This window comes from Copadichromis virginalis, linkage group LG2 (genome assembly GCF_057382275.1).
Source record: "Copadichromis virginalis isolate Kocher_CV1m ecotype Utaka linkage group LG2, C_Virginalis_male_GT1.1, whole genome shotgun sequence".
Taxonomy (NCBI): Eukaryota; Metazoa; Chordata; class Actinopteri; order Cichliformes; family Cichlidae; genus Copadichromis; species Copadichromis virginalis.
This window is the reverse complement of record NC_140619.1, coordinates 27,844,356-27,958,272: the sequence shown is the minus strand read 5'-3', so window position 1 is coordinate 27,958,272 and position 113,917 is coordinate 27,844,356. Positions and strand designations below refer to the sequence as shown.

The 113,917-nt window shown below is 41.8% G+C and overlaps 5 protein-coding genes and 1 long non-coding RNA gene across 10 annotated transcripts; 4 read left to right on the top strand and 2 right to left on the bottom strand.

Annotated features, from left to right (window-relative positions):
* Window positions 1-12,106: 12,106 nt before the first annotated feature.
* On the bottom strand, window positions 12,107-17,222 carry LOC146717487 (uncharacterized). The gene is made up of 4 exons (XR_014923494.1): window positions 17,170-17,222; window positions 16,552-16,706; window positions 14,522-14,583; window positions 12,107-12,704 (listed from the first exon to the last, which is right to left on the bottom strand). It is a non-coding gene; the product is annotated as an uncharacterized LOC146717487 (long non-coding RNA).
* On the top strand, window positions 13,550-67,235 carry nexmifb (neurite extension and migration factor b). 3 transcript variants are annotated; one of them, XR_014923491.1, is made up of 4 exons: window positions 13,550-14,292; window positions 54,033-54,175; window positions 59,686-65,244; window positions 66,219-67,235. XR_014923491.1 is itself a non-coding variant. In XM_085476876.1 (3 exons), the coding sequence occupies exons 2-3, from the start codon at window positions 54,082-54,084 to the stop codon at window positions 63,882-63,884; spliced, it is 4,281 nt and encodes a 1,426-aa protein (XP_085333002.1). In that variant the 5' UTR covers window positions 13,550-14,292; window positions 54,033-54,081; the 3' UTR covers window positions 63,885-67,235. The 3 variants fall into 3 exon arrangements, 2 of the variants coding, with proteins under 2 accessions (XP_085333002.1, XP_085332990.1); XM_085476876.1 differs by having other exon boundaries at window positions 54,033-54,163; window positions 59,686-67,235; XM_085476864.1 differs by having other exon boundaries at window positions 59,686-67,235.
* A 2,753-nt stretch (window positions 67,236-69,988) lies between these two features.
* On the top strand, window positions 69,989-78,086 carry rlim (ring finger protein, LIM domain interacting). Of its 3 annotated transcripts, none has more exons than XM_085476841.1 (4): window positions 69,989-70,063; window positions 71,295-71,519; window positions 75,332-75,436; window positions 75,541-78,086. In XM_085476841.1, the coding sequence occupies exons 2-4, from the start codon at window positions 71,351-71,353 to the stop codon at window positions 77,343-77,345; spliced, it is 2,079 nt and encodes a 692-aa protein (XP_085332967.1). In that variant the 5' UTR covers window positions 69,989-70,063; window positions 71,295-71,350; the 3' UTR covers window positions 77,346-78,086. The 3 variants fall into 3 exon arrangements, with proteins under 3 accessions (XP_085332967.1, XP_085332948.1, XP_085332958.1); XM_085476822.1 differs by lacking the exon at window positions 69,989-70,063 and adding an exon at window positions 70,071-70,248; XM_085476832.1 differs by lacking the exon at window positions 69,989-70,063 and adding an exon at window positions 70,302-70,699.
* Window positions 78,087-79,252: 1,166 nt separating this feature from the next.
* On the top strand, window positions 79,253-82,428 carry glod5 (glyoxalase domain containing 5). Its single transcript, XM_085476852.1, has 4 exons — window positions 79,253-80,860; window positions 81,252-81,407; window positions 81,628-81,783; window positions 81,912-82,428. The coding sequence occupies exons 1-4, from the start codon at window positions 80,804-80,806 to the stop codon at window positions 82,053-82,055; spliced, it is 513 nt and encodes a 170-aa protein (XP_085332978.1). The 5' UTR covers window positions 79,253-80,803; the 3' UTR covers window positions 82,056-82,428.
* Window positions 82,429-88,139: 5,711 nt separating this feature from the next.
* On the bottom strand, window positions 88,140-93,516 carry irg1l (immunoresponsive gene 1, like). Its single transcript, XM_085476809.1, has 6 exons — window positions 93,285-93,516; window positions 92,742-92,796; window positions 92,412-92,599; window positions 92,023-92,115; window positions 91,268-91,473; window positions 88,140-90,739 (listed from the first exon to the last, which is right to left on the bottom strand). Exons 1-6 carry the CDS (start codon window positions 93,300-93,302, stop codon window positions 89,812-89,814), a joined length of 1,488 nt encoding a protein of 495 aa, XP_085332935.1. The 5' UTR covers window positions 93,303-93,516; the 3' UTR covers window positions 88,140-89,811.
* An 82-nt stretch (window positions 93,517-93,598) lies between these two features.
* On the top strand, window positions 93,599-98,492 carry LOC146717482 (uncharacterized). Its single transcript, XM_085476798.1, has 11 exons — window positions 93,599-93,732; window positions 94,434-94,608; window positions 94,693-96,189; window positions 96,271-96,363; window positions 96,458-96,562; window positions 96,696-96,805; window positions 96,889-97,080; window positions 97,174-97,336; window positions 97,424-97,589; window positions 97,766-97,860; window positions 97,942-98,492. The coding sequence occupies exons 2-11, from the start codon at window positions 94,452-94,454 to the stop codon at window positions 98,025-98,027; spliced, it is 2,664 nt and encodes an 887-aa protein (XP_085332924.1). The 5' UTR covers window positions 93,599-93,732; window positions 94,434-94,451; the 3' UTR covers window positions 98,028-98,492.
* Window positions 98,493-113,917: the final 15,425 nt, after the last annotated feature.

The following is a 113,917-nucleotide window of genomic DNA, read 5'->3' as shown; positions in this document are numbered from 1 at the left end:
TTACAGAAATATTCAGCTGTCTTTATTTTGCTACTTTGACCTCCAAAAACATTCAGATTAATGAGAAATGAATGAAATGTTCGCCTTAAACGCTCACTGCTCGATTCAACGTGTCAGCTAGCATAACAGTTGAATTTTATTTGCATTAATCTATATTTATATTTGTTTTATTTGCCCTTCAAGACATCAACGTATCACTAAATTGTCTCAGTTCAGCAACAAAAATCTGGTATATCTTAAAATTGCATTTTTAATTGACATAAACCTCAGTACATTCAGCACCTTGTGATCTCGACATAAGGTTGCTAAACAATCACATTTCTGACAAAGTTTGGTTGCAGCTTGTAAAGCTGGACTAAAAATTGATTCCATGCTCATTCTATACATGTGTGCAGTTCAAAAAAACAGCATCTGTGGTGGCGTGTGGGTGTAGTGCACACGGCATGGGTCACTTCCAAGTGTGGGAAAACTCCATTAATGCTAAAGAACATTAGTCTGTACGTTTTGGAGGAACAATACGCTGCCATCTGGATGACATCATTCTCAGGGAGCGCTTTGCTTACTTTAAGACAATATCACTAAATAAAAGACAAAAAGGCGTAAATCTGCCGCTACATTTTTGAAATGAGTTGCTGGCTTTCATTTAAAATATTTATTTTCAAAAACCACAAAAACTTTTAGCATATAAAATATTACAAATCCATAATTACAACATAAGGCCCCATTTTTGTAAAGGCTCAAGATTAACAAGGAAAACTGATGTGATCTTAAATATAAGAATTGCTTTTAATACTTGGATAGAAATCAATCTAGAACACATGAATATCACAAAATGCTGTGTTTCCTCCCTTGAGATACTCTGTCAGGCACTTACTGCAGCTGCCTTCAATTACTGCTTGTTTGTGGCCAGTTTTATACATAGTAGTCCATTTTCAGAGGATCAGAAATAATTGTAATTAGGCTTACTAGCAGGAATATCAGATTCACTGCTTGTGAGTGATGACGTCATTAGGTTTAAAAACAATAAACCTACTAAATAAGACACTTTAGGAGATTCCCCAATGATTGTGAATATAGAGGATTTACAGCAAAATACAAACCATTAGTTGCACCCAGATCGGGCTTTTCCAGGGGTACCAGCACAGTTCTGGAAATAATTCTTTGGACAGCTCGAACTGAGATGACATTGTGCCAGAATAATGGCAAAAGAAAAAAAGAGTGCCGCATTATCTTTGAAACATGGTGGAGGTGTTGTCATGGCATGGCTGCCTGTGGAAACCACTGGTGTATATGGCTGTACTCTGCTCGGATTCAGACAAACACTGCAAAACTGACTGATTAGCACTTTACTGTGCAAATGGTTAGCCATCCAAAGCACGCCGCAAAAGCAACCCAAGAGTTTCTTAAGGTGAAGAAATGGGATATTCTTAAATAAACAAGTCACCTGATCTCAGCCTAATTAGAGGCCAGTTACTCGAGATGAAACGAAATCATGAAAAACCCATTTTTCACTGATTTAAAATTGACTGTGTTAATGTTTCAGATGAAAAACTATAAAAATTGTGTCTTTGTCCAACAAATTATGGATCTAACTGTAAAATGACCCATAATAAATATCTCTGCGTTACATACTGGATCTGTGTCAGCCACAAGAGTGGTCAAAGAGATTGTTTCAGCTTTTGCATTTGGCCCCACTAAAGCAGATACGATCTGTCATTAGGAGCGAAGCATCCAAGCTTGGAACGCAACAGTGGCACTAACACGCTCTTCTTGTGTTCATTGTCTGGTGGACAAAATGACACTGGATTCCCCTCAAGAACCCCTGCAGCGTTCTGGATACTCCTCCGGGACCGGAGACATCAGACAACATTTTTTTTCTGTGAGGCCTTTCGGCAGGATTATAATTGAAACTGACAATAACAAAAACATTCCCATAACGTGACAGACCAAGCCCTGCTGCGCTGCATTGTGAGGCCTCCGCCACCTTCTGAGGAAGTCACACATTACAGATGAAAGTAGACTTTGATAAAGCCCTGCTTAAAAGGAACCCAACTGGATGATTACTGGTTGGATGGGTCTTCTTTCATGCGTCAGATGTCCAGGCAGTCGAGTTGATGTTAATGGTGTCCTTCTCATCTAACCTAGGCAGATGAGATTATGAGACTATTCATTAGCGGCTCCCAACAACGTTCAGCTGCTGCCCCTAACAGGTTATTCACTAATTATTCAGTGAACATAACTCGCTATGATCTGCCTGGGTTCTGTGAAAGAGCCTTAGATATAACACCGACTTTTATGTTTTTTCCCTCTTCTTTGCCGAGGCAAAGCTTTGTGTGTGTCTGATATGGTCAAGGACATAACACTCTCAAGTATTGAAGTTACTAAGCAATCCGAGATGGACTTACACAGGCGGGGTGTTTGCTTTCTCGCTTTTTTTATGTTTAGAAACTGAAAATCCTAAAAATCTTTTCTTCGGTGACCTTTAATTGTCTGCATGCTGTGCATGTGATTAGCACTGTTTTGAGCTGTTTGCCTGCATGTTTTAAGGAGGTAATAATATGGGAAGGCATTCCCCTCTTTACTATGCAGCATTCTGCAAGCGTAAAGGAAGGCAGGCGTAAAAAAGCCTCTATTAATGACCTTAATGTGGACCGAAGCAGGCGAGTGAGCCTGTAACGCAAAGCACGACCTTCTAACTGAAGGAGAGATTTTCAAAGAACATGCTGCTGATGTACAGATAGGATGATGTCTTCTTGTTGCGCCCACTCTTTCTGCCTGTACATGGTTAGAACATATTATCCTTCACGGTGATTCAGTGCAAAATTAATATGTAGATCTCTTGAACATGCCCAGAGAGCCACGTCTCCGGTCCCACGACAGCCACCCAGAGCGCACAGGTGATAAAACGCATTCAGCCACACACGTCAAATCCCTGCTGACCCTCCCCTCGGCCTGTTGCTGAACTCCTCCATGCTTATTTTCATCGGGATGACAGGCAGACCAGGCTGAGACTCAGGGCGATCCCTCTGCAGCAGACAGTTAGCTCGCTCCCATCCCACTACAATGGAACCAGCATGTGGCCAAGGGCGTTTACGCCTTAATAAATATGCATCGATGCCTCAGAGAAGATGTAGTTATTTCCACCGTTTTGTGTGGGAGTGTAAATTTATGTGCGTAATCCCAGTGTACTATATCAATGCTCCTGGTCAAAATGAGAATGAATATTCACACATGCGCGCACTTGCACGCATGCAGCTGCTTCTTTTAAAGTCAATAAAGACACATACGACGGCATTACCATCTCTGCACAGATACAATGTGCTGCACATGACGCAACCTCTGAGCAGATGATCCAGGACACACATTTTGCATGTGCATGTGTGTGTGTGTGCAGTGTTTGCTGCAGATACCAAATTTAGGAATGTATTTGGAATTTCAATATGTTTGGTCCTCACAGACAAGAATAATTCTCCATTTTTAGCATCATATAAACAGCTGAATATTTTCCAAATCTGATCATGCAAAGTTAAATAGCTCCCTTTTTGAAGGCAGTTGTACTCCTTTTGTTCTCTCTTTTTCTCTCTTTTTTTAAAAGTTTGGTCTCCATTGGTTTGCAATAATGTTGTTACTTTGTGTCAGAGGTGGGACCAAGTCATTGTTTTGCAAGTCTCAAGTAAGTCTCAAGTCTTTATCCTCAAGTCTCAAGTCAAGTCTCAAGTAATGTCAGGCAAGTCAGAGTCGAGTCTCAAGTCACTGGTGTAAAAGTCCAAGTCAAGTCACAAGTCTGAAACTTTGAATTTCAAGTCCTTTCGAGTCTTTAAAAAAAAAAAAAAAAAAAAAGCATGTTGCAGTTATATGCTAAATGTAAATATTAGACCATGTAATTTTTTAATCTGTGTTTTTCTCAACACATGACAAAATAGTGAACTTAGAAAATATACACAAATTGTGAAATTGCACCTCTTTAAAATGCAGCTCAATTAAACCTAGCTCCAAGAATAATTTTCACCGACAGTTCTGAGATAAGCTGCATGTTATTCTTGGATGCGGTTGTAGGACCGGCTTTGAAATCGCATGACAAAAATATCATACATAAATAAATGATATTTTTTTTAAAAATATCATTTAAAAAAAAAAACTGCATCACCAACGTAGCCTTGAAAACATTTGCTAGTTAGATGAAGTCAGCTATCTCATCGTAGCATATTTATATGCATATTTATAATTATACGCTTCTTGGAGTGAGTGCATACACTCATGAAGTTTAGTAACTTCAGGTCACTGCAACAAGCCCAGGTACAGTTTACCGACGGATGGGTGCAGGACCTTGAAATGCACCGTGTAGAACGAAAGACCATCGTAGGTATCATAAGTTTACCAGTCTCACAAATTGTTGTCATAAATACACATTCCTTAACCGTTTATTAATAGGACCTTTGAGCTCAACGGTAATTAATTAGTAGTGGAAATAATTTCTGGTAGCATCACAGAAATGTAGCAGTGACAATAATACTGTATGCTGTAATCGTACTGGGCAATTAGTGATACAAAAAACCTGTTTTATCCTGTGAATAAAAGTATATGTTTTTGTCAATGTACCATAATAACAGAAGCGAAACGCAATATTGTGTCAGGACAATTCACTATTTATGCACAATAAATAAAGGAGCATAGCGCCACAATTTCTGTTCAGCGCCAGACTTGCTTGTAACCTATATCACCAATTATGTTAAGAAAAATGACGCATTAACTACAACAGCAGACTGACCTTCGTGTAAATGCTTGGAGCAGACTAACCTGTGAGCTGGAGTGTTCTGGGACGTTATATTTTGTCTTTGAATGGCTGCAATCCAGGCCATCCGTCGCGTCTTTGTCACTTCGGAAACATGGCTCGAACAATTTCTCTTCAACGACGTAATCCGATAACAACCGATCTCTTTACCCGTCGGCTTCCCGTGGCTGTCATGCGACCGGCTATTGCAGTTAATAATACAACAGCTTCTTGACATTTTTGTGTTTCTTTTTATCGCTGTGTGACTGATTTTAATTGAAAGCCTGCGTGCGCTAGTACCTCTTGCCACGAGTTCCCAGAATCCTTTGCGGTTCTACCCGTGAATGACGTCACATTTTCAATCTCTATATAATATGCATGTTAAATTTTATATTTGGGGTAAAATATCAAGTCTTTTCAAGTAAACCGGTTCAAGTCCAATTCAAGTCCCAAGTCATTGGTGTAAAAGTCCAAGTCAAGTCACAAGTCTTACAACATTTTTTCAAGTCAAGTCTAAAGTCATAAAATTAATGACTCGAGTCTGACTCGAGTCCAAGTCATGTGACTCGAGTCCACACCTCTGCTTTGTGTAAGATGCTAAAGGCTGGCAGATAATAGATGGAGACCCAGTAAAGTGACTACGGCTGCTGTCAAGAAATCCCAGTGGAGTTGTTCCATTATTCACAGTGTGCAGAGTGGCTTCAGGAGGGGGGCGGCTGTGTCTAAATGACATCATCATCATCAGTAGCGTGGATCAGCAAAAAAAAAAAAAAAAAAACAACTCGGTCAAAGCTACAGCACTCTTCTGAAAAGTAGCGCAGAATTAGTGTCTACTTTAGGAGAGATGATCTTTTCCGAGTTTCAATCTCCATAAGAAAGGTCATGTCTAGAACTACTTCTGGCATTAAAAGTTTGCTTCCTGCGAACATAATTGGTCGTTCATTTCAAACTTTTGAAATGACACGGTAATAAAACTTTCTGAAATCTAGTTGTGTTAAAAAAAAAAAAAAGAAATAAAAATTTTAATGTAAAATAAAAATACAAAATCAAAGCTCCATATAACACGGCTTTGAAATCAGACACATGAGAGCTGCATGCGCTTCTTCTGATTGTGGCCTGTTATTGTGATAAAGACTTAAAACTGATTCACAAGATTCACCTGCAGCCTGATCGCACATGTTCAGTTCTGCTATTTGATTTGCAGCCAGTGCATCTCATACAGAGGCGGCAAATTAAGGTCCAGGTAGCCCCCCACCCCCCACCCTTCTTAGACTGCTTGGTCAGGCACGCTGATGCTAATGCAGAGATGGATTCACGCAGGTTACAACTGTCATAATCTTATTGGAGATTTCACACCGACTGTCAAACCTGGTGAGCATCAAAGCCTGAAATTTCAGCATTTACTTTCCCCTCTCAGTGAATAACAGCCTTTAATTTTACATTGGCTCGAATGTCAGAATCACCCCCTATGGATTTATTTAAACTTTAAACTGTGTTAGGTAGAAACTGCCCATTTTTCATATTTAATTCAGGACGGCCTTTCAGCTGCTTAATGTGATAAAACACTATAAAGTTACAACAACAAAAAAAAAAAATCTTTCAGGGTGTGCTGGCCACTCGTATTTACACTACATGTGATCACCTTGTTATTAACTCCATCCTTCATTAAATCACTTTAAATTGAATAAAAATAATGAACCACACAAAATAATAACAGCTGTATAAATGGGGGCTATCTGCTCAGCCATGAGACCGCTAATATGCTTTTTGTTGGAATATATGCTTCTTTGTGAAAGCAATTAAATGAGAGCCCTTGATTTACAATCTAGTAATAAAGGGAGATAATCCTGTAGAAAGAACAATGCCACTCTCTGTAAGAAAACACAGAAATAGCATGATGCTCCCACTCCACACCTGTGTAACAAGAGTTTGGACATGTAAAGCTTCCAGCTGTTTGGGCGTTCCATTTAGAGAGCTTGTCAGTGAAGCTGTTTCTCTGAAATACAGAAATACAAATAATATGTCATTCTTCTTCTGGTCCCTACCCATTTTTCTGTGATTTACATCACTGTGTGCTTTTTAAAAAAAATAAAAATTCTTTAAAGCTGCTGTCAGCTGTGCATGTATGCATGTTAAATGTTTGTAAGGAGGCTGGTTTTGGAAAGAGGAAATACAAGTTTTTAAATCTGGGTGCAGATTCCAGTTTGCTCTTCTTGATCTTCATGTCAAATCTTTGCCATGCACTCAAACACTACATGTACATTTGCACATTGACCAGTGTGCAGCCTTTGGCCTGTCTCACCTGTCTCATGAAATAGATATGTGAAATGTTCCTTTGTTTTCTATGATATGTTATTATATTGTAATATCCCATATCATCTATGGGGATGCCCTGCAACAGACTGATGACCAATCCAGGATGTGCCCCACCTCTCCTCCTGACACCAGGGATAGGCTCCAGCTCCTCTTTGACACTGTATGGATGGATCTTCGGTGATCAATATTTATTTCTGCCATCATCGCTGATAAGCCAACATTTTCACGTCCTAATTTAAATGTTTAAATTATACATTATATAATTACATGTTCTTCTGACACTTTTTTAGGTACGCCTTGCAAAAACTATCTTGGACACGCCTTTCCTTTTAGAACAGCCTAATTCAGCACGGCATCGATTCAACAAGGTGCTGGACAGATTCCTCAGAGATTTTAGTTCATACTCACATAAAAGTATCACAGAGTTGTTGCAAATTTATCAGCTGCACATCCATAATGTGAATCTCCAGTTATATCACATCCCAAAGGTGCTCTTTTGGATTTCGATCTGCTGACTGTGGAGTTCATTTGAAGACAGTGAACTCATTGTCATGTTGAAGAAAGCAGTTTGAAAAGCTCTGAGTTTTACCACAGAGTGCGTTTTCCTGTCAGAGGATGGTACACTGTGGTCATGAAGGGACACACATAAGCAGCAAAGATACTCAGGTGGGCTGTGGTATTTAAATGTTGCTCAGTGGGTAGCAAAGGGGCTAAAGCGTGCCAAGAAAATATCCCTCACACTGTGCAATCTGATGATTTGTCCTTAGCTGACAGTAGTGGCAGCTGGTGTGGTCTTCTGCTGCTGAAGCCCATCTTTGACATGCTGTGTGCTCTTCTGAATAGATTGGTTGTAACAAGTGGCTATTTAAGTAACTGTTGCCTTCTGTGAGCTTGAAGCTTACAGGGCTTTCTCCTCTGACCTCTGGCAGCCTCTTCGCCCACAGGACTGGATGTTTTCTCTTTTCTCTGCAAACCCTAGAGATGGTTATGTGGGAAAATCAAAGTAGATCATCAGGTTCTGAAATACTCGAACCAGCCCATCTCATACCAACAACAATGCCAAGGCACTTAAATCTCCTTTCCTCCCAATTCTGATGCTACCTTTAAACTTCAGCAGGTCATCTTGTTGATGTCTACATGTGTAAATGCTCTGAGTTGCTTCAATGTGATTGGCTGATTAGAAATCTATGTTAATGAGCCGTTGACCACCTACCTAATACAGCTGTTTTCAGGTGTATTTGTTAGCTGTATGAGCAAAATGTAAGTTTCAATGTGAGTCTTTACAGCTGAGCACATTTTTCACATTAATTCCACTATGGCAGTATTTATTACCTCTGTTTACTGTAAAGACACAAAGAAACTCTAATTATAGAGGAATGAAAACGTTTCTCTCCTGGCAGCTTTGAGTTTACTTAATAACTTACTGCACTGAGAGAAGCTGTAAGTTAATTTGTCTCTTTCTTAAAACACATCTGTACTGATGTATGCAGTTGAAAAGGTATTTTAAGAAGTATGGATATAATTTCTGTTACTATGGAGTCACTATGGAGATCATCAGCGCTTGTACTTTACTTCTACAGTGAAAACATAGGTAATCAAATAAATGCTATCTATTTCAAAGGTAATTTGCAGCGTGTGTGTTTGTGTGCGCTCTCTTTGAACGCGTTTCAAAGGGTTATAGATAGACATGGAGGGATCTAAGAGTAATATCAAATATTAAAGAATACCAATCTGTCCTTGTGTGTGACTTCAGTAATAATGTGACTGGACGAATTATATTGGAGACATTACAAATTGATCACACAAGAGGAAATAAACTGTTTAGTGTACAGCTGTTTGCAGACAGACATCGTGCCATAGGACAAGAATCAGCATTTAAATCTAAGCTATCAGGGTGTAATTTTTAATAACAACCTAAACAGCAGTGTTGCGTCTTGTTTAATATGGATACAGATTTCATCTTCTCCAAATGTAAAGATGATTATCCAAAGCCTGCCATTCCACAACCAAGTTAGCTTGTTGAGTGCTATGCTAGCATGATCTGTTGAGTTATGACAGTAGCATACTGGTCCGGACGGGATTCCCGGCCGCGTCCTCAGGTCATGCGCGGCTCAGCTGGCTGGAGTGTTCACGCACATCTTCAACCTTTCCCTCTCTCTGTCTGTAGTCCCAGCCTGCTTCAAAATGGCCACCATCGTCCCTGTACCCAAATCCTCCACCATCTCCTCATTGAACGACTGGCGACCTGTAGCCCTGACCCCCATCGTAAGCAAATGCTTCGAGAAGCTGGTCAGGGACTTCATCTGCTCTGCACTACCCGACTCACTGGACCCTCTACAGTTTGCATACCGCCACAACAGGTCCACTGATGATGCCATAGCCCTGACACTACACACTGCCCTGTCACACCTGGAGAAGAGAGACACGTATGTGAGGATGCTGTTTGTAGATTACAGCTCAGCATTCAATACCATCGTTCCCTCGAAGCTGGACAGGAAACTGCAGGATCTAGGACTGAGCAGCTCCCTCTGCAGCTGGATCCTTAGCTTCCTGTCTGACAGACGCCAGGTGGTCAGACTGGGCAGCATCACCTCATCCCCCATCACACTGAACACTGGTGCTCCACAGGGGTGTGTACTGAGCCCTCTCCTGTACTCACTCTACACCTACGACTGCACAGCCACTAACAGCTCCAACATCATTGTGAAGTTTGCGGACGACACTACAGTGGTGGGTCTTATCACCAACGGTGATGAGACGGCTTACAGGGAGGAGGTCAGCGCCCTGACCCACTGGTGTCAAGACAACCATCTCACCCTCAACGTCGCAAAGACAAAGGAGTTGATAGTGGACTTCCGGAGGTGCAGAGAAGTACACACCCCCATCACCATCAACGGCGCTGCTGTGGAGAGAGTGAGCAGCTTCCGGTTCCTTGGAGTACATCTGGCTGAGGATCTTACGTGGTCAGTACACACAAACAAAACAGTGAAGAAGGCGCAGCAGCGCCTCTTCTTTCTCAGGAGACTGAAAATATTCGGCATGAGCCCCCGCATCCTCAGGACCTTCTATCACTGTGCCATTGAGAGCATCCTCACTGGATGCATCACCACCTGGTATGGCAACAGCACCGCCTACAACTGCAAAGCTCTCCAGCGAGTAGTGCGGTGCTCTGAACGGATAATTGGAGGTGAGCTTCCCTCCCTCCAAGACATCTACAGGAAGCGCTGCCTGAGGAAAGCGGGGAGGATCATCAAGGACTCCAGTCACCCCAGCCATAAACTGTTCAGACTGCTTCCATCAGGAAGGAGGTTCTGCAGCATCCGGTCCCGTACCAGCAGACTGAGAGACAGCTTTTTCCATCAGGCCATCAGACTGCTGAACACGTCATAGACACCTCAGCTTCACTACTGGAACTTCAACATTATGCACTCCACACTGTATATAAATGCCACTTGTTTTGCACATATTCAACTCTGTATATTTTATATATTTTATTATTATTATTATTATTATTATTATTATTATTATTTTTTACTATTTAATTTGTAAAAATGTGTATACACACACACACACACACACACACACACACACACACACACGTAGGAAAATATTTAGTATACACATCCAGAAATGCATACACTATTATATATTGTACATATATTTATTAGTTTCAGGTTGGCCATTCTTGTATTTTGCTCGTTTGTGTTGTTGTGTTTGCACATCTCTGTTGCTTGTGGGGCTCGCACACAAGAATTTCACTCGCATGTGCTGTGCCAGTGTGCCTGCACATGTGATGTGACAATAAAAGTGATTTGATTTGATTTGATTTAGCATTTCTTTGTAATGACAGCAGACTGACACGGAAAAACTGAGACATACCGCTGGAACTGAAATTTCTTTGGAGATTGTAAGTTGAATACTATGTATTCTTATGCTTATTTGAAAAACAAAACAAAACAGTGTTTATAGCCTGTATATGAAAGGTTGACGTGGCTTTAAAATCTAAGAAGACTGCACTAAATGTCAGACAGGAAAATGATCCAAAATGAATTAAAGCTGGTTTTGGAGTGGATAAAGCAGGCTAACAATTAGCTTCTGGAATGACCCTCCCAAAACCTTGACCTCAGCCCTATTTAGAATTTGTGGACTATGCTTAAAAGCTGGGTGTGAGCCAGGAAAGTAACCGATTTAAATGAACTCTACAAATTCTACCAAGGAGAGTCGTCAAATTTCCTGTCAGAATTACGCCGGAAGCTTGTTGATGGATTCTAAAAGTGTGTGGTTCAGGTAAAACTTGCTAAGGGACATTTAATCAAACATTAGTGGGGGGTGAACGCATGGACTATGGATTAGATGGATGAGAGAAAATTTCAAATATATTAAAAGTCTTGTGCGCCCAATTCATGTTTGTTAAAGTTATTAATGATATACGCTCTACAATTATTCCACTCTGTAAAAAGAACAGTTCAAAGAAATCATTAAAATTCCAAAATGACCATGACATTCATGGCCATGATGACTATATATAGGCAACAGATAGCTATAGACTGAATACAACAACCTCCTGAGAACTGAAGAAAAAACATTTTTCAGTTTAACTGTTTTGTAATTTCCTGCCTCTTTGGAGCTAAAAGAGGACACCCAAGCATGTGAGATATCTTTGGAAAGGCCAGGACGTCCTCTGTTTAGTACATCAGGACTTAGTAGAGTAGTTGAAATAAGTCAAAAGATATAGACCAAAAACAAATGTCCATAATAATCCACTGTATGTAAAACTGTGACCCAGTTTAGATAAACAGTAATCGCTTTATTTGGCTGACAGAATACCTTTTAGTTATAACCTGATTATTCAAGTTTAACCATGTTAAATACAATGGGAAAGACATTTTTAAGCAAGTGAAAAATGAATCAATCGGAGACGTTTTGTTTGTAAAATATTATAAAACAAATAAAAATATCCACCAGAAGTTCTCGAAATCAGACCCTTTATTTTTCAGACTATCGTCAAATCATCATATTTCAGGGGTTGAAAGAAGAAATGTTTAGTATTTGTTATTCATTAAACAGTATGAAACCATAATTGTCATTATACCAACCAATAAATTTAATGACTAACTGTTTTACAAACTGACAGCTGACACTTCATGTTTCAGTCCGTTGTGCAAAAATGTTGAACATTTGCTTTTTGCTGCCTTTCCTTGTTGTGCACATCTGATGGAAGTCTTTGTCATTAGCAATAGCAAACTCTAATTTTAGAGAGGTGGATGTGAAACACACAGATTCTAGATCTGACCAACAGTCACTGCTATGTACAAAAAGACCACCTCCAGGGAAAATTTTATTCTATTTTATTAGGCAAACACTACAATCGAAGATTCAACAGATCTGTCTGCAGTATACAACTGAATATAAAGTTAAAGCGGGGAAGGGTGAGTCCTTTGTCCCACCTGTAAAACTGTCAGAACCCAAAGTCCAAGACTAGAGTCAGCAGTACTGTGGGTCATCTAACCTATTTAGCATGCTGACAAACTTGCATAGGGTTTGGCAGTCATCCTCCTACATCTTCCACCCTGTGCAATCACCCGCCTTCAGCCTGAAGCATGTTGTACGCCCTGGCCTGCACAAAGAAACACAGGAATGAGAAAATGTGAACAAGTGTTTAGGTGGATCTTAACTGTGCAGCTCACAGACCCTCAAAAGAAATATCTATTATGGAAGTGTTGATTTCTAATAATAATCTAAGCCTGGACGGTGTAACACACATGCACTAAACAGGTCCCTTACCAAAAGAAAAAAAGTGACAGTGTGGAGCAGAAGTAGACTACAGTAGAAACGCAATCAAATACCGTGGTCTACTGGCTCACAGCAACTGTGTAAGACACGCAGAAAACCACTCCCAAATCAGTGCCACTTACAAATGTGGTGAGTTAATGATGCCTGTCTACCTTGTCACATGTGAAGGATGCACTTTGGCCTCTGAAAAATGAAATCAGGCTGTTGCCACTTTTTAAAATAACATTTTATGTTTTCAGTTTGACAATCGATCAGTATTCAGGGAAATAATTAAATAAAACATTTATTTGTGAACATAAGCTGAAAATTGGACAGTGACATCTAGCCTTATACACACACACACACACACACACACACACACACACACACACACACATATATAGGATTGTTTTTGTTTTACATCAACCTGTCCACCCGATGACAAAATTACTCTAACATATGATCTTAAATCCATAAAAATACTCAAAAAACACTGTCCCCTCTTGAATAGACGTTAATAACACAAAAATAATCATGTACATGCAAAACACGTTTTTTTTTTAAGTAATGGTTTATTGAGTTTTGCTAATCAAATTCATACTGAGAGAGCGAGACAGAGAGAGAGAGAGAGAGAGAGAGAGAGAGACGCTCAAGTCTCCCCAAATATCGCTTCCAGTCCGGTACGCATTGTGAGTGGGCCTATCACACAGCACAGCAAACATGAGTAGCCTATTCATTATTCATGTCATTGCAGTTGCCCTGTTATGATACAGTCCTATTTGGAGTGGGCTATACCTGATTTGCTCAGCGCGTCCGTCAAAGCAGTGCGTGGCCCTGCGTCGGCTGGCTGTGCGCGCTCATAGGTCGGACCAAGAAGAATCGGAGGGGGAGCAAGTAAAGTGCGCGCCTACGAGACTGCGCGTCGCAAGGAGGGGTAGAGGTTCAGCTGAAAAAAAAAAAAGAAAAAAAAGGAAGGCGAAAAAAAAAATACACCGTGACAATGGCAACATCAAGAATCTCGTAAAAGGTAGATAACAGGCGAGGGGGCGCCACGAATCGGGAGTTTGAGAGGCGACGGCCCCTGTTGGTCCCGAGAAAAGCGGCGATATTAGGACATGCTGGCTGCCCTATAGCGCGTTTCCTGGAATACGAATTCTTCCGTAATTGAAAATGGAGCGGCGGGGGAGAGGAGAGTCGCGCTGCCTCCATCATTGAGAAGCGCGTCCACCTGCTATTACTGGAGGCCCGGGCTGCTGCTGCTGCTGCTGGTGGTGGTGCTGGTGGTGGCGGCAGGGGAGGGAGGGTTGGGGGACATGCAGGGGAAGTGTTTGCCTTTCGGGGGAAAGACGCATCTCTGATACTGTCCAGGGCAGCTGAGAAGGATCCCATTGCGACGGGGGAAAAAACGCAGTTTGGGCGCACACGCTCTGGAGGTAGGCAGAGAAAACGCTATTATGCTGCTATTCAGCGTGCCGTGTGTATTTGAATAGAGAGCGAGCTCTATTTGGTATGCACAGGACAGCCTGATTTATACACATACACACACACACACACACACACACACACACTGATTTATATCCCTGCCTTCTTGATTTGGTCTGATCGGACATTTTATTCAAAGGGGGAACTCACACCATGCATGCGGTGTAGTAGCAGCCCTACCTCCTTGGGACAGCTGTCGTAGCCTACATTCATTCGTCTCTGCTCCATCGATTACCTTCTCCCTGCGAAAAAAAATACCCCCACTTACTTAAAGCACAAGCTCCGATCTATTCGCTTAAGGCTCACAAATTCAATCCAAATACAGATGCCACGTGTGGTTGTTCGCGTTGATGCCAGTTACCTTGCACTGTTTGCATGTTTTGAAGGCAAACACTGGCCTGTGGACGTCATTTTGAAGCAACGTAATGCATCCCGAGCAGTACACTGGCCCAAAATGAATAAGAAATGAATAAAGGGGGAATAATCTATAGTCCAAACTGATGAATGATTCATGAATGAGCTATGGAAACCTAATGGGATAACACATCATCTCTCTAGGCCCCTCCACTGTGATGGCGAATAAATGATTCATAAACGGTTTATAAGCACAAATCCTTAAAATTGGCCTAAACATGACGATAGCAGAGGCTCACACGCAGGTGCACCAAGGCATGTGTGAATGCCTGCACTGTGGGGTCACTGGATCAGTAGCTTACTGTGTCTGTGCTCCCCTGTAAGGATGCTTCATGACAGATGTTTACTGGATGTCCCAGTCTACCACACTGTCAGCCAGACGAGCTGCTCTGAGAAATAATGAGCTGCAGCCCAAGATAACAGCCTCTGTGCTTGGTTGTTGTGGAGGTGTAACTTTGTTTTAAATAGGGATTTAATTGGATTAAATTTTAACGAGCTAGAAATGTGCCTGCCTGATATTTATTGGAATGCCTTGTAAGATGGGATTTTCAAATTAAAAAAGAAGAATAAGAAGAAAAACTTGGCAAATTTATCGCCACAGTTAATGATCTGTTCAGCTCACAGTTATTGACCCGACATGACTTGGTTTTTGATTTGTGTTTGAAGCCTTTGTAGCCTACTTGACAGGGTGCTTTTGACTTTGCTGCACGTTCTGAGAACATTGTTGGATTATTAGGTTAAGGAAAATATGTAATATGTGATGTTAAACTGCAGATGTCCAAGGGTGGGGAGTGGGGGCAGGTTTAGTGAGCTGTTAGTAAAATGTCTGTCCATCCCCACTCCTCTAATGTGAGGACAGGAGTGGAACCCAGATGGAAGGCCATGCATTGATTGAGTCAAAGAGAGCCTATAAGAGGGCCAAATTGAGTTGACACGTTGATGTGGGTGTCATTATCACGTGTGACGGCACAGTGCGCCATTGGACCCGAGGCTATGTGACGTGTGGAGGGGGAGAGGGCCTTGTTTGAGGATCATAGATACGGAAATGATGATAGCTATCATAACAGCCGTGCCTTAGTTCGGCGGCGTGCCACCGAGTGCGCCGTGGAGATTCGTCTTTTACGGCATTTGCCACTCACATCTCCTTCTGGTCAGCCTCATTGCTGTCACCAAAGTGCCATTTTCCGTTCGGTTGAAATTGGGTGAGAAATTGAGCCCAATGACACATTTCAGCACCGTGGCATGGTTCCACGGCAGCGAGGACGGCACTGGCAGGTTTTCTGAAAATGTGTTTAAAATGCTATCCGAGCGTTATGTTGCAGCAATAAAACCAGCAGCTTGTGTACATAGTCTCTTATCTTCCCCTGTCCATGTGTGCACCGTGGCTTCTCCTCTGCTCAGCCTAAAGGCACATGTTGGGCCTCTACTCTCATGTCTCTTGAATGGGAAAGAATCTCAATTACACACAATGAATGGCTCCTCATCAGTAATCCTTTTCCCTACAAGTGCTCGCATTCTTCATATCTCAGGGTCTTGCTTCTGGTTGACAGTGTGTGCATGTGTGTACCGAGCAGCAAACATTTATTTGTGTTATTGATCATTTTTCCGTAATTCCCCAGTCGCTTATGTTGCATTATCCTGCTAGAGCACAGGTGAGAACATCTCATTAGGCATACAGAAAGGCCATTCCTAGCTCGTATGGAGCCCTGCTGTGTTTTATGCTTGGAGCGCTGTGGTTTTCAGTATAGAAGCACCTTAGCCGAGTCTCGGTCTGTGCAGAAGCACGCTGAGCTCACCGGGGCCGACTGCATGTTTAAGCACACTGTGCTTATGTCAGGCCACTGTATGCTGAGGCCTGCTGTCTCGACTGCAGCCCTGTGCTGGGGTTGTGACGGGCTGGCTGTGGCCCAGCGGAGGCAGTCTTTCTCTGTGCTGCTGCTGCTGCTGAGTTCTGTAATTAAAGGCAGAGGTAAGTCCAGGAGAGAAAGCTGAGCTCTGATTGCTTTTCATGGCCGCGAGGAGAGAGCTGCAGTCTGTCCTGAGGGACTGAGGCGCTGCTGAGCTCTTTCACCGCCAGCTCCGCTCCCCCCCCCCCACCCAGACAGGAGCTGTTCCAGGGAAGACACGCACATTTGTTTTCGCATACTACTTGCGTGCGCACAGACGTAAACATACTCCAATGCAATCTGCAGCACGCACACAAACACACCATGAAATGCACAAATACTGTACACATGCACTGGCTGAGAGAGGGAAACATTTTCCCCTGTAGCTGAAAGTCAAACTGTGCTAAACTGCTTTAAAGAACGCCCCGTTTTAAAGAACTCAAGTGTCAGTGTGAGGCGAAAACTATTACAGTGCCGTCATGTAATGAACTAGAAACGACGCAATCAGAAAGACATTAAGGAACTCACCTTTTCATTGGCTGCTCTTCAGCATTGACGGAGCAGTTCATGTGTGAGTGGGCTTAGTAAGTGTAGAAGTGAGCCCACCCCTCCCCTCCTCTTTCCCTTCCATGGCAGCAGCCAAACCTACTCTGCACTCGGAGGGCAGAGCAAACACGGCCATGGGTCTGGATCTGGGTGGGCCCCAGCGCTTTTAAAAAAGATGAGAAAAATGGCCTCAGTGCTCTCCTCTCCTCTTTCTGTGGACTCATTCATGACAGCTGGCTGGTTAAAGCACACTGAGGGTTTAAACCATCACATGCCTTACAAGTCGTATCAGAGAGAATCCCATGGAAAGCAAAAGCAGAGTACTTTGAGGATAGGAGCTTTAAAAAGAAAGAGAGAGTGCGAGGGAGGGAGGGAGGGAGCGTTTGGATGCCATTTAAATGCTAAGTCCGGCCACATTTTTTTCTTTTCCTACGTGTTCATGAATTAGTTCTGCCAAGATAATTAAAGTAATGCATCAGGATTTCAGCCATTAACAAATAAAAGTCCAATTAAACTGGGGTCTATTAAACCACTTTCCACATTGCCTACTTGATCTCAATATGTAGGCTGGTGGCCACTGGGACCATGAGCATGCAGGCTTGACGTTCATAGCTCATTTCCTGCTTCCACATCACACTCTTATATTGCAGATAGACAGATAATGTGAAATTTCCCCTGTTCTGCTCTCACACACTCTCCCGGGCCCCCTTGTATTTTCAGCTCGTGGGATTCTTGAAACAGATAGTGAGATGCGATGCTGGAAAATTTGAGAAGGATACTGAAAGAGGCGGAGATCTAACGCAGTGGACACAGGTGCGCCGTTATGAATGGTGTAAAAATGGCATATTCACAACGTGACTGGAAAGAGAGGAAGGTATATGACAGGGTTGGATTTTAATTGGTTTCACACAATGTGCTCCTATGCATTGTTTCCTTTGTAATGGTGCACACAGTGGCAATAACAGCTCAGTTTTTTGTTATATAATAACAGTAATAGATTCCTCTTGTCTGCAGTGCCCCTGGTCTAATTCGAACATTTTTTTTTCTAACTAGATTCCTCATGTTTGAGCCATTTGGAGCTCTACATTCATGGACACGTACTGTCAGTGTCCCGAATACTGGATAATAGGCCACATTTGTTAGCCTTATTTTTGATTTGGTGGTTGAAAATGAGTGGATGTGGGCGGGTTGAAAAAAGAAGGACTGATAAAGTGAAAAAAAGGGACCAAAACATTAGGTAGGATGCAAAAAACAAACAAAAAAACAACCCAAAACAAAACAGAGGAGCTGCCTAGGAGATGGGGGACGGACATGGTGGGAAGATTAGAGGAAGGGCTGGATGGACAGACGGAGGGAGAGGGGACAGAAACAACAAGAAAGACGTAGTTAGTGTTGGTGGTGGGGGTTCGGGGCACGTCTTTCCAGTACAGCCAGTTGGAACAAACAAACGGTCGCGAGACAGACAGTGTTGTTTCTAATGGGAGAGAAGCTCGCTGTGCCCTGGATGTTTCCCTCCACCTTTCATTTTCGAAATGCTGTTTTGTCTGTTCACCACTTAACAAGCCACCAGCGCCTCAGAAAAGAAAACCACGCTTTATTTGCTGCTGTACATAATTACCAGCCATTCAAGACAGACTTGTTTGCTACTCTAAACGATGTTGTGAATTTATGTACAAATAAGAGACAGGCCATATTTTGCTGTAAATCTTCTTCTTCTTTTTTTCTTTCTCTTCTTTTCGCTCCCCAAGTCGAGTATTTAAAATTTATGGCGTGGCCAGCGTTCGCTCAGAGATCTGCTGCAATTCACTTCAGTTTAATTGTGCTGCTGTTTGTGGAGACTGCGGCATTTGTGCCCTAATCAAACATTAGAGGTAATTGAATCAAATGGCTATTTTTAATCATAAGTTGTGGTTGATGCAGGCGAGCATGATGGGAAGAAGCGAGAAAAAAAAAAAAAAGGTCTGTGGAGCAGATGCAACGGTCTTTCTGTCAGATGGAGTCAGCTGACGGATGGCGCTTTACTTTTCATTTACCATAGCGCGCCAGAGGCAAAACATAATCCATGCATACTGCTTCTGAGCAGAAGTCAAATGAGAAATGTTTTTGAATATCTTAACACAGAGGATGTGAATTGCGTTGCATACATGAATTTCAAGTTGGATCTGACCCTGATCTGTTGGATGATGTTGCTGATGATACAACAGCATGACTGCTATTCTACTACGGGTAATAATTATAATCATTCACAGCTAGTGGTCCTTGTCACAGGAGTGGGACACAATGGAAATAATAATTAGGACTTCTCATGTATGAAGTGTGTACTTTGACTTCTAGGATGAACAGCTGTGTGTATACTCGCCTGTTTATCAGTGTGTGTGTGCTTTAGCTCTAGCAAGGCCCAGTAAGATTTCTCAGTCTCCTGGTTCTGGGTTTTCTTCTGCTTCGGGACTCCTTTTGTCTCTCGCACACTCACACTTACTGTATATTTTCCATCATGACAGTGACCCAGTCTCTGCTGTCATAAACAAGCAGCTAATTGTAGCGTAAAGATACTTGAAGGGCCAGGATGTCAGCTTCACATTTATTCTGGGCTCACCCCTGACAGCAGCACTGGGTGACGTACCGAAGCTCTGTCATGCGCAAATAGACATTTTTCAACTCACTATCTCTCGGTGCTCTTCTAACCCATTTCCCCAAGTCATCACTCAGCAACACTGACAGAATACGACCCGCATATATCACAGTTGAGCCAGTAAAATGCTCTCCACGAGGAGTCAAATATGCACCTCAGTGTAGCCGCTTCTGATAAAAGGGCTAATTCATCATTTAGTCACACAAAGCCTCAGAGATTCTTTGTAATATTGGTTCAAATTCAGCATTGCTGCATTTCAATGAATAATATCCAGGTTTTCCAATGCAGGTATTTAGCTGCGATTTTGAATAAAGTGCCGCATTTATTTGTTCCGTTTATGCATCTCTTTGCATTTTGTATTTTCATTATGATTGGTTGTGCTTTTGTATGAATAATCACTGAAATTTGTCCATCGCAACAAGCACCAGAACCAGCCAGAAGGCGGGCACCGAATGCCTGTGCTGTTTACTCTGTCTTTTCTTTTTATATCATATACACTGATTAAAATTGTTCTTTAGCTCATTGTAGAGCGTGTAATTTAATTAAAGTTGCTGTTTGGTGGCTTTGGACTTGGGCTCAAGTAATTAGTGAGTCAATCATTTTCTTGATTGTTAGGAAAATAATCTGCAACTAATTTGAGATCTGTTTAAGACATTTTTAAGCAGAAATTATTAAAAGAAAAGAAAGAAAAATCCTGCTTCGAGATAGTCGTCTTAATTGAGCAGATCTGCTGCTTTTCTTTTAATAATTTAAGGGTAAATTGGTGCGTTAGTGGCACAAAAGGGGGGAGTCGGTAAATAACGACAAAAAAAATCGGCGGTTGCGGCTTGTTTAAGGCAAAATTAAACTCAAAATTTATGAGGATTGCTTTGTTTTTTACAACTCAGTGGAAGGAACAGTCATTATTGTGTGATACAAGTACAGTTTTTTGAGGGGGGGGGGGGGCTACAGATGTAAGTGTAGTCACTAGTGGGGAAGTGAAGTGGAAAAATTACATTTAATAAGATGCTACCAGTGATGTCAAGGACATGCTTGGCCCTCATCGCTGTTATTACTTCCAGTGAAAACACATTTTTGTTGCTCCTGTTGTCGTTCTGTTTCTGTCACTTTCGGCTAAATACTTCGGGAACATCACAAGACCAGGTATCTCCCTTTTATATTCAAATAACTTTGTGTATTACCTGCTCCTCTGAGATCTCCCTTTGAGGCGTGAGTGTGTATATGCACTTGCATGAGTGCACGTTTTTTCCTTTTTGCCTTTTGTGTGCAATATTTGGGATTTGCTTATGGTTTATTTATGCGGGTAAGTCCACTGAGAGAAACTCTTTGTCACGGGAGAGCCGGTGTACAGTCTGTATGCATACTTTATAGCCATATGATCTAATAGGTTTAAAAGCCGCTATCAAAGATGTATGCTGCTGCGGTGTTTTGGCTCGAGTGATGAGGCCTCTGGAGATGCGGGTTCTTCGTGTGCATTGTGCATGCTGTACTGTATGTGCTACGTGCTCAGCGTTCGTGTGTGTATGAGTGGGTGGTTATTACTCATGTTGTGGGGACCTAGATCTGTTTACACCGTCATATAATGGGGACTTGTCTTCCTTATGGGGACAAGGCAGGTCCAGTACTTTAAGGTGAAGAGCTGTTTTAAGGATAGGGGGTTTGTAAGGTTAAAGTAAGTCTCCAGCAACTGAACTGTAGTCAATATAATGTCCTCTGTAGTTATAGAGGCACAGAGCTGTATATGTGTGTGTGTAGATATATAAATATTGCTTTTTAGGGGCTGCCCGTTCTTTCAGAAGCCCTCTGTGCTGACTCTTAATACCAGTGTACCGTGAGTCTACCTGGACTTAATGACCCGACTGAAGATTAGGAGTAACAAACAGTATAACACACCGTCTGTTTTTCTCTCTTGTGCTCTTACAAATCAACCCACCACTATTCAGACTCCACGGTGAATGCAGTGACAGTGTGCCAAGCATTCAAAATATGAATGTGCACATGCACGCATGCGCACATGTGCACATGCTTAGTCTTGGCCCCTGACTTCTATGTGGGCACGGAAGTTTGTTTGTTTTTCTGTTGTATATGCATGAATCGGTCATGTAGTAATAAAATTAGTTGTGTCTTTTTTTCATCGCGTGCTGCACAAAACGATAACGGGCGAGCACAGTTATTTACCGAGTGCCTACAAGGAAAGCGTATTCAGAGGACAAGGGCTCCATTGTTGAGAGAAAAGCAAAAAAAAAAAAAAAAATGGTAACAATTTACACTTTGACTCCATCTCTGGGGGCCTTACCAAATGTTAATTTAAGTTCCCATTATAAAATGTATTTAAGTGAGACTAAGAATTAATTCCATTATTCTTGGAGGCAGCTGGGGCTTCTGGATCCGTTGAGATGGTTTTCTGCTCCCTCCTGAGACCTGTGGGTTTTCCCATCACTTTTAAAATCAATTACCTTTCTACCTCCCTCGCCTCTCCAACTCTCTCTAAGTACTCTTGTCATATTCTTCATTAGAAAACCCACCACTTCACCTATAGCTCACTATGAACACCTCAAGCGGAGCGCTGTGTATTTTTAAGCGTTCGTGGCACATGTGAGTGGCTCACTGTGATTTATTAATATGTCTTGCACAGTGGCATATAGGTGTAGGACTGCGCAGCTTCTTTCACAGCATATAGACAGTGTTGCTGCCTCAGATATAAATAGGAAGACAATCTGTGGCTGGGTAAGACCTGTTAGTCCTATTTGACACTAAAGCCACAACAAAGGTATTGCTGTGCTGCTGCTGCTGCTGCTGCTGAGGAGCGTCTGCAGCCCTTGGGAGAGATCATGTTATTTTCCCTTGTGCGCCATCTCACAAACATCTCACTGCACTAACTGAGGGGAATGAGCATGGATGGGCTTGACGGCTGCTTCCTATTTTAGTCATCGGCAGGTAGGCGGATGAGTTGAACTGTGGAGGATCTCTGTGCAGCGAAGTCTTCGTCTAATTAGTTTGTCTAATTATGTCTTTGTGCTGGAAATTTCTCAAATTAGTGGTATCGTGCTGAATGTGAGCATGCTCATTATGGTTGTCATGAGAATTGTTGCGGCAGTTGGAAAAGAGACGAGAAAAGGGAGCGCGGGAAGGAGTGTCACTGGACCCAACAGCTCCCCTTGGTCTAAATCCCTTTATCTAACACAAATATCTGGTAATGGGAGATGCAGCACCCTAGCTTTGTCCCAGGAATTCGCGGGGGGAATGTGACACCCCTCCCTTCCTCCGTGTGCAGGAGCTGCACCTATTTGTGGTAGACCACAGAAAGGTCCCCTTTGATTTCCCTTCCTTGTGTGTCAGCTGCAGGAGTGTCAGGGAGCATCAGGGATGTAAGTGTCTCACATGAAGATGCTTTTTGATTTTCCCTCCTCGTGAGGTGCCACTGCATCGGGAATGAGGACCCCCCTCCCTTTTTTTTCTCCTCGCCATCAGCTACAACACCAGGGTGTTTCTCCTGGTGACCAAGTGGAGGGAGGGGGGGACGAGCGTCCTGCATCACCTGCCAGCGTGCGCGCTATTTTCCCTCTGCATGGCTTCTCCTCTTTCTTTCCTTACTTCATTTTTCTCTCCCTCTCTTTCTCTCCTTTTCATACAGTCCCTCTTTCTCTCTCTCATTCACTCTTCCCCCCATCTTGGACCTACAGTAATTGGTATTCCGAGTGGCAGCTGGGATCCATACAAACATAGCAGACAGAGGGAGAGAGCGCGAGCGAGGCAGAGTGTGTGCGAGGAAGAGAAAGACATGCAGGCAGAGAGAAAGAGAAAGCCAGCAAGTCAATACGCTGGTTCATTAGAGCACTGAGTCACAGTGGCCGCTGCCTCGTTTGTTTGTGTTTGTCCAATACTCTGTCTTAAGCAGAACCCACCGCCTCTGTCCGCTCACACTGGCAAACCTGACAGCAACACACCCCAGGCTGCCTGGTCGCCTGTGATATGGGCTTTTCGGTGCCTGTGAGTATTTGGACATAGCGGCTTATGAAATAATTACCAAATCAATAGCTCTGAATTAAGCAAAGCCAGGCCTTTTCTCGTGATTCTCAGCAGCCGCCGCGGCCAGGGCTGCAGCGAGGCCATTAAGGCTGGTGGGAGTGATGCTGTAAGTGTTTGCTGTGTGCTCTTTAATAATCACGCTGTGATTGAGTTATGTTTAGCATAACTGATTATGTGTCAGCAGTGCAGATATTTTTGACCGGATTACCCGAGGTGTTGATGAGACTCGAAAAAAGCCCCCAAAAAACCAAAATAAAACCAAAAGCCTTGCTGATCTTGTTATGGCAGCGAACGTAAAGAAGGCAGGCCAGTTCTGTGAAATGGAATTTAGAGAGGGGGGAAAAAGGAGAGGGGCTCCATTAGGAAACAAAAAATAGGATTCTGCAGTTATTGAAAATATGAAAATGGATGTTCCGAAAAAACAAGAGAGAGGAGTGTTCTCTGGTCACGGCGAGCTGAGAGCAGACCACTTGTCAGAATATTGAAAGAGAAAGAGAGAGCGAGAGAGAGGGAGAGGCAGGTTAAGAGAAAGGGCTGAAATGACCTGTTCCTCTCTTCGAGGCCTGTTTATTTTGGAGGAAATAGTAATATGTCGGTGGCTATGTGTTGTCTGGCTGGGCTGCTAGCTCCCAGGGCCCTCATGGTGCACAGTGACCTCTCATTACCACTGCTTGAGGGAGCGTGAAACGGAGGAGATCACTCCAAAGGGCAGCTGTGTAGATGCGCCTAACCTTTTAAACCATCAGGATACGTCAACCATACAAATAACTCATTAACCTTATCCATTTAAATGAAAAGCTCCCACTTTTATCCCACACCCTGTTTTCTACTCTGTATTAGATTTGTTTAATTGGCCATTGCACATGATGAAAATGGCAAGTCCCTTTCCAATGTGGTATGGTCAAGAAAGCCTTACAGGAGGCCAATGGGGATTTGTCCTCCTTCGCCCCAACACTTAATGAAGCTGGTTTAAGATTTGGGGCAAACAGAAGAAAAATACGGGGTTGTGAAGGTGAAAGCGTGTTAGCATGTGTGTGCGTGTGTTTCTATGTTACTTAGGAAGCGGCCTCCCACTCTGTCCAATAGCATAGGAGGGTATTGATTGGAGGAGCTCAATAGCTTGGGCCTTTTAATCACCTCGCTCAGAGGCTGCTTTGTCCCACAGGCTTAAAGAATAAGTGCTGGTAATACCCCTGTGCATATGCACACAGCCACCCTCTCCCAGCTCCTCCCAGACTCACACAGGCTCTAATCAATAGGCCTGATTAACACCACTTCTCATTTGCCCCCCCCCACCCCCACCCCCCCACCCCCACCTCCCTTCCCACCAAACATTTTGCCAACTTTTGCTTTAATTCAGGCGCAGTCTGGTAACATTTGAAGCCCACAGCCGTGGAGTTTCTGCTATTCTGACGTGAGATTTAACCTGCGGCACCTAGAGCTGGATCTGAGCGCATCAAACGACAAATGCTTGTTCAGTGAGTCTAGAATAATGTGCTGTTCTGACCCAGTTGTAAAGAAAACATTTAGACTTACACATCAGGTTTCTAAAAATGGCTTTTCTCTCACTCTCACTCTCTGTTTTGCACTGTCTCCATCCCTCTCCTCCTCTCTCAGTCTGTCTCTCTGCCTTCTTGGCTGTCATTTCTCTTTATATTGTTTAGAAATGCTGTACATTGTATTACAGGGTTGTGACTGATAGCCTGCCAATTTCAGCTGTGGCACATCAGAGAGGCTACCCCCCCCCCCCCACCCCCACCCCCCTCACCGAACAAAGAGAGAGACACATTAAAGCCGTGACAGTATGCTCCTTTTACTGCTCTCGCTGATTCCATACTGCCCGATTAAGTGTTTCGCAAGAAAGCTGGGTTTTTATTTATTATTGGGGACGAACACTGAAAACACACAGTGGCCAAAACTGCAGCGCAGAGAGTGTCTCGATACGGGAAAAACACAGAAACTCCCTCTTGGCGTGGTTTGCGCTGTAGACGTGCCGCAGCTTTACGGGCAGCAGACAAGAATTATTGTTCTTTCTCATCAGCGATTCCGAGGCCATTAATATTTCCATCTGCGCGGCCTATCAATAAGCCTCTAAGCCGGGTTTCGAAAACTAATAACATCAATGACTTTAAAAGGGAAAACAAATATCAAAGAAAGGAGGCGTATTAGCAGCCAGAGATGGTGAATATCGAGATTTGAGTTAGTAGACGGAGCGGTGTTGTTGTTCTGTCCCGTGCCCTTCTCATTATTAGCCCCAAACACATACAAACACATGACTGACACCCTTCTCTGCATTTTCCTGCCTTGTCTCCCTGGCTCCTTTCCCGCTGCCCTCCCTTTCCCATTGCCTCATTCGCTCTCTTTTTCTCTGTGTATCTCCTTTCTTCTCCTTCTGTCCTCTGCTACCCCCCTCCTCCCACCCCTCCTGCCCCTGTCCTTTGGTTTTGAAGCCAAGTAAAGGAGTCGCTTTCTGAAGCAACGGGGAAATAATTTGTGGCTCCGAGAACAAAGGGAAGTCTTTACTGTGAGAGTAATGGAACGGATTTTTGTGATGTGGATGGAACCGTCTTCATTTTAGCCTCTCATTTTAAAAAACAAAATACTCGTAAAAGATTAATTTACTGAGAACACTAATAACTCTGTTATACAGACAAAACAGATTTTTCTTTTATATCAGGATTATGGTTGGTATATTTTAAAAAAAACACAAACACATAAATATATATATATATTTGTGCTACAGTTGCATTTTTGGTGGTTTCAGCAGAGTTGTAAAAGTTTGCATCTAAATTCAAGCTACTGCAATATCACCACAGTTTTAAAAAAGGCCATGTGCAATCCATTATCATCACATATTGACTGCAAATTCCTCAAAGCCCTTAGGAGAGCCCCATACCCACTTATTGAGCTGTTATCAATGAGCTGCTTTTGTCTTGGCTCAGGAGACTGGACATATAAGCAGGACATTTATTGTGTTGAAAATAAGGCGTTACGAGGCCAGAGATGCAGTGGATGTCTGCTGAAGGCTTACTTCAGGCTCCTCAATGTGTATTTCCTCTTCATTATTCAGGCTTTTTAATCCAGTAACTGATTTTCTGCTTTCACAAGCAAACTTGTATCTTTCTAGTATCGTAGATGTGTTGTTTTTTTCTGCAGTACTCTTTCCTGGAAGTAAAAAAACAATAAGCTAACCGAACACCAGCATGTAGAGGACGGAATAGAAATTTTGTAGCTTTTAAAAAATATGCTGGCATTAGCGAAGTGAGGGAATTAGTGACCCTTTTGTATTCAAGATTCTCGCAGTAACTTGAAAATCCACCACTTAATCATTAAAGAAAAAAATATATATACATAAATAAGATTTGAAATAATTTCAAATTAAGTAAAGTAGTGGGTTTAAGTAGAGCCCTACGATTTAATGACCCTCCTGACCTTATTGCTTTCTGGCTCTCTGGTAGGTGCTAAAAATCTCCTGGACTTTTCGTTGAAGGCATAAAGATGTGTATCTGGGCATTCAAAGCAGATTAATGCTGGTAGAAGACCACAGATTTTGTCATTATAATTGTCGGTCTGCTCTTTCCCTTGGATCTCTGTGTATGACACACTCAAATAACTCTATCAGTTAGGACTATCAGATAGCGTGCTATTATAGTACCCTGGATTTTATAGTAGTGTAATGTTTGCATTGTTTGCAGGCTGGACCGTGGCTAAACCTTTTTTTCTTACTGAAACTTAATATATATCTTAGTATACATACACTTACACTTACCTCAACTTGCCATATTGTTCAATTGCTTGATAATGTAGATATCGCAAGTTCAAATCGAATAGGGAGGAATTATCCAGTGAGCAGCAGTTCTCTGGGCAACAATGCCTTTTTGCTGCCAGAGGTCAGAGGAGAAGGTGTTGAATGCATTAACCTGATAGGAAGGTAACAGTAACTTCAATGAGCACTTGTTACAGCCAAGGTATGCAGAAGAGCATCTCTGAATGCACAACACATATCTTGAAGTAGATGAGCTACAGCAGCAGAAGACCACACCAGCCAGTCAGCTGAGAAAAGGAAACTGAGGGTACCATTAGGAGACAGCCACTCAGTTCGTTCACATTTATAAGTAAATTACTACAGCATGTAAACGTCCTTGTAATCCTGCCGTAAAAGAAGAGAGACAACATCCTATGAATGTTTCCATCTCCACAGCTACTTAGGTTGTCAGTTTTGGGCCATTTGAATTGATAAAATAAACTTTTTTAAGCTAGCCAGTGTCGGCTAATTAGCGCTACCGTTACTTTAAAGATGAAGACTTTTTTCGCCCTGCACTTCTAATTTCTCTGCAGTTTTGTACATTTTCATCCTGGTAGCATCATAAAGAAAGGGATTCTCCACAAGCTACATCAAAGTTTGGGAAAGATGGGGTCTGGCAGGGCATAGTGATTGGAATACTGTGCTTGGATGCAGTATTGGAATCCCAAGTGCTCAAAACTGACAGTTTCTTCACAAATTTTTATTTTTTGTTCACTTAAAAGGAGATCTAAATATTTATGGCTTTTTAAAAAAAAGGAAGAAGAAGAAAAGTTGACAGGCATGTGCTACAGTTCTATCCAGTGTTTGGCTGGCAAGCTGCCCTCCAGCTCTCCGCGCCAGTCACATAACCGAAAGCTATGAGCTTAAGAAGTTGCTATTGTTAAAAAAAAAATAACCTTCTCTCACATCCTGCAAACAAGGAGCAGTGTGATTGTTCTTTTGGAGTTGGGTTTCTGGCAAGATATGGTGGTGGTTGAATATTCACTCTTATTTCAGATTTGTCTGGTTTCGTCTCCACCATCTGGGTCCTTAACATGCTAGATGCTTGACTTTGTTCTTTTGATAGGTGCTAACTTTGTCTGCTGTTTGGTGCTGGGCAGGTACTGAGACATATGTGGTTTTAATGGAGCTTTTTATCTTCAAAAACTATGCCTACAAGGTTTAATGACAGCAGCTGTGGCAAAAGCATAAGGGGGGAGTGCTAAAGCACAAAGGCTTAGAAGGTGTGGTGATAATTCTTGTGATTAAAGCGTTGTCAGGGACCCCTTATGTTACACAGTTTAGATTTATAGTAATTAATAATGCAGGTTTGAAGAAACTGACTGCCAACCTACAATTATAACTTAGTGAGTGATATGAATTGCTATCATGTCTCTTTGAAGACATGTCAGTGATACTTTCAACAGAGCCAGGTTAGCTGTTTTCTTTAGCTTTTATGCTAAGCTAAGCCAAGCTGATAACTAACTAATACCTGTTTGTTCAGCTCTATTTAAAACACCCTAACATAAATAAACTGCTTGTTTAAAGTCTTTCTGTGATGTTTCAGAAATTACTTTTTCAGCAAAAAACATGTTAAGATAATAACGCAATTAAATATATATGATTAGTAAGATGCTAGCAATGCAGTTTACAGTTTTCCTGATATTGAAGAAATACCTAAAAAATAATACTTTTTTCATCTCTAAATGAGGTTAAAATACTAAATGAGCAAAATATGACAATGAAATATTCAAAAACTGAATTTGCAGTCTAGACAGTGAGTGAAAGCGCTGAAATGATTAATGGTTTTAGCCAAACCAATATAACCGACAGATAAGGTGTGTTTTTTTAATGTTGTGAAACAGTAAATCCTAGTATGAATACTAATCAGAAAAAAAAGAATTGGCATGATTGGTGCAGCTCACGTCAGGCCACAGAGAAGAGGGAGATGTGTTGTTTTTGTAGCAGCGGCACAGAGTCCTTCAGCCTCCTGCCCCCTCAACACTGAGGGGAGTGACTTAGCTTCCTTTCTGGTAGCTGTTAGAGTCACAGCATTAGTCATCTTTAATTCTCAGCCATCAGCACAGTCTGCAGGGGAACAGATCTTACAGTGACACAACTTTACCATCCCTTTGTCACCAATAATTAGACATAACTGTCTAGTGATGTGCTGTTAGCGCACTGGTAACAATAAAAACATAGTCCAGGTTTGAAATGCAGTCATATTCATTGTGTTTAGCGCTGTTAAAGACTAGATTATTAAAATGACACTTACAAACAGTTAAAACATATTAAAACTGTTATCAAGAAAGCTGCAGGGCACACTTGATGGGGTTTAAATCTCCACTGTAGACAAAAATATGAGTGCTTATAAACCAAAAAAGTCAGTAGATTAATATGTTGCTCTCAATGCAGATACCGGCTCACTACACTACAGCAGTAAAGACATTTGGCACTGATTCTTCTTATTATTTTAAACGTCTTTGTTTTCTTTTCACACACAGCTCACTCCATATACATATCAGCTGTTCATGTGGAGACTTAATTATTTTGCAGTAGGTGAAAGAGATTTTATGGTCAGATGTAGAAGCTGAAATAAAAAGGCTAAATTGCAGTTGTTTATGTAACATATGTGCAAACAGCAGCTTTAAAAAATCGATATAGCCTCTGTTTGTGAAGACCGGTTTTGAAGCCTTGATTTTAGCATAACTGCCAGCTTGAGTTTTTGAGGCCAGAATTGAAGATATTTGTGAAAGTGTGTGGAGAGCTACATTATTCTCTAGTACTGCTAAGTTTGGATAGCAAGCCCCATCCACCGACTTTACAGGTAACTGGTATTAATGCTAAGTAGCAGAGAAATCATTTGACTGGCTGTTACAATTAACCACACAGCAAGCCATGTAATTAATTAAGTAACGGCATTAAAAATGTTCTAAAAGATGCCATTAGCACAAACACGGTCAAGAGGTCAAGCTGCATGATTTGTTTAGCGGCCTAGTCGGCACCCACTTGTCAACCAAAGCAGCCACAGTCTAAATAATGTATAACTTTGGCACGTTAAATGAGGGAGTAAAAATCCTCGTGAAGGGTCCTGAAGGGGCTAAACTGTCTTAAAGTTTTTGTACCAAGGTGTAATGACTGGTATTTTAAGATGGAGTAACTCACTTTCAGAGACAGCCTGAAGTGGCAGGTCGGCCTTGGCTTCATTTTTTTAGGTTGCTGCTTGTTGTTCAGTGAAAGTGCCGACACCCTCCAGTGGCTGCAGTGAGCGTACAAAGGACTTGGTTTTAAAAGATGGATCAGCAAAAAACTTTTCACTTTAGTACAAAAAGTAGTCATAGTACTTGGCTAAAGCTTACTAATTCTTTTCTTCTGTTCTTAATCCAAACAGTAATCAGAAACTGGCTTTAGAACTTCCTTTTCAGTGGTTTTCAAGATTCAGACTGATGTGCTCTTGTCCGACTGACAGGTGTTAGATGTATTTGCTTTGCGGGCATGAAAGAACAACAAACTTTGTCATTTGCTTCGTATTGTGCAATTCAAAATGTTCAATTTTATTCAGTTCAGTTTTATTTATATAGAAATCACAAGTCACAACAGCAGTTGCACCAAGGTGCTTTATATTGTAAGGACAAGACTACAATAATACAGGGAAAAGCCCAGCTATTAAGTGTCCCCCTTTGAGCAAGCACTTGGCGACATTGGGAAGGAAAAACTCTCTTTTAACAGGAAGAAACCTCCAGCTGAACCAGGTTAAGGGAGGGGGGCCATCTGCCACCACGAATGGTTGGGGGGGTTGAGGTGAGGAATACAGGGCGAAAAACACACTGTGGAAAAGAGCCTGAGATTAATAATAACTAATGGTTGACTGTGTAAGCACATAAAGAGTAAAAAAGGTGAATGAACAAGAAACACTCAGTGCATCATGGGAAGTCTCCCAGTAGACTACACCTACTGCAGTGGAACTAACAGAGGATTTAAGTAGAGAGAGTGTCTGTCTCCTGAATCCAAACTGGGAGCTGGTACCACAGCAGAGGGGTCTAAAAGCTGAAGGCTCTGCCTCCCATTCTACTTTTAAATACTCTAGGCACCACAGGTGACCTCACAGTCTGCGATTGATACAGTATTATATGATCTTTAAAATAAGATGCGAGAGCCATAATTTAAAAGCCAGAAGAAAAAAGTGTTTATCCTCTTAAGTCATGAAAGGTGACAGTGGCACGCCTAGTGTCGTTGTCCCATCAGGTAGTAGCTTCAGGTAGATATTTGGTTAACCCTTTAAAGCCTGAACCATGAAATAATTGCCAGAAATGTCTATTTTACTGAACCAATTTACTGAACCATGTGACAAATTTGTTTTAAAAAATTAATGACATTTTAAGTTAATATGTGACTTTTAATTTTTAGCTTTTTTGCTACATCTGGCATTTAAAAAAATTGCTTAAAAATGTATTGTGTGATTTATTTAGAGTAAAATCACCCTGATGATGCAGAAATCTCAAAAACTCACAAAGAGCTCTATGTATCAAATATGATGCACTATAGGCTTTAAGGGGTTAAATGGTAATCATGAAAACCCAACAGAATGTTAACTTTGAAATCTAACACACAAAAAATACTACCGTACAAATGAATCATCAATAGAAAACAATGTAAAACAGCCCGTAGGTGTGTGGCTCTCACTGCTGCATCATCATCATTCATTAAGCTGTAAAAACACAGTAATGGTGTTATCACAACAGGGTCGTTGAAGCTTTTCGTCTTGTGGTTTGATGTTTTTAGAAGTTTGGGCGATCGGGCCACATCCTAAAGGATCCTCGAGGAGCATTAAGAAGGATCCTCCATCATCATTCTGTTTGTCATTTTCTCCACATTACCTTTACCATGTTCAAGCGCAGGGAGCGAGCGTGTGAAATGGGACGTTGTCCGTGCATACAGCCATTAATCACAGGCGCAGAGGTAGTAAACAGTCTTTGATGGTCATTAGAAAACAGTTCTATTACAGAGGTTACTATGTCTAGCGGTTAACCTTCTCCTCTTTGATGTATAGCAGCATGGGTGTTTTAGAGCAGGAGAGGAGGAGGAGGAGGAGGAGGGGAAGCATCCTCACCTAAGCTTGGAATGTCCCCCTTCAGCAGCTTTTGAATCGTTGTGCAATCATCGTGCAACCTTTTGTTTCCCTCCCCCCAGTGCTGCTCCTGCTACCCCCCCCCCCCCCCCCCCCCAACCATCATTCCCTGCCACCCCTTGTTCTCCCCTCCCTCCCTCCTGTCATCTGAAATGTGCCCTGCATAAGTGGAGGCAGCTGCTTAAGTGCTGAGAAAGGGAGGAGAAGGGGAGAGTGGAAGTGGAAGGAGGGAGGTAAGGGCCGAAGAGAGAGAAAGAGAGAGTCTGACTCACAGTTAGCTTTGCTTTCCCTCCCTGAATGCTGCAGCATCTACTCCTCCCATTGCACTCAAGGTCTCTCTCTCTCTCTTGCTCTCTCTCGCTAACACACGCACACATCCACTGGCATTCATGTGCACAAACACGCGCACAGACACACGCACATTTGCAAGCATAACTAAGCTCTATTCAGTATTTTACTTGAGGTTCGGTGGTTGTTGAGAATAATTTTGTATTGTGCTGCCTTGGCGCATTATTGACTTGAGAGGCTTTATTGTCATCTTGTTTTTTGTTATGAAATTTTAATGCGGACCCTCGTAATTAGGGTGGCTGTATTTGATGCAGCTGCCAGCCTTATCTGTGTGCTGGTGGTGGCGGTGGTAGATGCAGGGCTACTGATGCAATACAATAAATATCACATGGTTAGTGACAATTGTCTCTGTCAATAAAATGTCAGATGAAATATCTCTGGAGCTTGAGGGCAATTTGGCAAGGGTTTGTGCCTGTGTCTTTAGTGCTCTTGTGACAGTGGGCTTCATAGCTAAAAGCACACTCCCCTGCAGTGGAATTACATAGTGGCGGTGACGCCAGCAAAAGCTCAGGGCTTTTATCAGCTGTCATTCACACAGGAGAAGCTGGATAGAGGCAAGGCCACCACGGCGTGGAATAGGACAAAAGCCCAATGCTAGGCTGTTATTGTAAAGGGAAAAAACAGCATCTAACAAGGTCAGAGAGGCACTGTGGTGAAGTTGGTGCATTGTTTCAGTGACATAACAGTACTGTGGCCTTGATTATGAACCACAAAATGCACTTTTTAAGGAAATGCTGATCTTCACGTCTCTAATCAGCTACTTAATTTGCTTTATAACATTTTGGATGTGTCACCTGTAAGGTAACATGTTGCACAGTTTTGCATATCCAGCAATTAAAACAAGGTAGGGTATTTGTTAAAGAATAAAACTGGACACTTGCCATGATTATTTTGATATTTGCATTTATATGTACTTTAAGTTAATGCAAAGATTTTACTTGAAAAAAATAACACCACGTGTTCTTTTATGTCAGTTGCTAACATTTGAGTATGTTTGTTAATAACAGTAATCTGGAATATGTTTGGGACTTTTGGTTGACCATAAAAAAACGTGAATACGTACAATAGGAGAATGGTAAGCAGCAGCTCAGTTTCTATTCTATTTATATAGCACCAAATCACAACAACACTCACCTCGAGGCGCTTTATAATGTAAGATATGGACTGTTTAACAAAGCTTACAGTAGCTGCATTCTCAGGCAGTCTCCCATCCAAGAATTAACCGGGACCAAACCTGCGTAGCTTCTGAAATCGGGCGTGTTCAGGGTGGTGCAGCTGCAAGAGAAACTCATTTTGACTTTGACTGCAGTAGATTTTGTAATTGGTTTTTCACAATGTGACCCTCATTTGTTAGCTCCTGTAAAAAAAGAAAGAGAGAGAGAAAAAAATCACACAAAAGGTGTTAATTTTTTTTATTCAATATTTTTTTAAGAAAATGAAAATTTGAAATGTACATGGAGGCAGTCAGCTTCACTGACCTTGGGCTTGATGAAGTAAACTGCCAGTGCTGTTAATGTAAGCTATGACTTCTAGTGTTTTGGGTAAAGTGAATGTATGACAGTATCCCCTCAGATATACATCGGCATTTAACTACTGCTGTCCACATTGGTCATAATTTGCATATATATTCAATGCAAAAAATACACTTGATAATCACAGTGTCCATTCAGTAATTATCAAACTGCGTGTCATTAAAACGGAATAGTTCATTAAAAGTTATTGTAGTAAGCTACATACACTACCGTGCAAAAGTCTTGAGCCATCCCTGTTTCCTTTACATGTCAACCAAATCAAGACTTTTTTGGTAGTTTTTTGAGCAGTAGTTTGGGCAGTGGCTACTTTTTCACTGTCTTTTTTCAGTTCACTCCTTATACCAGACCATTTTCAGACAAATTATTTTTGTTTGTTTGAATAAATAATTTCAGCATTTTAAAAAAAATGCATCTAACTGGTAAAAAGGAGTGTTTTATTTACACATTACAGAAAACGTAGCGAGGAACCATTTTTAATCTGTGTCTTTAGGCACTTTGTTACTAACAACTTGTTGTTAAAACACATAATATTTCCCATTTTTTCTCAAATTTATGAAAAATGTCAAAGATAACAGTATTTTTGCACCAACAATATGATCCCCAAACAGCTATTTGCAAAACAAACTGCACATCTCAGCATGGTGTGCAGTGTGTCCCTAAAGAAATTGAGGAAACTACAGTGTCAGGCCTAAAACCTTCTAAAACAGATGAATGTCAGAACTATCAAAGGTAAATGAACTGGACTGAACATCGGCGTCAACGGGTTTTATGGCGTGATGAATCCAGATTTGAAATGTTTGGTTCTATAGATATGTAGAGAGGAGGTCAGGGGAGAGTGTTGAGAACTTGGTGGATGATCTGTCATGGTTTGACGCAACATATCAGTGGTGCTGGCGATCTTGTTAAATTGATGAAATTATGAACGCAGAAATGTAAGGTCAGATTTTGTAATAACACCTAAAAAGCATCTGTTTGGCAACAGCTTCATTTTTCACCATGAAATTTTTTTTAAAAGCACACCTGGACAGAAAAACATAGAATGGACGACCATCAGTTGTGGATTGGCCTCCCCAGATCTGTAATCAAGAATAAGGTGGTGATACCAAATACTGACTTTCGAGCTTGTTAAAATTATACGAATGATTTTCCCTTATATACTACATATGTTTGCGCGGTTAAATAAATCTGATCCTAGCAAAAAATACAGAAATAATAGATGGCTCAAGAGTTTTGCACAGTACTGTATGCAGCAGTGACAGTGCTCCTGCATTTTTGCTTGTTTGCTACCTGTGATCTAAAATCTTGTGAAAAAAGAAGAGCAAACGTTCGGTTGAGGGGGCTTTACATCTAGAATTACACAGTTCTTTAATCATATGATAAGCTTGTATTATTATAATTATGTGCTTGAAGCCCGTGTTCATCCTTTCACAACACTGTTAATCCTGATTTGGGAACAATGTTGTGGATGTGGAGCCATTTGGACTTTTGGCAAAGAGGTTTTATCCCAAATCAGTGGATCCTCTTGACCAGGGGAAGAAAACACTAAAAGAAATGAGTGAATGTTGCTCAAAGTATGTAAAGCTGATTTTTTAGAAGTTACTTCAATGATAGAGTAGAATAGAAAACAACAGATAGCAACTTACCAGCATAATAAGAAGCATAGTATTAAATGCCTTTACTGCTGCTTTATGTGGTTGGAGATGAATTCAGATCCTACATTAGCATTAATTGTTTGACCCAAGATAGTTAGAGTCAAAATTTCTGACTCTTAAAAACTGAACTGAGAAAAAGTTAACGGTCTGTGTGATATTATTAGGGTTGTCTTAAATATTCATGACCGGGGGCGGACCCACAGGTCGCTGTAGGTTGCGAGGTTCCTTTGTCAGATCACTTGGACTTAGAAAGAGGATGCGGAAAATATTCCTTCCTTATTATTCATACATCCCAATGATTATGACATGTGCAGAAATGTGGCTTTCAAATACTACACCAGCTTTTCCACCCAACAACGTGTTTTCATGAAATTGCTTAGAAACAAGTGCAAGCCTCAGGTAGCCATGGGAGCAGTGGAAATAAACGATAGAGTGACCATTAGGTCAGCTGCGCTCCATCTTAAGAGGGTGGGGTGCAACGTCAGATCAGCTCCTGTCACGACCGTCCGTGTTGGGGTTGTTGAGTCTAAATATACACTCAACAATCATTCCTCTTTGTTTGCGAGCATGTACACTAAGCAGTTTTTCAAAGAGAGGGATTCCTGCGCAAGTTTCTGTGTGTAGTTGAAAAGAGTGTTTGGCAGTCAGTGTTCAGTTTTGTCCAATCAAAATACTGTGTGTTTAGACTCCCATTAGGTTTTGGATCACAACAACTATTCTTCCTGGGCTGCATGTAAAAATATACATTGTAACAATACAAAGCAGCAGCACTTGGGCACAATTACATAATGACAACACAGCTCTCAACATCCACATCCTGTGTGAAAGCAATCGCCTGTTTTACTATAGCAATTTACATGATTGCATTTCTGCTACCCCCTATAACAATCTCATTCTCCTGTTAGAAAAATATTATTTTGGTATCCAAAAAAAAAAGAGAGACGCATCATTGGTTTGAAGAAAAAAAAAAAATGCCCTGAGATTTTTTTGCTGGGTGAATCTGAGGAATGGCTTATTGCTCTGGTCTGCAGAAATAAAATGCATAGATTTATGTTTTTGTTAATTCTGCTCCCACCTGAATACTGCAGTAACCGCAAACCTCCCGAGAGTCTGCCTTCGTCTAATTAAAATTAAGCATGCAAGAGGTTAAAGAGTAAAAGCTTAACACGTAAGTGTATATGCGAGTAGGATAGGTTAGCATGTGCACAAGTTATACCAGTGAATGCCAAATAGCTTTGATAGCCTTGTGCTAACTTTAGTAAGACAGAGCGGGCAGAAACACATGCAGATTAATGCACAGTTCTCCAGTTCATATATACATACATATATATAAGTCGATCTAGCAAAAGTCCTGAAACAATAACACATGTCCTACTCAGTATAAATGGCAGGTAACAGTTTTCTGAAGTGTTGATTTTTTTTTTATAAGTAAATAATTGCAACAGGGTAATTAGTTCCTCTTATGTGCTGTTTGGCTTTGAGCCTGCGCCTCACTAGAGTAGATGTGAATTTGTGACATGACGGTTTTGTCATACAAAGTGAAGCGAGAATAGAAGGTACAAAAGAGGCAAATTACCAAAGACAAGTATAACATTTGTTTGTACAAGTGCAAAATTCACAGGACATATTTTGATGTCGCTGCTATGGAGAAAAACAGCGTTCACGTCTTACCTTTTATTACCACATAGTGCATTTTCCTCAAATTGACAAACACAACATTTGACAACAACGGTTCTGCCTTTGTTTTTTGGGGTTTTTTTTCTTCACTGCTTGCTATATTCAAAATGCCTACAATGAAAGACAGACTGCGTTTACACCGGTGTTGCTCAGTAAATATGACTGATGTGACTTTAATTATTTTTAATAATCAGAATTATTAGTGCAAAGGCTAGCCGAAGGAATCAGGATGAGTTGTTGTTTATTGTTTTTGGTGAATTATGTGTAGAAAGATGCTTTTTTTTCATTATCGTGTGGAGAATCAGAGCATAGACAGAAGTTAGGCTAAGCTCTATACATGTCACAGTAATTGGCAGGTAAGCCAGGGTAATCAGATTATTTCCACCTTAATTTGACTAACATGAGCCTGGATGTTTAGGTGGCAGTTGATATAATTGTAGTAACACCTTAATCTGGATGTAATGATAATGGAAGGAGGCTTACCTACTGCCCTGCATTTTAACATTGAGATCATTGCAAATTATAAAAGCAAAAAAAATTTGCATAAATAATAGAAGCTAGAGATGCTCTTTGAAGGGCTAGGTACTGGGGGGGATGTGTGCTTTCTTGAATTTCTGTGCTTTGGGTGTTTTTCAAAAGGCTCATCAACAACAGTGCCGTTCTGTCGTTATTTGGGATATGAAAGTCTATCCGTGCTGCTACTCGGGGAGCGTCTCTGAATGGCTGCCCTGGGCATTGAGCAGAACAAGGCACAGAGCGAGCTGCAGCAAGCAGCTCTGGAGAAACAGCAACACTCTGTTATTCAGCCCTTGACCTGCGCTCTAGAACATTGTGTGTACATCTGTAATCTTACCTACCCCCTGGGCTCGCGCAGACCCCCACCACCACCTCTACCGCCATTTTTTTCCCTTTATTCCTTCTCATTCACACTCATTCCTTCTGTCCATATTCTCTCTCTCTCAGTCTCCTTCTTACTCAGTCGCTCACATCATCGCGTCATTCCCTTTTCCTCTTACACAAAGATATAGTCAAGCAAACACACCCACACGCTTTCTCACACTGACACCCATACACACAAAAAACACCAAGGGCCTTGAAGATACGCCACGTGTGAGATCACAGTCTCAATGTGTCTGGGCCACTACAGCCTGCTCGATTTTTCTACTGATTTTTAAAATGACATAAAGACTTTTGGTGTGTTTTAAGGGCCGTCAGCAGCTTATATGTAATGCTGATAAATATATTATTTAAATGTAAAGTACGTGCTAGAAAAAAAAGTTTTTTTTAGCTGAAATTGAGCTGGAGCTGCGAGTGTTTAAATATACATGAAGGAGAGGGCTACATGAATACGATCCTGTCCTGGATGGTGAGCAGTTATGAGCTGTGTCATGTGTCTGCGCTTTCAATTGCTCTGTGCGGGGCTTTCATCAGCCTTTGCCTCTGTCACTGAGACATTCCTCACTCCCTCCATGCTCCCGGCTCCACTTCACAAACTGTAATAAGGCATCGGTACGCTCTCTCTCCATTGCCTCGGCTGTTTTTGGTGCACCGCTGCATCGCAATCCATGTAAACGTACACTGTAGGTGCGCGAGAACGGCTCTTTTCTCAGCACTTCAGTCCTTTTCTGTGACAATGCAATGCTGCACAAAGTGATCAGCTTGTTGAAACAAGGCTATCTTGCGCATTGACAATCCGTGTGATATATTGTCATCGTCTGCCGGTTAATATGTACCGCTGTTTCCTTGGGGATTAGATGTGACTGTCATGCTCGGGCTTGAAGACATCATATCATGGTCCTGGCGGCACTTTAATAAATCTTTATTGCTTTCATTGCATTAACAATCAGCCACCATCTGACGCAATTGCACGTCTTTACTCCAGCATACACTAAGTCTACCCTTAACAATTTTTTTTCCTAATGGGAGGCATTATAAAACACATCTTTTAAGCTCCCACAGAGTTCAAAACAACAAGAGTGTATTTTTCCCTCATGTCTTTTTCTTTCCTCAGACAATTGCAGCTTTCACAATTGAATTTGAATGCCATGCTTTTAGTGCCAGGGTTTTTTGATTATCCACAGACAGGGAGCTGTGCTGGATTCCATTCCTTTCATCATGCTTTAACCAGTGTGAGCTGGCTCCCCTGTCGTATTTTATGAGAGGTGATTTTAGTGCCTCTCCTTTATGCAGATGATTTTGGCTGCTGCTCCCCAGTCTAGTCTTCAAGAGGTGGATATTGGTTTTGACAAGAGAGCTAACCTTGCTACCTTCGCTCTCACCGGGCTGTCTTCCTGACTGCCTCGCCACACTGTGTATTCTGGGCCATATGCTAATGCAAATTACACTTAGTGAAAAGGAGGATGCTGGATGCATCTACAGGTGTTTGCAGAATGAGGCTCAGTGACAGGAATATTACACCGGGCTGGAACCCTCATTGACCCTTTGCACTCCCACGGGGATGACAGCGTCTTTATTTATTGCCACTGGGCCATATATTCTCTTTATGTGCAGTAATGCTCCCAGTTAATATCCACATCAGATGACAGGGATCCACATGAGCGCATTCACTCATATATGTGGGTTACGGTGGATGCGGAGCTTGTAGACGGGATCATGAGCTGTCATATGCAGGATTTGCTCTCTTATCAATCCACTGATAAGTCTGCATGCTTCTTTTTCCTAAAGCAATGAAATGTGTGCAGGTAAGCTACGCAAGGAGTACCCTTATTCAGTGAAGTTCCCTGGTAAGCTGCTCATCCTCTTCATGCCTTTAAAGAGGCACAGAAGGTTGCAAATGTAGTCAGTGGGGATAATGAGCGATCGGATAAGTCTGGTATATGCAGCCATATATACATATCTGTACAGACACGCAGATGCACTGCACTTTGACACGGTGACTGAACTTTTATTTTGTAGTCGTGCTTGCCTAATTCGGCTTTGTTGAGGGAAACGGAGCAGTCACACAGGATCATGCTTATGTGATACTGAAGCTTGAACTAAGTCAGTCATGCAGTGGGTGATAATCATGTATCTCTCTCGCTCTCCATTTTCCTGTTTCACTGACTAAGTAGAGAACTTTGCATGATTGCCTGGATGAGTGTTTCCCCTCAATGTCGCGCCGCTATTGTCCACTTGCCCCTCCTTCATCTGTGTAATTGTATGCGTGAAGTTTCAACTGTAAATCCCAGCTGTTGGCTGATTGTCTGCTCTGTAGTGCTATGTATTCTGGGAAGCCATTGGCTGAGGGGTATTGGTTTTTTCTTAAGCTGGAAAACATAATGAAAGATAACACAACGATGAGCTAGGTAGTTTGTTTTTTCCTTTTTTTGCCTGATTCTCCAGTCGAATAGATTGCAGGGGGAAAAAAGACAGCATTTGTCCCCCCACCTCCCCCACCCCTTTCTCTCTCCCTTGCTCTGCTAAAACAGATAGAGTAACTGTGTGGAATAAAGGAGATGCTTTTCTCTCTATCACACTCCATCAGCATTATTTACCAGACCTGCCAGTTGCTTTGTACAGCACCTCTCCCTGCCAAGTAGGCGACTGGCGTACGACCAGGGGCTAGTGACAACAGGCTACAGTGGAAAGCAAGGAGAGCTGTGTGGACGAGCCAAGTCTATTCATTCCCCTAGGCCGCTGAGTGAAGCGCAGAACTCTATCTGCTCTCACTGAGGAGAACATAGCACTTTATGGATTTTTTTTATTGTATTTTATCAGACGCTATGCTGGAAATTATCATAAACCCAGCCATCTCTTTGAATCAGACTAGACATACCGGTGGAGTGTGGTGGTATTAGTAGGTTTGTAACGGCTGTGAATAACCACATTTGTTAACCCTGATCTAAAAGTTAAAGGCTCAGGAAAAAAAACTGCGAGGCTTTGAAATTGTTGCGTGTGCTGTGTGTGCTGAAAGTGAATCACGCGTGTCAGAGAGGCTGTAATAAACGCATGTTTCCTTTGTCATTCCCAGCCACAGTCCCATCAGCCCTCCCTGCAGAACCTATGGAAACATCAGCAGTCGGGGCTTGGAAACAGAAAAGTGATTTTTCTTCTTCTTCCACAGTGTGTCACAGATGGTGGGAAAGCCTTTGTAATGCTAATATAATATCACACTGTGTCGGCCTAGCTCTGCAGTTCACTCTGTGTACCAAGCAGCCTGGCTGTGGAGTGATTTACCAGTATGGAGAGAAAAAGACCTCCCTCGGTTCACACTGAAAAGGCTGTGTGGTTGGCGGGTCCTGCTGCGACTGGGTCCGCCTTGACTTTATTGATTCCTTGGTCCATCTAGCGCTGCGTACTGTTAATTAACTGTGTTTCTGAATGTTTGTAACATTGTGTGTGCTTATGAGAAAGGATTTTACAAAGAGGGTCCGGGCATTAACAACAGTTGAAAAGGCTATAGAAGGTGATTTTTTCATAATCATCAGAGACAAGCTGCTTATTAAGGCCAGTTATTTTAGACAAAAAAAAATGCACATGGTAGCACAATAAAAGCTTAAATGTTTGCATCTGGCATTCTTTCAGCAAGTATTTGTAGTAAAAATCAGCCTATTATCTAATATAGTGCCTCTTACTACCAATGTTATGCCACCTCCCAACAGCTAGCCAATGGCAGGCCACTTCCTCAGATAGTAACCAATGACTCTGTGGCAGTGAGTCAGCTGCTGGAGAGGAGGAGACAGGGACATTGATGTCTCTCTCTAGCTGTGCCACGTCACACTGTTGTCGATTCGATTTCCAGCCCTCATCCCTGGTATTTGAATCACAAGGGGGAGCGTTTCATATCCTTGCTGGGAGAAGAAGGGGGATCTTGTCTATCTGAAAGAGCATGTTGGATTAAGGGGGTTATTTCCCCAGAGGGGGGGATATGAGTGTGAGTGTCACTCAAGACAGCACTCATTCTCACACAGCCTCTGCCTCTGCATGTTGCCAGGGAGCCCCAGCTTTGACTTCTTCCCCTCTCCCCCTTTCCTCATGTAATCCTTAGCGTTTTCTTTTACCCCCCCCCCCCCCCCCCCCCAACAACTCCTCTTCCTCTGTCTTGTATGCACCCTCTTCCTCATCATTGCGACAATCCCTTCACACTCCCTTCCTTCTTCCCCTGCTGGTTCAGTGCTGCCCTACAGGGAATGGAGAATTGCGTGGTTCGGTGGATGGTTGTTATTCCAATCACACCTCTGATGTAGCAAGGGTCCAGTAAAGTAGAGAATAATTGGCAGGTTCCAGCAGCCTTTCCATTCTAGTAGCGTGCATGTGTATTTGTGTGTGTGTGTGGCAGGGATGAGAGGGGCTTGCTTTGGGTGCAGCCTTCAGAGGTCATTTCATTAATTATTAGCTCCTGTGATGGGTGCATATTCTGTTCTCAGCACGCGTTGACAAAACACCTTGCTTTTAACGATGAAGATAAAAAAGAAAAAGAGCGATGGTCAGTTATGCAAAAATAAACCCACATTTTCTTCAAAACGCCCAATAATGTGTGTTGGATAGCTGAAATTTGGCTGCAGTCTTTTGTCTCTTAGCTAGCTTGCTCAATATTCAATCCTCCCCTGCATCATAAATCATCAACAGTATTTGTGTCTGTGATTTTGTATTTTAGATAAAAGAGTGGTTTTGGAAGTGGAGCAGGTGTTGGGTAGACACGCAACTAATTAAATGAGGGTCATTCGGGGTCAGGGGGGCAGAGGGCAGAGGTCACAGGTCGCATGTGTTCACCCTCTGCCTTCTCGAGAGTCACTGACTGATAGGACTCCGGAGGTGATCACTGATACACATCAATGGAGCCAAGCAGGGCAGCTAATCAAGCATGTGGGGTATGGGGATGGGGACAAGCATCAGGGAAAATAAACCAGTGCTATCTGCTGGCAAACACATTGACCCACAGACTTAATGGAACATGTCTCCCATAGGTGCACTGCTCTATTGATTAGCCATTCTTGGCAGTTGTAGCCAACACTGATATTGAGTGTGATTTTTGCTTTTTTCCACCATCTCTGCTGTAGGCAGGTCTGTTCTTGCAGAGCCTGAATTAAAATGGTACAGTATATTTCTGTGTTGCTACAGGTGCTTTTGCCCCCCCCCCCCCCCCCCCCCCCCCCCAAGCTGTGATTGCCTGACACGGAGGCCAGCACCATAGCGACCATCATCACTTCCTCTGATGCCCTTTCCTTGTGATCCAGCCTCACCTTTAAGGGCTTCTCATTATGAGGGACTCTAAGTTCTTACATGAGGAGACGTGCACACTTATGTGCACAGTATAAATGTTAGTACACACACACAGACATATACACACCTGTAGGCAATACATAGCCATAGACAAAGACTAGTGCGTGTTTGTTCATAGCAAGGAGCACACAGACACACACACACACAGATCTGTTAGCACGGCACACATTTGCTCGAATGCAAAGAAAGAGTAGGTAGTGACCATGAAAACTGCATAAATGTCCATTATTCCAGCGCGCATGTGTGAAAGGTTGAATAAAGTGGTGGTAATAAAAAATATCGATCACTCAGCCCACAGCGTGCCTGACAGGAAGCGTTGTGGCAGAAACAGGCATTGACAGAGGGCCTTTGCAGGAATGTAAACCTGCAGGACATTATGTCATTGCGTCAGCGCTGAAGTAACAGCCCAGAGTCTGCAGAACCTGATTTAGATTCAGCAAAGCAAATGAAGCGTAGCTCTAATAAATGCAGCTGTTGGAAATAAGATAATTGCATCTCCGTTGCTGTTGCAGCAAAGATTATTTGATGCATGCTCTCTGTGCAAGCGTGAGAGCGCTCGGGTTTGTGTGTGTCAGTCAGGAGATCGAAGTGATGGTCATGATTGTTAGTTTTGGCTCCGTGTTTCTGGGGGGTGGAAGCATCTTCTGTATTTATCAGCAGTTACTCATACATCAGCATCTTTTTAACTGTACTGAGTGGGAGCACTGCGTACATAATGAGTGTGTATGGGAATGTGTATGTGTGTGTTTGAGCTCGTGCACAGGGTTGCTTGTATGCAGAGCCTCATTAAATACGCAATTGTTTCATAAGACTGACCCTTCAAGAGCGGTGGGTGGACCAAACGCAGATTTGCTCAAATGAGCAAATGAATCTGTAATGTGGAAGCTTATAGTTTACCATGTGTGTGTGTGTGTGTGTGTGTGTGTGTGTGTGTGTGTGTGTGTGTGTGTTTGTGCACGCTTTGTGTGTATAAGCATGTTCAAACATACCATACATTTCTAGTTTCAGTGATCAAATAATTTAACATTACACGCCTCACACAGCCTTCCTCTGCGCTCTGTACTGGGCTTGTTATAACAGCCTCAGGCTGGTCGACATTTTTTTTTTGTTAATGTCATCACATTAACTCAGCACTGCTATGCGCTTATATACCATAAGGAGACTGCTGTACATGGAAGCAGGATATATCCATATGTTAGTGAGGATGCCATCGCTCTGTCTCATTAGCAGCAGTGCTGAGGCCCTGAGCTGCTTCTTGTGCTCCATTGGGACAGCTGATGAGGCCTGACTATATGACCTTTAACAACCTAATCAACTTTTAACACCTCGCCTACTGCCTGCCTTATTGCCATTCTTCTCTCTACCATTCACCGGGCGCTGCCCCATCCCATATTTCTTCTTTTTTGATAAGCAGTAACCTTGTTTTGACTGATCAGCGGTCCATGTATGAATGAAACAGCATTGTAAACACATGCTGCTGCAGTCTCTGGAGGCACGTAGGGATTTATTGTAATAGGCTATCTCCCTCCTCACTCTTGACCTTCCCTCTACTTATTTTTCTCCTTTCCTTATCTCTTACTGTCTTCTTCACCCCAGTGTTGGAGAGCTTGGGATGTATAGAAAATAAAAGAGAAATATCAAACCATGCAAAATTAATGTACCATGTGGTAGGTAGTTAACTGTGTCGCGTAATTAAACTACAAAGGAGAGGTAATTACAATCTGTTACAGTTACTCAGAAAAAAGAAATTACAGCTATGAGTGAAAATGATGATTACACATGCATATATAAATATTTTTCTCAGTGCATTTTTTGTTAATGCTTTTGAACAAAGCGGGTCGGCGCCATCAAGGGCAGGATAGCTTATAAGGAGATGGCTTTACGTCTAGACACGCTCCATTTATCTGGCAGCATGCTCTTAGAGTTTGAGTTTTGTTTTTGAAAGCAAGCAGCCTGCCATGCCTGTAACCAGTCGACCACACGGCAGGTGGTCATGTCATCAGACGAGAACACCTTTCAGTGCTGAAAAGTCAACAGTATTTTCTTTCAGGAATAAGGAAAATGCCAGGGGTGTCAAACATAAGCCCCGGGGACCAGAATGGGCCTCACACAGACTCCAATCCGGTCCACTGGAAGGCTTTGGAAAATGCAGACAAGGTTATAAAGGATGGACTTTAAACTGTAAGTTTTGCAGCTTTCCTCCTGATAAAACCCTCACCCATGGTATTTCATATTAAGTAATAGATAAACAATGAAATGACAGTAGAAGTCTTGTTTTATTTTTTTTTTACAATGGGTGCAAAAATGTTTTTTTTTTTATTTTTTTTATTTTTTTTTTTTTATTGGAAGTGACATCAGAAACAGCAGCATGTGACATCACGTGATGGCGGAGCTTCAGTTCATCCTTTGTCATCCTTTTTTTTTTTTTTTTGAAAGAAAGAGGGGGAGAGGAAGAAAGAAAACCAAAGGGGAGAAGAGACGGTGAGAAGGGGGGGAAGAGAGAAAAAAAAAACAAAACTCCTGGGTCACCTGTATGGAGAGAAAGAAAAACAAAAAAAACAGGGGAGACAGCAAACAACAAAGAGCAACATAATAATAATAAAAAAAAAGCACCATCACAATAAACTAGCTAGTCATAGATATCAATAGTTACTAAATAATAAACGATATTGTGCAGCACGCAAGATAGACAGCGCACAGTGTGCTTTGAGGCAGCAGCCAAGAAAGCTTCAGTCCGCATCTGTGAATACCCATGTGTACACCTGTGTGCATACCTGTGTGGATCAGCATGCTTGCATTCCAAAGGTTTCTCCATGTAATGATCTGCTAGAGAGTGTGGGGAGCCACAGCCCTGTCCTCTATGGTATCAAGCAGGTATGGAGGAGATCAAAACTCCAGACATCCAGAGGCCCCCAGAACACAAGAGACCAAGGAAGACCCACAGAGGGGCAGCCGCGCCACTGTCCCAGTAAGAGCTGAGGAGAGTCCCAGATGAGAGCTCATTCAGCAGCCGCGGAGCAGAAGCCAGGGGGAGTTGCAGTGACGCGCCCGTGAGCTCCGCCGGCAGCCAGCTGTGCCTGAGTGACCGAGCCCCAGGCCGAGAGGCCGGGGGCACCCCACCTCCAAAGTGGCCCGAGCGAGCCCCAATAAGCGGCCGCCAAGGAGTGAGCCGGTGTGTACCCGGACGCCCACCCCCAGATACAAAGAACCACCAACGCACCGATACCTGAGGGAGTCCGCCACCGGCAGGGGAAGTGGTGGTGGGTGGAGATAGGCCTCCAAACCTTGGAGGGCCCGAGATGTCCCCAGAGAGGTGGCGTCTGATACCCAACCTGACATATAGACACAGACATACAGGCACACACAGACACAAACATCCATTCCCACCCTCATGCTCTCATATGTACTTCACACTCAACCGACGTGGAGACAGACATAAAGGGACGCTGTATACACGATCACACTCCCCAAGCGTACTCTACTAACCGGGTCTAGGTACCCTTGCCCCTGGAGGGGGGAACTGCACCCAGACCCAGGTGGTGTTACCCTTTTCCCTGCGGTGGGGAGAAGCAGACCGCCCCGACTCCGCAGCAGCAGGGAGGCCCCAGACCGCAGTCGGACGGCCCACTCCTCCTAGCCCCCCCGCTCCAGTAGGCCGCAGAGAATGGGGGTGAGAGAAGACTCCAAACCTCCCTCCACCCGCTCATTGTAGTGTTGATGCATGTGTGTTCTAAGGTGCAATTAAAACCCAGGAGGGCATAGAGCTACCTGCCAGAGAGCAGCAGGTAAGCGCATAGTCCCTCCTGCTAGCCCTCAATGTCTACATGTATTTAAAATTGAGAGGTGGGCAACGACGCCAGGGGTGAGGCGTACACCCTGATGGTAACTTGGACTCCGTGTATCGTGCCCACCCCCAAGATCCTATATGTATGTGTAATGAGGGTGTGAGTAATGTGAATGTCTAAGTTGTGGGATAAAATTGAGGCAGAGGCAGCCAGAAGGGGACAGAGGGGGGGGGGGGGTAGCCTCCTCTGCATCCTGGTGACATACCCCTACTCCAAGGCCCTGCATGTGTGGGTGGTTGTGGTGGAGCAGGAGGAGGGAGGCAGCAAAAATGTTTTTAAAAAAAGAGTATGTTCTGTGAATGAACAAAAAAATTCCTGCCTTATAATTACAGGACAATCTAGTCAATGTGCTACCTGAAAATCTACCGTAATATAATTTTACAGACTTTTACAGTCAAAGACTCATGCTGCCAGATTTCTTTCTTTAATGTTGCAGAATTTCTATATTATGTAGGAAAACTGAGATGTAATGTTGAAAATGGGCTTCTTTTTCTCATATTGAGATATTTTAGGGATTAAATGTTGAACGTGTAAACAGTTAAACTCCTTTACACTGACAGAAAGGATGGGTTTCACTGGTCTGGTCCACTTAAGATGAAAGTGAGCTCCATGTGGGGCATGATGTAAACTGAGCTTGACATCCCTGCTCTGTGGGTACTGCAGAGTAAAGCGTGCTAATAGAGGTGAAATGCTTTCAGCATCAAAATGCTCAAACCTGGAAATCATCGACAGCTCGCAGAGAACTTTTTCAGCTTTGCTGCTCCGTTTAAACATTTGCAGTTTGTTAACAAGTTGTATAACTCTGTCAAGTCTTCAAGTTGTATTTTTTTACAGCGTAGCAGTTCTATGCAATCTGTCATATTTTGCATTTGAAAAGTAGCCTCAGTCCATTCCTGTTTCTGCACTTTATAGGAAAACAAACTAAATGTGTTTTTTTTTATTGTTAAATGCTGCGTATCTAAGTAATTTAATAGTCCACTTATCTGCAATCTCCGCCTGTTACAAAGTGCATACGTTTCCATAATCATTTTAAATAGGAAAAATCACTTTGCTGCGTCCAGGGTAGAACACCTCCTTTAATCTGCAGCAATTTCCTGTATATCGATCATTTCCGCACATATAAATGATCCCATTGTCAGAAGCTTGTATTAAAATAACCTGCAATTATTTTAAATAAATCCTCGAGAACACACGATGATATAAAAGAAATTATGTTTCTATCTGTTTAATATTTAAAAAAAAAACACCCTGAAACCTGACATAGGGGATTAATGTTGCAATAACAGGCACAATTCGCTCAAGTCATTTAATGGAGTAGTTACTGCGTGTGATTATTACGGCATTTGCGAAAACAGAGCAGCAAACAACTTGAAATGAAATGCAATAGTAACAACAGTAAAACAATAAGGCCTTAATGCTTCTGTATTGTGTCCACAGCGGCTAGAAGTGAATGAACGCTTACTTAAACAATTTATCGAGCTGCGACTTTAACAGAAATTAAAGCGGTATTATGCTGCATTGAATTATATTTCGGCGGCTTTTCCAACAAGAGACCAGAGATCTTACTTAGCTATTCCTGAAGACACGGAAAGCATTTTATCCAGGGTTAGCTAAAGAAAGATTAAAAGCACAGGTTTGGAAGTCTGAGCCCTTATTACCTTAATAACTAAATAAGTAAACATTAACCGTAATCAAAGATATTTAAAACGGTGACGGTGCACGCTAAGGCCATGGAGGCTTGGATTAAATCCCATCATCAGTGTCACTCATACTATATTTCAGCAGGCTTGCAGTCATTTTAATAGGAAGATAGCATTAATGGCTTGAGCGTTTTCCTGCCATACACTCCTGGGCCTGCACCTTCATTTTGGAGTATGCAGAGGCCTGAGGGGGTAACAGTAGCTACAATTGTCCAGATCTGTCTCTGCAGGTTGTGCTGCACTGATAAAGATCCAACTCTATAATCCTGATTCATAGTGAATCTTTACCTATCAGATGCTTCCTGGGCTCTCCAGCAGCCCGTGATTGACAGTGATTATCTCAAACGCAGGCTGTATCTCTACCATCACCGTGGCCGTGTCAGGGGGGTTTTAGGTGAGGATGTTGGATCAAATACAGCAGCAAACAGCTGACAAGGAAGGTGCACAGTAGCAGAGGCGCGTGTAGGAAACACCATTGAATTAAGATTTGCAGATAAGGAATCTTTTTTTCCCTCCCTCTCCATGTGTCAGAGACAAAATCATTGAGATTTCTCCTCAGCAGCAGCAACAGCAGCACCGGCCTAACCTGCAGAGCACGCTCATGACACGAGTTAGCCGGTGTGAGCTTTGTGTTGAAGAGGCACAAACAGCGGGATAACATGGGAAGCATATGGTGCTAGCGATGCAGCAGTTGTTGCTGTCAAAAACATAAATGCTGCTGAACACTGTTACTGCAGGTGCAAATTAGCAACACTGCTAATGTGTTCACCGTATTCGATGTCAGTCTTGTATTTCCTGGTCTAATTGTATGAGGGTTTGCATAATGGCCTTTGTTACAGCACGGCATTAAAAGAAAGATTAATACTGTGCCGCCATATCGACCAGCTATAATTGCAAACACCGATGGCTCACTCGTTTAACATGTTGGCATTCAGCAGGCGGTCATCTGCAGCAGTCTTTGCAATGTGTTCATTTGGAGCATTTATCAGAAGACGTGGCAACACGAGTTGATGCAAATGGTTCGATGAAAAAGAGTTTTCTGAGGTTTGCTTGGCCCTCGAAAGAGGAGAGCTCTGACATATGAGCTGCGAGGAGGCCCGCTGACCATTTGACAGAACAAAGCTCGCGTTTGTGAGACAGAAATGGAAGGAAGGGTTGGAAGGGAGTACCTACTTCTTCGTCTTCCTGTTCACAATAGCAGGGCAGGTCCACGTGTGTTAAAAAGCTACTTAAATTCTCAGTGTCATTCACGGTGTGGCTCTAAGCACTAAGGTTTTCTTCCCAAATTTAGAAAACCTGAAAGACGAGTCCAAACTGCTTTTACTGTGTGGGTCTGTGAATACAGTATGTGATATTTTTAAAATTCATGATGTGTGTACAATTGTGTGTGTGTATTGGATTTGTGCTTCTCTGTAGTCCTACCACGTAGTGCTGCAAGCTCACGAGCTCGGGAGTATTACCATGAGTTGCGTGTGAGGCAGGTTACTCAGCCTGTCTGCAACCAGTGAACCTGCTCTGAAACCGTATACCTGCGCTGAAAACAGGAGTCGCCATTTCAGCGCTGTCTGTTTGGATCAGTGTTCCCTGTGGCACTATGCCCTCTTTGAGAGCTCCTCTGTTGGGGATCTATTCCTTAGCCCCTGACTCCATCCCTCTGTTGGCACAATGGCCCCTTTGTACCTACATATACTACTGCTGTGGGACCTTGCCTCGTAGTTTTTGGCAATTATACACAATCCCACTCCATCTATCCCCCTCGTTGCCGCTTCATTGACGAGAAATGCAATTGGATCGAGGAGAAATGCGGTGAAACGGAGACCCGGGAAGAGGCTTGCAGGAATTAGATTGTGGCGCTGATAAGTTCCATATAGAGCAAGTAAACATGTTCTTATCTTGTTATCCAGCTTACACATTAACACATGGCGCGTGTGGAGGAGGGTTTAAAAGGATAAATCAAATTCTAATCATTCTGTTTGGCTTTTTCCGCTCGCTGCTCTTTGTCTCTATTTCAGTTTCTCATCGTGCAAAGGACCCCAGCCCACATGCAAGAACAATGGAGGGGGGTCAGAAGTGCTAGCTATTTTCCTACACCTGCTGAATGCTACAGAAATGAGTGCACAGTGATTATGTGCCCTAATGTGTGGTGTTTAAAGAGTGGTTTCCCGCAGCAGAGTTAAATGGTGGTGCCCTCTGTGAAGTATTAATGATGTGGATGGATGAATCAGGTCGGCACAAACCTGTTGACGGCAGCCGTGGCGCTCTCTTAAAGCTGCACCCAGACATCAGGCTTAACCGCTTGGCAAATTGGACATGCTTGTTGGCTGTAGCTCCAATTTATGTGCACTCTCTATTGCAGTTAGTCCATCTTCATTATTGAAATGGCCTCTCGTCAGGTCTTGACAGAGTGGTGGAGATGGTAAAGGGTGGAGTGCGCGTGTGGTGGTGGGGGCACATACAGAAGAATCATGAATAATGTGGAAAATAAACACATTTGAAGCACTGGCGCTGGCTGGCAGAAGGGGTGTTGGGAGTGTTGTTAAATGCCTGGCTTTCATTTTCTCTCTGCTCCTCTCTCCCTCTCTCCATGTGATTGTATGTGCAGCCTCTGCCAGTGGATGTTGATGCTGATCCTCAGCCTTGGGGCTTTATCTAACACACATGCAACCGAGCATAAACACAGACACACACACACAAGCAGCTCTCAGTGCTGAACTCTAGCAGCACCTGTGTGGCTTGACCAGCATCGCAGCTGTGTGTTGTGTCACAGCCATGCTGGAGACACATTGCTCGGTGGCCACAGCCTATATTTAATAGGTTGCTGTTGTGGCTTCGCTATTCACCTCGGGATCGTTGCATTGGTGATGGCCGATAAAGCTGAGCCCAGCTCAACCGCGTCATCCCGTTTGGTGGCGATATCCGCTTCCAACTCGCGCATTGTTGCAGGCAACACGTTTATTGCCGGATGTCAAATTTCAGCTCCTCGGTGAGGCGAATTGATAGGAGATGGCCTCAAAACCATTTCGTAGCTCTGTAAATGTACACTTAAGCCCAGGCTTTGGGTATAACAGTGCTTCTCTTTGAAGAGAAGAACAGGATCTAACTGAGTCTACCTACAGGGTCCCTGTACCTGCTGCACACATGAGTAGATGTGATGGCTCATGAGGTAATTACCCACTGAGCTGGTCTGTAAGCTGAAGCAGGGGTTCCCTTCAGGTAGCGCTCTCGCTCAGGTCAGTGAACAGCTAATGACATTTAGAAGAAATAGGATGAAAGAGGTGGCAGTTGGTTGTAGTCAGCCACACACTACCTTTGTCTTATTGTCTGCCGTCTGTCTTAATCTCGCAGCCACCCTTTTCACACCACAAGGAGATCGTGTTATTAGATCCCCTCCCTGGGCTCATTTGTCATCCTGCAGCACCACTCCTCTAGAGGAGGACTGCAGGAGAGGAAAAAAGAAAACAATATAAGCAGGCAGGAGGCCACAACATCAAATGTTCATCATTTACCAGCCCAGAGTCTCTCTTATCGCCATTATTCTTTCACAATCACAGCAGATTAATATGCTTTCTTTTTGTTGCCCCTCTTACTGTGTCTATTTTTAAAAGGCCGACAAACTTCAACCTCTCTTCTCTCCTCTACCCTTTAACATGTTATTTTGTATTACGCCGTACCCGGCCCTCGCACGCGTGTACTCTCAATCATCCCCCACCCCCACTTTTCACCATCACTTGCTACAATAAAAAGTATTGTCAGTGTTCACAGTTTGCTGTCACCGCCTCAGTCACATCTCTTTAATCTCTCCTCTTTGAGCTCCTTCAGATTTCGTGCTGCTGAGGCGCACGAGAGGGAGAGAGTCAGCTAATTACAATAAACAAATATGCTCAGAGCCGCCTATGTAAGGTTGGCATAGGTTAACAACTCTGCTATAAATGTTAAATGAAGCTTAAAATAGGATCGTATGGCATACAGTTGCCATAGCGATCCAAGCTGCGATTCTTTGTGTACTTTCGTGGTTGGCAAAGTTTAAATTAATCTTAGACACGAATCTGTGATACGGAGAAGAAATGAGTGATTGTTTGATGCCCCAAGGGCCTGTTTGATGCCTCTATCGCGTTTGGAGCTTTTTCTTGAACCACCACAACTTTGTTTGTCTGTGCTTAGCGTCGGTCTTTTGTTGTAATGAAATCTAATGCACTGCCGTTGATGCCTTTCTGCCTCAGACGCATGGCGGTCGCCCTTTTTTACCGATTGCCTTCTTACTCATGTCTCATTCTATTTCTCTTTGTCTTTCAACAGGTGGGACAGTCAAAATGATGCGTGGGTGGTGCAGCGTTGAGCCGTATTGATGGATGTGTTAACAGACAGCAGTCTCACATTGATTGTGAAGACTTCAGAACCTGAGAATCCAAATGCAGTGGAGAGCACAGGTAACTATTCAGGTATAGCTCGTTAACACAATGTTTTTTGTGTTTTTTTTAAGTAACTCACATGAATGCTAATTTTGCTCTTTATTTCTCAGCTTTAAACATTTAGAGAAACTTGGTTGCAGAAGAGAGTTTTTTTTTTTTATTTGCCCAAGAATATTTAAGCACTCATTAAAATAAACGAAAGCTTATTAACAACAGTTTCTCTCACAACACATTTAAAACTTTGAAAAGACAATTAGTATTAGCACATAGCACAGAATTAGCGTTCCTTGAATTAGCTTTTCACCCTCAGTTTTAAGCTCTTTTACAAGATATGGGGAGCGTGAAACACATCCTGTGTGTTTTTTTTAACGAAAAGTGGAAAAGAATTATTAATTGAAGCTTTTTAAGCTGTTGTTAATCCTCTCTGCTTATGCTTCCACAACGCAGAAATATAAATCTATCTTTTCTCATAAAAAGCTGCAAATATAAAAGTGGGTGGAGCCATTAATTCTCTCACACACATTTATTAGCATCGTGAAAACAAAAGGTCTGCATCATTGTTTTAATAATAACTGTATTGTTATTTTATTTTCTTGTTATATTTCAGTTTTGGGCTTCTGTTTTTTTTTCTCTGCAAAATCTCAGAAACCGAAACCTTGATTAGTAATTATATATTTGCAGGAAAAAAGGTTGCAAATGCTTTGAAACTGCTACGATTTCTACACTGCGCATTGTCGTCTGAACTTCATTTACTCTACATAGTTTCACTTAACTCTTTACCCCTTGAAAGCCTACGAGGAGTAACCCTTGAAGTTCCTGTCTGACCTGAGTGGTTTCTGTCATATTTCAGGCCTGCCTATATAACGCAATGACTTGTTGGTTCCTAAGAAGTTAGTGAAGGTGGTCCCTGCCTATGCAGCTACCCTTGAAAAAACGGTCTTCAAACCACATCTTTATTGATATAAACTGAAGTGTCAAAAGTCATCATTAGACGTTGTCTAATGGAGAAAGGATTAATCAGTAACACACAAAAACATGCATTTTTGGAAGTAAGGGAATTTCAATAATACAAACTCGCCCTTATGGGGGATAGTCAGATGAGAGTCAGATGTTGTGATTAAGGAACACCTGACTCCAAAGACCGTCTGCAATTTGACGTTGGAGTGCGAGATGGAATCGAGCCTGTCTCCAAATAAAGACAAACATCTGGTTAGTGCCAAATTCTGCCCTCATGAAGAAAGAACCAACTTTCACAGGACTTTAAGAGGACTTTAGGAGGAATGTTATGAAGATGGGCATAACTGTGTCCAAGTCAAGGAATTTTAGGACTTTTGTTGCTTTCCTTGCAAATATCATACCAAGGGCACCAGAAGAGAGACAGCAAAACACCTTCGGAAAGTTATACAATTTGCTAAATTCACTTGTTCCCTGTCCACTATGAAAAACGCACACAATTATTTATGAATTAGTCCAGTTCGATTTTGTTTTTTTTACTTTTTGCAACCACATATCAATTTAGAAATCCTGGTATCTCCAAAGGGTTTACAAATGTTTTCTTCTGAAAGGTATATGAGCTACTTTTGCTGCTGCCTTATTCACAAGGGGTCTCCACAGTTGCTAGCTCCACATGTTTGATTTGGCAGAATTTTTATTTTTGTTTTGCACCAGATGCCTTTTCTGATGGAACCCAAAGGGATCTGCGTCTCTTTCCTGGATCAAACTGGAGAGCTTTCAGTGCTAGGCAAATGTGTAAGCCATTACAATATGGGGTCACTTTTCTTTTAGCTGAATAAATGGTTTTTAAAACCAAATCTAACTCAAAAGAAATCAGATAGCAGTGCAATCTCTTCCTTTTTACTGGACAATAAGCCCTACTGCTGCTGTGCATATTCAGTCATTCACCCACCACCTACTTCTCCCCATAGTTTCTACCAAGCACCACTGATCCTTCGATGAGGTTTATCTCGGTGTTTCAGCTCTGGTCAGCCTCAGTTGGAACTGAGACAGATTATCCCCGGCACTTGCCTGCTCCTTGAGAGGCAGCAAGAGGAAAAGAGAGCAAGAGAGACGAGGAGAGGTGGAATGAGAGCATTAAAAAAAATACAGGAGAGAGTAAAAGCAGCTCCATTGAGCAGGAATAGGGTAGTTCTTTGAGGAGGATGGCCATGAATCATGCCGCAGTTACTCACCACTTATTACGAACATCCTGTACTGGCCGGATTGATCTCCCCCCTACCATTCACAAAATGTCATATAGTGAAGATGGAGCAAGCGGCTTCTGTGGCTGGCCTACCAGCTGGATGACTGAACGCCCCGGGTGGCTGAGCTGCAGAATGGCTAGCTCTGCATTTTACGATTGTAAAAGCCTCCATGTAATGGGGATAAGAAGCAGGAAGTTGGAAGGAAAAAAGGGTGGAAGAAGGGATGAAAAGGGGGATGGAAAAAGGAATGCTTTCTAAAAGCCATGGCAAAAGGGGAAAAGGCCATGTCAGCTGTTTTCATTTGCATTGTGTGTCATATTGTGATATCTGAAAAATGTGTTCCTTTGGCCATTCCTTTGGAGAAAATGCATGAATTTAATTTAATGTCAGTGACAGGTGTTTCTGTTATTCTTAGGCTTTTCTGCTTTCTTTGCTTTATAATGTAGCTCTAATTGGAATGTAATTAAAGAGAAAAAAGGCATACACGTGTATGCGCACGTGTGGCATCTGACACACTAATAGATAGGCACACAGGCGCCAACTAGTCTCTCCCCTCATGTCCATGACCGTGTCCCTCGGCATGGGCTTGTTACCGTGCAGAGCTGCCTGGCACAAAGCAGCCTGGGCCTACCTCAGGTGGACGAAGCCCCGAATGTTATGGCTAGAAAAAGAGATGTGTCTCGGAGAGCTCCGAGTGCTAACTGGTCTGGTCTGGTCTGGTCTAGTTTGGCAGTGATCGGGCTGTCTAGCATGGCTGGGCTTGGCAGTGTTGGGAATCAGAAGATCACCACCACCTGCCAGCAGCCGGGGTCCTTCCATATGCTCAGTGGTGAATGTCCACGCCAGATTGCATGAGCCATGTCACATCCAGCCTCGGTTTCTATTCGAAGAGCTTCTCTCCCGATAACACCATTAGAAAAGTACAGCCGTGCTTGCAGGATCTCAGAGTGTATAAAGCTTGTTTTTTCTTTTTTGCTACTCTTTCTGTAAGCTAAATATTGGATTCTGGCAGCAGCGACTATTTTGGATGTGTATCTTGTTTACATTTGCCAGCTCAGATATTGTAGTAACATTATGTTGTACCATATCAGTGAATAGGAAGCTGCCGATCCCGCCTTTGACCCCAAATGTCAAACTCGATTTGTCAGCTACAGTCATCGCTGTAAGACCCAGTGTGTGTGTGTGTGTGTGTGTGTGTTTGTGTGTGTGTGTGTGTGTGTGTGTGTGTGTGTGTGTGTTTGTATACCTGTCTGACTGACTGATCTGTGGCACATTCTGAACAGCTGAAGAGCTAATGGTCCAGCTGGAGACAGATGGCCTCTCGATAACACTATACCCCCAAGCCAATACTCACACTCTATCACTCTCCCTCTCATACACACACACACACACACACACACACACACACACACACTTTCTGCCCCGCTCAGCACATACAACACACACACACACACATTGGACAGGATAGATTGTTAATCCATTATAAACCCCGAGGAAACACATTTCTCAATATGAGTTTAATGTTTCACGGCAATTTTGACCAATCTTTCGGCGATATTTGGTGGCAGCTTAAGTTACACGTGAGCACAGAGGGATGAAGGAAGTTAATAACCTCTTTCCCTTTTCCTGTAACTTCCTCATTTCGGTGGCTTTGCACCTTTGTAGGGCGAGCGATAAATAATCTCTGCTTTATATTTGTCTTGTCTCTGCGTGCTGGAAATCTGCTCTGTTTACATGTAATTCACGATGAAGTGTGCTCACGAATGGAAAGCGTTTCCTTTTGTAGTCCTCCTCTTTATAGTAAGCGACCGTGTAAATTTGCTAGTATTCTATCTTAAATATAGAAAAAGGGTATCTGTCATGACTCTCCGCAGAGAACATGTGTCAGTCCCATGCTTTAGCTCTGAGGTCATTTTGGCTCACAGACTGAGAGGACCTGATGGCGAACGCCTCGCTGTGATGCTTCTGCAGCCTCTGACGAGTTGCTGCTATAACAGTTCTCTGACGATGAGAGGGAAAGAGAGGATGGATATTTCTCTAGAGGCTTTCTTCATTAAGAGTGACAGTACCGTAGTCGCATGCTTTTAGTAAGCACTGTGGCTGCTCCGGTGTGTCTGCAGGCCGCAGACCCATAGAGACCAGCTCTCAGAAATTTCATTACCTCATTAAATCACTCTCAAATCATATCCATATTCAAAGATTTACTCACCGCCAATACAGCAACGCTGAATACGGTTTGCTAAGCAGTCTTCCCCTCAAGCATTTATCACTACCTCAATAATGATTAGGCGCATCCATTCTAAAATGGGGGTTGTTGCTAGTTAACCTCTGTGAACACATTAATTGCTGTGCTAGGGTTTTCAATTTTATTTATTTTTTTCTCTCCCTGGCATCGTTTTAAAGAATATCTGGAAGGCAGCAGCTTGGGATTATAGAGGGAGGCAGGTGTGGATGGTATTGGTTATACAGTCTCCAACATATGGGCCTGTCGTGTCCCATGTGTACATACCTGCCTCCGCTGCTGTCATCTAATTATGCAGAGCAAACACAGCGATCTGCCTGCTGCTGCGAGCCACTCCTGCGAGTTTTGATTGTTACTCATCAGATGGATGTCTTCAACTGATTAAGACATTGTCACAAGTGACCTGTGGAAAATCACCAAAATCTACTTTTATTTGAGTCATTGTTTCGGTCGGTCTGTGTAATTTAATGGTATCTTGTTACTTAAAAGCTAGTAGATCTGCGTCTGCACAGAAACACTGCAGGGTGGGGGACATAAAGCAAGGTGGCTGCATTAATTTGATCTCGTATATACTGCTCGGGCAGGAACGACAACAGGCTCTTTGCATTATCACCTGCAAGCATGTGATACAATTGCTCGTTTTGTTCTGTCAAATAAGCCAATTAAAATTCTTGCAGCTCTGTATATCTTTCACTTTTGCCAGCATGCTAACATTACATAAAGGTGACTCCATTTCATCTTTGATCTTCTTTTTGTTTTAAGTGCTCTCAGAGTTTGGTGGGATTTCTTTATGGCTGTGTTGCTACTCGCCGAGTCTCAGCTTTCACATGTGAACATCAAGCAAGTAATGAGTAAGGAATTGTCCAACTTGACATTGCTAATACCTTTTATTGAATCTGGAACCAAAACTGAATTATTAATGTTTAAGGCTGGCATCATGAAATGACATTTTGAGCTCTAGGGGGTTAATTGACACTAATTGCGTCTGAGCAGCTTAGAAGAACGTCGGAGTAACTAAAAGAACAAAAACAATGTAATTTAACTTCACACTTACATTTCAAAGAGCTGAAATCTTTTTTCTTTTTTTCCCCCTGCAGGGCTATGTGAGCAGAGTAGCAATCTGAGTCTGTGCGGGCTCGTCGATGCTGCTCTCCCTCCGTCCTCGCCTCCACCTGCCGCAGAGACTTCACAACAGGCCTGCCCAGCGCATCAGAGGACCACTCCTACATCGCCAGCCCTCCCCTTGCCCCTTGGGACTGAGCCCACTCTGGGCCTAACAGTAGCCCCTTCCTCCAATGACCCTCCAACTGTGGTTCCCCATCTTCACCACACGCCCGCTCCCTCATCACTCTCTAGCCCAGCTGTAAGCTCCTGGGCGCCAACAGGAGACAACCAGAAAACGTCCCTTCCATTACCCGTTGCCCTCCCTCTATCAGCGACAATGATGGAGCCTGGCACTGTGTCTGGCCTGACGGAGGAGTGTCTTCTTCAGCCTAACCGAACTTGCCTCGGCTGCTTCATTGAAACACGTGATGCCACTGACCCTAACGCCATCCAGAACACACCCCACGACCCCACCGCCAACCCTGACACGGAGACTGGTCTAAGTGTAAGGATAGGGGATGTGAGCCGAGAGGACTTCTCTGACATCAACAACATCAGCATTCAGTGCCTGAGCCACGCGGGGGAGGCAGTGAGTCACTATGGAGAACAGCTCCTCTCTGACCAGCTACTTAGCTTTCCTCTGCCAAAAGCCCCAGGTGAGGGCAAGAGAGGGGATGCAAACAAAACAACAGGGGACTGCGATGACCCCGAAGATGATGCAACAGCTAAGAATTTGTATGAAGGACTGTTACTAGACAAGGTTAGTGGAGAAGAAGTTCTCCTGGCTAACGCCAGCCAGGACTGGGGCTACTTTGAGTCTTTTATCAGTGAGAGTAAGATGGAACTGCTGGACCTTTGTTCTAAGAATGAACTGTCGGTCAACCTCTTCTCAGAGGAAGATGTCGACAATCTGTTTGACGATGAAGACGACGATTCAACATTAAGCAGTGATGTCTGTTCGCTCAAGATTCGTTATGAGTCTTTCCAGGACAACATGAGGGAAAAAACAAATGTTCTGCAGGAAGAGACGCAGTTCAACTTCTTCCCCAGTGTCCTGGCCAACTGTGCCAAGAAAGAGGAAGGAGCAGCAGTCTTGAGGAGAACCGCGGAGGATCTTCAGCCCAAAACTGATGAACTGATCCTGGAGGGAGCACAGGAAGGAAAAGCCGGGGACTGCAGTGCTAGGAGTCCACTTGATGGTTCCCACGGCTCGCCTATGTCCACTCCCAAAGTCAGCTACCTAATGGACTTCAATTCCACAGAGGAGTCAGGGGAGTTCAGTGATGACAGCTCCTGCACTGGCTCGTCCTCAGACACCCTGCAGGAGGGAAAGTTTAAAAAGAGCCACTCAAAGAGATTCCTCAGTCCCTCGAACCCTCTCAACTATGGCTTGCGTTCCAAAAGAAAGGTTCGATACAGCGATGATTACTTATATGATGTCGACTCGCTTGAGAGTGAGAAAAATGCGGAGAAAAAGGAGAAAGCCCCTGCTGGTCAGAAAGAAGAGGAGGATGTAGACTGGTGCCCCAAAAAACGCCGGAAATCCTGCCGCAAAGAGCCACCTGTGGTCATCAAGTACATCATCATCAACAGGTTTAAAGGAGAGAGACTCATGTCAGTGAAACTGGGCAAGCTGGACCCTGTGGATGCGACTGTGAGCTTAAATGCCGACACAGTAAGCAAATATGAGACACTGGCTCCTCTGAAGCATTTCTGGCAGGAGAAGCAAAGAGAGAGACAGGAACAGCTTAAGCTGGCTGCCAGAGATAAACAACAACGCGGTTTTCATCTAAACGGACGCCACCATCGCCCTTTTAATTCTAGTCATCCCAAAAGGAAATACAAGATTGCAAACCGGCTTAAAGTTCAGAGGATTCACACTGTGGAGCAATCAGCAACAGCACAGTCCTTCCCTCTCTCTGATCGGGGCCAGGGAGGTGTCACTAAAGAAGAGGCCACCCCCACGGTAGGAGGAATAATAGCAGCCACAGGCCTCCCAGTCACATTAGACACAAACTCCATCACACACACAGTCACAGCCAAGAGCCGCTCCCAGGAGAGGGAGGAGAGGGAGGGGAGGAGATTGGGAGGAAATAAAACAGTCAGGATAAGGAAATTCAAAAGCGAAGCCAGGCTGAGGAGCAAGAAAATAAAAGAGGCAGAAGGAGAGGAGGGGAGGAGTGTGACGAATGAAACGGATGCCTGTGTCACTGCGGCACAGATTGAGGACCCCACTGCTGGGTTAGATGAGGCAGGCATTAGCTCAACTACAGTCAAACCACATTTCTCTGACAATACCGCCACCGCTCAAGCCGCTGAGGAGAAATTCCCCTTTGTTTCATCCACCTGCTCTCCTGACAAAGCTGCCTCCTCCTCAGAGGAGGTGGAGACGGGTGTCCCTGTCATCCCGGGGGGCTACCTGCAGACCCTGTTAGATGCCACAGACTCCTCAGGTGGAGCAGCTATCTCTTATTTCCCCCAGCAGTCCTCTAGGCAGCAGTATTCTCTTGGGCTGTCCCTGGAGGAGAAACAGTTTTCTTCTCTGCAGCTCGCTCAGAGCTGCGTCCTCTCGCCTCCCTCTGAGTCCGAGCTCCAGCAGTCTCCTCAGAACTGCCCCAGCTTCCCCCAGATGTGGCACCCACAGCTCTGTGCAAGTCACAGCCAGAGCTTTGGGTCTGAGACGCCCGAGACTCCCATCTTACCCAACAACTTCCCAGCTGCTGTTCCCCTGAATGACAGTCTGCCAGTGTCTAACTACAGCCAGCTGAGCCCTGAGGCTGACAGGCTGCTTTATGAGAAGAGCTACCTGAGTGAGTCTGGGCTGCAGCCCGGGGCAGATCTGCAAGTGTGTCAGTCTGCCTGCGTGGAGGGCCAGGTGCAATACCAGCGAGGGTCCCTGTGCACAGACAATGGCAGGCTCATCAGCTATGACTCAGTGGGCTCTCTGTCAGCCTCCTCCAGCAATTACAGCTCACTCAGCCTCAAGTCTTGTGAGCGAGAGGGTGAGGAGGAGGGCCGAGACAGCTTCTTAGCTCATTGCAGTCCTAAAGTGGTGATTCAGCAGAGTGTGGATGCCCTTACCCCACTCAGGGAGTCCTCAGACCTGCTGGATATCTCTAACTTCACCCCTGACAAGTTTAGGCACTCATCACTCTCAGAGCTTTCCCCTCCTGAGACCCCAAATCTGTCCCCTCAGGTTGTTGGGCGTGAGATGAAGATGGCAGGAAATGTTGGAGAATACCAGGATGTGAATGATATAAGCATGGACTGCAATAGGGAGGTAAAGTGGAACTGTGATGTCATACAGCAACAGGAGCGCACGGCAAGCGCATACCCGGTGGAGGACAACCAGTTTCCGCTACACAACTTCAACAATCAAGATGTCTTAGGTTTAGATAAAAAAGAGATGGCAGCTACAGAATTTGATGAACAGAATGGAGCGAAAAGCATAAAGTCAAAAAGGAAAGGCAGCTGCAAACAAACAGCAGGAGGACAGTGCCCGAAAAAGGTCCGGGCTCCGAGAGCCCCCAAGTCAGAGAAGGTCAAGACTCCCAAACAGAACTCTCGCTCCACCAAAAAGATAAAGGCCATGTTAGAGGGTAAAGCAGCAAAGAACCAGGCAGGTGGCACAGGCCTGACTGACAGTAGCAGCACTGGGGACTGGCCTGGCACCGGATGGTCGGAGAGTAACAGCCTGGTGGGGGATGACCAGAGAGAATTTGAGGAGCCCTCCAATATTCTGTCCAACATTGTCTCTGGCATGGCTGAGGTCCAAAGGTTCATGATGGCCTCCATTGAGCCACTGTGGAACCCCATGTCGGAGGCCTGCATGCCCTCTGAGGCCAACAGTCTCAACCTAAAGACCCTCAAAATCTTGGCAGGTACTGAGGCTGACCTGAAGAAAAAAGGAGCTGTGCTCACAGGGGCTGGGAGAGGCAGAAAGGCAGGGGGGAAAGGAGGCAAAAACCAGGCCAAATTCAACCCCTCTCATTCTTTATTCCCTCAACTTGCTCTAGGCTGTAACATGTTTGATAAACCCAACTTTATTAACCCCGGGCCTGCTCACAAAAAGCTGTACCGCCACAAGACGAGTGCAAAGTTCCCTCGGATTGAGACACTGAAGGGGAAGCGAGCTGAGAGAGACCCAAATAAGGACATAGCACTGATGACCTCTTTTGAGAAACTGAGGTAATATTTTGTTATCAGCTGCTGTTGTACCCCCTCCCCTCCCCCTCTCACTTTCCCCCACTACCTGCTCAGCCCTCCCTCCCAAACATACCTACACTGACGCTATGCCAGAGCTGCATGAGTTCTACGTTTCCCCCCTGACTACTCCCACTTCCTTTTAACCCCCTGAAGAGGAAATTAATATCTGCATGAGAAACTTCTTGTACTTTGCAAACTACCTATTGAGTGATTGTGTCAAGCTTGATTGAGATTTGAAACGACCATGGCTGCATTTTTCTTGCTTTTGTTGTTTCTGCTTTGTTTGTTCTTCTTATAGTTGTTTTTTTTTCTTTCCTTTTTTGTTTGATTTTTGTCTGAAAAAGAGAAATAAGCCTTGAAAAAAGTTCTGTCGCCTTTTTGAGGAACTTTGTTTTTGTATTTTCTCAGCAGAACTAGCTTCCCTGAATTACATATTTATTTCCCTTTTCCCTAAAGATGTAGCTATATACATAAATGCATTGAGTGACATCTACGCACCCCTCCTCCTCATCTGTTTTTGTATGCAGAATATGGATGTCCTGTTGTTGCTGTCCGTCATACACTGCCTGGCTCATTTCAAGAGGGAAACCTTCAATAAATGAGCCCAATTTAAGCCCGAGACATCTTAAACACGAGATGGGACCATTTTGTATTGATGACATATCAGACATTGTCTTTTCCCCCCCCTCAAAGTTGGAATGGCTACCCCTTTCCTTTTGTCAAGTTTTTGTTTTCTTCTTCTGGAGTTTAGAGGAACTGGTTATCTAAATTAACATTTTTACGCCTTGCAAATTCATAAAAGCTCCACCCTCAGAGTATTTTTGTCAATGTTGTTGTACAGGGACATGCAATATTTGCAAAAAAGAAAAAAGAAAAAAAAAGAAAAAAAGATAATTATAATCTTAAAATCATTGTGCCAAAAGTAACAATGCTGTGTAAATGACCTCTTATATATGTGTGAATATTGGCTGTTCCTCTTTTCTATCCATTGGGATATTGGCTGCTCGGGTTGGAGACTCCTTACAGAGACTTGCAACTACAGGAATTCTTTATTTGAGACTTTTCTCTCTCTTCTCTGATGAAAGGCACCAACAGCTGGCAGTGGTACACCACCACTCACTAAACCAAATCAGAAAGACTCTGAATTCTCCTCGTTTCCCCCCACTTTGTTTGCCAAATTCAATTTACCTCAACATCGCCTGGCACTGAGAAGCAACAAAAGAGAGGCAAAGGGGAGATCTGCTCTGAAGGCTACTGTAGAGGAAGGAGATGAAAAAAAAAGAGAGAGAGAGCTGTTCAAATGAGCTTTCTCTGGACCAAGAAGAGTGTAGCGCAGATGTCTGAGGGTAAGCAAGAAGATGATTTGTCATTTGGGGCTGTGCCTCACTGAAAAGCTGTTTGTACTGGAAATTTAAGGCAGTAGAGATTCTGATGCGCACATCAGTCGCGAATGGACATTATTGCAGTCAATGTGAACGTGAAAGCAGTTTTCAGTACAAATAGAAACAGTAATCTTGTAAATGAAGGAAAGCATGTCTTTGCATTCACTCCATGTGGAATTTTTACTTCTATCTTACCTGAAAAAAAAAATGGTAATTTAAACAGTAACTTTTCTTAACATTCTCATGTAATTTATTTCATGGCGCTGCCGTATTTCAGTCTGATTATTTAGCTCATATTTCCCATAATGTCCATAATGTTTCTTTCTTTTCATTCTACTTCATTTTACATCATTGACTGTCCTGATTCATGGGTCAGAATTCTGGCAGAAAATATTGTGACCAGAAATTTAAGGCTAAATACAGGCACAAATTGAAAAGAAATATATATTATATACATTGCGTCTATCTGATCCAGCGTATTCACAGGCCATTGCTTTTAATTACTTTGGGCTCATTCACTACCTCACAGCTCTGAAATAAACATCTAGAAAGCCACTTAAAAATGAACCATACAATCACGCTTAATCAGTAATAAAATCGCTTTGATTTTATACACTAAACGAATTTCAGGAGAAATGCAGATCCAATCAAACACTTAGTATATTGTGTAGAAATATGTGAAATTAGTTTCACTGTCTTTTAAACAATGTTATCATTTTTAGCAGTAATTACATGAGACTGCATGGAGATGTACGGACAAACTGATTGACTGATTGATTGATTTTAAAACAGGCCTTGTCACAGTGGATATGGCTGTTCTGACACACAGGTTATATTAATTGATTGCTTGCATACGGCAAGAATCGTAATCAATCTTTCTGTGTCTCTTTTTTTTCTCTCTCTCCTCTCTGCCATGATCCTTTGTTTCTTTTCTATAGTGTATCAGGGTTAGGACCAAGACAAGCTGCTGATGGGAAGCTCCACATGGGCTGCAAGCCCATTTAGTCTGCCTTCTCTCATTTCTGCCTATTGTCAAATTGAATGTACTTCTCTGAGTTCATAAATTTTCTTTCTTTCTTTTTTTTCGGTTTGTTTTTAAAATGTGCCACTGTTGAGCTGCCTCATGTTAATGGTGCTAAGAAAGCTGACAATTGTTTTCTTTTCTTTACCGTTCAGTTTCGATTTCTTTATTTTCATTTTTCGGTATGTTTCATTTCACCAGTGTTAATGAAAAAAAAGAAAGAAATGCAAAATAGATTAGGTTCCTAACCCTCTTTATGAATGTATATTATAATGTTATGTTTGATGTATTCACTTCATGATTCTTTGACACTGATTGGAATTACTTTTGCTCTTTTCATTAAAAGATTACCGAGCTTTATATATACTGTCTAGAGTTGTTACCAGAAGGAATCTTAATGAACTCTTGACACTACAAAATCTTGTATATTTTTTGTGTGCCAATTTGTAACATATTTTGTAAGTGTATATTTTTCTTAGAAAGTGCTGTGAAGTATTCGTGTGTGTGAGTAACCTTTTATGCGCCTCTATGGGCAGTGGAAAGGATATACAATGACAAGTTTCTGGTTTTAAAAACCAAAATATGAAAGTATCAACAGAAAACTAGAAATATTTACATTTTGTTGGGAGTTTTGTAATAAGACCATGATCTTGTTGTGAGAGTGTTGTGTTACTGTGCAAAACACAAATAAGCAAAGAAAAAAAATGAAAACTTGGAAAAAAATATAATTTGTGAACAATTTGCTGTTTTATAGATTTTCATGTAAATTATTTGAGTATTATTTTGTTTTTTTTGTTTTGTTGTAACTGTTGCAAAGGTTTTAAATATTTGTGATCAAGCCTGTATGGTGATAATGTAATATTGGTAACTTGCTGAGTTTTGTAATAATGTTTATGGAGTAAATATACAAATTAAAATAAGATTTTGAATGCTGCTTTCTGAAGAGAGTTGGGTTGTGTTTTTTACCACCCACTTATTGCTTTTAAAAATGAGCTACATTATATTGGAGTAAATTTGCAATTCTCTGTTAGCTTCTCTAGCTTATCTGCTAGGTTTTACTAGCTTCGCTAGCTACTCTTCACTCCAGTAGGTTATTTAAATCTTATTTTAATTGAAATTAAGATTTTGAATGCTGCTTTCTAAAGACAGTTGGGTTGTGTGTGTGTTTTTTTACCACCCACCCATCGCTTTAACCAGGAACTACATCACATTAGAGTAATAAAGTAGTAGTTGTACAAATCTCGATTCTGCTGTTAGCTTCTAACAGCATCTTTAGATTATCTTCACTCTACTAGCTTTTAATTTAATTTAAATAAAATTTAAATGTATAACTTAAAACGGTATTTTTTTGAGAGTTGGGCTGTCTTTTGTTTTGTTTGTTTTTTTACTACTCACCCATTGCTTTCAAAAGGAACTACATCACATTGGAGTAAATTTACAAATCTCTAATAGCTTCTCTCCTGGCTTTTCTAGCTTAGCTTCACTCTAGTAGCTTATTTAAAGCTGATTTGAATATAGTGCCCATCCATTGCTTTAACCAGGAACTACTATCACGCTGGAGTACATTTACAAATATTCACTCTACCAGCATATCTGCAAAGAGCTTCACTCCATTCAAAACACAATTAGTAAAGGTTATGATGTGGAGTATTGTGGAAAATAAAACTAATATTGCAGACACTACATGAAGATGTCAAGAGTAAAGGCCACGTAGCATTTCTTCAAAGTAAATATTCCACCTTTCCCTGTGATACTACTAAAATAACAGTGATGTGGATAAATCTGATCAAATCCATTCAGTTTGTCCGTGCCACAAAACGTGTAAATGTAAAAACAACCTTAATAATTCCAATTAGTCTTTCCCTGGTTGTTATATTGGACGATTCTTAGACGAAAGTCGTTTTAATTTCTGCACAAGTCTGGCTTTGGCTCATGTTATTTTAATGTCATATCTAATTAGCACTCAGGGTCAGGCATTGCTAGAGTGACTGCTCATCCATAACTCTGAGCTGGGCTGCTGTGGTCCACACTGCAACTCATTCTGGCATGCTTAATTGGAGCTGGAGATACAGTCTGAGACCATAAACAGATCCTGTGATGTATGCCTCCAAAATTGTCAGCTGGTATTAGCATTGTTTTTGTTCTTTAGTCACCCGTAGCAGATAAGGGAGCGAGCAAATTATAAGATGGAATGTCTAATGCAATGGATCAGGTACACCTGTGGTTATTAAATGAGATGCTTGTTGTTTTGTCAGTATGTGCTTATGCTGCATAGACAGCCATAAGCCAGCTTTGTCATTAGGACAACTGTTTTTATCTTTAAAAAAAGAAAATTATAGAGCTATAAAGCAACATTTTAAAGGGATTGACATGTTTTCATAGTTCAGGTTTATTGAGTGTAATCATGGGAACCAAAAAAAACAAAATAATTACGCAACACATTGTTATACATTTTGGCAGATTTGCTGTAAAACAAAGGGAGTTCTTTTAGTAGAAAGCTTTACGGGCTAATCTGATGTGCGGAGTTCATTAAAAATGACACAGTACTTCTGCTGGGTAATCCATTCTCTGTGTTAGAACAATGAAGCTGAAGCCATTTCAGAGGCTTTCAATAGCTGCCCAGTGGGTTTTCTTGATGGTATTTCCAGGTAATTTTCACAAATTTGTGTCTTGTTAGTTTGTGAGCAATTTTTCCCCACGCTGGTTTACAAATTACCTGTAAGCACTACTACCAAACAATCATCACTGGGTTTCTTCTGGTATGCTGTAGCAATAATGCTCCCTCCTGGCCTTAAAAATATATACAGGGACTGATATAAGTCTCTGGTGTTTCTTCCTCACTTCCTCACTTGGGTTGTTTCAGGACTTTAAATGCTTTGACTGTCTTTTAGACCCATTTTTTGTTTGTAGTTGGAAGCCATTTGAAGTGGTTCTGCAAAAGCTTTATTTCATTTATTACAAAACACATCTTCAAAGACACAACAAATGAAGACATGGCTATTACTTAAAGCAAAGAATCAAACTATAGACACTGTAGTTTTGTGGTGTCTTAAATGGTAGGCCACATCAACGTAATGGCATAATGAAGTCACCCTACAAGATAATAACTAACTGGTTTGATAAAATGACAGTTTCCTGGCAAAAGGTAGGTAGAGCAAATCTTTCAGCTGATGAGACTATGAGATGAAAAATACTTTATTTATCCCAAAAGACTTTATGCATTTATGTCTTTGGTTACAGCAGTTGAAATTTTGAACTATAAACTTGCATCATTCAGTCCCCACATTATTATTATATTAAATGCATTCTATCTTGTTTTTATGTACAACATTCACAGGGCGTATAATTGTAAAAGATGTAAACAATACGAACTATACTGTATGAAACTAATGTTTCGTAAATTCTCAAATAAGATATTTCTTTTGTCCGCCAAACAGCTAAATCTCATTTGAGAATTTATGCAAAAACACTGAGATTTTTTTCTTCATTGTTTTAATGTATTAATTTCTAACTTTCCTAAAAAACAGTTGTATTATGCTGGCCATTTAAAAATTCAAAACTCTACCTAGTATTTTGCATTAGCCACCGCACAGCGACGCTACAGCTCGCCAGCGGAGCCCCCTTGTCAACAAACATCCTTGTTCGTCTTTTTTTTTTTATCCAAAAATATTTATCGCCCTGATTTTAGTCTCTCAGGAACGCTGCGCCTGTCTCACCCGACCTCCATCGCTACGCCTAAACGCGAGACATTTGCCAGTGCCTGTAAGGAATTACTCGGGGTAAAACCCAAATGTTTCGTCCGTTTCCGGAAAATCATTTTAGGCTTCCTACAAGAAAGAAAATGGAATCTGGCAGTCGCACTTAGCTAAACAGTGTATCGTTTCTGGGCGAATATTAAAAGGGCAGCTGGGTTGTACGATAACGCTGCCGTTAACATCGCCAAGCAGGTAATTATTAGTGGTTTGGTGACAGATGGTGTATCCGTTCTAATTAACTTTACTCTCTTTAGCTAGCTAATTTTAGCTGGATCGCTTTGGTTAGGTTATGGCTATTAACGTCACTGGTTGACGTTGTTAGCTTGCGGTGATACTAATGGTAGTTCAATGCATTTTTAATGAAACCGTGATGTTTATAGTCAATGTCCAGTAACGGTAAACAAGAATAATATCAAGTTCAAAAGACGATTCCAGCTTCAGCTTTGTTTTGCCTCATATATTCACATGGGGCTGATGTAAAAGCGAGCACTAGCACAAAGTTAAAAGCTAATGTTGAGTAAGACGTTTGTAACGCTTCTAACTCGGCTAGTTGACGTGGAAGCTAACTAGTGTTAGCGCAGCATAACCGGGATTGCTTTGTCATTGAATGATCTTGTTTGGATGATGTTGCAGTCACTACACAGTGAGTTTCTTGTTGTTTGATTTACAGGTCATTAGACACACGATGGGACCTCTTTTATGGCTGAAAATGATGGAAGTAGCCGGCGTTAGCACCTATGTAGCATGCTAATTGGTCGCTAGCCAGCGTAAGCTAAGCTAGATGATGCCATTTTGTTTTTATCCCGACTTTGACTTTGAGCAACATATGGCTTCATCGTACGACTTACAGCCACATAGATCATTATATTATTTGAGTTATTTATACGACTTTAAAATACATGTGACATTTTCGAGGAAATCGTATTTTGCGTTTCGATATGGGCTCAACTTACAAGTGTGGCTCAATGTTATGCTTTGAAGACGTTACCGGTGCTAACATTTGCTAATGTGTCGTTATTCTTATTTGATGCTGCGTGGTGCCTGGTTATGCCTAATTTTGATGCCCAGTTGCCTCTCTTCTTAACTGTCATCACTACAATAACTGCTATACTTTGTGAAAATACTTGATGTATCAAATAATACATTTCATGAGTGGTTGGTAATGAATCCCAGTTGCAGGAGGGCATGCTCATGTCTTTTAGATCAGCACCTAATCCTTTGTTTACTTTTTTCTGAAGCAACTGGATCTTGCTGAATATTGGATCATCTCTAGTCCGCCCTCCCTTCTGAACCAATGGAGGGGTCTGACAGCGTGGAACAGAATGGCAGTGAACTGCCAGAGTCACAGCGCAGGAGGCAGCTGGACCGCCTGGACAGGGAGGAGGCCTTTTACCAGTTCGTCAACAATCTCAGTGATGAAGACTACCGTCTCATGAGAGACAACAACCTTTTGGGCACTCCAGGTAGTAAATCTTTAACCTGTCTATTCTTTAGTCTTGTTAAAACCTCCCAATTAAAGTATTAATGATTTACACAAGTAAAGAGTACTTTTTCTTTTCTGCGCTCCCTTTCTATGTTCTCTGCTGAACTCGCACCTCTCTTTAAAAGTTTTCAGCTGTTTAACTGGGAGGAAGGTAGGAATATGCTATTGATATGAAGAAAGTTAAATAATTTCACACACAAGGCACCTTGATTGAGCAGTAAGCATTGAAGATCACACTCACAGTGCAGTATTTTTCACATACAGGCTTTCTTTTTGTTTTTTGTTTTCAAACCCAGATTTCTTGGTGGATAAATCTCTTGGCCGTTTGTGGAAAGTAGAGTTAGTTTATCTTTGAACAATCTTTTGTAGTAATTGTAGTTGGAATGTGTTTTGTTTTGGGTTTTTTTTTTTTGGTTTTTTTAATAGTAGCTTTACCTCTAATGCTATTTTTTTTTTTTTTTCTTTTTTTTTTTTTTTTTTAGTCGCGTTATTCAGCTTCTGCTCAAACTGCACGATTGACTCGCAGGGGTTAGAAGTTCGTAGGTCACGATGCAGGGGCTCACACTATACGGCCCGATGCTCTGATGCGACCTGAGTGCTCAAACTGTGCGTTCATAAAAACGAAGGTTATAACAGAAATTCTGTCGCTCGCTCTCCCTCTCTCTTTCACTCACACAGACACGCACACCACCACCATCAACTTTGCTAAATTGCTAATGAAAAACACTGATCAGGCAGCTGTGATTGAGCAGCAATGTAGATCCAACTATTTTCACGGTTGTGGTTGTGATAATTTTGTGAGGCCACATTGAAAAGGCTGGGATGAGCTTGCCATAGTTCTACAAGTTGTGTCTCCATCGCTTGTGTCCAGATCACACGCTGCACTGCCGTGCTGCGCAGTCTTTTTCGCTGACATTTGTGTTTGCGCGTGTGCAGTGTGAGAAGCTGCTTTGACACCCTCACGACGGTCGCGAGGATTTCAAACCTGTTTGAAATCCTCACGACCAAGCGATTAATGATCAGGAGCTGGTCGTGAGGGGTTAATTGCTTCTCGTTACCCCACGTATACTGCACGACGCACGATGAAGGCCAAAATCGGGCCGATCGCCAAAACGGTCGCACGACTCAAAAATCGGCCAAAAATCGCACAGTGTAAGCCCAGCATTAGTTAACTAAAACACGAACTGTCAACAGGCATTTCTTATAAAACGCTATTCATCAACCACACAGTTTAAAGTGTACAACTTTCTAGTTATATTTTATTGCCTTTACCAAACTATGTGAAATAGTCTGATGCCCCAAATTATGGTTTGAAAATAAAATCTGATGTAATGGAATTTCCTGCACTAAACTATATGCTGATGTCAATATGGTTTTCCGCATCATACATATCATATGTAGTTTCTATTTTCAGTTGTCCTGTCACTGAGTAATTTTCTCCTACTTTGTCATGAGAGAAAAAGATGGTCCTTTTCGAAAGCCCCTCTTTTGGTTCATCTTATTTTAGCTGTCTTCTGCCAGTTTTATTGATATAAAAATTTATGACCTGTTGGTCTAATCTCTGTCCTCCCATCTTTACATAGCTCCTGCTTGTCAGTAGAAGTTAAAGTAAATGTTAAGCTTAAGTACCTATGGCTAGTTTTGGATTTGCCGCTATCCTTGAAATTTCACCTCCTATGGACTATTGAAGACATCCAATCCATTTCTGTCCCAGGAGAGTGGGAGTGGGAAAGTAAGTTTGGAGCGTGTAGTGGAGCACCCTACAAGGAGAGGGCTATGACTGGAGAGTGTCGTGCCCTGGTAAGTCTAGAGGTTGACCCTGTGCACGAGAAAATGCTAACTTCCTGGTTTGAGACCGGATGTGGGGTTGTACATTTCCGGTTGCTTTACTTTGCGGTCAATCGCTACTGCGAAAATATTCTCCAAAATCATGTCCAAAACTCAAAAACGGAAAGATCGCGTTAAATTACAAAGAGCAGAAGGTGGGAACACTCACCACTGTTGTGTCATAAAAAATCTAATGATCAACTTTGACGTGTAAGGAGTTTCGATGATCAGTTGTTTACACCACTCAACACAAGCAGAACTGCATTACAAAATCAGAAGACACATCGTCCACATTCAGAAGCACATCTCTGTATAGTGACTGGTCTTATGATTTAAACAGGCAAATATTCAGCATTCAAACTACAGGTGAAGAATAGTCAAACCAGATGTTTCCCCGTTATGTTGATATCAGCTAGTCAAGTACACACCTAGACAGCATGTTAACAAACTGAAAAAAAGCCACACAAAAAATGAATGATTGCTGGTAAGGGTTTCTATACATTAGTATTTACGAAGGGTATGTTGTAACTTACCTTCAAAATTACAGTGCTCCCTCGATGTAACGCGGTTCACCTTTCACCTTGCTGTTTCGTGGATTTTTTAGTGCAAGTTTGCAGTCATGGCGTGGGTTCCCTCTGGTACTCCGGCTTCCTCCCACCGTCCAAAGACATGCAGCTTGTGGGGATAGGTTAATTGGATAATCCAAATTGCCACTAGGTGTGAATGTGCGAGTGAATGAGAGTGCAAAGGGTTGTCTGTCCCTGTGTGTTGTCCCTGTGTGTTGGCCCTGCGACAGACTGGTGACCTGTCCAGGGTGTACCCCGCCTCTCACCCTATGACAGGTGGGATAGGCTCCAGCCCCCCGCGACCCTGAAAAGGATAAGCGGAAGCGAATGGATGGATGGAAGTTTGCATGCTTATTTTTTTACGTCGCATTGCGTCCTGCGTCCTGATCGCTGCAGACGATCTCCTCCGTGACGTCTCTCCTGTACAGTACAGAATCGCTGCATCGATCGCTAGCAGTGTGACTCTGAAGTGCAGTACTGGATGTCCATGAAACGTTTTGCACCGTCAAAAAATAAAACTTGCTGCTTGATTTCACCCATCGCTGGTTATTTTTAGAACATAACACCCGCGATAAACGAGGGACAGCTGAGAAATATAACATTTGAATCCCTTTTCTCTTTTGCTCTGAGGCGCAGGGAAAAAATACCGACAAGTCGATGAACATCATTTACAGATATATTGGGTAAATGCCCAAGACATCTATAGAAATGTGAGTCTCTTCTTTGGTCAGCCCCTGGGGCTGGTCTTCATCATCATCATTTAGTAGGAAGAAGTGAGCAAGTCGCAGGAAGGGCAGGGAGCTGGGCTCCTCCAGGCCGATAGGTGGTCTTGGTCGAGCCCTGCCACCAGTGGGAGGCGGACCAGTGGCAAGGCCTTCATCCATATCAGTTTCAACCGTCCTTCCTCTGCCTCCAGCAACAACCGGAAGGATGGTTGCTGCTGGCCGCTTGATTTGTTCATTTGCTTAACTTGTTTTGGCCGGTAAACAAGGTGCGAATAGGACACCGGAAACAAAGCTCCCCACAGGAGTTTCCGCACCGGAAGTAGCATATGCTAACGTGCACATAGTCAATTGTCCTGTTGCTGTGATCAAAGGAAAAATGAACAATCAAAATATATGTACTGATTATTATTAATAATATATTTTTAATGTATTTATTTTAGGTTGCTAGCTGAAAGATATGTAGTTCTATGTAGCTTGTTCTTCTGTCAGCTTCCCCTCTTTCCTTGCATTAAATCCAATATTTGTTTTTATTGTAGGGAGTTAAGTTGGCACTTTCTACCAGCTGCTTGAGAAGAGGAAGCGAACTTAACCCTTAAAGAGTAGATGGACTGCTGATGATTTATTTATTTTTTCTTTGTTAATAACAGAATGTTATTTTGTGATGTTTCTTCCAGGCGAGGTAACACAAGATGAGTTATTCAATAGACTACAGCAAATCAAAGATGGTCCTGAGCAACAGAATAACACCGCTGGTACTGAAAGTGTAGAAGATCCAGTTGGTACGTTTGATATTTCTCTATATATTGTTTTGTTTTTTCCTCATTCTTTGACTGCTTTTATGTCAGAATATGATTTCTCACTTGCTAATTCTGCTCATTTTCAGAACAACCGGAAAGCTCAGAGGATCCTGCCAGTGGTGATAGTCTGCTTGACTGGCTGAACACTGTGAGGCGCACAGGCAACACAACTAGAACCGGTCATCGTGGGAATCAGTCATGGCGGGCTGTGAGCCAGACCAACCCGAACAGTGGCGATTTTCGCTTCAGTCTAGAAATCAGTGTGAACCGCAATCTGGCTGAGCAACAGGCAGCTATTGAGGGAGAGCAGGAATCATCAGAGCAACCTCCAGAAGAATCATCAGAGCAACCTCCAGAAGAATCATCAGAGCAACCTCCAGAAGAATCGCAATCGCCAGAAGAATCGTCAGAGCAATCGCCAGAAGATAGGTCAGAGCAACCTCCAGAAGAATTGCCAGAACAGTCTCCAGAACAAGCTCCAGAGGGTCAAGAAATAGTGGCAAATGCTGAACCACCAGTTCCCATGGAGACAGAAGTGGTAGAAGAACCAGTTGTAGATGAGTTGGCGGTCATAGTGGAACCAGAGCCTGAACTAGAAGAGGTTGTTTCACAAGAGCTTGTAAGTGAATCTCCCACCTCACCTTCTCCCCTGCCAGTGCAGCCACCACTCTGTCCTTCTCCACGCAGAGGGCAAAGGAGACCCCGCAGCCGAAGTCCAGAACCACGCAGGACTCGGGCCCGTTTAGCCAGGAGCCGCTCCCCTCTCAACTTGGATCAACTTGATGGACTTCCTAATCCACGGCATTCTTACATCTCTCAAAGTGCCAGTTCTTCCAGCAGTGCTCCCCCTGTACCTCAAGTGGAGGGTAGCTCACGGACTCGACAGCATGTTCTTTCAAGACCAAGCCACACTGATGGAGATGCTCAGCAGTCTAGGGCAGTTGCAGAATCCATTCCAGAGGCCCACAATGTTGCCTCTCAGGAGGTAGAAGCCTCTGGGGGCGAAGGGGGCGCAGCAGGGCGTCGCCCCCCTACTATTATGCTTGACCTTCAGGTGCGCCGTGTGCGTCCAGGTGAATATCGGCAAAGAGACAGCATTGCCAGTCGTACTCGCTCGCGCTCCCAGAACTCAAACAACACATTTATGTATGAGAGTGAACGTGGTGGATTTCGTAGGACTTTCTCGCGCTCTGAGCGTGCTGGTGTGAGGACCTACGTCAGCACTATTCGCATCCCCATCCGAAGAATCTCCGATGCAGGTTTGGGAGAGGCAACTTCAATGGCTCTCCAGTCTATGATACGGCAGATCATGACTGGGTTTGGTGAGCTTGGCTACCTCATGGACTCTGACTCTGACTCTTCAGATTCAAACCGTGGAGCCAGTGCTCCTGCAGAAATAGAAGCCCTCCATAATCCAGATGCTACACCTGCCGATGCTCCTGCTGCTGATGTTGACGAGCAACCGGTTGCTGCTGGAGGCAGAGGAAGGACGGTTGAAACTGATATGGATGAAGGCCTTGCCACTGGTCCGCCTCCCACTGGTGGCAGGGCTCGACCAAGACCACCTATCGGCCTGGAGGAGCCCAGCTCCCTGCCCTTCCTGCGACTTGCTCACTTCTTCCTACTAAATGATGATGATGAAGACCAGCCCCAGGGGCTGACCAAAGAACAGATTGACAACCTCTCCATGCGCAACTTTGGAGAGAGTGATGCCTTGAAGACTTGCAGTGTGTGCATAACAGAGTATGCAGAAGGGAACAAGCTACGTAAGCTTCCCTGCTCTCACGAGTACCATGTGCACTGCATAGACCGCTGGCTCTCCGAAAACTCCACATGCCCCATTTGCCGCAGGGCTGTCCTAGTGTCAGCCAACAGAGAGAGTGTGGTGTAACGCTTTGACAGACTGAAGGCCTTTTGTCTCAGCCGAAGTAATCCAATATCTCCCAAGTCTGTAAGAGGCTGTGAGAAAACGTGTTTCTGCTGTTGAAATGTATTTCCTTCATACTATTTGTGAGTTTGATCGTATTGCAGACAACAGGTTTTATTTGGGGTGCTCCTTACAGTGACGATGGAGAATATTTAGTTTTTAGTTAGACATTTATTATTATTGCAGTCCAAAGTGGGGCACAAGCGATGCATGCTGTCTATCAACCCGTAGTGGCTGTGCAGTGTTGCGTTGCATCAAGCCATGCGCACAAGTAGACTGATATCTCATAAAAATAAATCCTCTGATTATAAATGCTGCACACTTGCAGGTAGTTCAGGCACTTCAAATCTGTTCTCTCAACTCCCGAATGGCCCCTTGTATAACATTAGCTGGGTATAGGTACAGTTGCTAGTTACACCAGTTCAAAGTATTAGCTGTAAATAAGCTTGTAAAATAATTTTGAATCATACATTGTATCACTGAATTGGTTTCGGATTGTAAATGAACTCATTTGAAGATCTGGGTCATGATGGTCTGCAATTACTCTCTGAATTTGATTTTAAATGTTTAGGTGCTAACAATGTATACAGCAGAATTATTTACAGATTGTGATGTCCAAAGGATGGAGGACAAAGTGTTTTGCAATTTACAGTGTGACTTGTGCTCTCCATTCTTGTTCACCCTAAATAAAACACTTTTTTTTTTCTTCTTTGTTTGGTTTTGAGCGGGATATACCATAAACTCGCAGAGGGAAAAAAAACCCAGAATGTTGAACTTTTTAGGTTTTTGTTTTTTTGTTTGTTTGTTTTTTTGTTTTTTGTTTTTTTTTTTCTCCAAAAGTTAAAGTCTGTTTTGGATTAATATTGTATTGTTACTTTCTTGATTATTGTAATGCCAGATGTAATCGTATGAGAAAATGAAAGCTTTTTCATTATGGGTAATGGAGGCTTTGTCAGTATCAAGTTGTGAGTTCCCCACCTCTAAAATATTAGCAGGCATGACACAGATGCAAAAGGACATTTACTTTTAATACTAAATGATGTCACAGTTGTGATCCTTTTGTGTGTTATTGTTCTTCTCGATTCTTTTTTTTCCTACTAACAATTGGATTAATTAAATATGAAATAAATTGTGGTCTTGGCAGAGTGAAATAATCACAGATTGAATAAAATGGCAATCCAGACTTGCTTCCTCAGCTCAAGCCACAACAGATCTCTTTACCTGTCAGTCCACCTTCATGTTTAAGTTGCAGCTTAAGTTATTACCCCAAAGGTTTGATATATACCAAGTCTGGGGTGGGAAAGTCTCCATTATTGTTCATTGGGTTTTGCTTCATAGGAAAGTCAAGTTTCTTGACCACTGTGCCCTCCTGCCTCACGAGCAAATGCTCCATATCTGTGTGCAATACATGCAATTGTAAAAGTAAGGAAATGAAGACTTATTACCCATTATGTGTTGAATTTATTTTATTTAGAAGTTCTGTAGGTTTTAATAGCACTGTTGATGAACAGGGACACTGGCTAAAGGAGAAAAAAAAAAGCAACACTTAAAGCCATCCTGTCACATTTCTTATTTTATTGTTTGATGTCTTAGCCACAACTATTACTTCCCTGTGTGGAGCATAAAGGTTTGAATGCAAGATGATGTTGAATACCATTAACATGTAAACAATGTATGTTCCCTCATAGGCCATGCTTTAGTTTTGGCCTTGTTCTGTGATCCATCCAGTGCAGTATGTTAACTGGGTGTTAAATGAAAACTAACCGCTGAATTAAACAAGTTGTTATGCTATGAAATGCTTTGCCAGTATGCATTCTCTACACTTACTGGGCTGTCTGATCAAATGAACACGTCCACAGCTGTAGTCACTGGCCACTTCACTAGTTACACCTTGATGGACCCCCACCCCAATTTGACTCCAGAACTGCCTTACATCTTCATGGCACAGATTCAATAAGGTGCTAGAAACATCTCTCAAGAGATTTTGGCATCGTCATTGACATGACAGTGAGACTCAGCTGCTGCACATCCATGATGCAAATCTCCCATTCCTCCACATCCAAAAAAATGCTCGGTTGGATTATGATCTAGTGACTGCGGATGCCATCTGAGTAAAGCGAACAGTTTATGATGATCTGAGCTTTGTGACACGGTACTTACCCTGTTGGAAGCAGTCCTCTGAAGATTGGTACATCATGGTCATAAAGGGACGGACACGGTCAAGTGAAACAACGTTCAGTTGGCACTTAGGGGTTCTAAGTGTGTTAAGAAAATATTGCCCACACTATTACAGCACCAGCAGCAGCCTGAACTGTTGATGTGAGGCAGTTAAACTGTTGATTCATGCTTTGATGGCATTTATGCCATATTCTCATCCTACTATTTGACTATCGTAGGAGAAATCGAGACTTATCAGACCAGGCAACATTTTTGAAATCTATTGTCCAATTTTGGTGAGGTTGTGTGACTTATAGCCTCAGTTTCCTCATCCTCTTCCTATTGGCTTTATCAGTCTAAAGCAGCCTAGCCATTCTCCTCTGACCTCTGACATTAACTATGTATTTTTCACCCAGAAAACTGTGACTCACTGGACATTTTCTCTTTTTCAGACCATTATCAGAAACACTCAGATCAGCCCATCTGGTACAAAGAGCAATGCAACTTTCCAAGTCACTTATACACCTTTCGTCCTGATTATGATGCTTGGCTTGAACTTCAGCATGTGATCTTGACCATATCCATACGCCTAACTGCACTGCAAAGCTGCCATGTGATTGCCTGATTAGATATTTGCATTAACAAGCACTTGAACAGGTGTACATAATGAAATGGCCAGAAAGTGCACTTTATTTGTACTTTGCCAGTCATTTATTAACGGGCCTCTGAGCAGATCCTTAAACTACCCTGTGATCAGAACAAGTAGATGGATCATGAGCCTGCCTGTCAGCAGGCTCTATATCACAAACCAAAAAACTGACCCCTTTGTTTGAAATTCAATACTGCATATGTTACAAAGGTGGAATAGTGTGAGCATTGTAATGTGTGCATTAAATGATGGGCTTAGTGTACTTAGTAGTTTACCCTGAGCACTGTCCTTATTTAAATAGAGGAAAGCAGTACATCAATATGACCTCAATAACAAAACTCAGACTATTATTTACATTAAACGCATGATTACACTTTACGGCAGGGCAGCCGTACCTGCACAGGTGTACCTGTCAAATGATTAGTGTTGTTATTACCCCTCAGAATCCCAGCCGACAGACAAAAAACAATGGTCCTTGTTTATGCCCATGCACTCTGTATAAACTGCATGTTTCGACAAGCATATAAACGTACGGCCATTGTGCTGTGGTAAATGTTTCACAGGACACGAGTGGAAAAAACGAGGAAGTAGCCTACCGCTGTCACATTACGGCAGGATGGCGCTCCGGGCAGCTGGAGGTCGTTTATGGCAGTTTCAGAAGAGCTGTCTGAAGGTAAAATGCGTTATTATCTGGCTAAAGGGCTAACAGTGCTCACCTATCACCACTATTGTCCCGTAAACTTTGGCAGGCTGCAGATGTTTAGACGTAAAAACAGTTTAGACTTCCGTTTTTAGGGAAGCGACGGAACCGAATTGTGAAGTTAGTTAATGGTGTAAGTGGCTCGAGTTTATATTGACGAGCTAAGGATATGGGCTAACAAGCTACGAGAGCTAAATCGATATTTTTAAAACCAGTGCTTCCTTTCACCTCTCACACGTCTACGGGCTGAAGCACATACTCACCACGGAGCGTCGCTGTTCGCACTCAGCTCAACTACAGCCACTTCTATTCATGGCGACAAAGTCAACTCCTAAATCAAAGTTTGTTCTCTTTTCTCTTGTAGGTTACCAGCTTTCAAACACTAGGAACTGTCAAATACAAAAGAAGCTGTCCCGTTGAAGTGAGCCATCTGGATCATTTGGTGCTTACAGTGAAAAGTGTGCCAGATACCATCAGTTTTTACAGCTCAGTACTTGGCATGGAGGTGGTCACTTTTAAGGTATGCACAGTAAAAACCCATTGCTTTTATTATTAATGCTGTTGGGCATGTTTCTATTAAATACGCTTGTTTATTATAATGACAAATAATTGCATTGCAGTAGAAAAAGTGAACTGCCATGGTTTTTAAAAAAAATGTCCACTAGGTGGCATGCTTTGATTGTGAGTCTTGAGCCTGGAGTCTTCTGTACACCCACTCACATCTTATCTGCATTTTCAAGGGAAACCGCAAGGCTCTGAGCTTTGGGCAGCAGAAGTTTAACCTTCACCAGCGGGGGCAGGAGTTTGAACCAAAAGCTAAGCATCCAACCTCCGGCTCTGCAGACTTGTGCCTCATAACCAAAACCCCTCTAGCTGAAGTAGCTGCTCATCTTAAGGTAGTTCACACAATTCCTTAAGTGGTTTTGATTTTACAGGTCACATTATGTAACCATTTTGAGGAAAGGAAGTTAGGAAAAAAATCAGGGCTTGTTAAAATGGTCTGTGTCCTTTTCTCCTCTTGCAGGCTTGTGGAGTCAAGATTGAAGAGGGTCCCGTGGAGAGGACGGGGGCTGTGGGGACCATCATCTCACTGTACTTTAGAGATCCTGACCAAAATCTTATTGAAGTGTCAAACTATAACCAGTCAACAGCAAAGGACTCTTCTTGATACTTCTTTGGCCTTGGTTACTGACATGTCAAACAACTCACCAGCCCACCAAACTCATTCTAGTCTGGTATACAACGCAAAATTATTGCTTTTACTATAATTGTATTTAGTTTAAGCTGTTATTTTAGAGTCTGTTATGAGTCATTAGGACAGGGTGTGGGTGTTCAGCTCTGCTTAAGTTTCTGTTTTAGTTGTGTTTGGACAAGGCAGTGCAGGCACAGTTTAGTAGAAAAAGTGAAGAATACTACCAGAGGATGTTTATCCACAAGTTTTAAATGGGCGCTTGTGACGGTTTTTATATAACTCTGTCTGTGACATTGCTTTGCAGAGGAAAATAAAAGGTTATAAAGTGCACCAAAGGCTCTGTTGGAGTTCTGCTTTTTTTTTTTTTTTTTTTTTTTTTAATAAAATGTTTGGAAACAAGAAAAATATCTGCTCCTTCTGTTACCATTTCTTGTGTTGTTTTTGTCACTATGAGTTCTTAAGCCATTTATTAATGCAGCACTACAGTTGCATTACTCAGCAATGCAGTGTTTAGCTGCACATTAGTTTAAGAGTGAAAAATAAAATCCTGGGATTTAAGTTATTTACATGCAAGAGTAGTACTAAAACCATTTTATAAGTGTGCTGTGGTAGAGGCTGTGAGATCGCAGTAAATCGATAGTTACGGCACACTAACATAAGGCATCTAATCAGATTATTTTGTTGGAGAAAAATTACAAAAAGGTCTGATGTCGACATTATGTAGTCAGTGTTGATTTATCGAAGAGCCAAAACACTGAAATGGCCAAAACATTTGAAAAACCCTACCTAAAAAAGCGCTGTATGAACTAAAGTACTGTGGCACTTTCACGTTGCATCTGCAGCTGCTTGGCCACGGAAATCCACGCCATGAAGCTCCCGGAGTGCCGTGTTTGTGCTGATGTTTTGGAGCTCTTCTGGCAGCTTATATTGAATTGCTAAAATTACTGCTGTATATGTGAACTGTATATAACATAATATTGAAGCCCTTTCATGAACAGGTAAGCCCTTTCTCTAGCTTTTCAACCCCACAGTGAGACCATTTTTTGGCTCACATATGTTATATAACAATAAAGAATATGTTATATTCTTTATTGTTGCTTCAGACATACACAATGTCCCATTTAAACATGGCATATGAGCTACAGTTATGGCCAAGAGTTTTGGCAGAGGCACAAAGTACATCATGCACTTTGCCTCTTTAGCTTTTGTTTAGATTATTATTATTATTTTTTTTTACACGTTTCTATGATTTAGTGAAGAACAATCACAAGGACGTTATAAGTTAAAAAAAAAAAACTTTATTAACAAATAAATACAAATTCAGTTCTGGTAGTGGTGCCACAGCTATTATCATCTTTTATATTCTCATTTTTTCCCCATTCAAAGCATTTAAACATGTGATTTCTTTTCATGTTTGTAACAAGACACTACAGATGACACTACAGTTGCTGCAACCCAAAACTGCACACCAGTAATTCACGCTTAGAGTTCATGGAGTAGTAAATATACAAGGGCTGTGTTACATTTCAGTTTTACAGGGAAGTTTGCCTTTAGTTATAGTAATTCACCTTGTTCCTGAAAATCTTCTTGACTAGTGACGTTTGCTTTTATTGTCTTCCACTGATTTTTTAAACCTTTAGCATGAATGCTCATTGTTCTAGTTTTTTTGTTTTGTTGTCAAGGAAAAGGCCCACTGATGACACAGATAACCCACTTGTAAACACCCCCTCTGCTACCTGACAACAGAAGCAGTATCGATGAGCGTGGGGAGGGTTGATGTTGCATCACCGTTATATTGTCTGTTTTGATGTGGGTGTAAAAAGTATAATAGCTAAACCTGTGGTATTCGTGCTTATTGTGTTTGAGTTCTCGGACTTGTTGATCAGTGTGTCCCAATACAAAAGAATTCATGTTGCATCATATTAAGGGTTTTCCTCATCGTAGATGATATTTTTAGCTGTAATCCTTTTCATGATGAAACAGTGTAGTGTATATGGAATTATAATGAATGATGTGTGATACAATGGAGCCTATCCCAGCTGTCATAGTGCGAGAGGTGGGGTACACCCTGGACAGGTTGCCAGTCTGTCGCAGGGCTCCTTCCTTCTATCATTTCCTTATTATTGTTATTGCTCATGTCAGTAATATTGTCTTTATAAGCGCAAGGACCAGGTATGAGGAAAAAAAACTATATTTCCCAGCACTATTTCGTGTTTTATAACATCTTTTTATGATATTTATTCCATATGATAACCCCCTCAAACACACAAATTCTCTATTAATATTTGTGTGTAGTTTTTTAACTTTGTCTGTCTTTTATCCACTTCACCAGCTAGACTGGATTGTAGTTATATAAGAATGATGCATCAACAAACTTTTTTTTTTCAGTTGCGAAAGGCCAGCACAGCAGTTAAGAATGTAACAAAGTCTATATCTGTTAATCCAAAAGTCTTTCCTATCTCACTAATAGTTCTTTTTTTTTTTTTTTGGCAATTATTTGTTTGCATCAGCACATTTTATGACCTGTACTTCAACCGATAGTGTTAGTTAAAGTACACAAGCATATTTGTTTTTATAATCAAATCAGATACTAAAACATGCATTTGGCTTTTAAATTATCTAATGGGTGCGATTAATTTATTGACAAACCAGTTAGGCTCTACTTTATTGCATTACTAGCTGGCGGACTCTTTAAGCACCTCTGGGATATGTAACACCAGAACATGTCAGACAATGCTTTTTTGCGTTTTTTGTAATTTTATTTAGACGAAAACACACAAACAGAAATACTGAAATTGTCTTCTTTGAATAACAATAGAAACAGATATATAGATTAAAACCAACAAACTTTTACACTGTTTAGCAATCCATTGATCGGAAATGCACAAAGCATTGTTAACTCTTAATACATTGTATATACAGCAGCAATACAGGAAAGCATTCGTTAGATAGAACCCACTTATGTTCCCTTTGTAATGAAACTTATTATCTCAAAATATTGATTTCTTCATGAATCAAGATAATATTAACATACATCTATATTACAAATATTAAAAATAGTGACATGGCTCAAAATGTATTTTGCTATATTTGAGCTCTGCAATATGCAAAATGTAGATTTTTCTTTCATATTTTGATTTAAATATATTTATGTGCAAGAATATTTGTGTTGTTGCTATGCTTCTGTGTTACTATAAAACAAACGTATCCAGCAGTTCACAATATCAGCTCCAACGAGTGTTAGCAAACTCTCAACTTTTTTTTTTTTTCAGTTGTGAAAGGCCAACACAGCAGTTAGGAATGTAAGTCTTTATCTGCCAATCTCAAAGTCTTTCCCACCTCACTAATAGTTCTTTTTGTTGGCAATTATTTGCTTGCATCAGCACATTTTTGGACACATGTTTAGACCTCACATTAATAGCTACTAAAGGAAAAAAAATAGAAGAGCATTATCCAGCCTTCATCTTATAAAGCAAAAATGTTAAAAATTCTGTTGCGTACCCACAGTTAAAGAAAAATTTACATAAATAAAACACAGTTGTCTGTTATGAAACTGTTTATCAGCGATATAAGACCCTATTGAACCGAAAAACAGAACAGACATTGTGTTTTAATGTTATTATTATAACTGAAATCAAAATGCTCTTCTTTCTGCTATACAGCAGACCACATCTGCCCATAACACTATTTATTACTTCAGTTCCTTAAATTATTGCTTTTGAGCCCTTGATGATAGAGGGACATTTTTTGGAATTATTATAATTTTTAAATGGTTCATCAAATATGTTTCTTAAAGATTGTGTATTAAGGTTCAAAGTTTACATTTATGTCATACCTGGATTGGTTCCTTTCAAATCCATTGCACTGGGGTACAGAGGGAAAACTGTGTCCTTGCCTTTTATGATCAGATAATACACCATCGTTTTTCAGTTTTACACAGTTATATAATTAAATGTTTCCATGTGATATAAGACCCTATTGAACCGACAACCTGTTCAGGTGTAAGTACCCCTTCTTGCTCTATGCAAGGATGCAATCCCCTCACCCCTGTAACCCTGCAATCCCAAACTGAATAGGTGAAAGAACATGGATGAATATGAATATTAATGCATAAGAGGTTGAATACCAGACAAAGGTTTATGAAATAGGGGAAACCACTGAAATTGCACCAAAGGTAATAAGTTGGTACTGTTAGCTAAGTTTAAAGATTAACTTAAAAGTGCCTTTTCTTTTCTTCTTCATTAATCTCAATTTGATTTGTTTTAATTTGTGAATTATTCATTTACGACCCAAACTCAAGTTTATTCCAGTTCATTGTGTGAGACTGAAGTGGACGCGTCATTAAACACATATAAGCTCAAGGAGCAGGAACGAGGAAACCAGCACAGCATTTCCCAGCACCATTTTGCATTTTATCACATCTTTATGTTTGCACTCCAAATAAACACACTTGAAAGACAAAACCAGCTATCAACTTTTTCTTTCACTCTGTAGATGTTCTGATGGTTTCAGTTGAAGTATATGTGCATATTTCTTCTTATAATCAAATAATCAGATACTACAACATGTATTTGAACTATCTAATGGGTGTGATTCATTTATTGACAAACCAGCAAGGCTCTACTTTATTGCATCATTAGCTAGCTGACTCTTTAAGCACCTCTGGGATATGTAACACAGAACATGTCAGACAATGCCTTTTTGCATTTTTTGTAATTTTATTTAGATGAAAACACACAAACAGAAATACTGAATTTGAAGGACAATAGAAACAGATTTAAAGATTTAAAGATTAAAAGCAACAACCTTTTAGGCTGTTTAGGAATCCATTGTTTGGAAAACCACAAAGCATTGTTAACTCTTAATACATTGTATATACAGCAGCAATACAGGAAAGCATTCGTTAGATAGAACCCACTTATGTTCCCTTTGTAATGAAACTTATTATCTCAAAATATTGATTTCTTCATGAATCAAGATAATATTAACATACATCTATATTACAAATATTAAAAATAGTGACATGGGTCAAAATGTATTTTGCTATATTTGAGCTCTGCAATATGCAAAATGTAGATTTTTCTTTCATATTTTGATTTAAATATATTTATGTGCAAGAATATTTGTGTTGTTGCTATGCTTCTGTGTTACTATAAAACAAACGTATCCAGCAGTTCACAATATCAGCTCCAACGAGTGTTAGCAAACTCTCAACTTTTTTTTTTTTTTCAGTTGTGAAAAGCCAACACAGCAGTTAGGAATGTAAGTCTTTATCTGCCAATCTCAAAGTCTTTCCCACCTCACTAATAGTTCTTTTTGTTGGCAATTATTTGCTTGCATCAGCACATTTTTGGACACATGTTTAATCCTCACATTAATAGCTACTAAAGGGAAAAAATAGCTACTAAAGGGAACAAAATAGAAGAGCATTATCCAGCCTTCATCTTATAAAGCAAAAATGTTAAAAATTCTGTTGCGTACCCACAGTTAAAGAAAAATTTACATAAATAAAACACAGTTGTCTGTTATGAAACTGTTTATCAGCGATATAAGACCCTATTGAACCGAAAAACAGAACAGACATTGTGTTTTAATGTTATTATTATAACTGAAATCAAAATGCTCTTCTTTCTGCTATACAGCAGACCACATCTGCCCATAACACTATTTATTACTTCAGTTCCTTAAATTATTGCTTTTGAGCCCTTGATGATAGAGGGACATTTTTTTGGAATTATTGTAATTTTTAAATGGTTCATCAAATATGTTTCTTAAAGATTGTGTATTAAGGTTAAAAGTTACATTTATGTCATACCTGGATTGGTTCCTTTCAAATCCATTGCACTGGGGTACAGAGGGAAAATGACAAAAACTGTGTCTTTATCAAATACTTATTAAAGACATACCTTTTATGATCAGATAATACACCATAGTTTTCCAGTTTTACACAGTTATATAGTTAAATGTTTCCATGTGAAATAAGACACTTAATGAACTGACAACCTGTACAGGTATCCCTTCTTGCCCTATGATAGATAGGTGGGACCCCCCCCCCCCCCCCTCCCCCCCAACACAACCCTGAACTGGATAAGTGAAAGAATGGATGAATAAATGAATAAGAGGTTGAATAAGAGACAAAGGTTTATGAGATCGGGGAAACCACTGAAATTGCACCAAATGTTATTCATTAACAAGCCAAACACAGACACATTTGTCTATTCCAGTTCACTGTGTAAGACTGAAGTGGACACATCACACACATAAGCTCAAGGAGCAGGAACGAGGAAACCAGCCTGAAGGAAACTGTTTCCAGGGCCTACTCCGTGGATCGGCTTCCTCCGAGGCGTGGACGTCTATCAGCAGAGAATGTACCTTCACCTATCAGCAGAGAATGTCCCTTAGTCTGTAACACAGTCAAATATATTCTCAAGTAATATTCAAGCATGCCATTCAGCGTGTTAGTACGAGCAGCTCGGGAGCAGCTTGGGAGAACAAGAAAACAGAGACTGCTTTAGATTGTCTTCCCAAAGTGACTCAACTTTATTCACAAGTACAACAGTTTATATAGAGGGTAAAATTCATGAGACAGCAGATTATCAGTTTAAACCAGTACAGACCAAGGTAAGGGAGCGTCTTCCTGCCCTTGGGTGAAGAAGCATCCTTTGTGTAGTTTATCAATTCAGCTACAATTGTGATTATCTCAGCGACATATTTTCAAGGCACAAAACGAAGAGTTCTTTCATTAGTGAAAACTGAAACAAACCATTTGGCCTTCAACAGGCGTCTAAAAGATTAAGAAACTAATGTAGCTGAGGGAGTGATCTCTGTGGTATTTCAACCTTGTACCAGCCTGTGATTCTCACACATCAATTCTTGGGTCAAAGAGAAAAATAACTAAAACAAAGGGGCCTTATTGAATGACAGAGTTTTCCTGTATAATGTCACTATAAAACAATATCCAGTAAATGCTACCATGGTACTAAAATACCTAACACAGCCTACATTTCCCAGCACCATTTTGCATTTTATCATATCTTTATGTTTGCACTCCAAATAAACACACTTGAAAGACAAAACCAGCTATCAACTTTTTCTTTCACTCTGTAGATGTTCTGATGGTTTCATTTGAAGTATATGTGCATATTTCTTCTTATAATCAAATCAGATACTACGACATGTATTTGAACTATCTAATGGGTGTGATTCATTTATTGACAAACCAGCAAGGCTCTACTTTATTGCATCATTAGCTAGCTGACTCTTTAAGCACCTCTGGAATATGTAACACAGAACATGTCAGACAATGCCTTTTTGCGTTTTTTGTAATTTTATTTATTTAGATGAAAACACACAAATAGAAATACTGAAATTGTCTTCTTTGAATGACAATAGAAGCAGACATATAGATTAAAAGCAACAATCTTTTACCCCGTTTAGGAATCCATTGTTTGGAAAAGCACAACTCTTAATGCATTGTATATACAGCAGCAATACTGGAAAGCATTCAATATATAGAATCCACCTAATGTTCCCTTTGTAATGCAACTTCTTATCTCAAAATACTGATTTTTTTCATGAACCGAGATAATAACAATATATGTCTATATTACAATATTAAAATTGTCAGATGGCTCAACATGTAGATTTTTTCATATTTTGATTTGAATATTTTTATGTGCAAGAATATTTGTGTTGCTGTTAGGCTACTGTGTAACTCCAACAAAACCAAAGTCTATTGCAGTTGTGAGAGAAGGTTCCTGCAGTCCCTGAGCTGGTCCAGGTCCTCCACCACTTCAATCAGCCGCTCGACCTTCTCTGAGGGAAGCACCACCTCTGCGTTGCTCCTGAACTTCTTCCTCAGGCTGTCGTTGGACAGTGGATTGCGCCAGTGACCGTAGAAGGTGTTGCAGCGTCCCTTCACAGTGTCGCCCCCAACCAGGGTTAGCTGGACTTCACCGTACATGCGGTTGAAATTAGCGGGGTTGTCATTGGGATGCTCCAGGCGAACACGGCTCAGCAGAGCGTGCAGGTCAGGGCGGTTCATGGCAGCGGGGGTGAAGGACTGCACAGTCACTTCTCCATCCAGGAGAGCAGTGCAAGCATTGAACTGGAAGGAGTGGCGTGCCTCGTGCTCAGACTCTGGAAAAGGTCTGTTTATGTACTTCGATTTGGGGACTCTGAGCAGGATGTCCTCCACCTGAGCTGGGGAGACAGTGCCAGGGCCAACTCCAACGAGAATCTTATGGACTGAGGCTGCAGCATCTGCCACCCAGTGCATCCCCAGATGAGCAGGGAAGCGTTTGAAGCCTATGTCCTGTTCCTCCAGCAGGAACATATGGCTGTCATTACCGGGCGATTGTAAAGGCTGTGGTACATAATCTTCATAAAAAGCACTGAAGCCGGCTACCCCTGCAACAGCATCTAGGACCAAAGGACTTGCCTCTAAGCCTCTGGAGGCCAGCAGAGCTGCTTCTAGGCCCAAACGGGAGGCATTGCCAATGTGGAGGGGTTTGGACTGAGTGGCAGCATTAGCCATTGGGGCTCCTGCTAGAGAAGCAGCTATAGCCAATGCATGACTGCTCTGGATGGGGTCCAGAGATAAGAGGCGTGCACACGCAGCAGCACTTCCCATGGTGCCTACCACACTAGGAGGGTGGAACCTGTTGGGAAATTCATCAGAAAGAAACAGAAACGTTGGTTAGATGTTTTTAAATTTTAAATGGGTGCTACATATCGTAATGGTCATAATAGAGCTCCTGTGTGAAAGCTTGTTTTTCCAAACAGCCTCTCACTTGTGTAACTCAGCTCATTTCATGAGTGGTAAGAGGTTTTTAGTGATTTTAGTCATCAACAAGCACATAATGTGGTGACACATTTGAGGGTGTAAGCACATGGCAAAAAGAGTCCTCTGTCATATTCTGCTCCACATGGCTAAGCAGTGCTAAAACTACACACAGAGTCTCAGCTGTCCCCGCATGAGCATGAAAAGACGCCTTTTAGAGCTTGTTGACACAATTCATAGAGCGTGCATTACACCTCCGCAGCCTGCTTGGAAATTGCAGGGTAGAGATCAGCAGAGCCAGAGTCATTTATGCAGAATCGTCAATGAGAAACTAACCTAATATCAATGATGCAATCAGTTAAGGGTAGCATACTGTAATGTAGCTATAGAGCTCTAAAGCACTCACCTCTTGGGGATATTGTGGGCCTCATTAGAGAACCTCAGTAGTCGGCCTTGAATCTCAATGCCAACATTGAAAGCCAGTAAGAAGTCCAGGCCACTGGGCTTATTGTTAGCTGGCATCATGTCACTGAGAGCTAACACAGCAGGAAGGACAGCTCCGGAGGGGTGAGTGGCAGGGTGCCACGTATCATCAAAGTCCATGGAGTGAGTCTGAACCAAAAAGATTTTAATGATCAAATGATAGGACATCAAAGCCCAGCACAGCATTAGTTTAATGTTAAAATTAATTAGATGGCTACTGATACATTTCCTGAGCTGATGGCAAAAACAGGTGCTTGCTGTTAGAGATATGACCCAGTACCAAGCATCGTGTTTGTGCTTAAATGATGTAGTTTAGCTCTCTACACCCAAATTATTATTTTTAGTGCGCATACTCTTCCTGGCTAAACTCAGTCACAGGCGGTTTTTCATTAGAAAATCCTCTCACTTTACAATCTTTTACTGTCTGAGACTAACACAGGCTATAGAAATGAGCTTGGCACCCTGATGGCATCTTTAAAAAGCAATGTTTGCAGATGTCCTGATGTAATGATGGAAATTTTTGGGATTTTCCACCAAGTCCTGCTTTTGTTTACCGTCCAGGATTGGACCAAAAACTGAGCTCACACACAGGCAACTTTTTAGGAGTGGTACGGGTTTCTGTGCACGTGAAATTGTCTGGTGCATGCTGACACATCTGTTCCACTTATTCATACTCACCGCCACTCCGTTGACAAAAGCTGCCAGTATCGGGGAGAGTCTGATGCCCCTGTGTCCATACACAGAGCTGGTGTCACCAGGAGCGTACATGTTCTGAGGGGAAGCGACGGAGACAGGTAAGCACAATGCAACATTTGACACTCTCAGTGTACACAGTCACACACACAAACACACACAAACTAAACGTTTAAAAGCTTTAAATAACGATGGGACCTCAACAGGTTTCTTTGTAAGTTATATGACAAACACCTAAACTAAAAAAATCATCAGAAAGAAAATAAAAAATAATAAAATAAAAGGTGAGGCTTCTGCTTTCACCTGTCTCACTGCCTTATAGGGGGGAAACATTAATAAGAAACCTTTATTTTTAATCCCTTTCCCCAACTCACCTGGCAGTGCTGGAGGGCCAGTTCAAACACATCTGTTGTGCTTCCGATCAGCCCAACTCCAATGCTGTCCAGCACCATTCTTTTACTGCGGTGCAGCACTACAGGGGATAGATGCTGGGGCTTAATTTCACTGATAAACTTCCCAAAACTGGCTGTGACTGTGTCCTCGGGCGCTGGCTGCTTCAAGACTGCAGAGAGGAATGAATGAATGAAAGAAGAATGCAATGGGGGGAAAAAAAAACACGGTCTGGATTAAGCAAAAGGAAAATGTGAAACAGAGAAATATGTTTCCTGGTGAACTGACAGAATGAAACACAACAAAGGTTTTACCTTCCACTGCAGATTTATGAATTGCTCTGGCAGCCCACACAGGTCTAATGGCTTTCTACAGGACAAAGAGCGCAGAATATTATTAGCAAAACCCATGCTGAAATTAACACGCATTGTACTTTCTTTTTAAAACATCTCAGATCTATTACACGCTCTAGAGACAGTTATTTTCTACTCTGGCTTTGTTAAAGTCTCAGTGGACATCGGCATTACTGCAATGAGTAGAACTCAGCCTGTGTGACTTTTTTTTGAGCTGTTGTGCTGACACGATGCTGCTGTAACAGGTGTAAGACAGCATGACTAACCTGCTGAAAATTTACCAAGAGCTCATTTAAGTATCACTCTGCTGTCTACTCAGAGAAACAACTACTCACTGCAAAAATATGACATTAGGATTTATGTTTTTCTTATTTACTAGACTGAATTAAGTCTGCCAGACAATTTTAAATTAAGACTTAACTTAATTAAATTAAGTTGATTGGACTTATGACTATAATGTTTTCTACTAAAAATAGTAATACAAAAATAACTTTTAACTTTTACCTTTACAGTTGAAATCATGGTTCCAGTCTGGTGTTTCTGTCAAGTTGACTGTCCTTCTTTCTCTTTCTTCTCAATGCAGCAGTTTTACCAGCAGCACTTTGTCAGGGATGCTGATGCTTCTAAGTGTGAGACGATACCTGCCTTATATAGTCTAATCTTATACCTGACTCAAAGGAACAGGGAAGGGCATATCCATAACAAAGACTTATCATTAAAAAAAGGAATTTCCACTGTGGGCAACATCTTCAACGTCACCATCGTCACAGCAGGAGGAGGAGGAAAGGTTTACTTTACTGTCACAGTGCAAAGGTGATGTCACATCTAAGGGCTTTGGGACAGGGGAAATTACAGCAACTCCTCCTACATGTAGCAAAGCCTTATTTATGTCAAACTGTCATTCCTGCTTCAGAAGAGTTTGCCTGTTCATCTTTCTAAGATTCTCTGCCAGGTATGACTTTATTTTCACTTTCTTTATTACTTTATTATTTAGAGGAGCATGTAACCCAGCTACAACTTAAAAAGCTGTACTGATTAAGATGACGTTTTTACATGAGCTAAATAGCTTTACTTGGTTAAGAATATGTAACCATTTAAAGTTAAATATGAGCAAAATCACACTATCTAATTGATCTAACAGATCCATGTTTTCTGTTAAATATTCAGTAAATGTTTTTCATTAGATATGAATAAAATTCCCCGTTAGTGCTCAGTGACAATTTTCCAGTTACTGGAGCAGGAAAGTTAAATACGAGTTCTCTGTGTGTCTCTGCTGCCTTTAGGAGAGCTTGTAATGACAGTCCCTCAGCCTTAAATGTTTAGTGAGTTACATATTGTTTTAGCCTAACTATAGTTAATTAACAAGATGTAAGTGAAGTTGTGTGATTCAGTATGCTTTGTAGTGTATTTTTGGAATATTTCTAATCATTATAATTTACTTTTCTTTCTATTTTTATAAATTATAAATGTGAAAATGACTCACTATTAATAATTATTTAGAATTTTTATTCATTTATGTGTTTTTCCACAATGTTTAAGTTGTTTTAACACTACATTACATTAGCCAGATAAAAAGAAGATTAAGACAGATTCTGAAATGTATTTTGAATGATTTGCATTGTTTGCCTCATTTGCTTCGTTGCACATCTGTAGATTGACAGCAAAAATATCATGGCAACACTAGAAGGGTTTCCTGCCAGTTTCTATGGGGAACCAGGAGTACTGGGCATGCTAGCCAATGGGATCAGTGCATTCCTTGTACTTCTGCAGAATTTCAATACAGCCCACACTGGCAAAGAAGCATATGGGGTGGAGAACATACTTGCAGGTACATATTTTTGACAATCAGCTATAATAATGTAAAAAAGAAAAAAGGAAGAGTTAGCTAAGTCATTTTTATTTTATTTAACAGGTGTTCATCTCATCCTGATTGGAGGTATATGCCAACTTATTGCCGGGCTACTTTCCTTTAGAAAATACGATCACCTGAGTGGCACTGCCTTTATTGGCTATGCTGCTCTTTGGGCTAGTTATGGGGCGACCCGAATCTACTCTGGTGTCTCTGACAATCAAACAACAAATCAGACAAGCAATTTATCTCTGTCCACTGACCTCATGACCAACATATCTCTGAATGGCTCCGCAGAGATACCAGGTGGCTATTTCTTCCTGTCCATAAAAGAGTCAGCCATTGCGGGTCTGATCCCCTACATTTTACTGTCCTTTCTCCTGGCATTTTGCTCTGCCACAGTCAACTACATCATGCCTTTTGTTTTTGGGGCCATCACTGCCACTTTAATCTTTGAAGCAGTGGGTATAGTAGCAAGCTCCTGGGCTCTCATAGTATCCGGGGTCCTGGAGTTGCTCATTTTGATCTTTGCCATCTACGGTTCAGCTGTACTGCTCCTCAAAGGTTTGACCCAACGTCTAGCCCTCAAAGGCTTTGGGACCCCCCTCTTTAATGTTCTTCTCTTAGGAATCGGAAACTCAGCAAGTGCCCAGAGCATTGGCCAAGAGAAGAAGAAAAACACCAAATATGCTGAACCCATGGCGTTGGGTTTCTTCTGTGACTCTGTAGCTCCTTTCATCTTTGCTTTCTACAGCTTCGGGTACATGAAGTCATTTGGTTTAGGAGCTGCCTGGGTCTCAATCATCTCATTCGCCCAATTGTTCTCTAGCTACTATGCCCATCTGCGCCAAGACTGCTACCACACTACAAAGTTTGGATTTCATGCCACATATTGGCTGATTAAGGCTTGGAGTGAGTTTGTGGCGTCTACTCTGATCGGAAATAAGAGCGAAGTAGGCTCTGCTAGAGAAGCAATGGTGGGAAACTGGTTCTTTGTGGTGGCAGGCTTGATTCTGTGTGTGGGAAGTCTGAATATGGACATCCTAGAACTGATCCACAACATGCTTTTTGTCCTAGTCACAGTTTCAACAGTACCCCAGATTCCACTTGAGGGTTACTACATCTTCTTTGGTGTAGCTTGTGCTCTGTTTACCGCAGTCTCCATCTATGGCACCTTTGCACGTCTCATCAACAGTATAGCAGAAAAGTTACTAATCCCTGTAGGGAAGCAGCCTGTCTCCACTGCAAATATGAAGAAGGCTTTGAAGTGGGGCAAGTCCCAACAAGTAGGCAGCGAGATGGTGCCCCACACTGACCAGACCTCCGATGTTCTGTTTTACTTTTTAAATGGGGTCGCAGCTCTGTCAGCTATTCATTCTAAGTTGTCCAGTATGAATCCCACGTTCCTTCATCTGACCATCCCTTGGGTCCTGATCTCTGGAGCGATCATCCAGGCTTACGTCAGCAGGTTGCAAGTCACAGGTGGTGGTCGGTTTGGGTCAGTCATCTCGTCCATCTATGTGGGAGTATGGGCGACATGGACCTGGTTTCGATTCGCAGGTATGCCAGTACAAACACTAGTGTGGACATTTCTCTTTCTGATTTAGAAAAGATTCTTAACCCAAGTTTTTTTTTTTCTAGGTACCCTGCTTCAGCTCTCCACAGGGGCAGCTTATGCTTTCACAGCAGGAGCCATTGCCCTCCTGGTCATTAATGGTTTCCTCATGTTGATTGGTAAGATTAAAATTCCCTGTTAGTCTCAATAGAAGATTTGTTGATTGGATTATTTGTTTCAAGAAGGATTTTTTTACGTGTCTGTGTGTGTTAGCTGCCTATAAGAACCTGGTTTTGCTGCTTCTGACGACTGTGATGGAAGTTGCTCTTGTCTGTTTCCTGCTCTCCACCCTCCAGCGACTGCCATATAGGCTGGAAAGTAAGTATTGATAAAGCCTCATTTTTAAACATAGGATTCACTTTTGATTAAAAATGATATAAAATGTTATAGAGACTCTCAAGCTGATTATTTCTAAAACTGGCTTTTCTTTTTTCTTTTTTCTTTTTTACAGTTGCTATGCTTGCACTGGTGGCAATAATTTGTGTATATGGCATTCTGGCAACACTGGTGAGCGGCATCTTCTCAGAGAGACTCATACCTATGGGTCCTCCCTTACTAAAGGTAAGCAGAGATGAAACTGACTTTGTGCTCCTTCTCAAAGTCAGTTTTTTTAAACATGCCCTTTCCACTGTGTCCTGTCTTAGGAGGTAAAGAAGCAGGAAACATCGCCAGAGCTGCCATGTCCGATAGCCAGCTCACGACTAACCAGCGGTCTCTTGAAGATCGCTGGAATTCTGGAGGAAGGAGGAGTATGCGGCATTCCGACAGACACCGTGTACGCCTTAGCTGCATCCTGCAAAAATCCTCAGGCCATTGAAAAAATATACAATATTAAAGTAAGAGTCATTAAAAGATTGGCAAATTAATTCAATATTCACGTGTCTGTGATGTATAAAGCTTATTAATCTGCAATCTATAACCTGTTCCAGGACAGACCAGCCGAGAAGCCCATATGTGTTTGCATTTCTAGCGTGGAACAGCTGGTGGCAGCCAAGCCTCCTTTCAGTCCTCTGCTCTGGGAGTTTATGAGGAATGTGTATCCCGGAGGCATCAGCTGCATTGTCAAGAAAGGAGACTGGCTGTTCCAACTCGGTAAACTTTGTAGTGCAGCGTAAATATGGTGTTACTGGAATCTGTGTCATTTATCAGCACTCACCTCAGCTCAATCTGTGTGTGTAGGAGTGGGACCAGCTTATGACCGTGTTGGGACTCGGGACAGCATCATGATTCGTGTCCCTGACCACACAGTTACCGGCCACTTGTGTAATATTACTGGACCGCTTGCTATCACCTCAGCCAATCCAAGTGGAGAGGCAGACAGCACCCACCACAGCATGGTCATTGAGTAAGAGCTTGCAAACAGCTTACAAAGTAGTAGACTGATCTAACCTGTGACAGTATGTGTAACCCCCTTACAGCAAATGTTTCTGTAGAAAAGTGACAAATTATTTATTTTACGATGTGGAGTATTAGTAATAGATGATTGCTGACCGCTCATTTACCCTCCCTTTTCTGGCACAGTCGACTCGGACACAAGATCCAAGGAGTTCTCTGTGATGGAGACTCTAATGAAGTTGTTGCTTCCACTGTGGTTAACTGCTTGAAGATTGATGAAGGTGAACACAAAAGAAGTCACATAAAATTCAAATTTGGGTGTTTTATGAAGCACCATCTAACTTATCTCACTCTTTCTGCAGGCACCATCACCATTGTGAGAGAAGGCTGTGTCCCTGCAGTTAAAGTTTTCCAGATCTTTGAGCGAATAAAAAGCACAATGTTGTGATTGTTACGATTCTTTTCTTTAAGGGAGCACATGCTTGAATGGTTGCCTTCAGGATCAGCAGCTTTATCTGTCATTCTGTCTCTTTCTTTTCAATACTCTCAATGCTCTTATTCAAGCTTTTTTTATTGTAATTGTGGATGTATGGGTATATGTTACAATAAAAACTCCATCTGTACCATCTATTAGCTGTAGTAGGAACTTTATCTTGAAATTGTATGCGGATGAAGAATCTGCTGTGATACTACAGCTTCATGAAGATAACATGTCTCGGATGTGCCTCTATAAAAATTATTTATATGCTAACTACAGTTATAGTAACACACATATATGTAAAATTGTTGTTTGCCTAATAATTTTAAACCTGTATATATGTATTTAAACTATATTCTTTTCTTGGGTATGTATATGTATTTAAGTTCTTTATGTTTAATTAATTATGCTGAAATAAATAAATACATAAACTGATGTTGTCTTCATGCTATTGTTAATATTCCATAGTCATATATTATTATATATATATTTAAAGCATTTTGACCTGTTTTTATTATTCAGCATTAAGAGAAAACAAACAGATTTTTAGAAAGATCCTTTACTGAAGCAGAGACTGAACCGATATGCACCAAGTTTTACTTCTCGATACAGAAATAGTCATGAATATAAATGAACACTTTGCAAAAGTCTTGAGCCACCCTCATTTCCTTATATTTTGCTTCCAATGAGCAAGGCTTTCCGGCCACTGTCTTTAAAGCGGTCCTAAGTGACCAGTTTTTAGTTCTCCAGGCTGTCTGAAGGTCTTCCAATGTTTTTCTTTGGACATTAGCTGCCTTTTCACTCATTTTCAGTTCAGCTCTTGTACCTGACTATGTTCAAAGGAATTACTTTTTGTCTGTGAATGAATCACTCCAGCATTTAAAAAGTCATCTAACTGGATGAACCAGTGTTGCCTCTACACATAACAGACAACTTTCCAAAGAATCCATTCTACTTTGGGAAGTTTGTTGCTAGAGTAGCAGTTGGAAATTAGTTGGAAAAACATATCATTTGCCCTCTTTTTTTTTCAGTTAAATGCTATGAAAAATGCTAATGATAACATAGCCTAGAAGGCAGGAAATTGTATCTTATGTGTCAATAAAGTGATTTCTAAAGAGCTATTAGTAGAAAACTACAACAGATGAGCAACATCTGAAAGTTACATCCTTAAAAAATAAGAAAGAAAATCCAGCAATGACCTGACACAGGACCTGAGATATAGATCTGGCCCTGCAGTGGATCTATCTAACGTTGACTGAAGCCTCATCAGTAATGGTACAATGGTGTCATTTGAAAGGAGGCTGAAAAGAAACCGTTCAAGCGTTCAACAAGCTGACAGTTTTCCAAAAACATGTCAAGACAGCTTGTGTAAAACATTTGGGCACTTGTCTATAGAATATACATTATTATGTTCATTGCTTCAAGCAAGCTGTCACTTTTTGCTTTCTCTTGATCAAAAACATGAATTGTGCAGCTATGGTAGTGTGTGCAAAAGCCTCATTTTCTTATCTCTTTATATTTTGCTTCCAAAGAGAGAAAATTTATTGTCATTTTTTAAATTGCTCTTGAGCAATATTTTTCTTTTGAAGGTCTTTCAAAGTTTGTCTTTGTACATTGTCTGGTTTTTCCGAGGTTAGAGGTTAGGAGGCTTTTGTACTTGACCATATACAGAGGAATATTTTCTTTTATTCGTTAAGCCACTTAACACTGACCTGTGAATCATACGTCATCATGCAGTCTTATTGGAAGATTGTCTTTCAGGAAATAATTTTTTAAAAAGGGAAGGAGGAGAATATGGAAAGAGGAGAGAGCTACAACATTGAATGTCTACAGTCACCTGTTAAACACAATGGAGGCCGTATCATGATGGTTGTCAGTTGGAGATCTTTGTCAGTGATCCACAACACACTGCAGTAAAAACATACCTGAACAGAACACAGACCACATAACTATTAGTCATAGACTGGCCTCCCCAGTGCCCAGACCTCAACATTATTGAAGAAGTGTGGGATCATCTTGACAGAGAAGGGACAAAAAGACTGCCAACATCCAGAGAAGAGCTTTGAATGTCCTTCAAGAAGCCCAGAGAACTATTCCTGAAGACAACATGAAGATAGCAAGAAACAAGAGAGCCTGCCTGAGTGAGTTCAGGCTTTGCTGAACAATAAAGATGTTCAAAGCAAATATTGACTTTCAAGCTTGTTAGAATTTTACAAATTCTATTTTTGGCTTACATACTACATTTCCATTTATTTTTCAATAAATTGCTGCACCTGCTGCTTATTTTTCAGAAAAAATAAAAATAAATGAAGGCTAGTTCATGACACAGTAGTACAAACATAAACATGTTTAAAATTGAAACCGTCCGACTGGGGTCTGGAATGTGGGGCCTCCCTGCTGCTGTGGCGTCGGGGCGGTCTGCTTTTTTCCACCCCAGGGAAGAGGGTAACACTACCTGGGTCTGGGTGCAGTTTCCCCCTCCAGGGGCAAGGGTACCTAGACCTGGGGTATAGAGTACGCTTGGGGAGTGTGATTCTGTGTACAGTGTCTGTTTATCTCTGTCTCCACGTTGGGTGAGTGTTGAGTAATTGCATATGAGAGCATGAGGGTGGGAATGGATGTTTGTAACTGTATGTGCCTGTTTTTCTGTGTCTATATGTCATGTCAGGTATCAGACGCCACCTCTCTAGGGACATCTCAGGCCCTCCTGGCTTCTGCTCCGCGGCTGCTGAGTGACCCCTCATTCTGGGACTCTCCTCAGCTCTTTCCGGGACAGTGGCACGGCTGCCCCTCCGTTGGTCTTCCTTGGTCTCTTGTGCTCTGAGGGTCTCTGGATGTCTGGAGCCTGGATCTCCTCCATACCTGCTTCATGCCCTGGAGGATGGGGCTATGGCCCCCCACACCCTCTAGCAGATCATTACATGAAGGAACCTTTTAAATACAAGCGCGTTCATGCTCACAGGTGTACACACGAGTGCTCACAGACACAAACTACACTCTTTTTGGCTCCTACCTCAAAGCACACTGTGCGCTGTTGATCCTGTGCTGCACAATAATGTTTAATATTTAGTATTTACTGTTATATTCACATAGATCATCGCGATGATGTTGTTTATTATATTGCTCTTTTTTTCCTGCTTGTTTTCTCTTTTTTCTTTTTCAACAGGTGATCCAGGTGATTGATATATGTATTTTTTGTCTGTAAAAAAAAAAAAGGTATACTATCCACACAAACATATTATAATATAATTAAGTATAAAATTATATATTATATATTATAATAATATAATTGTATACAATGTAAGGCCAGAAAAGACAAATACATTAAACCAACCTTAATAACAGGTTGGAAATGCGACACTGTCCAAATAAAGGGTCAATATCTTTGTTAAAGATGCAAAGAAAATAAAAGAAAGATTGTTTTAAAAGTCGAAATACGCCAAAGAAAATGTGATTAACACCATAAATCCAAGCATTCCAAAGAAAAGCATTTTAAATCTATTTTTTTCTTCAAATTTTTTCCTTCACTATTTTATTAATGAAGTGTGTTATACTTTTACTCTAGGTTCACTAGAGTTTAAGCTGAGGACAAAGGCATCGAGTCATTTTCGGATGCACCTTATGTAAACAATGCCTTCATGCATGCAGTCATTGTACACTTTTCTTGTCTTTTGTGGAAGCTCATCTTTCAGAAATTCCCTTGAAGGTATGCGCGTGCTGAAGATTGCATACCACACCTCGTTTTAAAACACAATTCTTCTTTTGTTCACTGTATTGTGCGAACTTCCTTGCGGGTAGTTGAACAGCCTCAGTTACTTAAATTTTCCTCACCTGTTGCTTAATGAAGGCTGAATAACAATTTAAATGTAGGTGACTGAAAATAGCTTTTACCTATTATCAGTAAACGCCATGTAATTTCTTAATTTAATCAAAAAGTTATTTATGTAATATTTGGCTTTGTGCTCTTTAAAAGAACACAAAGGTGCATTGTGCAGTCCCACAGTCTTCCTCTAAAGGAAATTTAGACCCTTGTTTTTGTTGAAGTAAAGTGTTGTTTTTATTCACGTCAAATAATCTTTCGGATACTGTGTCTCATCTTTGTATCTACGAGGAAACACTTGTCAAGGAAGGAGTGTACATACTCATGTCATCTCCTCTATCATTATCTCAAACATATATTGAGCAAAGCATCTTTTTGTTTAGAAAAAGAATGCAGACTCACAAAGAACAAAGACACTGTTGTACTAAATGAGTAAATTTGTTACCAGGAACTTACCAGGAACAGTTACTGTGAAATTCTTTCACAGCTGTCACATCGCCATGGCCTGCAGTGCATCTGAACAGTATTCACAGCACTTCACTTGTCAGTTGTGTTTGTTATACATCTTCTCAAAGTCCTTGGGCCACAGGGATATCAGTGACAGTAAAGAACATCACCGGATTTCCTGTTGTCAGCATATACTCACCAGCCAGTTCATTAGGTACACCAGTACAGTTATAATAATAATAATAATGGATTGCATTTATATAGCGCTTTTCGAGACCTTCAAAGCGCTTTACAATTCATTCACTCTCACGTACTGGTGAAGGCAAGCTACAGTTGTAGCCACAGCTTCCCTGGGGCAGACTGACAGAAGTGAGGCTGCCATATTGCGCCATCGGCCCCTCTGGCCATCACCAGTAGGCCATCACAAGACGAATTGCCAACTCTTGAGCCACGATCGCCTGATAGGCTGGTCTGAGTATTTCAGAAAGTGCTGATTTAGTGGCATTTTCCTACACAGACACCTTTAACGCTAACAGGGAGCAGTCTGAAAAAGAAAAATATCCAGAGGCGAAAGTTCTCTGCATGAAAAAGCCTCGTTAATAGCGGAGATTAAAGGAGAATGGCCAAACTGCTTTGAGCTGATAGGAAGGCAACAGAAAATCTATAAAAAAAAAACAATAAAAAAAAAACACCCAGCACGCCCCTGCGGGCGGTTTATCCTCCAAGCTCGGGTCCTCTACCAGAGGCCTGGGAGCTTGAGGGTCCTGCGCAGTATCTTAGCTGTTCCCAGGACTGCGCTCTTCTGGACAGAGATCTCCGATGTTATTCCCGGGATCTGCTGGAGCCACTCGCCGAGCTTGGGAGTCACCGCACCTAGTGCTCCGATTACCACGGGGACCACCGTTACCTTCACCCTCCACATCCTCTCGAGCTCTTCTCTGAGCCCTTGGTATTTCTCCAGCTTCTCGTGTTCCTTCTTCCTGATATTGCTGTCATTCGGAACCGCTACATCGATCACTACGGCCGTCTTCTTCTGTTCGTCTACCACCACTATGTCCGGTTGGTTAGCCACCACCATTTTGTCCGTCTGTATCTGGAAGTCCCACAGGATCTTAGCTCGGTCATTCTCCACCACCCTTGGGGGCATCTCCCATTTTGATCTCGGGACTTCCAGGTTATACTCGGCACAGATGTTCCTGTACACTATGCCGGCCACTTGGTTATGGCGTTCCATGTATGCCTTGCCTGCTAGCATCTTGCACCCTGCTGTTATGTGCTGGATTGTCTCTGGGGCATCTTTACACAGCCTGCACCTGGGGTCTTGCCTGGTGTGATAGACCCCAGCCTCTATGGATCTTGTGCTCAGAGCTTGTTCTTGTGCTGCCATGATTAGTGCCTCTGTGCTGTCTTTCAGTCCAGCTTTGTCCAGCCACTGGTAGGATTTCTGGATATCAGCCACCTCCTCTATCTGCCGGTGGTACATACCGTGCAGGGGCCTGTCCTTCCATGATGGTTCCTCGTCTCCCTCCTCTTTCTTGGGTTTCTGCTGCCTGAGGTATTCACTGAGCACTCGGTCAGTTGGGGCCATCTTCCCAATGTATTCTTGGATGTTCGTTGTCTCATCCTGGACTGTGGTGCTGACACTCACCAGTCCTCGGCCCCCTTCCTTCCGCTTAGCGTACAGCCTCAGGGTGCTGGACTTGGGGTGAAACCCTCCATGCATGGTAAGGAGCTTTCTTGTCTTTATGTCAGTGGCTTCTATCTCCTCCTTTGGCCAGCCTATTACCCCAGCAGGGTACCTGATCACGGGCAGGGCGTACGTGTTGATGGCCCGGATCTTGTTCTTACCATTCAGCTGAATCCTCAGGACTTGCCTGACCCTCTGCAGGTACTTGGTGGTTGCAGCCTTTCTAGCGGCCTCTTCATGGTTCCCATTTGCCTGCGGGATCCCCAGGTACTTGTAACTGTCCTCTATGTCTGCAATGTTGCCTTCTGGTAGTTCAATCCCCTCAGTTCTGACTACCTTCCCTCTCTTTGTTACCATCCGACTACACTTCTCCAGTCCGAACGACATTCCAATGTCATTGCTGTATAGCCTGGTAGTGTGGATCAGTGAATCGATGTCTCGTTCACTCTTGGCATACAGCTTGATGTCATCCATGTACAGGAGGTGGCTGACAACTGCTCCGTTCCGTAGTCGGTATCCGTAGCCAGTCTTGTTAATGATCTCACTGAGGGGGTTCAGGCCTATGCAGAACAGCAGTGGGGACAGAGCATCTCCTTGGTAGATCCCGCACTTGATGGTGACTTGTGCTATGGGCTTGAAGTTGGCCTCTATCCCCATTGAGTTCCTGATGAAGGCTCTTAGGGTCCCATTGATCTTGTACAATTCTAGGCATTCCAGTATCCAGCTGTGGGGCATTGAGTCATAGGCCTTCTTGTAATCAATCCAGGCAGTGCACAGGTTGGTCAGTCTGGTCTTGCAGTCTCGGCTGACTGTTCTGTCTACCAGTAGCTGGTGTTTTGCGCCTCTGGTATTCTTGCCAATTCCTTTCTGTGTCCCACTCATGTATTGACCCATGTGCCTGTTCATCTTAGCCGATATGATGCCTGACAGGAGCTTCCATGTAGTACTGAGGCAGGTTATTGGTCGGTAGACCATTGCGAGAGTCGAGTTCCACCTGGTGGGTACATCCTGTATAAGTTGATCGCTCTTCTTTCCGAGTGCTACTTGTTGTTGGTTAAGTTCTGTGGTACTCGCAGGGCTTTGTTTAAAATGACCAACAATCTTGCGGCACTTTGCCAGTACACCGACAAAACCACTGCTATCGAGACATACCGTGATGGTCCTCTGGAGAATGTGAGCATTGCAGGCGATGTGCTCATATGGAAGTGCTCTCATAGCAGCCAGCATGTTTGCTGCGCTGTCTGTGCCAATGGTGGATATCTTGTTTTCAATACCCCAGTCATTTGCTACCTTGAGGAACTGTTCGGCGCATTTATCAGCAAAGTGCCTGGTTTCTGTTCTCATGACGGTCAGTGCAAATGAGTTGAGGTTCCACTCACTATCAATAAAGTGTCCAGTCACCCCAAAATAGCTGTGGTTGCCAGCTGAGGTCCAGTGATCTCCGGTTATAGCAACACAGTTGGGAGAATCCTCCGCCAAAATCTCAAGTTTGTTTTTCTTTTCGCCGTCGTACATTTTGCTGATTTTGGTCGTTACTGTAGTCCTGCACGGCGGCTTGTATGACGGGTCATTGGACGCAATTTGCAACACCTCTGTCAATCCTTCGTCCTCTACTATATTTATCGGCCTACAGTTCATCGCTATCCACTTGGCAATAACATTAGTCAGCCTGTCGGTCGCAGACTTGCTCATACGAGGGGTATTCTCTAGTTTTGTTTGGCGAAAAGCTTTGCTCTGGCTTGCTATATTGCTAACGTCTTCACTGCTAGCTGTTGCTGCACTCGCGGCTGGGTGCTTTGCGTTGAGGTGATAGGCCAAACTTGAGCTGCTTCGGTGGTAAGCAAACTCCTTCTTACACTCTAGGCAGACCACTTTACCTTTGTCAATGAAATACAAATTTCCCGTTCATTGGGCCAACAACTCTCAGATGCGCCTCCATATCCACACTGTAAGCTAATCACCACTTCTCACCTTGACCTCACGACGTGACTCCACCCCCAACAAGTCAAGCACAAGGAGCCCAGCACATAAAAACGGATTTTATAACATAGCAACTCTCATACAAAATCAATGACGTCAAGAGATTAAAAATTAGATTAACGAGATTAAAAAACATAATGCGCTAAATAGCATTGTAATTAATTAATCGCAATTAACGTGATAATTTGACACCCCTAATATATATATATATATATATATATATGAAACCTTGAAGCAGCAGATGACCACACAAGTGCTTCTAGGGTGACCAGATACTTCCCAAAAAACTGAATGTGGTGCAAGCACAGTGATTGTGTGCAATAATGACTGTCTGAAAATTTCACATCCAACTTTAAAACAAATTTACAATAAACTGTGCAGACTACCATATTTACATTTAGCAGGTTAAGGTGAAATAAATTAGATTTGGAAGCAACTTTTCCAATTTTCTTACTGACTAAATGTTAGAAGCATAACAGGAAGCTGAGGTTTGGCTTTATGGCCTCATAGTCTTTATACATTCCAGTATTCTCTTTTATGGTGCTGTTACTTCAGCTGCTGTTTTGTCTCATAATTTTTTATTGTAGGGAGAGATTCATAGATCATTATTTTTGAGCCATATGTGACTATTTTTTTAGCCATGTTATGATACATATATCCGTGTCGCCTCACACTATATTTTTCCTCATTTAGGGAGTAATTTTATTGAAAGAGTCAAAAAGGTATTTCCCAAAATACACTGCGATCTGCAAAGCCTGTGGCAAATGTTGTACAGAGGCTTATCTGGTCACCACTTCTGGCAGCTTTGCACAGGAAACTGAAACTGAATAAAAATTTTTAATTGAGTCCCACCCCTAGTAAAAAGCTTTCACAGCTGTCACATCGCCATGGCCTGCAGTGCATCCGAACAGTATTTACAGCGCTTCACTTGTTCCACATTTTGTCACATTACAGATTCACATCATGGATGTGCAACCAACAAATCTGCAGCGACTGTGTGATACTATCCTATCATTCCTATCATTATGGATCTAGCATGGTGTAACTAACTAAGTGACCATTGGCCTTTTATTAACATCCTTCAATAAAATTTCTTTAACTGGTTGAGAAAAAACCCATGCGCCTCGTGTAGTTTCCCCAAACATTGCACTATGGATTGAATTCCCCTTATCTTTCTTCTTTTCTTCACTGAATTGAGTAGGATAACATGTTGGGTGGCTCGCTGAACAAAAAACACCACTTAAATTACTTCACGTGTTTCACAAAAACACAGAAACAATAAGACAACTCGTGAAAAGGGAAACATTACTGGCTTTCTACAGTGCAATAACAATCATGCAATGGTCAGTATAGTGTGGTTACATAAGAGAGCGTGTCATATACAACAATTATCAGCAAAACCATATCAGTTTTATCCAAAACTGTTTAATCGAAAAGCACCACACCAAGAAGAAATATTATCCCGATACGAGTTTGACAGCAAGTCAAAGCTAACCACAAAATATGATAAGAAAATATCCTCAAGTGTCCCTTCCTTAGAAAGAAATGTAAAGTCTTGTTTTATTGATGTCAAAAAAATTTTCAGATACCGTGTCTCATCTCTGTATCTACAAGGGAACACCTGTCAATAAGCTTGCTGTACCCACTAAACATTGGACGTCGGACAGACATGCTGATCATGTCTATATTGAGTCCATCGGTCCATGACCAAGTATGGACATCTATACGATGTCCAAACGTCCAACCATGACTAAATCTGGACATCAGTATGACGTTCAACAATTGAACTTTAGACTGGGTCATTTTTTTTGGACTTCATGTGGAAATCTTTGGCAAACGCAGGGAGTTTACATGATTAATAAATGTAAAAACTTTTTAGTTACAAATATTAACATTGTTGTTACTAACATGATGCATATGAATACAGATTATTTCTAAACAAACACAATTATTATGTGTTGGCCTATTTTTTTTATTCAGTAGATCCAGATTTTTTGTTTTATGGTCGAGTTTTAAATGTTCCTGTTTTTCTTTAACTGGTTTATTTTAATTAATCAGCTTATTTGATTGTAACCAGGCTAAAAGTAAAACTGCATCTTTTTGTTTAAAAAATAAATAGATACATAAGAGAGCGTGTCATATACAACAATTATCAGCAAAACCATATCAGTTTTATCCAAAACTGTTTAATTGAAAAGCACCACACCAAGAAGAAATATTATCCCGATACGAGTTTGACAGCAAGTCAAAGCTAACCACAAAATATGATAAGAAAATATTCTCAAGTGTCCCTTCCTTAGAAAGAAATGTAAAGTCTTGTTTTTATTCACGTCAAAGAGTTAACCTCATCTCATCTCTGTATCTTCGAGGAAACACTTGTCATGCTTGCTGCAAGGAGTGTTCATAAGGAGTCATCTCCTCCATCATTATTTCAAACACAGAAAAGGAATGCAGACACACAATGAACAAAAGAAACTGTTGTATTAAATGATTATAAACGATTTCTTACCAGGAAGGAGCAGTTACATTAAAAAGCTTACTTTTTCTGCTTTCTGTGTTTTTGTTAAAAATGTGACATCAAATTCATTCTACAAACAATACTACATAATCGTGAACGAGAATGAGTTTTTTTGTGTCAAATTCTTTCCCATAACCTATACATTATTATATTGCATTGCATTGCACAGGATTGTTTGTAGTTTTAGGTGAAAAATGATTTTAATCCAATTTGGAATAAGGCTGTTACATGACAAACTGTGGAACATGTTACAGTAGACATTTTGGATGCACAGTTTCTCTTTTCCACAGTTTCATTAGATAACATTACAGGAAATTACAACAAAATATATATTTTTAAATGCTGTTTTGGATGGTCTTCGTTTCAGACCCCCCCTATTAGAATACAGCTTAAAAAACAGAAAAGCTGGTAAGGCAGTGAAACAAAGATACATATTGAGCAGAATATTACGAATGTTTGCACATGCACATATAAATAGTTTGACACGATTACTGCTGTGTCCACACCTAGAGATTTCTGAGACTTTGGGTGGGAGCTTGCTCTCACTCTGCACTACAAATTTCCCATCATAAAATGAGTCAAGAGGGAGTGTTGCTGCTCAAACAAGGAGGAAAGTACTGTACGTTTCCTGGTTCCTTACCCCAAATTAGGTAACTGGTTGATTATACAGTCACAAAGTTCTTATAGAGAGTATCACCGAGTATCGCTTGAGTTATTGTGCTAGGTAATTATTTGCAAGTAAGGAAGTATTTAAAACAATTCTGATTTGATCTAAATTGCTGAGAAGCATTCAGGAAACAGCCGTGTTTTCCTCTAAACAACTACAACAGCTGGTTTCATTTCGTCATGTTTTTTCTTTGTGCTTCTTCGAGCACTTTCTTAGTTACATAATTTATATTTTTATCTACATGACATAACAAATGCATTGCTAATCATAATAGCGAAACTGCCGAATTTCCCGCCAAACCTTAGCTTAACATTTTCCTCATTCCAAGGGCATCAAAGGTTATTGCAGAGCATCCAGAAATCATTGGCAACACTTCCCTTATTCTACATTTTATCATGTTACAGCCTTATTCGAAAACACGATTAGTCATAATATTATTCATTTTTTACATCAAAATTCTACGAAAGATTGCTTGACATTTTTTAAAATGCATTAAAAAAAAAGGACACTTATGACACTCAGAACCAAGCTCAGGTGCAGCCTGTTTCTACTGAACATCTATCAGATGTTTCTACAGGGGATTGGAGTCCAGCTGTGGTAAATTCATTGGATACGACATGATTTGAAAAGGCACACATGTCTATGTTAGGTCTCATAGTTGACAGTACATGTCAAAGAATAAAGCCCAAGAAAGTCCAAGGAATATGAACTCTTTGGCCCGAAAGGCAAGTGTCATGGCTGAAACCAGGCACCACTCATCACCTGGCCAATACATCCCTACAGTGAAGCATGGTGGTGGCACCATCATGCTGTGGAGATGTTGTTTAGCAGAAGGACCTGGTAGACCTGTCAGGGTCGAGGGAAAGACAAATACTGCAACATACAGAGACATCCTTGTTGATAACCTGCACCAGAAAGCGCTGGACCTCAGACTGGTGAAAAGGTTTATCTTCCTAAAGGACGATGCCCCTAAACAATCAGCCAAGATAACAAAGGAGTGGCTTCAGGACCACTGTGAATATCTTTGAGTGTCCCAGCCAGAACCCCGTCTTGAACCTGATTGAACATCTCTGGAGAGATCTGAAAATGGGGAGGAAATGGACGTTCGCCATCCACCTGTTGAAGCTCGAGAGGTTCTTCAAAGAAGAATAGGAGAAACTGCCCAAAAATATGTGTGCCAGGCTTGTAGCATCATACTCAGAAAAAAAAATGCAATTGCTGCCAAAGGTTCCCCTCAAAATATTGAGTAAATGTTTTCACTACATGTTTTTGTATAAATGTTTTTTTTATAATAATAAATAATAAACTTGGAGGAATTTCAAGCAAACTGTTTTTTTTTTTTCATTTTGTCATTATGGGGTATTGTGTGTAAAAAAATGAATGTAATGCATTATGGATGAAGGCTGTAACACCATTTTACATCAGTGGCGTTACTCATGAGGATATGGAAATAATGCTTTACAACAGCTACTGCTCTCAGCTTGCCATACTGAGTGTGACAAAGTATGCACGGTTGCTTATTCATGGAAGAGTATCACTTGACTTATTGCACAAGTCAGGAAGTATTAAAACATCAGATTGCCTCTAAACAAAACAAGTTAGTTACATAGTTACATAATTTATATTTTTATCTACATGACATAACAAATGCATTGCTAATCATAATAGCGAAACTGCCGAATTTCCCGCCAAACCTTAGCTTAACATTTTCCTCATTCCAAGGGCATCAAAGGTTATTGCAGAGCATCCAGAAATCATTGGCAACACTTCCCTTATTCTACATTTTATCATGTTACAGCCTTATTGAAAAACTGATTAGACTTAGTATTATTATTATTATTATTTTTTTACATCAAAACTCTACAAGAGATTGCTTGACATTCTTTCAAATGCATTAAAAAAAAACAAAAAAAAACCCCGATTCCTGTAACTGCCAGTGAGACTTCTGCTCCGCTCAGCAAGTATTTTGGCCCACTCCTCATAAGCAAACTGGCCCAGTTGTTTCCGGTTTGAGGGGCGCCTTTTCCAGACTGCATGTTTCAGCTCCTTCCAAAAATGCTCAATAGGATTGAGGTCAGGGCTCATAGAAGGCCACTTTAAAATAGTCCAATGTTTCCCTCTTAGCCATCCTTCGGTGTTTTTTTTCGCTGTGTGTTTTGCGTCATTGTCCTTTTGTAAGACCCATGACCTGCGACTTAGACCAAGCTTTCTGACACTGGCCAGCACATTTCTCTCTAGAATCCCTTGATAGTCTTGAGATTTCATTGTACCCTGCACAGATTCAAGACACCCTGTTCCAGATGCAGCAAAGCAGCCCTAGAACATGACCGAGCTTCCCCCATTTTCACAGTTAAGACAGTGTTCTTTTCTTGATATGCTTCATTTTTCCGTCGGTGAACATAGAACTGATGTGCCTTGGCAAAAAGTTCAATTTTTGTCTCATCTGTCCACAGGACATTTTCCCAGAAGCTTTGTGGCTTGTCAACATGTAGTTTGGCATATTCCAGTCTGGCTTTTTTATGATTTGTTTTCAACAATAGTGTCCTTGGTCGTCTCCCATGTAGGCCACTGTGGCTGAAACAACGACGGATGGTGCGATCTGACACTGATGTTCCATGAGCATGAAGTTCAGCTTGGATTTCTTTCTGGGCTCTTTTGTTACCATTCGGAATATCCGTCTCTTTGATCTGTTGTCAATTTTCCTCCTGCAGCCACATCCAGGGAGGTTGGCTACAGTCCCATGGATCTTAAATTTCTGAATGACATGTGCAACTGTAGTCACAGGAACATCTAGCTGCTTGGAGATGGTCTTATAGCCTTTACTTTCAACATGCTTGTCTATGATTTTCTTTCTAATCTCCTGAGACAACTCTTTCATTTGCTTCCTCTGGTCCATGTTGAGTGTGGTACACACCATGTCACCAAACAACACAGTGACTACCTGGAGTCCTATAGGCCCACTGACTGATTACAAGATTGCAGACACCTGTGATGCTGATTAGTGGACACACCTTGGATTAACATGTCCCTTTGGTCACATTATTTTCATTCCTTTCTAGGGGTACCATCATTTTTGTCCAGGCCTGTTTCATGCATTTACTTTTTAAATAATTCAGTTGAAGCATGGTTGGAAAGCAATGTCAAACTTTCATTGGTTAAGATTGGAATTTTTTGTTTATTATTACTTTTGTCAAATTAAAGTTATTTCTGTGACCATTGTGAGTTTTTCTTTCACTGACTGAAGGGTACCAACAATTTAGTCCACGTCTGTATATATTGAACTGCTGTTGTTGTTGTTACCTTTGCTTCACTGTAAATAAATCCACTGTCTTCTTCAAAGGAGCCCTGCATACGAGTCCTGTCTTTCCACATCAGCCCTGACAATCAGCTTAACATTTTACCCATTCTCAGAAGACTCCTCAAAGGCTACTATTTCCTCTCGTACATGCAATATGTTTCTTTGGTTTCTTTTGTGTCAGTGATGTTAGTCACCAGATACAGAAACACTATAAAGTCACTGCATTAAATTTAAATCATTAGATTTATGTTGCAAAACGACATATTTAACACAAAACACAAAACTTCCTAAACCTAACAAAGCAGTTTTCAGTGACTAAATAAGGCCATCACTTCATCTTTTTTTTTTTTAACAAAGTAAAAGACTTTGAGTGTCCAAGCCGGAGGCCAGACTTGAACTGATCGTACATCTCTGGTAAGATCTGAAAATGGGTGAAAAGCTATGCTCCCCATCCACCTGTTGGAGCTCGAGTTTTCTAAGACTTTGGGTGGGAGCTTGTGCTCACTCTGAGCTACAAAATTTCCCATCATAAAATGAGTCCAGGGGGAGTGTTGCTGCTCAAACTAGGAGGAAAGTGTAGTGAGGGAAAAGCCCGCTGACACCTGTACGTTTCCTGGTTCTTTTTTGGTAACTCGTTGATTATTCAGTCACAAAGTTCACATAAATATTAGATCACTGAGAATCACTTGAGTTAGTGTGCTAGTTAATTATTCACAATTAAGGAAGTATTTAAAACAATTCTGACTATCTAAATTGCTTAGAAACATTCAGGAAACAGCCGTGTTTTGAAGCACCTGAGCTTCAAAACTGAGCTCAGGTTCACCCTGTTTCCACTGATCGTCTATCAGATGTTTCTACGGGGACTGGAGTCCATTTGTGCTAAATTCAGTGGATACGACATGATTTGAAAAGGCACACACCTGTCTATGTAAGTTCTCATAGCTGACAGTGTATGTCAAAGCACAAACCAAGCCATGATGTCCAAGACAGGATTGTATTGAGGCACCGATCTAGAGAAAGGTACAGAAATACCAATCTAAGCAATCAGGGTAGAAGGGTCTAAGTCAGGGAGGGACAAAGGAGAACCTTCCAGAAGGACAACCATTTCTGGAACACTCAGGCCTGTATGTATAAAGTATGTATAAAGAGTTGCTTAGTAATACACAAGTACACTTGAATTGCATTGCACTATTCTGAAAGTAGCATGTCCATACCTCTGTAAAAGAGGATACACATGCCGAGCTGGAACACGCCAGCTGTCCACAGCCAGGGGACATGACCGACAGAGAGCTCAGGGACCACACCTAGCAGGGGGCAGGCTAATACAGACGCAGATAATAAATTCATCGCCAAACTCACTGACACGGCATCATTACACCCCTGGTTCTGCTCTGCTTTCAGCTCAGCTTTCTTCTTCGCACCTGTTCCAGGAAGTTCCACTTT

Coding starts and splice junctions, on each gene's coding strand:
- glod5 (XM_085476852.1), top strand. CDS start 80,804: ATGGCGCTCCGGGCAGCTGGAGGTCGTTTATGGCAGTTTCAGAAGAGC. Junction 80,861..81,251: donor TTCAGAAGAGCTGTCTGAAG/GTAAAATGCGTT, acceptor TTTCTCTTGTAG/GTTACCAGCTTTCAAACACT. Junction 81,784..81,911: donor AAGTAGCTGCTCATCTTAAG/GTAGTTCACACA, acceptor CTCCTCTTGCAG/GCTTGTGGAGTCAAGATTGA.
- irg1l (XM_085476809.1), bottom strand. Junction 92,116..92,411: donor TGGCCCTCCAGCACTGCCAG/GTGAGTTGGGGA, acceptor GCTTCCCCTCAG/AACATGTACGCTCCTGGTGA. Junction 91,474..92,022: donor CTTTTGTCAACGGAGTGGCG/GTGAGTATGAAT, acceptor TTTTTGGTTCAG/ACTCACTCCATGGACTTTGA.
- nexmifb (XM_085476864.1), top strand. CDS start 54,082: ATGGATGTGTTAACAGACAGCAGTCTCACATTGATTGTGAAGACTTCA. Junction 54,176..59,685: donor GAGCACAGGTAACTATTCAG/GTATAGCTCGTT, acceptor TTCCCCCTGCAG/GGCTATGTGAGCAGAGTAGC.
- LOC146717482 (XM_085476798.1), top strand. CDS start 94,452: ATGGCAACACTAGAAGGGTTTCCTGCCAGTTTCTATGGGGAACCAGGA. Junction 96,806..96,888: donor TGGGTCCTCCCTTACTAAAG/GTAAGCAGAGAT, acceptor GTCCTGTCTTAG/GAGGTAAAGAAGCAGGAAAC. Junction 97,861..97,941: donor CTGCTTGAAGATTGATGAAG/GTGAACACAAAA, acceptor CTCTTTCTGCAG/GCACCATCACCATTGTGAGA.
- rlim (XM_085476841.1), top strand. CDS start 71,351: ATGGAGGGGTCTGACAGCGTGGAACAGAATGGCAGTGAACTGCCAGAG. Junction 71,520..75,331: donor CAACCTTTTGGGCACTCCAG/GTAGTAAATCTT, acceptor TGTTTCTTCCAG/GCGAGGTAACACAAGATGAG. Junction 75,437..75,540: donor AAGTGTAGAAGATCCAGTTG/GTACGTTTGATA, acceptor GCTCATTTTCAG/AACAACCGGAAAGCTCAGAG.